The 144,179-nt window shown below is 41.1% G+C and overlaps 1 protein-coding gene across 1 annotated transcript; it reads right to left on the bottom strand.

Moving 5' to 3' along the window:
• Positions 1-485: 485 nt before the first annotated feature.
• Positions 486-106,607, bottom strand: unc5c (unc-5 netrin receptor C). Its single transcript, XM_041059601.1, has 17 exons — positions 106,166-106,607; positions 46,181-46,411; positions 38,349-38,492; positions 33,049-33,152; positions 22,268-22,448; positions 20,287-20,454; positions 19,858-20,022; positions 15,963-16,019; positions 13,092-13,283; positions 10,712-11,074; positions 8,046-8,133; positions 7,720-7,891; positions 4,148-4,381; positions 3,312-3,461; positions 3,046-3,210; positions 2,057-2,235; positions 486-802 (listed from the first exon to the last, which is right to left on the bottom strand). The coding sequence occupies exons 1-17, from the start codon at positions 106,281-106,283 to the stop codon at positions 643-645; spliced, it is 2,871 nt and encodes a 956-aa protein (XP_040915535.1). The 5' UTR covers positions 106,284-106,607; the 3' UTR covers positions 486-642.
• Between the last annotated feature and the right edge of the window lie 37,572 nt (positions 106,608-144,179).

Raw genomic sequence — 144,179 nt, forward strand, 5'->3', positions numbered from 1 at the left:
AATGAAAGAAGAAACAAAAATGTGAGGACACTACAAAGTATTCCCTAACAGCCAGCATAAAATGCAAAAAAAAAAGAAAAAAAAAGATATGTATAAATAGGCATATTTTTAAATACAGTGTCATCACAGAACATACTCATCCATGGAGTTGCTATGGAGACTGATTTCTGAAGAGTGAGAGAGGCTTCCTCTGATCCAAGCTGTGCTCCTCAGATCCTGTGACCTCTGATAGTGTGTCACTACTCAGACTGTTGTCTATAGCAAGGGCATCATCCACATATCCGTACAGTCCATCCAAATAACCGGATAGCTGATTCCAAAGAAACTAGAGCCAAAAATATCAAGTCGTTCTAGCAGAGAAAGAGGAACAGCCAGAGAGAAATGACTGGCAGAGATTCTTGTTTATCCTCCTAAGTTTTTACACCCTTTGTTGCCAATGTTTAACTGGGTCATGTCTGAGCAGACCTTGCCGCTTCTATCTTTTTACTTCTTTGAGTGTACACACACGCAGTGTATGTGAGTGTTTACGTGAATTTGTCACTGTGATGCCAAAAGACTCCTGCATTTGTCCCCCCACTCTTTTTTTTTTTTTTTTTATGTCTTCTTCCTCCCTGGAATGTCACACTCCCTGGTGGGCAGATGTCAGTGCTCAGTCGCTGAAGGAACAAGGCTGTCATGGCGCCCCATCTCCTCTAGTACCTGGGCAAGACGACTGAGATTGCCATCAGGAAAATGCTGAGCTTCCCACAAATCCAGGATAACTCCTGTAGGACTGGATTTGGTGGCAAAGTAGTTAAGATACCTGAATAAAAGATTGTGACAAAACAGAGAGAGAAAGGTTAGAAAAATTAAATAAATGGTTAATAGAGAGGAATAGGTTTAGTTGAAAGTCAGATCTTGGCTGGTGTGCTGATGTGGTCTGAAAAACTGATTTCAAAATTTTTTAGCTTCATCATCTCTACTGGTATCTCCTAATGCAAACATTTCTGTCTCTTTTTCCTCACAAAAGAAAAATGTGTGTTTATAATCACTAATGTGCATCTTTTATTGCTTCTCTGATTTTCCCCTAAAATTACACAGATTTTTTTGAGTGGTCAGGTGGTTTAGACTGACTTTCATCGAGATTTCACAGTAGTAAATGAAATTCTCTTATGACAAGTACAACACAGGGAAAAAAAATCAAATTTATAGAAAGTTAAGAGGAAAGTGGTGAGAAAATGCAAATGAGTTGCTGATTAAACATCAGTGTCCCTTTAAGTAAATAAAAAAAAGGTTAACTTTGTGCTGCAAATGAAAATCCTATTTTTTTTTACACGTTTCTTAGACGTTTTTTAATCTGTTCTTTATCCAGTTTAATAATAAAAATAAACACATGAATTCCTGTTTTTTTTTCATTAAAATGGAAAATAACAAACCCTATGTACAAACTGAATCATCAGTGTAGGCTGTGAATGAGGTTGGTTCAAGTCTCTCCCTCCATTCATGCCACTCTCTGTCAGTGGTCTCGTCAATCTGCAGCTGCTGGCTGTGATAAGGCTGCCCTGCTGAGCTGGGACCTTATAAATGGACACACACTGTACCTCTATCACACACACAAGACTATCAAAGACACATGGGTGACGTTTTGAAAAGAGGAGCGTCGTTCTATCCATCTCTCTCTCAGTTCAGTCCAGCCCAATTGATCTCAATTCAACAGATGCTTATCAATGAGTCACATTCCCAAAGAAAAATCACGATCAAATAAAGAGATTAGTTATCTTGTTTCATTTCCCATGCCATCATTTTGCGTTCTTCAAACGAAAAAAATATTCAGCACTTAAAATTGCACATTAACAGCTTTTTGGAGAAGAGTGAGCCTTTATATTTTTATGTCAATTTCTAAAACAAGTCACTCTGATTTTCTCATTTCATCTCTTTCATTTACCCTTGCTAAAAAGGAAATAAGAATGCCTGACGACAGCCTGTTCCTGTGGCCAGGCTGTGACCACTAAAGGCCCAAGTCTGAGACACCATCTCACTCTTTTTTTCTCTGGGGCTGCCCTGTTCCTCTACCCACCTGTCAAGGTTAAGTTTGTGGGCCAACATCCTCCAGTCATTGCCCCTGGTCTGTGGCGCATCCAGGCTGCCACACAACTTCTGTCGAATGGAGACGGGGATGCGGAAGGCATTGGGCCCAACCAGTGTGGTGATGTTACTGGCGGGGTCCAGCAGAGATGTGTCAATACTCTGGGAATCCTGCAGAGAGGTGGAGAGAGAGAGAGAGGTTAAAGGAGAGAGAGAGAGATGGTAGCAGCAGAATTTTTTTCAGGCTGCAGGCAGTATGAGCATACTAATTTAACATTATCTCACAAAACGAAACATAAACAGATTTGTAGCACAGAACATATCTGGTTCTGGGTTCTATAAAAAGTGAAAATCACTCATTTCATTGCCATCCATTTATTGATGCAAGTTGAGTGATTTTCAAATATATTGCATCTGGAGGATTAAGTGCTGGAGTTCTGGCTACAGAAACGAGAGCAAGACCCAAAGACAAATGAACCAAGGCCAGGCGGGGACACAGCTCTGCACTGCATGTACTGTAATTCATCTCATTACTGAGCACAAAGCCTGAGTGCTCCTCCATCCCTCAAGCTCTATTCTCCTGGCCAGATGGCCTTTGTGAAGCAAGAACAGCACGACTGGAGGGTGATTATTCCCCTTCTGCTCCTCTCTGCTCTGCATTGGTTTGTCATAGGCAGGAATATATGAAGGCTGCAGGGTCAAGACTCCCTGTCCTCCACCCTGTCAGTCTTTGTGAACATTGCAGAAAAAGGGAAGAGGACGGAGAGAGGGTAAATTTACTCAAGTATCTATCGCAACTGAGAGACAGTGAGCACAAAGTGGTTGAGGAAATGCATTATCTCTGAATGCAAAATTAAAGCAACAAGAGGGCTCACACTGATCTTTTAAGATTTTTGTGTTGCATTGCTCATATCTAAACCAGAAGAATTATTTTTTTAACATGTTTTACATTAAATGGAAGACTTAAGTAGAAGACCCTACCTCTGACAGCGTAGTGTCCAGCTGAAAAATCTGTCCTTCTCCCTCCACTTGACGCACACAAATCTTACAGGCCAGGTCCACTGTGCTGGCAGAGAACCGCTCCAGGGTAAAGCAACAGTGGAGGTTCCTCTGTGAACCGCTCCATACTTGTTGAAAGGAAAGCTCCTGCAATTATGTGAAGACGGTAGAAGAAGAAGTTACTTGGCGGATTGGACAGTGTGACATTGTTTTTGGCCTTTTTCTGAAAGAGTATTTGCTCAGGTTACCTGGTACTTGGCTAGTAGTTTGCTCTTCCACAACGTGTGAGGGACATCATGGATGGAAAGTCTCAGGTTGTGGGTGCTGTCTTTAAAGTTTAGAGTCTTTGGTTCATCCAACAACTTCCCACCCATCTGCTTCTCCATCTGCAGGACTTCCTGAATACGCAAACGCACATTTGATTTGTATATGAACACAAACCTCAAAGCAATTTTTAATTTTCTACTTTTGTGCTGCCATATACTGTTGTTGTACCGTTTGTTACAGTGGGTTCTTGCAAATGCTCAAATGGAAATTTACAAAGGAAATGTTATTTTTATGGCATATTCAACACTTTGCCTCAGGGTTTTATGAACCTGAATCTCGACCTGCTATCTGGAACCAGCTTCATTGTCCTTGTAGCAGGATCACTATCACTTCTCATTACCCATTCCCAAACTTAATAACCATGTTCAATATCCCTTCTCAGTATAATAATCCTTCCTTATCTTTCCTCCATGTAGGTAGATGGAGGTATTAAACAGAATTGAGGTGAGGAGACAACAGTGGAGTACAGGGATAAATTCGGCTTATTTTGTGTTGGCGCAACAGCTACATCTTTCTAGAAGGAATAGTGACGCTATTAAAATGCAAGCGCTTGGTTCCCCTTCTTGTGACACACCAACACAAAAATGTATCATTCTGCCTCCCACACCTCATCTGCTAGCTATGCCTACACACACACATTAACAATTCAGTCAAAATGACAAACTCACAAACATCATTAATGCTTAAAAACACATTTAACTTTTGGCTACATAATCTTTTAGAAAGAATATCCACATGTAACATGCTGCATGTTTACCTTGAGTGCGTCCTGAGTGTCATCCAGGCAGTAGACTCTGATGTGATACTCCATGGCAGGGCAGGTGACAGGGCCAAAAATGGCTAGTTTGAGGCGCTTGGTGGTGGCAGCGCTGAGAGATTGGCCCACGAGGCAATAGGTACCCAGCGTCTCTGTCAGGATGTGGCAGGCCTCGTCATCCATTTGGATGTAGCATGGTGTGGTGAAATTTTCCTCCCCTACCACCACGACATCCTACAATGTGGACAGAAAAAAAGAAAACATGTTGGAGATAAATAAGATAAAAGAGCCAGAAACAGTCAAAGGGTTTTATCATAATTTTGTTACACCATGTGGCTGTGATTGCAGTTGGAAAAATGCCATGTGGAAAAACATGAAAACAAAAGAAGACACGATTAATAGCATTTTCTAAATAGACCAAATCTATCACTCTGGCTCTGTCCCACCTAAGCTTCTATGTATGTTTTCATTTGTTGGTAAGTAAGGCCAAAGTATAACCATTAATGGAAAACAGTTAAAATGAAATCTGAGCTCAGTATTACCTTCTGGGTCTCAAAGACCTATTATCGTTCTGCTTTTTCATTTCAAGAAATGGGACTTTTCGATCTAAAGCACTATAAAGAATACATTTTCTATGTATTCTCCATTCAATGGAGATAATCAGATACAGAAAATTTAGTCCAATTTGCAGTTTTACTTTGTCAGAGTCATTTGAACAATCTCCTTTCACATTTTTGCACATAATTCAATGTATAGCAATATGCATAGCCATTACATCACAAGAATAAAAATTGTCACAGTTTGTTCCTGGATTTAAATGTTTTGTCTGAGCAGAATGTAAGTTCAATTTTTGTTTTGTTGACAAACTTCACAGTCGCAAGTCACATGTAAGACATATCTTGTTGTCAAATAGGAAATTAACAGGTAATATGGGGGCAGATATGTGGTGAAGAACGTGTTTATCTAGTTTCATGTTTGGTTCTTTCAATTCACTTAAATCAGAAGTGAACTGAATTTAAATTTCATTTTAATGGGGAAAGTACAATCAAGGGTCATGACCTTTTCACATAAGCTGTGTCCTTTAGAAATTACACTTTGATTGTGTGTATTACTAATGTCTGACACTCCACCATTGTGTATGTGAGGTAATGGAAGAATGAGTATCAAAACCATTTGCAGATGACCCCTGTAAAAGCACTAATGCCAGGACATATTTCTCTCTCATTAAGACTGTCTGGTCTGAGGGGGCTTATGTGGCCCCGCTCTTTCTCTCTATCTTTCACCCTCTCTTGATCTCTCTTGATCTTGCTTTCTCTTCTCTCTTGCACTGTGTCTTTCTCTCTCTAATCCAAACACTCCTGTGAGCAGCACTTTGGCATTAATTCAGCCTATTATGAGAGACAGAAGAGGAATTACAGTATTTTATTGTGAGCTAGGCCGTTTAACAGCAGTATTATGGCTGATCATTAGACTCTTTAACTGCTCCTGCGGGATGGTACTGGGGCTCCTTATTGGGGGATAATTAGAACACACAGTGGAAAAGTAGGCTTTTGCTTCATACATATGTGTGCAGGCACAAACATGCAAACACACACATACTCACATACACACACTCACACAGCATAATTTATTCACTGCATTCATCAGCTGAGATTTTTTTTTTGTGGCGCAGGAGGATAAATCTTTGTAGAGTTACTGAAGCACAGAGTCCCACATGTTTCTCATTATATGACCTCCTGTCTTTATCATCATCATAACACGTTTCCTCAATGACACTGTGTGTGCGTTTTTGTATATGTGTGCGCTTTGACGGGGGAGGAGTGCGGCATCGTAGATGCCAAAGGAACTGATTATTTTCACTGGGTGGTGATGAGTATATATAAATGCACGCACACATAGACATATATATATAAAATATATCTGGGAATTACTTCAGAAGAACTCATTTCTCCTGTATCTACTACAGTGATGAATAAACATTTTGACAGAGCATATAATATATGTCATATAAAGCAGTATTTCAAACATGCAGCAGCCTGGCCTCAGTGTGAAGGGAAGCTCATATAGAGGAAGCTGCCGTCACCTTGGATATTACAATCTGCATTTCTGACAGGTCAGAGATGTAATCAATAGTTATTTCTTCCTTAAAAATACTTAGTTTACACTGAGCTTTATTGGCTGCCCCCGAGTAATTCATCAATGTCACAAAGGCATGTGGAGCCTGGCAGTTTTTTCTGCACCATAAGTCATATCATCAAATCAGCAGTAGAGATTGCGCAAGGACTTCCTGAAAATTATGTTATTCAAACCACTATTCAATGAAGAGCAGACTGAGGGCCATATATTGGATATAGGCTGTTACTAAGTAGCTGGATTTTCAATATATGATTGGCCTATATTCCTGCATAGACTCCACAGACTGGAGTAGTGCCTTCTTTGAATTCCTATCTTCTTAATTTAAACCAGAAACCTATATTAACCGAAGTCCAAGTTCTTAAAATAAAGAAACATTTTGGGGCTCTGTATTATCTTTCTACTGCTTTTCATTCTGCTTTCCGTGCTAAGCCCTGCTGCTACACAAATATGTATAGTTCATTTTTCATATTTTGAACATCTCTCCCTTTAAAAAAAAAAGGTCTCTAGCCTGTGAGAATTTATTAAAACCCACATGGTGTGAAAACTTACCCATAAATGCTCTCTTGACAGGTAAGAAAAAGTTGCTAATAACTGCCTACAACAAGGTTTTGCTATATTATTATCTGAGGTGTACTACTGATAGAGATTTTTGGAGAGAGAGATAACTGGACCATTTCTAACAAGTTTAAGGCAGTTTTTGTGATGAGGTTGGAATCATAGTTTCTATAATCTCCTCTCAGTAATTGGACTGTTTCTGTGAGTGTGTATGCGTGTGTGTGTCTGTAGGTGTGTGTATGCATGCGTGTGCATGTGACAGCAGAAAGGGAGGAAGAGAAGGGGAGAGGGGAGAGGCAGAAAACATTCACAATACTGCCCTCAGCTACCCAACTTATCATCATCAGCACTGTTAATGATGGAAGCTACAGGCACAGGTCTTCCAAAAAGACAAACACAGCGCACACGCACACACACACGCACACACACACACACACACACACACGCACACACACACAATGGCACATACACAAACATAAAAAGGCACTCATAAAGGTACAAGAAAACAATCTGGGGAAAAAAACAGTCACATCCCTTTCCCTGTTATCAGAGGTTTACTAATCCAGCACCTGGCTGCAACAGGGGTTTCATCTGAGTGCTGAGCTACACAAACGAAGACAGGGAAGTCGATCTCCTTCACCTCCACCTACTTCCTATCTATTATCCCATACCATTATATCATTTTGTTTTTCACAGTACCTTTCCCCTCTACCCTGCTCTTTGCCCAATGCTGAGTAGAATTTTCAACCAAACGCAATGTGGATTATTTAGTACATAAACTACATCCGTGAATCTTATTTTGGGTGACACATCATTTTAATACTTCACATGACTGTCAAACTTAACTATGGTGATAGACATTAGTGCGTCCCACATCTCACCTCCCACTGGTTCTGCTGTGACTGGCTCTTGAGCTGGATCAGCCAGTCCTGTTGGCCATCACACACGGCGCAGTGGTGCATGGTGATGATGACGGGCCGAGTCAACAGGGCCCCGGGGGGCCCACAGCTTACTACAGGGCTCAAGACTGTTTGGCCATCTTCCACTGAGGGCCTGGAGGTGCACAGAGAAAAACACACTTATACATACAAACACACAAATGCTGTTTAGTGATGATGTGACAGCAGTCTCTGTGTATGTGTGACATGGCAGAGCTGACAGGGGTAAACACAGCTCTGGGGCATTGATGTGGCAGGCGGCGCTGTACCTCAAGTTGTCCTTCCTCTGAACCGTCACATACATCTCATACACTCTGCCCTGAGGAATGGCCCCTGCTGGAATTAGCAGACTCACCCCTAGGGAGCACAAACACACAAACAAACAAGCAGGCATATGTAAGAGTTGTGAGTTGTCAGACAAGAGGAGTCTTCATATTGTCTATCGTATTATCAATGCCTGTCACGATTCTGTTTCATAGCTAAGCTCACTTAAGTCAGTGACAGCATTGAGAAAGACATGAAGGATAAAAACTAAAAACTCTGAATACTTGTTTTATATATAGCATATATGTTTACACATTATAAATGGAATTTAAGGTCCTTAATGGTTTACAGTTTAATAGTTTTACTTGTAATGGGCATATCTTAATGTAGTACTGCACCAGTAAAAAGAAGTTACAGCGCCGGTGAAAAGTGATAATTGTTTTTCTTGGAGAAGTATAGTAATAATCCCAACTCCCCTCAGTGCCACATATAAAAACGACAGCACTTTACTGCCTTTTCCTGTGGCATCAGGAAATTATGTGACATTTCATTTCTAAAATCAATGGTCTATCTACTCGTCATAGCATTCTCATATTGCTGCAGCCAGCATGATTTACATTTTTCCATCTCAGATTGATTTGATATGATGTCCTGTCCGTGTTTTTTTAGGACCCTACCCCCAACATTCCCTCATGCGCGCACACTCACGCACGCACGCACACAGACACACACACACCGTTTCTCTGTCTGGAGGGGGTTTCTCAGGTAGCTCATTGATTTCCTATGTCCTTGTACTGAAGTTTTGAGAAGGTGACAGACAGCTTCTCTTGCTAGCTATCAAGGCAATCACAACTCTGCCACGGGGACGTCTTGCACACTGCCACTCTCCCTCACAGCTAAGCTTCAAAGAGATCGGAAATGCATTTTAAGATGCAAAATACCAAATGGCCACACTGACAGTGCCACAAAATATATCATTACCCAGACACATGAACAGATCAAATATCAAATGTGCTCTTTCCTCTCCCTCTGCCTATGTAACATGATGAGGTGGCTGAATACAACCAGCAGCCGAGAACATTTTACAGGAATCAAAATGAAAAAAGAAAATCTTAAGAAACTTAAGAAGTCGGTGTATCCTTTAATGTTGCTGCTAGTTTGTCTGAGCCTGTCAACATGCATCTGTGGCATGTTACAAGCAGCCTGCATGGTTTTGAAGTGAGGACAGCATGGCTAATGTAAGCTGACTGAAACAGTACACCTCTACTTCAGGAGTCATAGCGCACACACCTTAGGTATCCATCAACTCTTATCATGCTGTGTGTGGTAAGTATGCTGATAGGTTTCATATGGTTTAGCTTATTATTTCAAAGTCATGTCTCTGTGTGTAAAGGTTATCCTAGCAGAGATGGTAAGGTTAAAAGAGAGGCAGCTCATTTCTCATACATGGAGACCGCATTTTATACTGTATTCATACAGTATTGGGTTTTATGCCATGCACTACATAGTGGGGCATTTGCAAAGCAGCACTCCAATACTACCAATACTTGATACATACCAATTCTAGCACATTCCACTATGTGATAAATAAGATGCTGTTAATAATTTGAGGTGTTATTGTATAAGCTTGTTTGACATTTGATACCAAAATAGTATTTTTCATTTTTTTTACAAAACTCATTATAATTAAGCTGTAATGCCTACGTCTCTACTATTTACTGACCGATGGAGCAAGTAACTTTAAAACGTTTAAGATAGATTTAAGATAGATTTTCACTTTAAAGGTCCCATTAATTCCTTAAAGAGATGCATTTCCTGTTGAAACAGGTCAGTGATGAGTCAATGTTAAATCAATGTATAGACATTTTGGGAAACACAATTATTTACTTTCTTGCACAGTTGATATGAAGATCAATACCACGCTCATGTCTGTCTGCTAAATATGAAGCTACACCCAAGTTGCTTAGTTTAGCATAAAGACTCAAAACAGGGGGAAGCTTTGCTTTGTCTGTAGGTAACAAAATCTGCCTCCCAGCAGTTAATTAATGGGCACTAGAGCTCACTAATTAACATGTTATGACTTGTTTGTCTCATCTGTATCAAAACCAAGGGTAAAAAAAACTCTCAGTTTCATGGGGGCACTGTGCATGAGCAAACTGACTTCATGGAGTCTTGTTGTCACTGTGAGGTTGCCACGCAACCAGCAGAGACACCAGGAAATTGCGGCACCCAGCCAAGAAATTGTCTGGAGTTTCAAGTACCCATTTCATGGGATCTTTAAGGTGTTCAGAGAACATAGGAAGAGCTGATGGGTGATCTCCTCTCCATGTCAAGCTTTACTGTGGAGAGGAATTTATCCTTTCACTATGTACACATGCACACACAGTCACAAGTTATTACACGTACATACACACAGAGGTAATATTGCTAAATGCTAACTTGAGGATGATGTGCGTTTGTTTGATACAGACAGAAGAAAGTTGAGTTTTTAAATGAACCACGGCAGAATTTGCTGGAACTACAAGATCCTTCTTTCATGAAATATAACTTATTTGTTCCTTTGTTATACTTTGTTTGTCTCTGCACACAGAGAGACACAGACAGAGACACAGATCTAAACACACAAATGTGAAAACACTTCCTCTCACTGTCTAGTACTACTAACTACTACCTGAGTTTGGCACAATGAGGTGCCCTCCCTGGGAGCTGAAGGAGCCCAGAGCTGAGCAGGACGGATCCCTTGTGCGGAGCAACGTCTGGGTCTGTGTGCGACGACCCATCGTGCTGTCACTGTTGTCCAGGAGGCAGTGCGGCAGCTTAGGTGACAGTTTAGAGGAAAATTCCCCTCCCAGGTCATCCTGTGGAGTCACTAAGCCTGAGGAGTTGTACACCTTAATCTTCAGGTTGGGAAGAGGGTCCAGCAGAGGGGAATTGGTCATGGGGATTTTGTCAGCCACATCATGGAGGGCGTAGACTGGGCCGCGGTACATGGCGGCCGCTGAGGTCAGGTCAGGGGGTGCTGTTAGAAGATCAGCTGGAAAAGAAAAGAAATGGACATCAGGCAAGCAGAGTAAATGTCTAAAGAACTGTGGTCATCATATACTCTTTCCAGCTGTGAATGTGGAGAACTGATAACTTGAAACCAAAATAACCATGAGGAAATGAAGTGTTTGTGGCAATCATTCATGCTGCTGCCTGGCTTTACTCATTTGTTTTTCACTCATTAGGGAAGTCCACTTCACCACCAAGAAACATTACTCAGTCAGAGAAGTTAAAGGCACAGCTGTGATTCATCAGTAACAGATGGCATCACTAACACTCAGTTTACCCACTAGGTACAAGGATGAATGTTCAATAGCTGGGCTGAGTGGGTGGAGCGAGGGCAGTGGGAGTTCTCTGTCTTCAAGCTTCTCCACTTCCTCAAGGCCCCTCTGTTTTCCGACAACACCAAGTTTATAAATGATACAGATGACAATGAAAGTCACAGAAGTTGTTCAAAGATATGACAGACAACCAGAACAATAAGTTATTCTATTTACCAAAACTGTTAATAGCAGTGCAGTAGTTACAGTAGAACTAGTAAAAGTAATGTTTGTGTTATGTTTGTATTAAGTAATGTATTCAGTGATGTGAGCAGATGTACTCTTTTCAACAGTGGCCATGACCACTTTCTTTACACAAAATGGGGTTTGATATGTTAGCTGGAGACTAATGTCAATATAATTATTAAATGCATTTGCAAAGACAGGCTAATTATTTTAAGAATAGGACAACAACAGAAAGACCACATTTAGCCAAGACTTTGGTTATACGTATCAACTGAGCATTTGCTACACAAGCAATTAGTTGAGGAAATCATCCTCCTGAATTTTGCAGTATTTTAATATCTAGCATTCCAGTCTCCCTTATGTCTCTTTTTTCAATTTTCCTTTTTCCTTTCCCCCAAAGCCCAGACTATTTACAGCACATTCACTGTGATCTGTTTCCTTACCGTCTTTTTGCCCAGCTCACTGCCACCTGTCCTCATTCCTGCGATCTTACTTTTAAGTCCTGCGTCACCAGCCCAAATCTAATTACGGTTTAATATGCGACATAGAGACTGGCCTTATTAAGCCTTAATGATGGGGCATAGTTTGGCCTCCCATCACAGCGACAAGCATTTTAATAGATTCATAACCTCGACCGCACAAACATGCTGTCCGTGTTTCTCTCACAAACTCCCAGCTCATCTACAGTCAAAAGGGCACATTTACATTCACATCATCACTAACACACATGTTCTACCAGAGCAGCTGAGTCAAACATATCTCACCAGGTTCAACACTATCAACACTATGGGTTTCTAATGGGAGTAATTCCCAGTGCCTGACAACTGAGGTGCAGCATCTAGGGCTGGGTATTTAACCTCAGTACTGATTTTGGTACAGACTGAAGAAGCATTGTAGATGAGAGGTGAAATGTCTTCAAATATCTACAACCAAGTCCTGCTGCCCTTGATCAAACACTTATTGGATCACCATGACCTGGATGACTGGGACTCTTCACAGAAATCTGTTTTTGGTACAGACTGAATGTGTTTGCAGCATTTAATATTGACAACTGTCAGGATCAAATGCCCGGTCAGATTTTTAATCTTGTTTACTTATGCTTGAATCAGATATTTACTGATATATAAACGATAACTTTGCTCAGTTCAGAATATTTTATTTATGTAAATTTCTTGCACAGCCACTTGAGAAAACATTTAATTAAGTTTTCTTTTTTTAATTTAGGTTTTAAATTTTGTTTTGCTTTTGTTGTTAAGTGTAGAGAGGGAATTTGTTTTTAAAGTAATATATTAAAAAAGAAAGATTTGTCACCCACTAAAACTCAAGTGATTTATCATTCCAAGTATCTGAAAATTTCAAATGAAAGCCCTTGTGTCATCTGGCGTTCACAAGATCAATCAGAGGTGATATAAAACATAATCAAACCCATACAAGCAGGCAAACACATACACGCAAAAACAAACATATATCGCATATATCACATATATAGTCCATGTGCCACACCTTTGCGGGCAGTCTTGATGCTGACTGGCTGGAAGCCACCATTGAGGGCAGAGGAATCAATGATGTCGGAGTCGAAGTCCCGGTGGTTCTTCCTGTAGATGAAGAGCGCCACGACGACAGAGATAACCAGGCACATGATCACCGCTATAACAATACCCACATACAGAGCTACGTCATCTGTACTGGGGGCCACTGGAGGAAGGGGCAGGGGGATATGGGAAGAGAGACAAAACACAGAGAGAAAAATAGTCTTTTAAGATCTCATAAGTTCATATCAATAGCGTTAAGCTTTCTTTCTCAATATGCAGGAGTTGTGATGAAGCCATTATCTGAAGACTAATATCCTGGTTTAAGATTGAGCCGGATATTAATAACCATCTACTGGGAAATAAATGCATACACTATATCTCCTGTCTTTTCATTGCAGTTAATGCTGACCTGCTGTGGCAATCAGTCTGGGTGTTGATGGAATAACATGGGACATTCTTATCTTAAAAGTGAAAATGGACAATGATGCATTTACTTTACTTAGTCTGACACACAACACTGGGTCTTTTTCACCTATCAGCTTTACTAATTAACACTTATTTCCACTGATTTTGGTTAGTAAAGGCACACACACACACCTTGTTCTCACAAAAAAATCTGCCAAACATATGCAAGAGTCGTAACTTGTGTGTCCATGTTGGTGACTCACAGATTGTTTCTTGTAACTAGCCACATTGTGTTGTGTGTGTGTGTACCATGTATTACAAAGATAACTTTAAAGAGCAAATAAAGATAATGATGATAAACTCTGTGTGCAATAGCGCAATTAATAAGGAAGGCTGCTCCAGTGCAACCCAATGACACACTGTCCTAACAAGCAGGCTCAGAAGTGAGATCAAAAGTCCAGAAGACGGAGATATAGATGTTTTCATCTTCAAATTACCGTGCTCTGTGTTGGAGTTCAGAGTCTGTCTCTGTCTTTGTTCTTACACACTGCAGATAAGATCTAGACATAGCTTGCATTTCTCAAATTGTCTTTCATCTCTGTCTCCCTCCCAAAGACTTTCTGTCCACTTTCCAGCTGGAAAAACCTCTGTGATTACTAGGCCTGGCATGGATATAGTGGCTGTTAGAAACGCAGACTCAGACAGGCACTCATTACAGATCAGACCTTTTAATGGATGCCTACTGACAGTCTGAACTCTCTGTGGTGTTTGGTAAAAAATGTCCTTCACTGTCACCAAGTTGACAAATGGGGAGAAACCCCTCTTTAGATGGCATGTGTGAGCCTGTATGTGTGCACTGTTCAAGGGGGTTGTACAAAAAGTCAAAGACCAAAACATATAAATACATGCTTATTAATTAGAGAACAAATGTATTTTGATAAGGGAATACTTATGTTTTTGAGGTCATTTGAGTATGCAAATGGCACATAATCTACACCAGTAGGTGGCAGCAGCCGACATAAATCCATACACAGCACTTTAAGGACATGCATGATGGCTGAGCATTTGTGTAAATTAGCCTTGTGTGTCTCAGGGATACAGATGGCACTCAGTCTGTCTCTTGCAGTCTCTTGCACAAAGGAGGATAAAGGAGTAGAAGAAGAAAAGCAAGAAAGTGCTTTTGTGACAACTGAAAGACATAACTTGTGGAATTTTTATCACATACTTGATATAGTAAGTAAGTGAATGGTTTCTTTGTCTCTAGTTATGACTTGATTTTCCTCATAAATAGTTTTTTGAGTGAGAATACGCAATTACATTCTTCAACACTTAGTCCGTTTAAAATTCATTATATTTCACGCTCTTAGAGAATCACTCCTGAATGGAAATTGGATATGACCTTTACTGGAGTATTCCTTAAAATGACCGTATAAACATGGTGATTAAAAAAATAGATTTAGTTTAAGATTTACTAAAAGGCCACAGTTTAAGAGGCAGGGGATTTAAAATTGTAGTCATTTCAAAGATTGTATTTCCCTAAGTCCCCAGGAAGGACATGTGTGGCCTAGCACTCTCTTTTAGGCCTCAACAGAGATATCACATTAAGGAGTAGTGTCAAGCTACATCCTCATATATGTTGGGTCTCTAATCCTTTCTCTAGCACAGGCACGAACAAAAAACAGAGCAGGGAGCCAATGATGAAAGTCTGAAAATGTAATTTCACTACGCTCCCTCCGCCAAGCTTCCCTGCAGTTATTTAACATATATACCCTCAGTCGAACAATCTTCCATCCACGCTTTGATGATAAAGGCAGCAACCTGCTAAGTGTACGCATTAAAATGTATCACTTAGATTAATACATCCCTTTGAACATGAGCCATTGTCGAAAAGGGAAAAGTACAAGAAATGGAAATGAAAGGGATTATTGAACACTCCATTCTCTGTGAGGATGCAGAGATTTACAGAGGGAGGGTGAGATACAAAGAGACCAGGCTCAATGCCTGAACTGACAGTGAGGCAAAGTGTCAGGGTGAAGATCATGAGAAGCAACAGGGTAAAGGGCAGTGTCAGTTCTGAGTTACAGAATAGTAACATAGCTGTGAACAAGCAGCCAGCTAGCAGCGACACATTATGAGAAAGGACAGAGCAGAAATCAAAAAAGGAAATATGTAAGTGGAAAAATAAAGGAAAAAAGCATAGTTGATGAAACAGAGACAGGAAATAACAATGGCAATCGTGTATTGTCATTGTGCTATGAACAAGTTTTTCTTGTTTTGTTTTATATTTTTAGTGGAAAAAAACATGAAATGTCAGTTTGCAAAAATAAATAAATAAATAAATAAAAATAAAATAGAGACAAAGCCAGACATGAGAATGAATGTAGAAATTATGTTTAAAAGAAAGCAACTGATAAAAAAAAAAGAAACAATAACTCACATGAATTTCCCACATCACTCTTGTCTTTTGCCTCAGAGGACTTCTGATATAAGGAACCTTGAAGAGAGGAAAGGATTGTGGATGGGAGAGACAGTAGGGGAGGTAAGGGGGGGGGGGGGGGTGGAGGCGGGAGAGGGATGATGAAAATCAAATTTAAGCCAACAGAAAAACAAACTCAACAAATGAGACAGCAACAAACTCATGAGTAGGAGTGATGACACAGGGAAGCGATCTTTCTTGATTTGGCCCCTCCTCTCCAGATCTGTGTATAGAGTATAGAGATGGATGAGAAGAGCAGGGGGAACATGGAGGTTCTGTGAGGGAGTGGCATGATCCATCAACTGGGCTTAGTGCCTCAGCAGCAGTAGGACTGATGCTGGCAGGTGAGCGGAATGGAGGGGCTGATAAAGTGTGGGCTCCAGCAGAGTCAATAGAACCTACAGCCTTGCATCTGTCACTGAATGGTGGATGGAGAGGGTGGTGCAAGGGATAAAAGGGAATGATTATGTTAGGAAAGCAGGGGATGGAAAAAGGTTGAAGGACAGAGATTTGGAGAAAAATCTTCAGCATAGATAGTTTATGGTCCCAACTGGGGATTTGGTTGGCTTTGTTGTGGCCAAGTAGTATGTTGAAGTGAGGTGGGAAGCAGGCTACAATGGCAGCCAAGGATAGCGCACTAGTACACATAATATTCAGTCTCCCTGGGACATCCATAAACAACTATACAAACAATGAAGTCCTTATTGGAGAGAGGGAGAGCCACAGGCAGACAAGTGGACCGACAGGAAAATCAATGGCTTGATAGATGGGGCTGGTGTGTACATGTAATCAGGCAACAGGGAGGCCAGGCTGTAGCAGGAGGAGGTGACTGTCAGGGTCAGTCTAACTGATGGCCCATTTGAACCCATCCTGTAGAGTTTCTGTTCAACCTGACTGAGTCTACAGTATAGCAGGGTAAAAGCATGCTTCAGTGGGTGGGCTCTGGAGGAGACCACAGAGAAAGGCAGACAAAAATGATTCCTTACTGACAGGATGGAGCTGGGGAGGGAAGGAGGCACATACAGGAAATCATTGTCTGTGTTTCAGTCATTACTTCTTTGAATTTGGCAGATATCCAGCCTCTGGGAAATATACTGCTGTCTGGCAAAACTGATGTCATCATTTGAATAGCTAAAGAACTTTTTTTGCATCTACTACTTCTTGCTTGCGAATCTATATAGCTGAAATTGGTGATTCTATTTATTTATATTTGATTAAATCTTATCAACCACTTGCAAAAATAGAGTAAATAACTTAATCTTCTTGGAAGGTTGAGGTGAACACTTGAGTCATGATTTTCTAGTCTCTGTTTGTTGATAGCAATAAAGCATTTGCCCTTGCTGGAGCATGCGCTCCCCTTTCTCTGGATCAATATGTCAAGAAAATGTCATGTCTGAGAGCAGGCTTACCAAAGGCTTGGAAAACAACATCAGAATCAAGGAAGACAGACCACAGAGGGAGTGCAAAACAGAGATTTAGACAGGTGAGTATCAGTGAACTGTGAAAACTATACTCATGTTGGAGTGTGGAAAGTTCTATCTGAACAGGCAAAGTGCAACCTCTCTAGACCAATCTGTAGATACTTAACTTTGTTAAATCCAACCCCCAAACTCCCCGACTGTCTAAATGTGATAAACAAGATACAAAGTAAATTATAACACAACTCTTTCCTTTTTGACTTGGGTCAGCTGAGTTTTTACAGTGTGAAGCAATGGAGGCTGAGCACCAAGAGTTCTATTTCCAGCTCAAGTCATATCAAATTCCTTTGCTAGATTTCTGCGATGGATTGCAATTGAAATGATTTAAATAAATTCAAACAACAGAAAATAAGATCAAACTGCAACGGAATCCACAGACACGTGTTCGCTCAGACCCCAGAACTGCACTGGAGGGAGCAGATCAACAGTCCAAGGTGAGTTCAGATTGCACACAACTTCCATTCCCAATCATATTTGCCATAATGTGAGCTTTTAGATAATGGGCCGTTCTCCTAAATGCTAGTGGAAATGGTCATTAGCATTGACATAAGTGGCTTCACCCTCTTAGCTTCCAAAAAAAATCAATCCCTGAAATGATCCTAAATCTATATCATTATGGCTTTATATTCTCTGCAAACTGGCCATCAATCTACCGAGAACTAATGCTTCAGTGATAGGCTGAGTTACAGAGGGCGTGTGGTGGGGCGGGGAAGTGTGGGCTGAACGATGTTGTGCCGCAGAGGGAAATAAAATAGGATGAATAAGACAAATAAGAGTAGGTGCTCTTGTAGATTGCTCCCTGATGTTTCTGTACACTATAGACATATGACCTTGGATGTAATATTGGCTCCTCTGATGCTAACGTTAAATGAAATCACTGCACACTGAAGTCATACTTTCCTGTCAACCCTCAGTACATATGGATGTACAGAACAGCACATATTTACTTTGGACAGAGACATTCAGATCCTTCAGCCAGCTACATCTAAAGATGCACATTCACTGCTGATGTGATGTCAAACGTAACCTATGGTACATCATGTCAGCATAATACTGCAGGTAGCAGTTTACAACCCCATAGTATAGCAAAAGCTCAGATGTACACAATGACGGCCAGCTGTATCAAATTCTAGACATCCAGTAGCCAAGCCTCTGTTATATTATTAGTGTCACAACCACCATCTGTGGTGGGTTATACATACAATGTTGGCATCTGTGACAATGTGGGGGTCTAACACCTTCAAAGATGTTTATTGGAGAGGAATTTTATTAAACTAGACGCAGAGTTTAACTCAGTTACTGCGCAGTCTTTCCAGGTATTTCCTTCTCATCCTCCTTCCCTTGTTATTACAGGCTCTGAGCCTGTAATAACAAGAAGGCAAACACTGTTAGAGTAAGCAGATGAAGTTTGGTTATCAAATACTTCACCCTGTAACTTCTTAACACTGCAGTGACCACACAAGCTGCAGAATGATTCCAATCTGTGAATGTATTACAAGGGAGAGGGAGCGGGACTGTTGGCCCAGCTGAACTGCGTGGCTGTTTAAACTGGTTGGAAGAAAGAAAAGCAGAAAACAATTCATTGCCTGCAGAAAAATATCTGGCTGCACCACAAACTAGGCTTGGCCCTTTTTTTTTGTTTGCATCAAAACAATAAAACCAATAGAGAAAAATATGATTTATGAGAAGGAAATGCTGGTGCATCTTGGAGATTTCATGTACTTTGAAATCACTGAAAGAGTCAATGATAATGTACAGTACTTGCTCATGTTCCAACACATGTAATTGGCAGCTCAGGAAAAGGATCAAGTCTGCACTTGTGTCACAATGTGGCTTCATGTTTCCTCTCATTTGACCTAAGGAATCCAGAGTTTTTAAATTAAGGTAGTAATCAGAGCAGCTTGGTAGCTGTGATCCCCCTTATGTAATTACAATATAATCACTTATTATTATTTTAAATATAACTCCCAAATGCTTAGCTTGTGACAAGGATAATTACTTAGAGTGCTTCCCCATATGGCCAAGTCTTTTTTTTAAGCATGTACTTATATTTTCAGCAGTGCTGACACAGGAAAAGATGTGCAGTAGTTTCTGCTTTTATGTCACTTTTATCCAGCAGCTTTTGTGTATTATGCATGTGCAAATAAAGAGATACAGATCGAGTGCAGAAGACAGAGAAAGGCATTTTAGCATGTCTTATTGTTTATGTATGAGTGAAGTGAAACAAAGTGAGTGAGAGACAGGGTGAAAGTATTATGTGGGGATGTGAAACACAGCGTGGTGATGAAAGAGCAGAGTGAAACTCATGGTCAAAGGGTAAAGAAATTTCTCTGGTTGGCAGGTCAGAGAGAGTAGCAGAGGATTAGTCGGGTACTCACTCTGCATGCACAGCCCATCGGTGCAGTTCTTGGACTGGAGTACCATGCCCTCACAGTCCTTTCCCCCGTTTTTGGGTGCTGGGGCGCTGCATTCTCTCCTCCTCCAGTGGGTGCACTCTGTCCCACAGGTAGACCACTTACTCCACTCTGTCCACAGGCCATCCACTACCACACAACAGACAGGACAGACGAGGGTATAGTGAATGAAATGGCAAATGAGAAGACAAATGAGTGCATGAGTGGGTGAATGGATACGTGATTGAGACAGTGAGAGATATGTGGGAGAGAGACACACGTAAGGGTGGAGGCACAAACAGAGCGAAATATGCAAACACAGAGTCTCATCATATTTTTTTTGTATTTAGTTTTTGTGCACCTAAACCCTTTCTACCGACTAATAAGTGGGTGTATTGTAATTCAATGCCATACCTGGGCAGAGAGGATTACACGGCAGCTTCTGGATGCCTTGGCCTTCACAGATGGCCCCGCCGTTGAGTGGTGCTGGGTTGGTACAGCTGCGTGTTCGTTTCTGGTAACCACGGCCACAGCGACTGTTACACACTGACCACTCTGTCCACGTGGACCATCCACCATTCACTGGAATACATGGTAATAAAACATGTTAAAAATATATATGATTCCTGTTTGTTTTCTCAGCTCTTACTATATTTGTATGTCCTTTATAAAAGGACATGCAGCCAACAGAAAACAGACTGGGGGGAAATAGAATACATAAAAATGAGATGACATCTAACAAATGAAATTAAAAATAAAAGTGCAGTAAAAGCACTGACAGACAAAGAACAAAAACACTACATTTGGATGTGACTGTCTTTAGTGACACAGTACATCATTAGCTGGAACCTCTTGAGTCTTGGACATCTCAAATTATAGTCATTTGCCCATTATTAAATGTGTATATACTGTAGAGTGCGTTTTTGACCCTGAAATCTCAGGTCGTTACTTTGCCACGCAGTCAGACAGTAAATTCTGGTCAGATTGCTGCATTTTCCATTCACTGATTCCTCCTAATGCTTCTCTTCCTTTCTCATCCATCTCTGTCAGCGACTAAATCCAGTGGAGAGTGACACCAGGGCTTGTGGCTGAGAACAAGTCTGTGGCATTTGAGATGGTGGAGCTGGGCCCCTTGGAGCCTCCGACTTTCAAATGTGACATGCTTATGAGTGAAGCTCAAAATATTGGACTCTAAGGGAAGACTGCCACATTTCTTTACTGTCTGCCTTCTTTCCTCCAAGGATAATGGCTCTATCTTTTCTCTCCCATTTTCTCTGTGTCTCATTCCTATGTTTTTTCTCTTTTTGTTGCCAGTTTGTGTTCTTTTTTCCAGTGTCCTTGCCTTTTCGGGCTGGAAACCACTGAGCTAAAAACACACCGCCTAGCCTTCTCACTATTTCATCCCTAGTATCAGACACAACTCTCCCTTATCCTTTGGGTTTCTCATACTGCTTTGTGGGGATGTGCACTTTCACATAAGCACAGCTGTGCATAAATGCGCAAGTATCCCATTTTGGAAAAGGGGGATAAAGAAGCAAGGACAGCACAAACAGATGCAGTGGCTTACTTTCTCTCAAGGATGAGCCGACATCAAAGCAGTTTTTCGACACTAAATCCTAATAGACTGCGTTAGTGACAGGGAAGCATTGCAGAGACAGCAACCCTTGTCCCTGAAATCTGCTCTCTTGGATTTACAATATGTGTTTCTATGTCACCCTAACATTGATCCACCAATGGCCACATAATTCTCAGTGTTCACCTAACTGTAACTAAACTCACAACAAACATTTAATAAGAGTTCATCTTGTGCTATAAAGCACAAGATGAACTATGCTGGCCTCAGTTACCTGAGATATGAAGCCAGTAGTTGTCCTATACAGAAAAAACAATTTCTGAGGTTCAAAAGAGCATCTGTTTCATGTCTCATTTCTTCTGTCTTGAGAAGCCGCGAGCAGGCGTTGAAGTTTAACTTCACAGCCTTGCTGTGCTATAACAGTCATGTTAGTTGATGTTGGGGAGACAGTGGGTGAGTCTGTGTGAAACCACAGCCGGGGTCTCTTTAAGTGCAGCTCAGCCACATCAGCACCTTGCTCGCAGTTCAGAAAATCACAGATCTTCCATTGCTTGCACACCTTCCGGCAGAACAAAATGAGTGACTCTTACATGCCACAGGAGAGAGAGGAGTTTGTTTTATGAAAAGTGACTTTGAAATTTGTTTTATTTTGAGTTGAGCTGAATTCTTGTAGGAATTCAACACTTTTCCTTTGCAACAGAGTCTGACTTTAACAATCTCTCATGTAGCCAGTAAGGAGGATGAGTGTTAGTGGGTCAGAAGGAATAAGACTTCTGGTATATCTAATTGACTGTGCTGTTCAGTGTAAGACTAGTAGTTTACCGTAGACAATAACTGTGGCGGTGGTGCTGCGTCTCTTGGCCACAATGTTCTTAGCCACACAGGTGTAGTTGGCAGTGTCAGAGAGGCGGGCCTGTTTGATGATCAGATTGTGGTCGATGGTGATATAGAAGTTTCTGTCATCTGCAGGATCAATAACCTCCTCGTTCTTTAACCACTCCACCTAAGAGGAAGAAAAAGAAGAAGGGAGCACAACATGAAGAAGATGAAACAGACAGCTCAGAGACAGAATAAGAGTATTTTAAACAGAAGATGTGAAAATAGGTATAAGACCGGCTGACCTCATTAAATTGTACAAAAATCACAACAAAGTGTTTAAACAGCTATAGTTTTTCTTGTCTCTGCCTAACTTCTGAAACAACAGAGTGCCAGGATTAGAGCACAATTGTTTAAGTCTCTGAGGTCCTGCTACCAAAAGTCAATAGCTATCATGCTCTTTTTATTCTCCCCCTAGAACAAAGCACAACAGCCACAGCAGCTTTGTGACACAGCAGAGAAAGAAAACTCACCACAATTCCTGAAACTGAGAGGCTCTCTGACCTTTCCTTATGAGTTTCATATCCCTAAATGATACTGATATTGAACTCCTGGCACTATCACAGAACAGGGGACCGTTTTGGGCCTTTATTTGGCTGTAAATCATCAAGATCATTTTTCTCTTCCAGAGGTGTAAAGGTCTGGTATTGCAAAAAGAATCACACGTGCTGCCTCACACCTCTGCTGCCCCTTTGATTCAAAAATATTTCCTGGTTCTCTGGTTTTCTTCAAAGAAGCTGTCCAGTCATGAGGAGGCCTGGCAAACGGCTAACTTCCTGTGTATTGTGATATCCCATGAGTAGCAGGGCCTGATAAGAGATAAGACACCATGGAGCAGCACAGGCAGAGATAAGCGGGATGTTTGTAAAGGGTCTTTCTCATGAGAGATAAAGTATCTAAAAAAAAGTGGGGCAATAACCTGATATGAGTCCTGCCAAGACAAAACAGACTGTGGGCTCACCGCTGTTGTTGGATTTCTTAAGAAACAACACAGAAACAGCATGTCGTGATGCAGAGATGTATAACACATTGGCCATTGTTGTAAGACCAGCATTGTTAGAACTTTCTCAAAAGAGTACACGGGCTGATTGTGACATGCACTGGGTTATACGCATCACCAGCTTCACTAGTATCTGTGTTAGCTTGACACGGGAGATATCAAAGATGCCATCAGCGTCACACTTCAGCAAGGCTGCCTGCTCTCTTATCCAGTGGGAACACGCTGAAGAGGCTGAGAAGAAAATATTTTTAATACTTCACATCAGATGTATGTCACACTTAACCTATTCTGATCAATGTATGCAACGCTTACTGTACATTGCACCTCATAAGATACCAATCCCCATGACAAACTTACATCTGAACCAACACTGGATGCAAACTTAATTTCAGCAGAGCTTCACAGTACGCCATCTGCAAGTGCGACATATATTCTCTACTGATTTGGTTCTTATGAGTGTTTTTCTGTATAAACATGTATCAGATAAATCAATCTCATGAAGCCAGGAAAGATCGGATCCCCGAAACAGCCAGAGACTAGCTGAAATTAAACCTCTCTCTCTCTCTCTCACATGAGCGCAATGCAATAATGCATGGCATGGCATAAGTTTCAGTGTATAGGGGATGAATTACACCTCTCAGTCACCCAGAGAGTGTTTTTAGAAACCATCTTCATTCCTCAACGAAAGAAAAATATGTTTTCATATTATATTTCATTTATGACTAGACCCTTAATAAAGGGAGCAATATTATTTCATGTCACATGTCAGTAAAAACTGCAGTATGAAGGCACAAGAAATAAAATGTCTAATCTGTGCTAGTAACAGAATTATTGACATTTAGACAAGGAGAGAAGTCACTGTGAGAAACTGACAATTTTCTTTGTCAGTTTAATGGCAATATCAATTCTCAGGTGTCAGTCTTTCCATTTTTTTGTGAACACATTCAGTAAAAATGACAGAACAAAAAATACTTCAATCTCAGTTTAATAATAAAGGTATTTCTTTTAACGGTTATGACAGGAATTTGTAGCAAAGCATTTCTACATATAAGTGTGTATAATTAGGTATTTCAGTGCTGTCTTACTGAATTGGCTTCTGTTTTAATTGTATTACAACTCATCTGTTTTGACATCTGCTGAGGTGACACTATGACATCTGTCATGACTTTGAGAACTGGAGCAGCAGAAGACGTTTGTAGTAACTTCTGGTGATAGCAAAGACGTTTTTTCCCTGAGGTTTCAACACTAGAAGTGTTTTTCGTTGAGTTCCTCTTTTTATCTACTGTACATATACAAATAGGGTAAATCCCTACTACAGGCTACAATGATTGTAGAACATGCATCAATGTCTTTATTGAATAAGGGTTACATAGGTTTGTGTGTGTGTGTGTTTTTGATGGCCATAGCGTTTTACACTATGACCATCAATCTTTAATACTGAATTAAACTAACAAATATGACAAAGATGGCCAGGGAGCAGGACCCCTGTGTTTACAGAAGAAAGATTTGACAGTGATCAGATTACAATTTTGTGTGCTCTTTGTTCCCTTTGTCATGCTGAAAAGTGAGGGAATGTAACACAAAACACAATAAAACAAATAAAGATGATGCAAACAAGAGAAATGATGGTTTTGTTGACATGATAAATATTTTGTCTTTTTGTGCTCACAGCCGTGTGTGCAGAGCGCAGGGCACTGTGAAGTGAAAGGTCTGGTCTTAGAATAGAGATTGACAGTTGATACAAAAAGGTGGTTATCCAATTTTGCACCAATCAGAGAGGCAGCCTCTCCAAATGTGCTGCGTTCAGATGTCAAGAGCGCTTTTAAATGAGAAGGCAATTAAAAATTGAACAAAAGAGCTTTTCAGCGCAGATGGAGGGGTGGGAGGGAGACAGAGTGACAAGGGATAGAAAGTGGTAGAAACTCATGTCAGAAGTGGGAACGTGTGTGTGTGAGAGAGCAAAAGTGAGCAACAGTTCACCCATCATTTATTCTGTACAGACTATAATTAGGACTCATTAATAAAACCAGAGATGAAAAGGTAAGCCAATCTCTACACTACACTTGTGAAAAGATTTCAAATGATTAAAATTCAGCAGAAGACTACATCTCATACAGCACTTGTCCAACTTTCTCTCATGCCAACACATCCAAACATGCACACAGAGATACACAAATTTGCACACACATGCAAACACACGCACACACACACACACACACACACACACACACACACACACTCACAGCTCGTTAGTGTCTGATTGGCAGCGAAACATCCGGAGAGGTAATTGGCACATTTCTTGTCATTAACGAAGGGAAATTGCCACATGTCAGCTGTCATAAAGAGAGGGAGTCTTCCTGCCTGGTCGGAGACAGTCGAGTGACAGAGAGAAAGACAGTAAGAGAGACACCTAAACCCAGAGAGGAAGCGAAGGAGACAGACAAAAATAGAGACAGGTATATACAAGACAGAGAAGGAAAGCAGGTGCACATGCAGGAGGACAGTCACTGGTGTGTCAAAATATATATGAAATATCACCACTGAAAGGCAAAGACAGACAAGAAAGAATAAAGACGGGGGGAATGGAGGAAAAAGGTTACAAAGAGGTGACTTTGTCTTGAAGAGGTGAAGACTCCGAATACGGGAAAATGGAAAGGGAAAAACTAAAGCCAGAGGTAAACAAAGAAGAAAGAGATCCGGCTGAGAAGAGACGTTTTTTTCATCTCTTGAGCTGGAAAATTCACAGACCAGGACACACTGGATGGTATTGAGAAAAATAACAAAGTCAGGTTAGAGGCACAATTGTGCACTATGCACTGGTCAGTTTTTAATGGATATAATGCATTTTCAGCTGATCCTTGTGAAGTTGAGAAATAACCCGTAATCACGATGTGTCACCCAGGAATTTGTCTTAAGGTGATCACTGGTAAATATAGCACATGAACTATAGCATGAAAAAGCCACAGCAAGGTGGCAATAGGAACCCAGGCGCTGTTTGTTCTTATTATTGCAAAAATATTATGTTCACCAGGTAGCTGCTGCCTTTGTTTGTCTACTGTTTAGTGGTTACAGATGCCCTAGCCTGTTTCCTTTTTATTTACCAGATGTCTATCACCTGTCTCTATGTCTAACTTCACATTCTGAACTGTCAATGGAATCAGGGCAACTGCCCTGTGATAAAGGTGTAAAATCAAAGCACACATTTAGCCCTCAGGTCTTCTGAAGGACCCAACACCGCGGTCTATTTATCTTTAAAGAATCCAGAAGTAGGATGCAGCTGTCATTTCTTCTCCCACTAGCAAACATATCTGGCTGCAGACCTGGCTACAGCAGCGATGTAGGACTAACCACTGAGTGGGATGTTCCTTTGCACTGCCAGGGTGTGCCAGCACAACACTAATTAGCCCAATATACAGAACACACTGTATACAATCCACTCACTTGTTAAGAACCAGTGCAAGGCAAAACCATTCATTACTCATCGCTGTTGTGTCAAAAATAGAAAGTACAGCACAGTATGTGGGTGGAAAGGGGTGTGAAAAGCAAGTACAGGGAGAAAAAAAATGTTCCACAGTAATGTGCGAGACTCCTCTACAGAGAAGTTATTATGAGCTCTCCTGCTTCTCCACATGAAGTCTAACTATCTATCCGATGTAATTTATTCATTTCCCTTTTTTTCACAGCCTATATCCGCTGCAGGCTTGAATGACACACCTGGAGAATGAGCCACAAAAGGTTACAAACTGATTATTCAATCATTCACTACAAGACAACAAGCCATATGCTCTGCATCTGCCTGCATGACAAGTATGGAAATGTGAGCTGTATAAATATTAACAAGCTGAAATGCACAAAGGTGTGATATCTTGAGATGTGATTTGAAAAATGTTTGTATGTGTGTGTGTATGCCAGTACTACATTGCATGTGTGTGTTTGTGAGGGTGTATAAGGAGGAGCTGGAATGGGAAGGGAGAAGGTTAGGTAACAGAGGTGGAGTTGGAGTGGTTTCTACTATAGATGTCCATACAGAAGACAGATCACTGAGACTCGAGCCAGGAGTAATGACTTCCTCCATCTCAGTCCTGCCTAAAGCTCTGCACAGTCTGCTGAAGGAGAGTAGCCATTTCTTAAAGTAGCTCCAAGGACAGCCAGGCACTTCACTTCTCTAACACTGCTCTTTCTGTTTTCCCTTGCACACCTCAGTCTCTTAAAATATGATTCATACAACCACTCACCACTATTACACGTGACATAAAGTTTGGGGGAGGTTATGTTCTCCTCACTCTCTTTTTGTATATTTGTTGGGGAGGTATCTAAAAAAAATTACACCATCTTTGGTCTATATTTCGATGGTGATGATGTGATTTGTGCCATTAGACTGTACTTTTCTTTTTAAACCAAAATGTTTTGATATATTCATGTGTGGGTAGATGGCACTCACATGCTACTTTGCATGAAATATTAAATAATAAACTGGTATAAGCCATTGTTAAGGTTTTGCAAGATGGAGAACTGTGTGATAACCTGTGCACGCATTCCTCGGTCTCCCTGAGTCTCCCCTGGCCTTTAGAAAAGCTTAGATGATAACTCCACCACGTGGTAGGGTTTTTGTACGGTGATACAGGTCAGTACTCTCTCAGTATACAATACAACCTTCAGCAGAAAGAATAAAAACCTTGGAAAAGATGCACAAGCTCAGGGGAATCAGCTCAAAAACTGTTTTAAAGTGAAACAGCTTATCCCAAATGAGAATTCTCTCATTTCTGTCTCATTCCCAAACTACCACCTGGTACATAGCAATTCACCTTCCCTACAATTCCAGATTGCTTAGAGCAATGTGATATTTATCATTTTATGCCCTTTTTGGAACTGTAAACAAATAAGATATGTTTACCACAAGATGGCAAGTGAGCCAGTGGTGGTACATGCACTGGTTCCTTGGTTTTTTTATTTTCTATCATCAGTTTAAATCCTTGCATCCTTCCAGAGCCCCAAGCAGCATTTCCTTCTCTCTCTGTCCTATAATAAATATATTTATTATTATTTTTTTTTTGGTTTGGGGTGGCACGGTGGTGCAGTGGTTAGCACTGTCGCCTCACAGCAAGAGGGTTCCAGGTTCGAACCCCGGTCTGGACCCTTCTGTGTGGAGTTTGCATGTTCTCCCTGTGCCTGCGTGGGTTCTCTCAGGGTACTCCAGCTTCCTCCCACAATACAACAACACTGAAGTGTTGTTACTTTTGACATTCCTGGCCCCGCTCATAAATACACAGTGCACCATTTTGACTGGGATGAAGTCAGCTATTTCTTGACAAGGTGACCTGACGAGCTACTGTTCTGATGTTGGCGCTATGCCTTCACTTCGCCTATTAAATGGAACTGGGCCTAAAATCAACAGTAATCACTGACATTTACATGGTGTGATGTGTGGAAGAGGCGGATGCCGGATCTCCATAAAATGCCACAGCCAAGATATTTGAGCTGTTTTAAATTTTATACCATAACACTCAATGTTTAGAGTAATTATCGCTACATTTAGTCAATAACAAAAATGGAGGAATTAATTAATAAAATAATTTGAGCTTAATAACAAAATATACTGTCTCTACTGGACTCACAGAACTACACACAAAACTCTTGAATTTGGCTCTGGCTGCTGCCCTAGCTGTCTGAATTCATCTGACTTAGTTTTCTCACTTCTCTGGATGAGGGAGTGTGAAGTAAAGATCTTTTTGTTTCCTGGCTTTCTTCTCAGTAAAGCCAATGGACTTAATCATGGCAGCAGGGCCCCTTCCCTGCAGAGCATCAATGACTCGTTACCCATGATAACACGGCAGGACCCTGGCTGACTGAGGAGATGCCTGAATTAAAATCCTGCTTCCATGGAAACGGGCTCAGCAGCTCACGGTGCTGCATCACCTCTGAACTGTTGTATTTCTCTCAAGGCTGTGACAAGTGCTCTGAAGTGGAGTTGGAGATGGAGGGCATGGTAGAAGTAAAGAGAAAGGAACAATAAAGCTGCAATCTTTCACAAAGGAGATTTAAGTCCATTTTATGAGCCTGCCACATATTCTTGAGTATGAAAAGAGGCCACTGTTACCTCTGCAGAGGCCCTTTAGATGTTGATGAAAGAGCTTCATGGAGTTATTCAAAGGGAAGGATCTGCGTCAAGCTGATGGAAAGTCCTCAGTCCAAATCTTTACGTTTATTACTCTATCTAAAGGCAGCCCCCACCAAGTAAGCCCACATAGCACAGAAACAGTGAGGAGAGCATTTCCTGCCAAATCACCGCTTCTCCCTTCCTAGAGTAGCCTCAACAGTTACATTTTCCATCTGCTCTTGATTACGTACATATCAAATATTCATGGATATGGAAACGTGTAACAATGACTTTTAGGAAGCCTGGTGATTGTCTAATGTATTCAGAGCATACAAGAGGTTCAGATGACTGAATCCTTGTGCTATTTCAGAAACCTCACCCGCAGCATTTCAGTCCTCTAAGGCCAAAGTTCCACTGGTAATGGTCAAAAGGAGAGCCAAAATAAATGCCTGCTCCTTGTTTTCTTTGTGTGTGTGTGTGTGTGTGTGTGTGTGTGTGTGTGTGTGTGTGTGTGTGTGTGTGTGTGTGTGTGTGTGTGTGTGTGTGTGTGCATGTTCCACAAGTCAGGGGCTATCTGTACTTCAGAAAATCAATGTATCAACTCAGAATAACTTTTCAAAAATCAGAGCTAGGAAACCTCAGATTGAACCTCCACATGCGAAAACCTCTGAGATGTCTAACGGGAACCGTTTCGTATGTTCTGTTATGAAAACTTGCTGCATCATCACAGAAGCAAATCCTGATTATTCAGCATAATGTTTAGTTTTCAGGGAAACGGCCTCCGCAGAAAGTCAACAAGGACTCAAAACCACTTGAATCGAATCACAGGATGTCATTACTGCGGTAAACCATTGTGACAACCTATAATGTAAATCATCTGAAAAGTGGAAAGACAAAGAAGGAACACAAACAGCACAGTGCCACTTTGTAATCTGAGATCAAAAGTAATTGTGATTGACTTACTTTGACTCTGCAGAACGTGGGCTTCCTAGTTCTGAAACTGTATGTGTGAGTGGGGGTGAGTTACTTCAGTACCTCATCATCTAAAACAGCTGCAAAAAATTATAGCTTATCTCTAGATATTTTGTGAGATTAAAAAAAAACAAGCAAACAAACTGTCAATGCTTGCAAACGTTTAACTGATGTCAAGCTGGAAAGCCAGCTTGTAACAGTAAAACATTATTTCAGTGCAATCAGCAATGACAATAGAAGATGGTGATAGTTCACTGCTCCTGTGTGAGTCCGGTGGCTGTTCAAAAAGCTAAATAATACATTTTAATCAAAATACTCTTTTATTCAACTTTGAAAAGAGGGAGCACCAATTTCTTCTCCCAGTTCATGAGCAATTCATGTTTTGCTCATTTGAGTTGTTGGCAGCATGTTATGTGCATGCAGGTGTGTTAATGTCCTTGCTGGTACTCATGACATATGAATGCATGTGGAATTGCAGCTGTGTAACAGTGTAGTACATGCATAGTCAGCACAGAATGTGTGTGTGTGTGTGTGTCCTGCTTGTCCTTTTCATTGACAGAACAGCTTTGGAACCCTGCCACACAGCACAATGTCCATCACATACAGTCCACATGATTTAAAAAAAATGCTGTAAGAATATGGGTTTTATGGCTCAGCCAGAGCCTGCCATCCTGCCAGGCTCTCCTTCACTGGGCAAAGGCCTGTAAAGGAACCACAGAGTGAACTGACAGCCCTCTGGAGGCCTGACAACAACCCACTGGATCCAACCCCGACAAACCTCAACAGCTCTTCTCTTTCTGCCTTCAGCCTCTCTCCTCCTCTCTCTATTTTTTTTTGTCTCAGAGTGGGTGAAATATGACAGATCTTTCCTTCACAACGGCTGCTACATATTTCTGTCGTTTCATATGTAACCACAGACTTAGCCCATCTGCTTTTTCCGAGGCTTTTTCTCTGGCGGGCTTGTGTGAGAAAAGGCCTGACAAACACAGATGAAAAAACAGCATTCAGTTTTGTCCTTTTTCCCACTGAGGCAGCTGTGTTTGAGTTCAGAAAAAAAGAGGAAAAATGACTTGTGGAAAGAAACTGTTGTATTTTTATTTTATTTTTTTTGCAGCCATGAGGTAAGTGTGAGTAATTAAAGAAGCTGAAAGTGTGCCTCTGTATACACACTCGATCATACAAGGAAAAGTAAACAGGGAAAACAATCGCTGTTCTTAGTCAGAATACAGAAAATGGCACATACAGAGAGAATTGTAAACAATCTGTTAAGTGTTTTTTCTTTTTAGCAGAAATGCCAGACAGATCCTAAATTCTGACTTGATATGGTATAACTTCATTGCTCCTTGTAGAACTTATTTGTTGCATAAATGGATAGTTTGGTGATGAGTGGCTACATGAAAAACTGATTTTACTTCACCTTCAACACTAATGCATACCTTTACCCAGACTGAAACTACAATTAACATTACTATTAATGTTGACAAGTCTTCATTTGGGTTGCCACAGCAACTCCATATCTGAGAAATAATAGATGTGCCATGATTGGACTCCAGCTGAGTCTTTAATCACTGCACTGAGCCAATCAAGGACTGACAGAGAGACCTCAGACACGCGACAGAATCACCAATACTATATGGCTGTTACAGCAACACTATCACGCTGAAGCCTGGATTGTATAAGGAGAGTCTGCGAAGTGCCAGTCCAAAACTTTCGTCCATTTAGCCTGTCAGCACTTTCAGCGGGGATAAATGCTGTGCAGTTCCACTCACTTAACTCGGCTTTTCCAGGTCAATCACAAGCCTTTACCGAGTTCAGTCCCTACACCACCAGCTCAAAAAAAAAAAAAAAAAAACACCAAAGCCCCCCCCACCCATCAAACCACCCTTTCATCCTCTATTTATGTTCCTGCAATCTCAACTGAGCCTTTTCAAATGCTGCTATAACAGTGTTCTACTGTGGGGCAGGGAGGAAGTAGAGCAGGCAGGAGATATTGGCTGAGCTAAGGTAACACAGGGACACAACTGGTTTTATTCTTTTTTTCCCTCTACAGATAATTACAATTTTCTCTCCTCTGACCAAATTGCAGTGACTGGCCAATGTTCAGGAAATACCCAAACAGCTTAAATAGTTCAGGCAGTGGTGGAAAAATGGCCTTATCTGTGCACTGGGCTGTGTCAGATTTATTCAGTGTTATTTCATTAGTAGTTTACGACTGAGGAAAATTCTGCAAACAACACGTAGTGTTCACTTTTTAATGTGGCAGGAAAGAACAGAACCAGTGACTGGTATTACAAAAAAAAAAATATTACATGCTAATAAATATGCAAGCTAAATATACAAGTATGTGGGAACTGGACATTTTAGCTACCCATTATATACTTAAAAAACTCAAGAATCAGCCATGATGGTGACATTTCAGCAGAAACCAGCTCTAAAAAGTCAGTGAAGCTCTTCACATAAACCTCTTTTCAGAATAGCCAGTTTATTGGATTTATGGCGAGAGCTTTTGGCGGAGCTTAGTATGGATAATCACAAATTCCTGCATTTCTATGGGAAACATGTATAAGTGAATATTAGAACTTCTCTTTTCAAACAAATGATCAAATTTTCCTAACAACCTCAGAGTAGTGGCTCAGTGAAATGATGTTTTAACCTTACCTCAGCAGCTGGGATGCCTTCAGGTGGACGACATTGGAGAAGCACTTCCTGTTCGAGAGACACTTCCTTCCCAAGAGGTTCCTGGTCAAATGTCTTCCTCAAGTCTACAATGAATACAAAAAAGTACACTCTGCATCAACATTTATCTATATATCATTGACAGGTAGATGTGAGGGATGTTTTTAGAGCTGTAATATTTAATATTAAATGCTGCGCCAATCAATAATAGTATTGGTAGAACAACAATAAATTATCAAAAGAAATGGCAGGATAACTCTTTTTTCCCCTGTGCATAAGTAATACATAATAGTGTGTATTTAAATAGAAGAAACAGTGACAGAGATACATGCTTTCTTTCTATGTCCCTCACCTTCAGCACTCAGATAAACTGTCTGAAGTAGATGGAAGGAAGATAGGGAGAAGGGGATCACTCGCCCTCAAATGAAAAACCAATATTTTTGTGGTGTGAGAGCCCTGATGGAGTAGGGCAGGGCAGGGATAGTGGAGCTGACAGGGCAGGATTACTGGAGGTGTCATGCTACACTGGAACCCGAAGCCCATTAGACATATATCATCACCTGCTGCACAGACTGAGACAGAAGCGGCAGGCATCATACACAACAGGAGAGGAGAGGAGACAAAAGGAATTAATGGGGAATTACAGCACTGCTTGGGAACTCTGGAGTCACTAGAGCATCAAATCTACAATCAAACCTCCAGACTCCTCTGATAGCATCTCTATAGCCTTTGTAATATCCCTGACATACATAATCTTTAGCCCTTTTACTGACACATTTCGTCAAAAGTAGCAACCACAGCCACCACAGCATGCCGTGAAAATAAATGTTTCTATATGTTTTATTGGGACACATGCACAAACATCAGCTCTCTGAAACAATCTGTCAAAAGTAAAAAGGGAATCAAGAATCTAACATGAACTGAACCCATCAAACCAAGTCATTCCTGCTTACAAAGGCAAGAGAGAGGATGCTGAAAATCATATCTGTTCTATAACTACAAGCCAAGCCAAACATATGTTAAAAGGCGGTGTGAGATAAAGAGCTATTATTTTCAATCATTCAACTCTGGAAAGAAGGAGTTCAAACATGGTGCAACAGTAAGAGAAGTGCTGAGCGTCTGCTTCTATTTCCCTTCTTATCTCTAAGGTTATGATAGCATACCAATACATCCGTTTCTTTTTCTACCAACACCTAAGTGTGTCCATGGAAACAAACTCAGAAATGACCCTGGTTAAGCGATTCAATCTGTGGAAATAATATGGAAATTCTTCTTCACAGAATGCTGTTAATACAGTAATGGATTTCAATTGACATTGTGTGGAAAAAATAAATGTATTCAACAGATCTATGATAAAACATTGGTTTTGAATTCAGATTTTGGATATGAGTATACTGCAGACTGAAAGCACCAGCAGATGTGTGTTATCACAAACTACATGGCAGAATTTCTACATCAGAAGACAAAGCACAGCACATAATAAGTCTAATGCTCTTGGGCACTGTGGTTGTAGAGGTGTAACAGGACACAGTGCCCATGTATCTATAATAGTAAGTAAATGTTCTTCAGTGTCTGGAGAGATTGAAGTATGTGTTTGAATAGAGAGCATACAGTAGATCTCACAGTTTTTATTTTCTCAAAGGCGTTATCACCTGCAATAAAGAGAGACATCCCAAAAAAACGATCAAGATAAAGGTTCAGTTTACACATTTCATCACTTGCCTTCTTTTTGTTCAATAGCTATTACATGGTGAGACATTATACTGGAATAGAGACATTTCTTTGTTCAGCTAACTGTTCAAAATCCCCTATAGGAGAAACTACAGTAGATCATGTTCTTATTACGGAATACATGATTAGACTACATCCGGAAGCCCTAAAGAATACCTATAGTCATTTTAAGGTTCATTTTTTATTTGGAAAAATGAACCTTAAAATAACAAGTTCAATGAGAGTTTGTCCCGGTGCAACCTGAGAGTATGTGTGTCTTCAGGGGAATATGCCATAACTCCACACATTTCAATGTATTATAAAAGCTGAAAGGGTGACTGCTGAATTGAAAGCAATTTCCGTAAATGTCTGGTATGAAATTAAAAGACGGAGTGACTGGAGGGGCACATTCAGAGACATAGCTTTATGGATTTTGACCCAAGGACAAACTGACTGTTTTTCTTAAGACAGACAGAAAAGAAGGAAAGGAAAAGAAAGGAAAGGAAAGGAAGTAGCAAAATGAAGTCCTAAAATGGAAGGTTACGGTTGAAATTGTAAGAGTCATTCTACTGTTGCTCTGCGGTCAAAACTACAATGCAAAGATGGATCTTAGTCCAAATTGCCTCAAAAAGACAAAGGAAGATGTAGTCACAGTATAACAGGTGAGGAGGGGAATCACACACAACTTCTCCTAAACACCTTATGATATACTGTACTATGTATGCGCTACAATGAAATCCAACAACTTCAGTTTAATTTCTCCATATAAAGCTGTTGGGGAAAGCTGTCAGTGGGGCTGCCCTGGCTGCTCAGTGTACCGCATTTCAACATGTCGTATGATGACACATCACTTCCTGAAATTCAAGCAACAGAAACAGAGAAAAATATGTACATCCATGTACAAGGTCACAAAATGCAAAATAAGCTTTACATATATTACATTCCTGTTTTTGTTTCTGTAAAACACACTTTTGTCTTTTGTAATCTCTTTTTTTGTGTTAAACCAGTGTCGATTACTACCTCCAAGTATGCATGTATGCATTATTGTTCAGAACATAAAAATCACCAAATAGCCTGAATTACACTATGAGTATGAGCTTGTGAGTTAATTTCAAATATTTGTATATTATTACTCAAACTTCTTGTAGCAGATCAACTACAGCTAAAATTAAACACCCAGTGCTTCTATTATTATTTTCATCATGATTTGCAAACCTTTGGCATTGCTCTTGATGAAACACAGTAAGTAGCATGCAAGTGATTATTTTGCACTGTATATTTCTATTGGATGTGGGTTTAAATTATGCTTCCCCTCTGGAGTCTCTCCTCTCCTCATTTCTCGTAACCCTGAACGGCATTGCGGGACACTGAAGGGTGTGGGACCAGCTGAGTCGACATTCCTGTGGGAGTCACACCATTCCCTCCTCAGCACACAAACATTTCCAGCCCCTGTGCACCCCCACAAAGATACACATGTGACAACCATTACCTTAAGTGGATGTGTTTGGCTACTTGTCATGCTAAATTACACTGGCCTCACACTTCAGAAAGTTTTTTTCCTCTCTTGCTACTCTTGCTAAATCATTAGGTAATGGTGCAAACCTAGATTAGGAGTGACAATGAAGACTTACCAAGTTTGGGTTTTAATCATTAGTAAAGTCAAAAGTAATAAAGTAGAGGTTTTTACTTATTATCCTATGCATATGTGTACTAGTAAAAATTACAAGGCTCCAAACAAACAAGAAAATCAATTTCCAGCTTTTTCAGTAAACATTACCCTCTACCAACCTTTTGAAAGGCATTTAAGTTGATTTGATTCATTTATTTAATTTGCCTCTGTGCACATACTTTTATTGTCTCTCGTTGGCAAGCAATCACTGCACCCCAAAAACCGAGGCCAATCAAAACGGATTTGTGGAGGTCACATGAAGGAAAGGCAATCACAAGGAATTTACATATTCCCGCTTCCTCCAGCGGGCAAACAGTAACTCTGACAATACCTTTAGCCAGACCAGCCTTTTTGCAAGTCTGAAAGCCAGTCCTTCAACACAACAACCTCTTAACTCACCAGTGCTGGCTCTGGCTCACCATCTGATTAAACTGTATATGTTTAGATGATGGGAGAGGAGAGGAAAACAAGCCCAGTTTCCATTAGCCTAACGGGTTAGAGTCTGGCTCTGACAAGAAGCCTGCTTGGAGAGAGAGAGCCCAGTAGAGAAGCTAATCCATTCAGCAGAAGCTAATGGGAGGGAAAGAGGGGTCCATTGTGATTTGAGGGATAGGTTAGTGCTGGCAGGCTGCTCATCATGGGTGATTATAGGAGGTGGAGCAGCGGGAGTGGGCTCGGTGGGAGACTGAGAGGCATGATTCTGATTCACCAGGATAGTATAACAGTAGCAGTAATGAGAAGAGCTACTGGTGTTTGAAATAGAGGGAATATGTTGAATTTGGAGAGGAGCTATACAGAAAATGGGGAGAAACAGTAAGAGAGTCTACAGCAATATAAAGAAAATACAGAGAAAGAGAATTAGGTGAGATAAAAATTTAGAGTACGTGGATGTGATTGCTAAGTGCCTCTAAATGGAGTAGATCAAGCGAAAACCATGGATATTGACTCCATACTGTGCTACTCTGCTGTACTGTACAGTGGAGATTGAATCATTTCAACAGCAGCACTGAGTTGCCAGCCAAACATTAGGTTCGAATGACATCCCTATCTAGTCCCATCTAACAGTGATAACAATATATTTGATGCAGACTACAATACACACTCCAAGTGGGTGTTATATTTTTTGTCCTGTTTGCCACAAGTCAAAACATAAACAGTGAAGCTGGGTGGGACATGTCAGTCACAATGTCTTGAGATGACTTTGACAGGAGTTGAAAATGTGATGATCTGGCTGATACTATAAAAGAAGTCCCTTCAGGTAGAAGTTTGACAACAATGTGTGAGCAGTTGTGTTATGTAATGTGTTGTGCTGCAGAAGCATTGCCTTGATGTCAAGCTATAGTCTTAAAACTCTGCTTTCCTTGCCATGTCCTTTGGGGTTTCAGTACTTTAGTACTTTTTACTTAGATTTTGATTGGCACATCCTTTGGGGAACAGTCAAAAATGAGCCCAAACTTTAGAGGCAACAGAATGTTGCTCATTATTTGAAAACAATTGTGTTATGTTTTTCAGTAGGAGGACAAACACACAGGCAGAGAACAAATGAGGACCACCTACAAGAAAAAGAGTGAATGCTGGCTTAAACATGTGCCATATCCTCTCTACTGTGTATACACTGCTGCAGCTCTCTCCTCCTCTGCACTGTTTCTCCAGGATTTATACTGCACACAAGGAAACTGATTCAGATTTTACAGGCTTTTTACCAACTCAAGTTCAAAGGGACATGTCAGTCCCACGTTAGCAAAACCCTTTTTCTCCAGAATCTATGAATCTGTCATGACACACATGTCAGTCTGTGAGACACATTTCCTTGGCAGCCAAGAGATTTTGTTTGGAGAGAATACAAAGATGAGAGAGAAGATAAAGACTGAATAATGGGATGAAGGGAGGGGAGGATACTCACAAGCAATACGGACGTGTGCTTTGCGACTCTTGGTGGTCCCTGCGGAGCTCCAGGCCACACACTGACACCAGAAGTCCTCCGGTCCAAACAGCTCCTCCACCTGCTGCCGAGTGATCTCTATGCTGGCCTCCCTCACTACCAGGCCTGTGAGGAAAGACAGAAAGAGAGGGAAAGAGAGAAAGCATGCAAGGAGAGAGGACAAGGATGGTAAAAAGTGATATGGAAAAGAGGATAAGAAGAAGTTTAATGAGGAGAAATGAGCAGTGAAGGGGAGAAAGTGGGGGAGAATGACAGAAAGTTCACATTAGCACGTATCAACAGACTGACAACAAGTGAAAATGAAACAAATCAGTTTATGATATACACAAGCAATCTACACATATAAATGTGTAATGTAGATCCTATCAGTATAATTCACATCAGTCACATCACATGCTTTGACACTGGTGTGTGTGCATGTCTATGTTTGTGTCAGTCTGGCCCCGATTTTAGAGCCAAAGCGTTGAGCTGTTTGGGTCTGAGCCCTGTGGGGGAGGATTCTCTGCATCATGGCTAACACAATCCTGTTTGCTAACTCCTTTGATTACTGCTCATTTGGGTGCCAGGACCCAAACAAACAAATCATCCCCAAAACAAATGCCTCTACCCAAAGCTGCCCCTCTAGAGCAGATTATGCTGCTGCTACAGTGTGTGTATGTCTATGCATGTCTGTATGCGTGTATGTGTGAGAGCATATGAATTGAGTGCATGCATTTTGAGCTGCAAGTGCATTGTGTTTCAGCTCTCAATCCATCAACTTTTTTGACTGAATGGGATATTTACGAGAACAATGGTGGTATCATGAAGTCTTTCTGAAAAAAAAAAAGAAATTTACTACAGTAGGACAGGTTCCATAATGTAGAAATTATGAGACACTCGAGTATCTAAACACAAAGTGAGTATGATGGTAAGTAACGCTAGTGAAATATTCCACATGTGCTTAGATGGTCCCTATAGTTCCAGGTGGATGCTGTTGGACTCCAAAACAATCTGAATCGCAATACACATGGATTCGTGCTGGAAACATTTTACAGGACACATTGACTCAATAGTACTGCAACAGCTCTTCAGGTTTTCATGCTGTGAATATCCCATGATACAAAGTGCTGCTCTATTAGGTTTAGATATGGCAGTGGTGCAGCCTACTGGAAAAAAGTCAAGTTGATGTCATTTTTCTGGAACGGTCACACTCATGTACCTGGTCGACAGTAATGTGAAAGTGGGCTATAACTTTCAACTTATGCCTGTTTGCTATTGAGGGGGTTTTTGTGCGCCTGGGACAGATTCCCCGTGCCATTACACCACCGTCACAAGCCCTAACCATTAAGGCCATGTTGTTTGTTTTACAAACCATCACTTGTCAGACCTGGCAACTGACTTGTTGTTAGATGACAGAATGACAGAAACTGGGGGTCTGTTTCAGTTGTAAAACATCCAGTTCAAAGTTTAATGAATTGTGCACAAAATTCTTGTACTCTGTGGTTATGTGTACTGTTATAGTCTGCCTGTCAAATTGACCAAATCTTGCCATTTTGCAACAAGACTGCTACTGTTTGGATGTGTAAACAAGCTTTGACTCACTTGTATGAACAGGAATAATCTGATTTATGCATATTTTATATTTATGTGTACATCTTACTATTGTTACAGATACCATACGTTTTTGCACATTCTAATGGTTGAAGTTTATAAAAATGTTTTATATACAGAGTTTTGTCCAACATCCACATCACCCTTTCCTCAGTGCACATCACTGCCTGCTTATTCAGAGAGAATGGAGAGGCTGGTGTCTCTCTTGAAGAGAAAAACAAATTAAAAGTACTGCACAGAGTGCATGCCAATTCAAAAAAGGGACAGTTGTGGAATTAATGATGTGACTGCATTGTCAAAAGGCAAAAACTTTTAGTTCTTTGTCAAGCTTTGCAAAGGTAGGTATACGATTTTACCTAGTAAGCTAAATTTAGCTACTCTTACTCTAGGTCTTGATAGTTAGCCATCTGATTTACAGCTGTGATTTTAGGCTTGACAATTCTGTAAAATGCAAATCAAACTATTGTAACCTCTGTTGTTGTACAACTTTGTACAAATTAAATGAAATTTTATTTAGTTAAAGCTTGGTTTATTTAGGTAACCAAGCTTACCTAAGAGATGACATGTATTGTTGATGTGACATCATTATCATGCACTGCCTTGAAACTGTGTCACAGATCACTGACTCATCATCGTCCCAATGTTCCTTCGGTCAGTAACCTTATCTTTGCCTGAAATCTAATTCATCACAGAGTGATTCACTACCTACTCACCAGAGACAGAATGGACTAGTTTCAGAAGGTGTAAGACAAACAATTGTTGCTGTTGTGTTCCTTTCATTTCTCAAACATATCATTCTTTAAGAATACAACATAATTTTACTTTTGTATGGATCCAGTCTTGTCTATTATGTATATTACTGCAGCAAGTACATTGTGATAGACAGGACATTGTCACAGAAATCATACAAATGATTTTAACTGCTACTTATGACTTTAATATTGCTAAAATGGAACAGAAACCTTGATGAACAATAATCTTTGATAAACATGAAATTGACAGCATCTGATCAGTATATTTGTCTCATCCTGCTTATGTATATGTTAATAACCATTACTCTTCTACTGTTCTTCTAAACTACCACACATATTGTGCAGCCTTAGTGGGTTTATACACTTGGTGTGTGAATGAAAAATGCAAGGAGAATGGATAGTTAAAAAACGAACATGCCATTTTACTTCAGGTTCACTGCATTCACACAGCCGCCTTGTTCTGGCACACACACCAGGCACACTGACATCCCACACACCAGCTTAGCTCTCATGTAAAATTTACACAGTGTGCCGACAGAAAGACGAACAGCCACGTCTGTGGTGTGTGCATTTGTCTCTGAATGTATGTGTGTCTCCACATGCATGTGTGAGTCCAATGGTGTGTGTCTGTGGCTGTCTGTACTGTATGCCAAAGTGTTTGTCTGAGGGGTTGTGTACTGCTAGTTTGAGAATGTCAAGGATGGATGTGATTTTGGGAGAACTTCTAACACAAAGTAGTAGAGGGAAAATCAATAGTGGAAACAATAAGTAGATATGAATTCTCTGAGGGCATAAAACACGAGCCAGAATCAGTTAATTCTTTCTGTCTGTACTCCAAACTGTTTCTGAAGAAGGTTATACACTGGTGAATTATCCATCTGATGTTGTTAGAACAGGCCGTCTAGTGTAAGATAGCCTGAAGTGCCGATGACAATTAACTATATGTCAACTTCAAGAATCATTCATGACTTCATAGCTATTACTAAGGCTGGATTAAACTCTTTCTGATGTGTTGCACTTGAAACACATCTGACAGCTCACTCAAGCTGAAGAGCAGGGCTCTGAACTGAGCTCATCCAGTGACTTCATTTGCTCAGCTAGCAGCTCGTAGTACACTGTATAGCATAACAATGATTAAAAACACAACCAAACAGAGACAGAAATCCACTCAATTTGCAATCAAGAGGAGCATAGTGAGTATGGACCATGTCAGGGCCAGCGATGAGGGGCTATTTCACACCCGTCAGTGTGGCCATTAGCCGTAGAAATGATTCTACAATATGTCCCATTAATAGCTGGCTGAAGTAGGGCACCTCATTGTAGATGATTCATTATTAATGTGGTCATTAAAGTGAGCTAGCCTAGCTCCTTAGTGTTAGCGCTGGATAACATTATTGATCAAGACCAGTCATAGAGAAGAGGAGGCATTGGTCATTGAAGGAGAGCTGGAAGAGGAGGGAAGGAGTAAGTGCTCTGATTATCTGGCCAGATGGAGAGTACTCCTGTTTGATCTTCTAACTCATATCTCCAAGAGAGTGACAAGCTGTCTCAAGTGTATATTATGCTAGCTTTGCCTACTCATAATTAATTTGCTGCTCATTTGCTCAGATCAATGCTCTTTTTGCTCACGAGAGACTAAAACCTGCCCTTAACACAGGGGGATGTTACAGTGTTCAGGTGACACCAGGACGAGTATCTAAAGTTAAATCTTAACTGTGGCGAGGGGTGTTTGTACAAATTGCCATCACACTTCATTCTTTCTTGCCACCTTTTCATTTTTGCTTCTTGGTAAGTGACACTTTCTATGTGTGATCTAAATCTATGGCTTCTTTCCATGTGTCCCCATTATTTAATGCAAAACAGGTCTCAGTTCACATACGAGTGGTAACCTTGCTCTCCTGACTGCTGCCCAGCTTACCTTTAACAACAAAACAACTCTCTTACACAGGTTCAACAATTCATTCTGTAAACTGTGTAAATATAACTTTTTCCATTTCTTTTTATTTGTTGTTTCATTTATTGTTTGGGACAAGCACATATTTCAAGATTTTTTTATTGCATTAACTGGCTGCTGCTCAAAGGATAATCACTCACAATCAAATGGGCCATTATTTTCTAAATGTAATCACCTGCTCCTTAGAAAACGATAATGTCCAATTACACCACCTGAGATGGTAATCAGTTTTGTGTAGTATATGTCCTTTTGAGGGGTTTTTTGTGTCAAGTGCATGTCACGAATGCTCCATGTGGTCCACTACGTGTTACATCCACTGGGTTAACATTACATATACTGGCGTGGGGTGTCTGAAAAGCCATTGTGGAAAGCAGATGCAAGTAGGTTGCTTCATGCTGTTAAGAACATTGTGTGGGGAAAAGCTGTCAGTGAATCACATCCAATTTCGTTGATTGCATTGCAACTACTGATGGTGCAAAAATTTTGCTTTTACCAAGTAACTGTTTTCATGACACTTTGAAATTATTTTTATTTGCTTCATAAAAAGTATTAACTCCTTTTGAAAATGTTCATTTTATTGTGTTAAAGCACTGAATGAGATTAGATTTAATGTGACACTGAACATAAAAAGACACAAATCTCTACAAAGAGATCTGAATTAATTACAATTGTAAAATACAAAACAATTGTGTGCATAAGTATTCACCCCCTCCAAATCAGCAGCAATTAGAGCCCTCAGCCTGTGTGGATAGGTCTGTCTCAGCTTTGCACATCCTGACACTGCCCTTTTCCCCCTTTCTTCTCTACAAAATGGCTCAAGCGAGAGTTGACTGGGGATCGTGAGTTAACTGCATTTTTCAAGTCTAGCATCAAATACTCGACTGGACTGACATCTGGACTCGGTCTGATTGCCAAAGTTTTGGTCTCATTACTCCGTACAACCTTCTTACACCTGACTTCAATTTCCCATGTGCCTCCTGGAAAATTGTAACCAAGATGTCATGTGAGGGTTATTTTAAGAGCAATAACTGGTGATGCACTTTGGCAGCTGTTGTTGTATGTACAGTCTGTCCAATCTGAGCCCTTGATACTGCCCTCTGAACTGGTATTAGCACTATTGGTGGCTTGCCTAACGTCTTCTTCTTACACACCAACTCAGTTTTTGTGGATGTGTTGCTATAGGCAGATTTACAGCTGTGCCACATTCTTTCCATTTCTTACAGACTGATTTAACTGTATTTCAAGGGATGCACATTGACTTGAAATTTTTCTTGTTTCCACCACCTAACTTGTTCCTTTTAATCGCCTTTTTGCAGCGCTGCTTGGGGTGTTCCTTTGTCTTCATGGTATAGATTTTGCCACTATACTGACTCATCAGATCTGGAATACAGGTGCATTTATACTACAATTAACTGAACCCCCTTGACTACATGCAATGACTCCCAACTAATTAATATGTGACTTTTTGAGATCTGTTTTCACTTTGACATTAAATTGTCATTCAATGAGTAGTCAAGAGTTCTACAATGTTCTTCCCATGTATGTACGGTATATGAAATGGACAGCACCAAACCAAACAACTGGATAAGGATGAGATGGATACAGTCAGTAGTCTAAATGAACACTAACATCTGCAGTTTCTGTCCTCACTCTCTCTGTCTCTCTTAATCTCATTATCTTTCATTTTGTCTTATTTTCATAAGATCATCAGTCGAGGGATGATGAGAGGACTAGGGAAAGAGAGAAACAAAGGGGGAGGGAGAGGGGAGGGTAGAGCAAGAGAGATCAAATTTCTCCAGGCTACACTATCATTGGTATTGACCAAGCTGGCCAGTTTCTATCGGTGTTCCTTTTCTGTCAATCTGGGGAAATCAGAGAGCAATGGAGTGGGCTGAGGGAGGCTACACGCAGGTGTTTTTTGTGTGTGTGTGCGTGTGTGTGTGGGGTGCAAGAGCATAAATGAATGAATATCTGTGCAGTAAATAGCCTGTGGATATGGCTGTGTTGAGTGGGTGCGTGTATGCTGTGTGGGTTGTTTTCTATGTTGATGCTTTTAGCACAAAACCTTCTCACACAAAGGTTAAGAGACACTGCTACCATAACCCTCTTCTTTGTCATAATCATAACCATGAAACACATCCTCAGATCTGTGTATTCTTCCTAAAGTGCAGTAGGTCGAAATGAAAGGATTTCAGGTTGGAATTCAGGTTGTTTTTTTCAAAACTCCATTTCTATTTGTGCTGCATGCAACACTCTTTTTGTATCTGTCCATCTCCTTTTGTATCTTGTACCTATGCAGCAACACTCCTTTTGTATATGTATTGGATGCTGTCTTTATGGTTGTGTTTTTCATACAAATCAGTAAAACAGCACTTGAGAGTTATTTTTATTAAATACCTCAGATACACCATGGAAGAGAATGCTTGCCAATCTTTGAATCTTTGAGTGTATGTAAGTATGTGCTTACATGCCGAAGCATTCGCATTTAAGTGAAGGAGCAGCTGTCAGTGCGTCTGTGTGTGACCATGCAGACTTGTGTGGCAAAACAGTGGGATGAAAAGGGTAAATGCGATGTGATTGGTACCTGTGGGCGACAGAAAGAACTCAATTTCTAATACAGCAGCTGAATGCAGCCAATCAGTGCTGGGCTGTTGTGTGTAATGGCTCTGGTGCCCTCAGGGGCTGAATTCTGTCGAAAACAACCCTGCTGGAGCTTCACTACCCTCACTTCCTCTAGATGCTCACAAACATGTACATAAACACACAGCTACACACTCAAAGGCACACAGCGCACCACAGAAGTGGTGCTGCTAGGGTGCCAAAAGAGAGGAAAGATGTCTTCACTGAGACCCTCTTACCAAGCCACTACTGCAAACAAGGAGATACAAGTAGATGATCAAATATACTGACTTGTAAAACAAGCACACAAGCCATTGTGTGTTTGTTCATACATTTTTGTGAGCAAATAGCATGTATATGTGTGCTTTGATCAACCCTACCTCATGCAAATTATGATTACAAGCTACTAATTTGCTTCCTCAATTATGACAGGCAACACTTTCACCAATAAAAGAGTTGTGATGTCCCATTACTGTACAGAAGTCGCGGGGTGGAGGTGAGGGGTGAATGTTTGGGTGTACAAAGCACCAGACTTTCCTGCTTTCCTACTTTTCGCATGTTGTCAGGTCCTTGCTAGCAAGCACTCGATCAGGATTTTGATTTAAAATGAAGAAGTTAATGTATCCTGTGTCATCCTTCAAGTTAACATTGATTTTTCAATATTTAATCAAGACCATGATCTTTCACTAACCTCAACCAACTGCTCTGAGGTTCCTAAACATAACGAACAGGAGCGATGTTGTGGAGGAATCAAACAATATACACTGAAAAATTTTGCATTGGAAGTGAAGATTTTCTAAGGCAATTTAGTTAAATATGAACAGCTTTTAAGACACTGTGTTTGTTAACCTATGTATGTAGCTGATCTGTTCACTGACCAGAGTTCTCATCGACCCGCTCCTCCACAGTGTGCTCCTTCTGGTGAACCCACTCGCTGTTGCACTTGAAGTAGATCTGGGTGGCAGGTGTGGCCTTGCAGTATAAGTTGACCGGCTTGTTCTTGACAATGTAGGCCTCCTCTGGTTCCATCAAAAACACGGGCAGTGGCTCTGGGGGGTCTGAAGGGAAGGTTTCTGGCAATTCACCGAGGCCAATGAAGTCATCCTCAACTGTGAAGAGAGATATGGTGATAAGATGGAAGAAGGGAGGGATGGACAAAAGGAACACATTAGTGGAAAAATGAAGGGGGTGAGGAGAGGCAGAAAAACCCAGAAGACGGAGTTTGGAGAGAAAGGAAAGCAGACAAGAGACAGTGGGACAGTGTATTATAACCACGGTCTTTTGCATGAGATTATCCATTCGCACAGCAGTCCCAGTAGTGATGGTTTTGAAGCACAATGTGTTGACACAACCATAAAAGGAGATGTATGTAAGTTTATGTCAAACATGAATCACTGTTTTCAAAGAAATATGTTGTGTGTAATTGAAAGTAATGTAAGCATCTTCTTTGGAAATAAATGTAAACTTGCAATGGGATTATTTGCTTTCTCTCTGTGTTTTTGAAGAGCTTTGCTCCAGCTGAAGTGTACTGAAATGATGCCAGATGGTGTGCTGATGTTTGCTGCCTCTATGAGCTGAAAAAAATATTACATTTAAAGTTTATTAACCAGGGCCTTGTTTGGTATAACCACAACCAGCTACTGCTGAGAAACGAGAGAGAGGCAGAGCCAATAATGAGAAGCAGAGTTCAGAGGTTGACTCTAAGGAACTGAAGTTATAAGCTGATCTCTCTGTCTCCCTCTCTTTGTGTGTATGTGTGTGTCTCCCTCTCTCTTACACACACACACACACACATGCACACGCACACACGCAGCAGATCTAATGACCTCAGGCTTTTGGCCCAGTTTGTGCCATTCCTTGGATAGTTCTGCAGTAGACAGATACGCTTCCCTGTAATTACAACTCCCTTTCATCTCCCTGTCTTAAATCACATACACACAACTGCATGTGTACGCACACTTGCTCACACACAAACATGAACAAATGCACACCGTGGCACAATACATTGCAAGCACACAAATGTATGGGCATACACGCCCAGAAGCGAGCACAGCTAACTTTCTAACTCTTTGAAGAGAGAAGGATGAGGCCTATTCGCCACCCCATTTGTCACCTCCAGAACTGTTCTATTCTTACCATCGAACCGGTAGACATCAATTATTCACAAGTGTGAAAGAAAGAAGGCAGGGTAACAGAGACAGAGATACAGTGGGAAACAGAAGGTGAGAGAGAGTAAGAGAGAGGAAGAACAGAGAGATGGTTAAAGTAACTCAGCCAGACAGACATAGATTGAGACATCGAAATGGAGTTGGGCAGACAGACAGAAACATAGCACAGGAGGAAAGAAACGGGAAGGCAGACTGTTCGGATAACAAAAGAGTTTATCAGCACATCAGTAATTCTTCCATGTCGTTATATCTACCCGCCGCCCTGTCCTGTGTGGACATGCTGGTGCCTTGTTGTCTGACAGAGGCTGCCTCCTGGATGCCTTGGGAGCACTAAATAATGTCTCAGCTGAGCAGATATCTCTCCACGATGTCTCTCTAATGTTATCTCTCCCTCTATACCTGCCACAGATTTGAAGTTGATTGCTAGGAAATGAAAGGGCAGGGGGAGCCAATCAGAAAATGACCAAAGCCATCCTCACCACGGGGGAGGAGGGGTTTGTCTATGTTCTGTTATGAAAGTGTTGTGTGGGTGTAGGTGTGTGTATGGTGTTGGTGAATGCTCTGTTGGTATGTTTCTGAGTGTGTGACTGCTTTTCAACACAAAAAGTTCAAACTTGCTTCTCGCTTTTCTTGGCTCCTAATCTGCTGCTTATTGAGTAGAGGCAGTTAAGACTTAAGTGACCTCTGACCTTTAAGAGAAACACACAGTTTGTGTTTGTGTGGGTGCAATGTGAGGCTGGAACAAGACCATTAGTTTATCAACTGTCTTCTTTTGCTGTTTAAACAAGACAAAACTCTGAAACAGTATCAAGCTCTTCAGCCTTTATGTCTTTATGTAGGTGATGACTCTTTAATGTAGAAGTCTATTTCAGCAGACCTTGGCTTCGTCTGTTCTTTTTTGCTCCATAGTCCACCCACATCCTCAGCCAGGGGACCCTGACCCAGAAACAGGCAAAGGGAGCCAAGGAAACTCATTAAAGATTGTGTTAGCCTTCTTTCACCCTCCATTCCCATTATCTCTCCATCTCTCTCTCCCTCCTGGCTCCCTCGGTCTGTCGAACAGTGAGACAGAGAGATCTGAAACAGCCATGAAAGCGTGGCTCCCTTACACACAGAGAGACGCGCGCCTCATATGCTCTCACACACACACCCGCGCAAGCATTAATGCGCACAGAGGCACACACACACACAAACTCACTCACAGATATTCGAATTCATCAACTTCCTCAGTGTGAGAAATAATACATTCAAGTGAATGGAACTAGCCCTCCAGTGAAAAATCAGCCCAGAAATGAAACAAAAAAACACAGCCACATGACAAAATGAAAGACCCTGACTCTCACCAGTTACGCTGCCCAACCCCCCCGCCCCACCCACCCCAGCACCCAGCATCCCAGCACCTCCCTCCCTCCCTCCCTCCCTCCCTGGTGAACAGAATACTGAGAGCAACAAGAAGCTCAAAGAGAAACATTACTTTTTTCTGCCTCCGTCCTCCCCAATGTCTCCATTCATATGCAATGAGAAGACGGTTCATCATAAAATAGTTTAGAGCTTTAGGCAACAGCCATGTTCAACATGATGCAGTCTTTGTGGATACATATAGCTACAGCACTTGTAATAACAAACCTACTTAATAAGTGCAGAGCATATCACAACAAAGATCAAATATGAACTATAAAATACCTTTCCCTCTTTTTCAGTGTCATATCCCTTTGAAACGAATTTTAATGCCTCCAGTGTTTGATAAGCAATATGGATTTTTCCAAGCATTTGTAATTCTGTGGCTTGATTTTAATCAGAAAATTTCTGAATTGCCTCCATATTAAGTGTTTAAAATTTAATGAAATATGTCCTCGCAGCACTTTTATTCAAACTGTATTTTGCTCTGTAATTGGGGTGAGTTTTCCTAATTCATATTGTAACCATTATTAGTGAATATAAGACTCAAATTGAATATTAGTTGAATTTTATATCAGTTCCACATCCCAACTACAAAAAAAGTTTTGAGGATAAATGAGCCGCATATTGCCCTCAGAATGAAGAAACGACTTCATCAGGTAGAGGACAAAATAGCCAGAAAAATTTTTTTTTAAGACGGATCAGGAATAATCGAATTAATCCAAGCTTAGCAAGAGGGAGTGAAGAGGAATGAGAGGGTCTTGGCAATCAACTCCAATAGCTGTGGGAGTGGAGCAACATTAAGGGATGATTACATTTTGAACATGAGCAAATCAAAGTCAAACCAGGCTCATAACCCTGGCACGGCTACACATTAAAGCACAGTCTCAGAGATAAGACACAGACCTAAAAGACGTGCACAAAGAGGCACTTTTTGTGCTAAAAAAAGAATATGAATGTTATATAAATACATAAATTGTTGGATAGAAATGTGCGCAGCTCCCACACCACACACACAACACACACAGTAAGAAATGCACCTCAGATGAGTGAGTTTATAGTGTGCAAACTGCAGCACTTTGGTCTATTCATTATGTGATAAACAGCTTGCCACAACCAAAATGACCTGTCCAATTAGGCAAAGTCCAAGTTCCCTGTGCTCCCCGTTTCTTCTACAAGTTTGTATTGACAGTATTTTCCTTTAACGTTGTCTGGGTAACCGTCACCTCACTAAATATTAGACACAACAGGGGCATAATGACTACCTTGCATCAATAAATTCCACTGGAAATAAGCACTAGCAGACTGTATAATCATTCAGCAAATACAGTTCAAATATACTTTCAGGAACTACAGTAATATCTCCTAAAGCATTATTACTCCTCAATTCTGCAATCAGTATACCACCATTACCACACCATCATTTCATTAGTCATATTAATGAGGTCTGTTGTGCTGACAACAGTGAAAACTGACAATAGGACATGCACAGTACATTAGACATTGAGTCAATATCCAGGCTGCGATGACTTTGTCCTGGGCTACAGAAGCTCCTCTATTGCCTTTTCACAAATTCCTTTAGACCATAAAGCATTATGTCTTTGTTATGCAATGTGTGCTATGCTGTTTATGCAATGTTTGAAATGCCAACATGGTTGAAGACACTGTAAAGATTGTGTATGGTATGTTTTGCTGACACTGGACGTTGGAGCTGGACCACAAAGGAGCAGTAATGACATTTACAGAGAACCTATACACAAATGCACAAGAAGAATACATCAGATACCTGAAAGCCTTTCCTAACAGCACAATTCATTTGTCACCACTCACTCACTGATAAATACAGCTTTGAGAACAATGAGAAGTTTAATGTTTAACAACAGGTAGAGATGGATAAATGTGATATAGCTATACATAAAAACACAACGTAAAAGTACACACTATACGCTAAATGTAAGCTGTAGGCCTATATATTGTATATACAGTACAATAGCGGATCTATCATTTGTCTTCCTGTACTGCACGCCTTTGCTGTTTTTCTTATATCATATGTTGTACGTGAGTGTCTGCGATAACGGCTTTTGAATGCTAGCCACTGACACCACTGTGCAAGATAAGCTCTCTCTATTCTATCTGTACGCGAGCAGATTTATTGTCCCAGGGAAAGCACGGTATCACTGGGGCCAATGTTTCCTTTCCATCAGGGGAGAGTCAAGCATGAACAAGGATGAACACTGGCATAAATCTTCCCCCTCTTCATTCCTGTTTTATTCTTATTTGTCCTCTTCACCCACCTTTATTTCCTTCTCCCTTTCACTTTCCATTCCACTCATCCTCCTCATCATTCATATATACATTCCCGCTCCAAATAGAGACAAAGACTGGTAAGTGGTTGGCTAGAGAGCTAGACAGCAGGGAGTTTCACTAGGAAATGTTTTGCTATGCTGCTATGGGGAAGGACAAGAGGTGGTTTACAGCTGAGTGGTCAAGCAGAATAATAAACCACTCAGCTGTCATGTCAATTGAAGCAGGATAAATAGACTGTCAATCAGATCTACCTATAAATGAGCTTTGAGCACACCTACCCATTATATTGAGTGAACATAAATCAATGGTAACGACTTTCTCTAGTCAATACTTGTTAGTATTGGATTAAGTAAAGACCCATACATCCCAGTGGCTTAAATCAATATGTATGGCTGTTGTTTTAAAAGCAAAATCCTTTAGAAGCTCCATGAGAAACAGGCAAAAATGAGCACAGGCTTCCTTCCACTCTAATGTCTCTTTCTAGCCGAGTGCTTTATATACACTAATGTGCCTGCACACATTGTCTGCAGGGCCCTATCTAACGCTTGGCTGCAGCAGGTATTTATTGATTACTGTTAGGGGCCAGTGACCCCTCCCTTGCCCTGTCCTATCTGAGCTTCTCTGTCAGGGTGTGCTAAGCACACTCATATTTCATCTCTAGGGAATCCTGCCATCACACAAACCTAGCAAGGGAGGAGAAGTCAAGAAAACCAAGCAGACATTCCCTAAAGGTAAGGTAAGTCAGGTGGCTCCAACATTATCCTCCCAATCAGTTCAGAGCTCATAGTCATTGCAGTGCAGGCCAGAATCACATTGACCTGGAGAGAGGGATGCACACTAAAGCCACCAAATAAACCAAATGAATAATTCAGTCGGGGCATTATAGAAAGGTCCAGCTCATGGGCCTTATCTTTACCAGAGAATGTGATGTAATTGGAAAAATGAATCTGGACAAATTGATTTAGTCCACTGCAGTAAAGTGCAAACAGGCAGCTGAAAAGAAAGCAGTTGTAGCACTGAGGATTGGGTCTGGAGATAAGCATATAAAATCTATTTACTAAGAAATGGACATTCATGTAATGAAAAGAACCCTGTGTCCACCCCCCCCTTTACCTATCTCCATCTAAGCTTAATAAGTGGGCAGAAACAAGGAGAATCCAATATAAAAACAACATACTCATAAAAGCACTCATTAAGTTGTGTAATCAATTTCAGACCACAGTCCAGTTTCTCTCTTCCAGTCTTTGCACATCCAGTCATGTCTTTCTCTTTGGGGGTGTTTACATGTTCTCTCTGGTCCTCATCTCTGACCTTCACTCGGCCCTCTATAGCTGCACTCTGGCAGGAGGCAGCTGGTGGTTGCCAGGGTCATGCTAGGCGTTGGCCACTGTCTGTCCAGCCACATCACAGTGCCAGGAAAGGCAAGGTCAAAGAATCATGATAATTAAGGCTCATCACATTAATTAAAAAAAAAAAAACTACCAATTTTTCACCCTCAAGATACTCAAATTTACAAAGTTGAGGTTTAAATGGATTTTTGACCACATTTAATGTCACCATATATCTAAAATCTGAACAACAAGAACATCCTTGTCACCCCAGTAATAAAAGTCTTCTTGCAAACAAGGTCTTATTGGACATTTCTTCTGGTAACAGAAATAGTAGAGAAGAATGGAGAGAATGCAAATGAGCTGCAAAAAATGTGCTGAATTCTGCTTAAATAACAATAAAAAAAAACAACTACAAATTAAAAGCCAACTGTTCACACTGGTTATGGTATTTTTACATTCACATTCACATTTTTAACCAGACTTTGTATTAAAATCCAATTTTCAAATCATTTCTGATATTCAGATTACTAATTAGCATTTCGGTAATTAAAAGAAAATACTGATCCTTAGTGATAATGGGACAGCCAGAGGTGAGTAACCACCTTTTCGATTCTGTAGAGAGGTTTGGAATAGAGCTCTTGCTCGAAACTGGTAAAGACCGAATGCCTGGCTATGTGTTCTCTTCCTTTTGCAGATTACAGGTGTTAACATGAATACTGAAGAAAAAAAGACCTATTATGCCATGGAAACAGTAACACTGAAGAGTAACTGGGAGAGAAAGGTCAATATTCTGTATACTGTATACTTCTGTTTAAAGACAAATGTTAAACTTTCATCTCAGAGAAAAGGTCACATTGCTTTGATGCACAAACAAGTATTTATCATTGGCACTTACAAAGCTTGTCTTTTATACTGTTTGTGTGTATACTTGTTAGTTGTACATCTTTAAAGTGGCTATTGATTAAAAGCTTTTTTAATGGATGGCCAAGGAAAATCTTTTATCTATTTTTTTCTCATTTTGGGATTTTTATTGTTTTATCTCTCTTACTCCAACGTAAACATTTATTCTGCCCACTCTCCAGCAGTTATGGTTTCCGTACATTTTCTTTGCACTGTACAGTATATTCCCCCTCTGTTCCCCCATTTGCTCTCTCCTGGATAAAAAGCCATTTTGGAGGTTGATTGGAGAATGATGCTGCTACTTAGAGAGTCACTCCATCAGCACCAAGAGAGGAGAGGAGAGCGGAAGGAGAGAGAGAAAAGCTCAAGAGGAGTAGTGGCTCCCTGGGGCGCTGTAGCTGTGATGGGTGAGCTGTCAAACGCCCCATTGTCCAAATTACCCAGCAAGCACCATGTCACCACCCGGGACTAATTTACGGTGCGGTGCGGGACGGCACAGACATCACTCTCTGAGTAGAGTCCACGGGAGAGACAAGAGAGGAAAACGGTGTAAAGACGGTGATGGGCGGGGAGGGGGGGGGGGGGGGGGGGGGGATGGGATTCTATTGTACCAAATAGGTAAAACAGGAATTTTAACATGGACAGTCCAATACAAATCCCAATTAACTTCATGCAGGTTAATGTTTGCTGTCTTTATGCTTCATAGCCTCAATGACAGATGTCAATATGAATATGTGTCACGCTCCCATGCCTCCCTGCCCACCCACTGCCTGCTGAGCACAAACACACTTTGATGCACAAAGACTTTAATGCAGTTTTAAGGCAGTCACTGCATACAGAAGCCCCTTGCTTGACTTCACTTGCTGTCATAACGACTGGTCCTTTTAGCACAAACTGGCAAACTTGTCACATGTCACACCCCTGGGTGCCCAAAACCAGACAGGGCCATCACCCTGCACCATACCAACCAGTGGGCCATGGGGTGGAGCGGTTCTTGTCAGTGGAGACGTGTCGCACTCTCTGACCCCTCACTGTGCCCAGTAGCTTGATGCGATGCCTCTACTTTGGCTAATTGGCCGAGAGCAGCGTGCAGCCACCATTCTGCCACCAGTGAAAGGCCGAAGGACCAGAGTGCAAAACACTCAACAAGACAATAGGAACACGAGATCATCTCACCAGAAAACTACAGTCACAGTAAGTTACATCACTATTGTACCAACAGAATAAACTCAAGAAAAATAAATTGAGCAGTAGTCTGCATTAGAATAACAAACTGTTGCTTTGTTGTTTGACAAGATATTTAAGGAGGAAACACTATACGGTGAAAAAAAAGCTCAAAAATGGTTTACCAGCACACCTGTGTCTAGCAGGAGAGCTGCATTGGAAAATGTTTATTATAGTGTCTGATCTGACTGATCGCTGAAAGAGACAAAGAAATACATTAAAAGAGAAGGTGGGAAAAGTCTCCCACCTGCCTTTGTGACATTCACCACCATTGCAGGTACTTTGCAAACTGGAGGAGGCTGAATATCAAAGAAAATTAATCATGACTATTTCATTTTCTGTGCCAAATTACAGCCCTAATAAGAAAAGACTTACACAAAGCTGTAGAGCTGTAAAGCACAGTACAAGTGCTGATGCTTTTCTTTAGTATTTCCACTGTGTATAGCCAAGTGTGTATTACTCTTCACACTGTACTACATTACTCTAGCAAAAATTTGCAAGGAAAACATACCAAAAGCTCAAGAAGTTCCTGAGTGAAATTAAAATTCCTCTTGAAAGTTAAATGATAGGTTCAGATTTTTATCATGTTTATGTGCTTTTGTCTCCTCTAGCCTTACCTTGTGTTTCTGTGTTGTATTACGTTTGAGGTAATGATCACCTTCCACCATTTTTCTATATTACTATAGCATGCTCTGTGTGCAACTTTGCCTTTCAAAAATCAGCTGCTTTAATGATTATATACTTACATGGGGACTTTTAATTAAGTTAGCCAAGGTATAGTCAATATTTTGTCGTAACAAGGTACCAAATGATAATGTGAAAACAATGTGACAAGGAGCTGTTTGCAGTGATGAGCCCACAGAGTATTGGCAGTTCTTTCGCTGTTACGCTGCCTGGTGCAGTGTAACTTTTTGAGTACTTTTACACCAGCACTGGCAGAAACCCTTATAAATTACCAATTTTCATACATGAAATGCTAGAGGAGACATAAACACCTACACATGGCTGCATAGTGTTCTCTCAATACAAGGATGACATTATGCAGAAGAGGATGTACCACCCCGCACACATGTACACACACTTCACATAGGCACACCTCGCACATATATCCTGAAGCACTCAGATCCATCCTCACACAAAATCCCTGGCAGCACTCTATCTGAAGGACACTACAGACTGGAAGTGTGTCAGAATGTGCGAGACACAGTCCCCAGAGCACAGTCTATTCTCCATGTCTGTCACTGTATCTGGCTGCCTGCTTATTCCCCTAAGACACACACACACATATAGCCTCCATATACACATCAGCCTCCTAAATCACATTCTCGCCATCTCGTCAATCAAATTGCAAGGTGAGAAACCACAAGAAGGCATGCAGTGCTTTAAGAAGTTCTCCTTTTTCTTTAAATGTTCTCTCACTAGGACTGTATCCTCTCTTGTGCTCCCAACTGTTCTGCAGAGCTGAATAAAGGTACCTACAGCCATCCACTAAAGACCTCAAATGTAATTCACCAAACATCAGTGTATGCCCTAATGCAGCTGTGGGGTTGAGGTATGTGTTTGCATGTGTGTACATGTGTCTGTGTGTGATGGCTGACTTAATGTGACAAGGCAGATGTAATGCAAAGTCATAAATCTTAGCCCCAGGATCAGTAGAGGGAGAGAAGGAGGTGATATTATAAAGGGCACACAGACACACACACAGACACACACACACGTACACACACCATCGTTATGATGCTGATAATAAAAACAAGACCCCAGCCGCAATAGCCAGCTAATAGACATGACTCAAAATCTGGCCCTAAGGGTTATGACATGCACACACACACACACACACACACACGCACATGGCACAACAGACATACAAATCCACACAAAACGCAAACTCTATCCCCTTTTCCAGCAATTTCTTATGCTGCTTTGAGCCCAGCAGCTCAAGTGTTAGATATGGCTGTAATGCTGTTAAAATCTTAATACTGTTACACAAGCTCTCTGTTGTACAACATGCTAATTCTTTACTTACTGTAGAGAGCATTGGTTAGGGTTCTGAAAAAAAAAAAGACAGTGTTTCTGTTGAGAATACAGTAGCAAAAACACAGATGAAACTAGCTAGTGTTGCTGTAAGTTCTAACAAGGCTTGCTGTTAAAAACACCCTGACCAGCTGACCACTGTTTCTCAACAGACTGCTCAGCAAATGCTGACAGCTGTCACTATTAAATCAGATGGTCTTTTACTGTTTATTTAGTTCTAGTACATGTTTGTTTATTGGTTTTGTTTTGTTTTTTGTACTCCAACAAACCCAGTTGTTGGTTTTATGCATGTTCTACACATAAGCATCAGGCTGAGCTGGTTCAGCTGCAGACATAGTTTCTGTTGAATTAAAACACTAATTAATGCAGCTCCTCATACTGTATCTGCATTTCAGAGAACACTTGATATTCAGCTCACATTCCCAATGATAAACATTCATCTCAATGGAGCCTTCATCTTTGCAACTGTGAAATACTTATACTTACTTATTACTTGTTTTGCCATTAAAGGCATTTTTGCAGAGCTACGCAGGAATTGAGCAGAAATTGCAACATATTTGGCTGAGTCACAATAGTTTTGTGGTGTTGAATTTTCCCCTGTATTTAGATATGTCTACCGTTTCTTTCTGCATGTTTATTCAAGGGTAGCCAGGATGCTTACTGGGCTCATGCCTAAAATGAAAAGGGCTTTGTAAGCATTCAAGGGGGAATTGAAACATGTTGGTTTGTGAACATAGGCCACAGTAGGTACACAAACAATTGCAGTAGGGTCTTGGCTTTGTTGTTTTGGGGTGTATCAAGACGCTACCTGCTAACTCAGGACTTGGTTAATTTGGGGATCTAACCCTTTTTCATTTGATAGAATAGATACTTGTCAAACAATCACAAATCCAGTACCTCATACTGTGTGTGAGACAAATTTAGCAAATTAACGTATCAGGCTTGTTATACTGGCTTCAGCAGGAACAACAAGAAAGCTGTTGTCTCAGCCTGTTTCACAGTTCTCTTCCGTTGTTACGTGCAGAGAAATAACGACATAGCTGCTATTACACATTGGATAGGGTATCATATTCACATTGGCTCTTATAAAGGTCTACACTACACCATATCCAGCCTGGATGATCGATTGCATCCTTGCTAAGTCAAAGAGCCACAGCTCACTGATATCTCTGCTTTTTCTGTGTTTGATTCATACAGTAAGAATGGTTATATGGATGGGTGGGAAGCTTCCACAACAAAGCAGTAATTGTGTTGCTAGCTTATGGTACAAAAATAAAACAGATAAATAAAATAAAAAAGAAAGTGGACATATGAGGGCATGTCTACAGACACATAAGCAAAGATACTGTCACTGTGACTCTGCTCAGACCTACTATCAGACAATCAAATATATCCAGACTGTTTCTATATGCGACTGAGATAGATGGCAGTTCACAGATGAAACCAGAGTGCATCTCAAATATATCTTGAATGCCCATTTATGATCAGATTCCGCTACCCCTGTTTAATTTTTTATTCTGAGGGAAGAAAATCTGTATACTGGTACAAACTACTCACAAAAGCACTCAAAAACCAGAAGAACAGTTGGAAACAATAGTACGCTCTTAAAAAAATTAGTGCAACAGAGAGTGAGAAACAAGAAAAGAGATGGAAACTCGCCTCTGGTACAGACTTTTGTTTTTGTGTTTGGGAGCTTTGTCTTGCCACACAAATGCTGCAAAGATGAGGCCGTTCTTCATATGTGGTCCCACGAATCCCCAACCACATCATCACAAGGACTAAGCGATCATATCACTGCCATGTTCTCAGTGCATTTTGGGTGCGCCTGTGATCAGATCATGTAAGATGCATTTTAATACCCCATGTGGCCAGGGCCATAAAAAAACGTGAAAACCCGAATAAATGAGGGGAGAAAAATAACAATGCAGATGCTTCCAGACAAGGACTCACTGAAGTGTTTGATGAGTATGAAAATGTTGTGAATCAGTTCCCAGATCTTAACCCAGTAGAAAACCTATGGGAGATTTTGAACTGACTTGTTAGACAGCACTCTCCACTACTGTTGTCAAAACACCAAATAGGGAATATCTTCTGGAAGAACGTTGTTCAGAACTGCTCTGATGGCTTCTGGTAGCCCAACACCTTAAACTGTCATCCCTCTATACACGCATGGCAGTTTAGGAGAGACAGGGTTTACTTTACAATACCATACAATACAATTTGAGAAAATATAACTCTGTCACAAGAGGACATTAGAAAATATGCAGTAAATACACAATATCACCATATTGATTAATAGTACAACAAACAAGAGACAGAGAAACACACAAACCCACTCACATATGCTTCAAATGCATATATGTACTTGCACATACACACCAGCATGTACAGATCTCACACCTGTAAATGGATGTGTTAAGAGGAAAACATACTTGGTGGGATGGAGAGCAGTGTGCGTGTGTGTGTGTGAGTTTGTTTTGTGTGAGTGTGGGGGGGGGGGGGGGGGGGGGGTGACTGCATTAGGGAATCACACACCCAACTCCACTCACCAGGGGACTGTCAGCCTGTGATTTTGCCCTCTACCCCTCCCAGTTTTCTCCCCTCCTCTGCTGCTCACCACTGAAATAGGTCAACCACATATAATGGAGGGGCAACGAGGAGCAAGTGTGCGCCCCCCACCCTCCCGTCCCCCCCGTACTCTCACACCCGTTACCTCTACCGTCCAGCAGCAGAAAGCAAGCTATGGCCCCCCATGGACACACAGCGGCAGGTTGTGGAGAGACAGGCACAGCCAGCCACAACATGCCGACCTCCCAGCCACAACAGCCATTTACACAGCCACGCTTGAACAGAGCGGGTTCCACCTTCTCGTATGGAATCTGCACTCTCACAAGACAAATTTCTAGCATTGGCTTAAAATGCTCATCTCTGCAGAATTAAATGAGAAGGGTGAAACTGGAAAAAATTTAATAATGGATAGTGTGTGTATTGTGTGGAACTGTTTACAATCACAAAATGGTTCATCACTGTCACTCTCCTAGGGAGCACGAGATGGAGGAGGAGAGAGGTAGAGGATAGCAAAGAAATCTCTTTACAGGGACCAACATTAAAGGGGCTCTCCAGCAATTTTGCATGTCAGAGTCAATTTAATAGGGGCAGGGAGTACTACACAACCAGAGAAAACAGTTGAATAATGTTGCCTTTCAAGTTTGAGAAAATTACTCAAGTGACATCACCAATGTGAAGTGTAGGATCTAGTGTTTTTGAAACAAAGTGAGGACATCATGGCACCCTGCGGCGCCAATTTTGACCCCACTTTTTAAAATCTCTTGCAAGTCTCCCAGCTTTATGGAGGTGCAATACTGAACTAAAACGCTGGAGTGCCGGAATCTGCTCTCATGAACTGAATAGGCATAAAAAGAACATCTCAAAGCATCATGCAAAATTAGCATGAAGATACCTACAAGGACAAACAAAACACACAACATCACAACGTAAATATAACCCCTGATGTTCAATACGGGAGTGAAGGGACCATCTGCTATTATTGATTTGGCTCTGTTCCATAGCATGTAAATAAGAATATGAATGGAGAAGTTCTATTAACAGCCCTGGTAAAATGCTTTATTAAAAAAACTGTCTTGTTTAGAATTAAGTATGTCAATAGCTTGGTTCCTGTAGTCCATGTAAATCAGATATGCTGCTGTCTCCTATTTGCTATATTCATGTCAAAAGCTAAAACATGCATGCACATACCCATACACATAAGTGTGCAAAGACATATCATAAACACACTCCTTCTTCCTCATAGTCCAGTCTTCTATCCTCCCTCTCTTCTACGTATCCTTTGCATCTGCCTGCACTCACAACTCATGTTGTCTTTCCTCTGCAGTCACTACTGGCAGTGACCTTTTCTCCAGTGGAACAGGATACTGCCCATCTCCATCTTCCTCATGCATTAATGATCTGTGGTAAGCTGAGGGCATCTGTCTGACTCCCAGCCTGTCCGCTGCTCACCCACTTCCAAGGACAGAGCTCAGCCAGAGCCTAGCTCAGCCACATTCCCTGTCACCCACAGGGAAATGCAGATAAATAGCCAGGGATAGCGATAACTTCACAGCCCAAAAAGTGGAGGCAGCCTCCTCTCATCAACACAACATACATCTTTTTGACACTCCCCAGTGGCAGATATCTAAAATACTAGAGCAGAGAGATGATGGAAGGCTACAGACATAAAGAAAGTCAATTATCCTGGATTCATAGTGAAACTCACTGCAGATACAAGCAACTGAAATGAGATGCCTCCATGGGGTAGCAATGCAGATTGTTCTTTCATACCTTCTATTTGTCAGCATTTAACATATGCTATGATAATAAGAGCTAAAAATGTTCCCATCCACCCTTTTTCAAACTACCCTCATGTCCTTTTCCCAGCATTGCTCTGCAGCTCTTCCTGAAAGATATCAAAAGTGCTCTTTTGGCAAAGCCTCAGTCTTGTAAAGTTCATGGAGGGCTAAAAAGATAGTGATAAGATGATCTAGTAAGATGCCACCCATTCAATTGGCTGTACATCTGAAAATGGTTCCAGGGAGTAGTCCTCAAGTCCTTCCAGATTTTGTTGGTTACAGAAGCCTTTTGTGTTTCCGCCATTTTTCAGCTGTATTCAGGACGTCAGTAAGCCTGATGAGAGAGATCATATTCAACATCTTGGCTTCTTTTATCTGTAGTCAGCTTTTTTGACTACCTGAATTCCTCCACTTCTGGCGCTAGCATTCAGTTAAAGTGCAGTTAAAAGTGCTGCTTTACACTGAAGATACTCATGTTATTCCTACCAAGCCACTTCCTCTGGAATAATCCTCGCCTTATCAGTGAACTCAAATACAGAAAGCAACACCTGACAGCAAAAGATTTGTGGTTTCATAGAAAAGCTGAAAAAAGATGAAACGTCAAGAAACTGGTGCTCCGGCAACTCTACATTACATAACATAGCAATAATAGCTCACATCTAATCTTTGGAACACTTGAAAGTGGATGTGTGATCAAAATTTACTGGTGTTACTGTCATTAATGTAAAATTGAAGCCAGAATAAAAAGTAGTATAAGAACAGAGAGGAGGCAACTGGATTGCTCTCTATTCCATTCACTTTTTTGGTTTGTTTCCAATGAGGTATTTTTAATCCAATTTGTTTTTGACTGTATTACGACAGATTGCTGTAATGGTCTGTCTTCTCTGTAGAATCAGCGGAAAGGAAAGAGATGACTGCTGACACAGACTAAACATTCTTACAGTAGTGTATACAAAAGGGATATCATAAATGAAGTTTAAAATTCAGTGACAACAATAGTGAGCTGCTTGGCCTAACAGAGGGATATTGTAATCAGCTTCTTTGGTTTATGTATTTTATCCTGTCACCTGCCGAGACTCATTTCCCAAAACCCTAAGATGCATTCTGACAGCTGCAGAAATCCTCATCTGGGGGCAAGGGGGGTGGGGGGGGGGGGGGGGGGGGGAATGAAAAGATTTCTTCTGTGCACCTCCCCACCGCTCCATACCCAAATATTTGACTTTGCCTGTGATCCACGGCCCTTGAAGGCTTCTGTTGGGCTTTTCCACGCGACTGATCTCTGTTTTCAAAGCAGGTGTTTAAAACACGACTGGCACAGAAGCCTCACTAGTAAACCAGAACAAGACAGAGAGAGAGAGAGAGAGGAGAGAGAGGGAGAAATGAAGAGAGAAAAAGAAAGACAAAAAGAAGCATTTAAAAATGCTTGTAATTTTTCAAATATAATTACCACACTGCATGTTGGTGGTTTTAGATTTTTGATTAAATAAATCAGGTGAGGCTCAAAGGTTAAATTAGACATGACAGTCACATCAGATACTGGTCTGTCTGGCTGCCAAGCTGATGCAACTCCCTGGGGTTCCTGTCTATGGCCAGCCCTTGATGTCACTGTTACACACTCCTGTACACATGGCCTTCAGTCATGAAATAATACACACGCTAACACACAAGCATACTGCACATAACATGCCCGCCCAGAAGAACGCATTCAATGGCTTACACTGACGCGGACACACAATATACAGGAAGAAACTTCACAGGGAAATCAAGCTGACAGATCAAAGAGTACACACACAGGGATGAACCTTTCACAACGTTTGAAAATCCACCAAGGGATGTTTTCCTAAAAACCAATTATCCCTGCGGTTGTGTTAAAGGAATGACCACTGCTGTTTCCAGTTCCTATCAGGATTCCACAGATCACACAGGTTTTTTTTTCTAGGCCCATGTGAGCAACATGCAGTGCACTTGACATTCAAAACAGCTTTACTAAAGAAAGAAGTAATTTCAAAAATATGTTTTTTTGGGGGGTTTTCAGCTGTCAGAAACTATAAGTAATTACATGAAAACTCATCATGTGAGACATGAGTTGTACTTTACAGTCTTATTTTAGGTAATTTTTGGTTTGATGACCGTGTGTTTTTGAGTTTATCTAATTGGTTTTGAAATGGTTTCATGAATCAAGGGCATGGACATCTTTCTCATCCCATTAAAGAGCATGTAATCCTTGAACTGAATTTCAAACATGAAAGGTTTTCACTCGACAGCTATGAAGATGAGCTGCTACACTGACATTTACTGTCACATCTAATTAGTCAGTAATCACAAAAAAGCAAAAAGTCTGACTACACAAAATCTCTATTAAGTTATATGACTACACATAGACCTATACTACATATATGTGTGTGTGTGTCTGTCTCACCCACATATCAATTGTTATACACACACACACACACACACACACACACACACACACACACACACACACCCACACCCACACTTCCACTTCAAAATTCAATATATCCTATCTCCACATGACATGTGGGGCCTAACGCTCAGTAGGGAGACTGACAGTCAGACCCAGGAGATACACACCAGGGGGTAAACACAGTGCCTTAATAGAGGGGATGAAAACACGACTGGTAAGAGGGAAGAAGGTGACAGAGAAAAAGAGACTGGTGGCTACTGAGGTGAGATGGAGTGATATGGGGGGAGATGATGAAGCAGGGGGAGGGGAGAGACTTCGCCACAGGCTAGTAGTTCAGCTCCCATCACCTTGCCAAACTGTCACTGCCCCCTCACCGACCTCCCCTCCAACCCATACCCCTCTCCAGTCCTGCCTCCCTCCCTTCTCGACAGAATGATTAATGGTGTTTCTGGACATGCGAGCACCACTGTCCCTGACTGCACTAAACATTATCATAACTTTTTTGGTGTTATCACTGAGACTATGAAAAGCCCACTGTCCTCCATGAAACACAGAAAAAGAATACCCTTTCTAGAGGCACTGTGTTTTGTCTATTTGTCTTTTGTTGTGTTAATAACAGGAGGAGTAAAGGATGTATGCTCAGATTTATCACACAGTTCTGGAGGGAGGACCGATATAATCAGCATCATATCATATCCAATCTTCTACACACTGGAACAATCTAAAACTATTAAAATCCAAAAATGATCTTCCATGTACTGGCAAGGGGACTGCAGCTCAGCACTGAGCCTCTCCCAGCGCCTGGGTCATATTTTCCTAATGTCTTTTTAATATAGTCATGTCATATTCCTGCTGTTCCTCTAAACATTCTTGCCTATCATGCGATGTGCAGTGTGTCAACAGTGCCATATTAAAGGCAATATACCATAAGAGTGGCCTACAAGTTTCATATCAGCTCTGTATCCCCACAGGATCCATTACTGTTTATAGGACTGTACATTAGCCTCTGTCTGCTGCCATTATCTTCTACTCATTGCTGGGGACACACTCAGCATATCACACTCCACAAAGAGAGCTTTTACACTATGCAGGCATGCAAACAAAAACATGCACACAATGTACACACACCTGCCGGGGTACGAATCCACATGGATATGCATACACAAATAGAGAAGAATGTATGCTACGCACACACACAGCAGAGGGTCCTTTCAGCATTCAGAGCACGAAAGTGGTGTGAAGTGTGTTGAGCTCCAATGTGTTGTGCAGTAAAAATGCAATTTAGATGTGTGGCCTTTCCAGACAGCCTGCGGAGGTTTGTGTTTCATTGGAGGAATCTGGATTTGGTCTTTGCCAAGGTTCAGTTTGGGTTACTCTAACCAGGGAAGGAAGAGGAGAACATGCGCCCTGTTCTTACATATGGAAAACCTAATTTAAAGCCTGACTTGTACCTCTGTATTGAGGTGTCACCATGCTGTGAGTGCCAAAGGAGCAGCAAATGACTTATAGTTCTGGGTAGCCTTCACATTTTTATTGTCACAATTCTAACTTAATGGACCTAAACCTAAATGGAAGTGTTGTGCATTCATTTCTTGAGAAAAGCCCAAAGTAATAGCCTGTACATTCTCAATATATTCACTTTGTGATACAAAGTGGTAACAATGAAAAGAGAAAGTTTTCATTGCAAATTACTTTTCTAAATGAAAAAAAAAAAAATGGAAATTTTGCTAGAGTTCCCAAAAGGAACATTTTTTAACCTCATCCATATCGTGAGGAAATATAATGAAAACCAGGCAACGAAAAGTTCATATGAAATGCAAAGCCTCTATGTAAAATTTAATGACAGGCAATGCATGTACAAACCTGTGGTGAGAGTGCGTATCTATATAACAGCATAAATATCATGCAAAGCTCCTATGTATAATTTCATGACAGACAATGCATGTACAAAACTATGGTGGAGCTACTTATCTTTGTAAGAGTATAAATCACCCTTTATACGCAGTAAAGACACTCTTTTTCTCAGAGCTTAATAGCGGATCAGGAAGTATGAATGGAAGGTAGGTGCGACAAAACATAAGCTAAAGAGAGGGAAGGTGGAGGAGGAGGCAAGATTAAAAAAGGATTCTTAGGAAAGACACACTGCCAAACAAATCCATATAAATCCATTTTGTAAGGAGAGCAACTTAAAAGGCAAATCAGCATTCACTTAACCAGTATAATATTGTGTACTTTTTTATAAATAGACAGTGTCTAAGCATTATAAATTCAGTGGGGAATACTTTGGGGTGATGTATTTGAGATCACACAGTTGAATATGTTTCTGTGCTGCAGCAGTGACAGAGGAGTTTGTGTCCTTTGCTGCCAAGCTGTGCGCCGCTCTAACGTAACCTCAAGACCCCACACATTTCAGGTGTCATCCAGGACCTGACGCTACACCGCAGTGTGCCAAAGGCCACACACTCAGAGAGTAAAATCTGTGTGATCTACTGGACAGCAGTCTAAACCCACACATATAAAAACTACCTGCCCCCTATAGCATGATCACATCTGCTGTGAACATGAAAAACATCTTTTTAAAGAAGACTGTACTTATTCATAACATATTTGTAAAAATAAAATAATTAGCTAGAGGGCTGACATGAGGTCATTCAGGAAATTAAAAAAAAAAAAACTTTTCTGTGAAGATAATTAAAATCCATTTATAACTGCTTGTAGTAATTACTTAGTCACCTAAGTAACCTTAGTCACTACAAATTCCACACTGCCAAATTGAACAGTTTTTTCAGACAGCTCGAAAATTTCAAGTCTTGCATTTTAAATTTTATTTTGTGTATAGTATAGTATAGTATAGTATATCTACAAAACTTTTATTTCTAAATGAAGCCCTATGATTAGACCATCTTCTACACTACACTACACAGACCCAGCAGGGTGCTCACAGACCATCCTGGTGAAGCTTGAGACATCTATCACCGAGTTCTGAGGTTGTGGCCTTCATAGAAGTCTTCAGGGATCACCACACAGGGTCAGGTAAAAGGTCAGGGAATATGTCACCGCCCTTCATCCCTCAACAACAGATCCATCCTCATTTCAATCCCACATCTCACCACACACCTCTCTTTCTTCCTCCCCCGTCAGTTTTTTACAGACTGGTCAGACCAGATGTTCTTTAACAAATGCACATCAGTTACTCTGAAGCTTCTGTTGCTGAACCGGGCCCATGGTGCACGTCTCCTCTTCTACTGAAAACTTGTCCATTTTCTAACTGTGAAAAAGGCACCCTCAAGATGCAGCACGTGCAGCACATGAAAAACAACGACGACGACTTTATTTTCCTCCTCAGCAAATGCAGATGATGTACTCCACGATTTATAATTGCACTACTGATTAGGCTCGTCCCAATGCATATCTCCGCCACTTCACGAAGCTCATCAAGCACATCTGTTCCCAACAGCACCAAACAAGAGGCACATTAACAAACAAATAGATAACAATTAGTCACGTTTGAAGTCCTCTGTTCCATTTGAGAGAAAGCTGGGTCTGTTGGCTCCAAGGAAGCGCAAATGCCATGCTACAGTAGGGGGCATCCTGGAAATAAACTTTCAGCATTTTGCATCATGGTGACAATGCATTTTAAATCATAAGATTGTTAGAAAAGGCACAAAGTACAATGGTATGAATGAATTAAGAATGCTGATACAACCATTAATGAATTCATTCTCTGTTACAATCTGTATTTAAATATACATAAATGTGAGTTTCTCTTCCATCTGCTGGAGATGCAGACATAAGAATGTGAAACGCTGCTGAGCTGTCAGTCATACTGCATTAAGAGATGACTCAGGACATGGCTGGGAGTCAGAGGTTAAAGCCATTACGAGCTGGGTGGCTCCGCTTTCTGACCTTTAACCCTATTTCACTACACTCTATCTTTTCTTCTCAGCAGCTCAAGCTAAAACTGACTTGGTGTGGCAGCAGGTGTTACAAAGTCTACAGTCTATTGTCTTCTGCTAAAACTCAAAAACACATATCATGACCTGCAGCCTTATTTTCCTAATGTGCCCACAATGTTTTAATTTTAATAATCACTTTAATCTTTTATTGTAATAATCCACTTCTTCTGCTGGTGTTTTGCTCCCCCTGCTTTTTTCCTCTAGTTATTGTAAAATCTTTTCTCTTGGCTCCCTTCTCCTTTTTCCATCTTCCAAATAGCTACTTTACAGTTGCTGTCCTTTTATTTTTGATGAGAGAAGGGAGCAAGAGGTTTACCCCAGTGCACTCCAAGCCTTATGTTTTAATATTTAATGGAGATGTGCAGTAATACCAGCAAAACACACATACACACATGCACACCCGTACTAGAACTGTGTGCTGCTGGTGAGAGCAGGTGTCAGTGGCGAATGCTAATTGAACTAGTCCATGGGTCAGTGAGCCTTCCTGTTTTCCCTGAGCAGCAGTGTACAGATACATTCTGGCAGAGCAGAAATTGTCATTGCTGGAGGGCCCTTCTGTCTCCCACTGTACGACAACTGAGCTACTCTCAGGCTTAACAGTAAACTGGAGAGGAACCTCTGAACCCTGTGATGACGAAAAGCAGCGTTTTGTTATTTTCTTCTGGCTAGCCAGTGGGCTACAGGAAAAGGTGTGCTGGTGAGCAGCCATCTATGTAGCGGAGGTGTTTCTGGGGAACCTTAAACCACTACCTCATTCTTACATCACTGCATTCACATAGGTTCATTTCTGTCTCAGTGGCACTGGGCAAATGAGAAAATGAAAAAAATCTGTGATCAATTCTTCCTATAAATGTAGCTTTTGAATTCTGATGAAGCATGTGAGCGTGCGCACACACACACACACACACACACACACACACACACTTCCATCTCCTTGATAGACCCTTTACAAATGAAAATTTCCCTGACACAGACATTGTAATATAAATGAGAAAGCAATGAGTGATGCAGAGTGACACATGCCATGCAGGGGCAGGTTCGTGTAGGCCTATCCTTACACCCCGTTAGTAGGCAGACAGTTCTTATTAGTCTGGCTTTCCAGTTATGTAAGCTCAGCCACCACCAAGCAATGGCTTTTGGTGCATGCATGTATCATTCAAACTAGTGAACTTTGTGAATAGCTCCAAATGATTCTAACGATACAGATGAGTAATACTGTAGCAGAAATACATATTTTAGAATATGCTTACCTATATGCAGTGGAGTCACCAGGCACAGGAAAATGTGAAACCGAGTGAGGGAGAGAAAAAGAGAAGGAGAAACATAAATAAGCAGGAGAATATTTTTTCTAATTAACTGCAGTGCACAAAATTATAATACATAATGGAAGAGCCCGGCTGTGGATTGGGAAGAATGTTTCTACAGAACCTGAACAGAACAGAACAGAACATTAGTAGAACAGAAAAAAAAAAGAAAGTGTGGGTGCCCATACCCCTGCCCCCCATGCAGCCACACATGGCTCTGTTTCAGAGATGGAGGAATTCAGGAGGAACACATGTTTCCAGGAGCACCATCAAGTATGTAGAACAGAGCAGAGTTTACAGAGTTGGCGGAACCAGCTTTAATTAGAGTCAAGCAGACCTGGCTCTCTTTGTTTTCATTTGCGTGATTTATCCCCTTTCATTTGGCAGCTGGCTAACATGTCCCAGACCATCAGACCAACTTCGCCTGAGGTAAAAGGATACGGCTGGCCTTTGGAGAGGAGGGGAGGGCTTCGAAGCGGGAGAAAAAAGGAAAACATGCAGTCTTGCAGAGTTTATTGGGCCACAGTTGAGGCCACCTGTCGTGTAGATATACTTGCAGGGTACATGAATACCAGTGGAGGTGGTTCAGCTGCGATATTGCATGTGACCCAGCATATTTTCCTTTGGGTAAACACATTTCCTCTTATTCAAGGCCTCAGGAGGAAAGGAGATATGAGTAGGATGAGGGTGGGATGTAGCCTAAAGACCAAAGATGGGTTATTAGATATTTGGACAAGCACTCCAGACTACATAAAGCTCTATATGCCTCGGGGGAGATCTGCTGATGGTTTTAAGGCTTTAGTCTGTCTCTGTATTGCAAACAGTCAAGGAACACGGAGTGAGCATCTGTGAGATGCTCTATAGCATAGAAGAAATCAATCACAAGCTAACATCTGCCTCAGAAAACACGTTCTTTACTGCAGTAGAATCTACAAACCATAAACTCCAATATGGAAGGGGAAATGATCCGAGACGTATGATCTAGATGCCTGTCATTGTTCACTCGCAACTGCTGCTCTTACACACTTTTCTCCCTCTTTTCTCATTTTTTCCCATTTAACTCTCACTCATACCGCAGTGAATGGGGCCTCATAAGATTACAGCTAATGTGTATATCTCTTAGCTTTGTGATCAGATTACCCATTGGCACTGAGGCTGATCTATTTGATGCAGAGACTCAAGGGTTGAACTCAGCTGTAACGTATCATTGCCGGCTTGTCATGGAAAGCATGTTCGAAAAAAATAAACAAAAGACGCCTCAAGCTAATACAAATTAGATACAGATACAAGGGCACACCAGTGGAGTCAAGTACTTTTCCTCATTTTAACTTTCATGTCACTGTGTAAGTTGGCAAACCTCAAAATGTTCAGTATGTCCCATCTCAAGTGGCAGCAGACACCAGAAGGCAAAAGCCTTAAAAGAGAACAAAGGGCTTGCAGGAAAAAAACACATCACTGTTCAGTTTTGACAAATGGTTATGGTTAAGTTTTTTTTTTCTTTTTGTCTAATGACCAAGCCTGCCTTCAGTCAAAGCCTCCCTGCAAGCAGCTGATCAAGCCCAGGTAGTAGATTTACAGTCTGGCCAGCCTGTAGGCAGCTGAGGGGTCTAGGAACATCAATAAAGGGTTAACCAGCACTGTTAAGATTTAAAGGGGCAGTAAGTGGCTCCATTAGCCCGGCTGACTGCAGCAGCCGTAGGGGTAGGAGGTAGAGGCAGGGTGGACGAAGGAGTGAGAGAGACGGGAGATGAGGTGCCCCAGAGACATCAGTCCAGGACGGAGCAGAAAAGAAGGCTGGAGGGCAAAGTTAAAGACTGCTGCTCAGGCATCAAATCCAAGCTTCTGCTTTACCTTACAGCCCCAAGACAGAGGCAGTACAGTCACTAGGAAAAGAGCAGGAAACACCACAGGAAATGAGAAAGAGACCAAAAAGAGATTTCATACCACTGGACCTATACAGCTCCACAGTCTCCACATCTGAGTCTGATAAAGAATCAGTGCAGTACAACTGCTGGCAAATCTGCTTTCTGAGTTTATGAGTCGATCCAATCATTAATCAGGAGTATTTCCTGCTCTGCTCCCTCTCTAAACTTGGATGTTTGGTAGGGAGCAACTGAGGGATTCTCCAATCTGGTTAAAAAACAAAAAAAAATGTTTATGAAGGTGGCTGTTGGCACTTAACGCTCTATCAAAGGAACTCTTAATTAGTTGCCTGTGTGAGAAACTGATTGTGATTGGCCAGGGTGCCTGAGGGCTTAAACCTGTGTCCATGTGTTAAACCATGTTCACCCCTCCTTTTTTTGCAAGCTTTCTGTACAACAGCTAGTACTATTTAATTCCAACAAATCCATACTAATCTGCCAAGAGATTATCTAATACACACATTAAATCTGCCAAAACTGGACTGACCCTTAATTTATTATTTCCTCTTTGAGCCAAGTTCTGGTGAAATTTGCAGGGATGTGTTAGTTTCAAATGGAGCTTGATTAAACCATCATGTAGCTGGAAAACAAACTGTCGTGCAAAAGAGACAGAAAATTATATAAAAGTATTCCATGCATGCACAATCCTGTAAGCTAAGGCCTTTGCTATACCCCCACAGTGTGTGTCTTTTAGTGTGATTTTCTTTGAAGTGACAAATGTTGACAGCAGTGACAGAGAAAATATGTACAAATAACTTATAAACTGTTCTCCAAATCACTTAGGAAGAAAAACGTATAGTAAATAAATATATCTGTATGTTAAGACCTACAATATCAAAATAAGTCATCACATCTGTACAGATTCACTCTCGATTTATGTTAGTGTCTGTGTGTTTCAATGGCCTCTCTAGCTCTTTGAATACATACGTGGATGATACAAGTGATGATAGCCTCCTTTTAATTTTCCAACCTTTTAATTTGCTAATCTACAGCTTTCATTTCAATTTGTGCTTTTACAAAACACATAACACACAATCCCTGCTCAGCAGTTCTGCCCTTTAATAAGTGGAGGTCTCAACCCAGCACTTTAATAAATGTGTTAATTCAGAGCTCACCAGGCAGAAACAATGCCAGCATGGGAGATAAATTCCCCAGCGTTCATTTCCTCTGCCTGTCTTATGGCTGATGCTGAGCTGGAGATGGCCCTTGGGGAGGGGGGAAAATGAAGATTATACATCACACTGAGGGATTCCTGCAACTCTAACATGGCTTTGTCTCTGTTCTGTCTGTGCATGTGTTTATGTGTATTTGCTATGCAGCAATAATACCATATGGCCATTTACAGTATATGATGTAGGATATAATTTGGCGGCAGAGAACTTTTGTTTATAAATAAAGTCATTTTTCAAGATGGTTGATTTTCCGTGTAGACGTGGATGTCAAGGCCCAAGATACAACTCTGTGCCCTTTCCTGACAAGACATGCAATGTTCTCTCAGTGTGTGCCAGCGTATGTGTGGCTGTGTGTGTGTAAGATTGTCCACTGCATTTTGACGGGGGCTTTTTATTACTAAACGAAGCCCTGTGGAAATGCTGCTTCTACTCAACCTGAACGTTTCTCTTATTAACTCTCAGCACTGCAAAATTGCGAGTGTTCCGCTGGTCTGTGGGGGAAAACATTCATACTGGATAATAGTCCTGCTTCTAATTACAATGCCAGCAACCACAAACACACACAGATACACACATACAAAACACAGAGAATGAGGAGGAAGGAAAGGTGATGTGCATCATATCCCCAACTCTATGAAGGACTGTATTTGTTATGCTACAGTCTGTGGCAGCGGTGCTAAGCTGAGCTCATTAGTGCAGGCTGTGACAATGTGGATGGCACTTTACAAAGGGGCTTCAATCAGATACTACAGAGCTAATCACTGCTGCAAAACCAGTAACTGCATTAGAAACAGGCTGGTATGTGACAATCACATTATATCACTGTGTGCACAGCCTAAAGAAGTAAACACATTCACTGGTCTGGGAAGCAGAAGCAAAACGGCTGATTCATTGGGTATGAGTGAAGGTGAATCACCAAGTTAAACGGAGTTGACAATGAAGCTGTGGTCCAGGACTTTCCCTCGGGTATTTTTTAGTTGTCTGTTTTTTTCCTCCTTGCATTCTCTTCTTTTTAGAATCTGTGTTTGCAATCTCTGATTAAGCTCTGTACACAGAGGTCAAAGGTTAAGTTGCTTGCATCTGGGATTTCTCAGAAAGCCCCTCATTCTTGACTGACCTGCACCGTAAACACAAAGCCCCATAATCTTCTCTCCATGCCACATAAACACACATACATATATACAAAAAAGACTCAGGTTCCAGGCCACTGATAAAAGTGCACGCCACCCCTCTTGTGTCACTCGCTTCCCCTCCCTGTTCCCTTTTAATGGCTTTTTGAAGGGGACTGAAAGCTTTTCTCCTGACTCTCGCTCCCAGTTTGTTTAAACAAGTTAATTAGTGTGGTTGATCTGATGGGACTCCGGTGCCTCTGAGGTCTGTCACAGACTCTGCACTGCCAGTCAGAGGGACAAAGAGACACTAATCCCAGCTAAACTGACTGTCTCAAGGTAGTGAGGACAGAAGACAACTCAACTAAGCATACTGTTGAATGAGAAGAGGATCTGGAGGACTGAAAAAAGATAAATCAAAGATGATGCATCCTTCCAAGAAAACACACAAAAAGTACAGTAACCTTAAAATCCATTTTTTGACTCCTACCTCCTGTTCTCCTCAGGCAGCCCAGACCTCAGTATTGACATCATCATTGTAAAACTCAGTTTTTTAAAGCTCTTCTTTTATGGATCAGAGGACTCATTAGCATGCATGAACTATTACTTCCAATCAATATATCACCAATGGCAACTCTTTCTGCTTGGTGAGAGCACTAATTATTGATCACAGTGAAAATAAAAATGGATTTGTAGGTCGGCTTCTCAGCTGAAACACCATGTTACTCAAAACTGTGCTTTTAGCAGGCTGAGCTGTGAGAACTGCAGGGATAGCTCATAAAGGGACCATGTTTCTCAGATGCATGGGGTGGTATGTACTATAAGCTGCACTAAACAACACTGCAAAATTCTTTCCAGTTAAACATGTCACAGTAATCAAAGTCTTCAAACAACGGTTGTTTGCTGATCCCTGGCTGAGACAAGAGAATCAGATGACCATGCAGTTTCTTTCTTATTAAGCTCACAGGGAGGAGATGTGACTCAAATGAGAATTGGTGAGTCAAGAGCGATGAAGAGATACCATACCAACCAGTAAACCAGACTCATATATGTAGTAAACACTTTGAATGCATAAAAGGTATTAAGTCTATTTTATCGCAATGGCCAAAAGCAGAATGAGTTTAAACTGATCTTGAACTTTGACCTTTGATCACTAAAATCTAATCAGTTTGTCCTTAAGTCCAAGTTCCCTCAAGGCATTCCTAAGATATTACATTCATGAGAATAGATGGACGGACAAACATATGTACCACAGCCACAGCCATTGTCGGCTCGGAGGCATAAAAAGAGCTACGTGGAGAGGTCACATCTCTAGAGTGATGGAGTCGAATGGAAACGGCTCCGTATGAGGAAAGGCTGTCTGCCATCCTCTTCAAAGGAGTAGTGAGACACAGAGAGCAGGAGGAAATGAAGAATGCTGAGTAGAGCTGGGGGGTTATTGATTAAGAGAGCAAGAAAGTGTGAGAGGAGACAACCCAGCAAAGGAGAAAAAGGTAGAGGTAAGAAGGTGGGATGAAAAGGATGACTAAAATGGCAAGAGGAAGAGCAACAAGGGGAGTTGAAAGCAGGTTCAGACTCAATCAGCAGGTAGAGAGGACAGAGAAAGAAAGACAGGGTGTTGTGAGTAAGGCACAATTATACCCCCATATCTCCAAAGTAAGCCTCTGATGGCTGATGAGCGGATGAAAGTGGAGTAGAAGAGCAAGCAAGAGAGGTAGTGATAGTGAGATAGTTAACATGTTCCCAGCTATCCCAGGCACCCCTGCTGTCCCTGCCAGTCAGCAGGCATCCTGCTCTCTTCCTAATGAGTTGTTTACATCCACAGCAGCAGATCAAAACCTCACCTCCAAGTCATGGTTGGCAGTGTCAATACTTCCAGATACATTAAGAATCCTTGGATTTTTGCAACGACTCCCTATTTGGAAAACAGGGGCAAACACATTATCACAGTTAAAAGCACTACTTTTCCCTTAGTTCATCCCTAATTCCTACAACTCGGATGCCTGGGGATTGTGTATCAGTCTTCTTTAATGACCAAGATTAATGTTAAGTAGCATTATGGTAATGGAGGTACCAGCCTATTCCACTTTATTAAATAAAGCTGCCTGAAAATGAATACGATTATGGATTCTGCTGTTGTTAATGGAGCGTGGCAGAGAACAATGTTGACTTTTCTTCTCATTATTGTTTTGATATGATGATCAGGGTGTTATGCTGCACTGTATTCTCCTTCACACACACACACACACACACAGACGCACGCACGCACAAGGAGACTCAGACACAGGCTTCAATCTGTATCTAGTAAATTACAATCTAGCATAACAGCGGGGACTTTTGCTACATCCTCTGTGTGTGTGTGTGCGCAGAGGTGCAGTGCGAGAGACAGAGTAAGGTAAGAGACAGCAAGAGTTACTGTACACTCCACTGCATCCCCCAGCACTTCCTTTAAATTTCACCAACAATAGAATCATACAGCGCTTTGAAAAATCTGCAGCGCTGTCGGAGCGCTGTGAGAATTTTGAAAGTGTACAAACTTCTCTTGGATTACAATAGCCAGAATATTATGCCTGTACCCCCCTCTGAGAGGAGCCTGGGGATCTCTAAAGACAGAAACATGAGAGCTGTCTGGATTAGGCAAGCTTTTGTTTGAGGCTCACCACCTGTATATGTGCGTGCCTGAGCATGTATCTGTGTGAGTACACACACGTGTGGCACAGAGGCCAAACTCGTAAAACCTCACCCCGGCTTTGAGGTCTCCCCTCATGGGATGAACTTTCAGTTGTCCTCCATCTCCTCTTCTTCCACCCTCAATTTCCCCCAGAACACACCCCTCCCTCTTTCTTCTCCTCATGTCCCCTGAGTCGCAGACACCAGAGCACTTAACCTCAACAGGCACCCCCCTCCACCCTACTCAGTCTGCCCCCGACACAGACGCAGCGTCACATCAACTCGGCTCATATTTAGCCCTGGATATGAAAGATTAATGGGAGCAGAGGGGGGGAATCAGCGTTCGGGTCTGCCAAAAGGCTCTCTGCTCCTCCAGTCAGGGAGCTCTCACTTGTGCTCCCGTGGAACTGTAGAGGGTCTGTAGTTTTAGCTGAAGTGCTGAAAGGAAGACGACATCATGCCGAGCTTTCCACCCTGGTGTCACTTTCAGTTTACCTTCCCCTGCTGAGAATCCTCCACCAATTATTTGGGCTATAGCACACACTGCTTTTCTTCGTGCAACAAACAATGACATCAAATACTGTGTCTTTTGGGATGTCTAAAGGAAAAAAAAAAAAAGTCTTTGGATTTTTGACAGCTCTCCATGAAAGGGAGAGCCCTTGCTGCAAATTCAAACATAGCAACCTATAAATTTCATTGTGATACCTGTCCTACAATACCTACAGACCCACTGTTAATTGAATGAGCAGAGAATCTGTCGATAAACATTTAAAAGGCTGCTGGTTCTTTCTATGAAGAGATATAGCCTGGAGTAAGGTTACAAAGGAAACACAATTGGATAAAAAGATAAATCAATGATATAAGCAGATTATACGGCACCATCTATTTCTTTAAGTAATCTAAAGTCTCTTTACAATCTCTGATCTGAGACACAGCAAGAGAGGCAGAGAAAGAGAGACAGTGAGGAACATCCTGATAAAAAACTAAGCTCCTCTCAGCACATCAAATATTAAGAGCCAATATTAGCCCTGTCTTTGTCACCCCATCACCAGTGCCGGTGCAGGAAACATACTCAGGAGAGCATACGTGTGCGCATGCATGTGCTTTTGTGTGTGATTTGATGTGAAAGTAATTGTGATAGTGGCATATGTGTGTACAGTAGCTGTGAAAAAGGGAGAGGTCACTCCCAGGGCATTGCTCCAAAAAAAAAAAAAGCACTCCCTCATTTCTGTGTTTTGTTGGGAGCTGGGGTTGAAAGGGGTTTTGAAAGTGAATATTTGTACTGCGTGGTTTCAGCTCTCAGTGTGGGAGAGGTGGTATGGGCAGCACCGAGCTTAAGGAGCTGACCTCATCCAGTACAGTGGCATGACCAAAACTGGTGACCCCACCCATCTGCAAGTCCTTCCACACTCTCCCTTCACACTCCAGAGTGTCAGAAGTTCAAATCTGTTACATTTCATTCGCATGACTGAATGTGCTACTTTTTTTTTTTTAACCCACATGTCAATAAAACATCCAAGCAAAACACCCCCTAAAAGCCAGCCAAGGGCAGTGGTAACAGCAGAATGCTCCCAGAGGTTCAGAAAGACGTAATGGTAAGTATTTCAGCTACAGAATAACTTCTTGCTCTTTCTGCAGCGACAGTTAAGGTTGCAGAGCGTTACAGAGTTGTCTTGAGCTCACGCTTGCCACAGCCCTCTGTTCTCTTATTTGGCACTTCCACTCTCTCCTCCCCAACCACCACTGCAACTACTTCCATCAGCCCCCGAGACACCTCAAACAAGCTTTTTCACAGAATAAAACAGAATATAAAATTGCTGGGAGCACTAGCTGTTATTGGAGTAGCTGATTTAGGGTTGGAGAACATAGAAAGCTCATCCAGTGGGCAGTTTGTGGCCACTTTGTCCAGCTTCAATAGCAAAGTGGGACTCTCACTCACTCTGCACAGGGTAGGATGAGGTGAATGTTGGGGAGTTGGCATTTGGCAAAGAGGTGTGGCCCATTCTGACATGCTACTCTGAAGTACGGTGCTACAGAGGTCATGCAATCCTGATTACAGTTGTTTCCATTAAAATGCTACTCAAGTTTTCATCAAATTGGTGCATGTATCCATCAATTACCTTTATGTGAATATACTCACGAGGACGTAACAAGATTACACAAGTAATTGAAGGAATCAGAGCACTGCTTTGCCTAAGTGCAGCCTCACTGAGCCACTGGCATGGCTGTAGAGGTTTATTCTTGTTTTTGTTATTTCTGGTAATTCACATTTAGACTTATTATGCACAAATACATTATGACTTATGTTTAACTTTAACACCTCAAAGCGACACAGACCCTAAAACACACATTTCTAAAACAATGTCCCTGTACGCCATCCAGTTAAAGCTCTCTAATCTCTGGACACAGTCCCTTATTCATTATTCAGGTAACACAGGACTAAATCGATTTCCTGCCCTCACCCGTCACCTCTCACCTGTCTCTTCTTCCTCTCAGATCAACATTCCACACAGGGTGTAAAGGGCCCGGCCACACGAGCAAGTATTCAGGGGTATTTGGTTGAATAGCCCACATTTGAGCTGGTTTAGGATTTCACATAAACACACCTTGATCCCTAAATCTCCGCTAAGCCTGTTTCAGTTTCAAACAGCAGGAAGCTCAGCCTGCTCAAACACTCAGGCAGGCAGGCAGGCTGCTGAATGGATCATGTACAGTGTAGTGATTCTACACATCCATACATCTGGCTGAACAGACCATCTGAATGTAAATGTTACCAAATGAATGGGCAGTACACTCTGGCCAGAACAGGAACACACACACAGTATGTGAGTGTGTGTGTGTGTGTGTTCATAACCCCATGCATGCATGCAGCTGCCCTCCCTACAGGGATCCGCTCCTTCAGACACATTTTCACCTCATCTGCGTTTAAGGGCATTAATATTGCACCAGCCACAGTGGCAGGGTTAAATGGATGACTAGGGGGGAAGAGGGGGGCTGAATGTCAAATGCAATCCCACCACTCTGCTTTCCTTCCCTCTCCCTTCTCTCTTCCTTTTTTTGCTCTGATCCGGTACGACATGAGGAGTTCAGGGGGATGTTGTAGCTGGCTCTGTACAGAGACAAAATCCAGAGGCCACAGAACCAGAATGTGTTCTGTGTTTAGAGGAATATATGATCCTTTTTATCTGCATTTACATTAGCAGCTCCTGCTGTTCTTACTCTCTCCTCCTCTGTCACTCTCCATCTATCTATGCATTAACAAAATCCCACAAAAGGGACAAAGAAAGAGAGGACAGTGATGTGTTGTGCTGCGGACGTTCTGTAACTTCAAGCAATTTCAGTCTAATCACTGTTGATTTAAAAAGGAATATTGTTCAAAATTAGAAAATATGTACTAGATACTTATTGTCTTGTGTCCCTAGAGATGTGGATAGCAAGTGCAGCACAAGACACTATCTCCATCTCTATCACATTAATCTGCCCTGCTGGGAATATCGTGCTTTGCAAAGGCTGAAGCCTTTCATGTTGGTTCTGTAATTAAGTCCCATTCCTACCGTTGAATTCATCTCTGACATGTTTTGTGGGCTGGTTGAGAAGAAGAGAAATATAAGGGGGTGGGACTTGGCGGCCCACGGAGACTGACATCAGCGAGGTCACTCGGAGGTTAAGTTAACAGGCATACGAGCTCCTGAAAAATTAAAAGCTGGAGCTCACGAAAGCTGCATGACGTGGAGGAGTTGTGAAAAGAGCGCAGTGTAGATGGACATGCAAGCACACATCACACACACACACACACGCATAGCACTGGTGTTAATGCACTCAGTGGGTTGATCAGCTTCCACATGGGTAACCTTGCAACACACATGTTGACACACACCCTCATTCTTCTTGCTCAAAGTCAGACACAAAAATTCACACAAACCATTCCCAGTGATTGAGTGCTCAGTGGAGTGAGAGTCTACAGATACACAGCAACAGGACAGATGCACTGACAACACTCCTGATGGACAGATCATATCTCTTTCTCTCTGTTTTTCTTTCTTTTCTCTCTGTCTTTGTCCACAGATGCACACATGCACACACGTCCAGCAGTGGTTGTGCTTAGTGAAGTGTGAGGTATAAGCGTTGTTATGCAGGGTCATGGGGGAAAGGTGTCAGCACTTCATCTCTGAAGTGTTAGAATGTCAATTACAAAGTGTTAGAATGCCAATTACCAAAAGTCTTACTGTGCATGACTGGAAGAGCCAAGTCCAAAGATTTGGTTTCAGAGAACGGAAGGTGTGGGCACAATTAAGTCAGTGGTTCTTTTAGAAAAAAAAACCTTTGTGTGAATGCTATTTCCTGCATTATGTACATTTTCTATTGTTTTTGCAAATAACACACAATGATGAAATTGGGTGTTGTCTTTTCCATAATTAAAAATAGGATTTTGAAAAGTGAGGGGGACATGTATCTATCAGAATAAGAATCCACTTCAGTGACCAAGTATTTTATTTTATTTTATGCATACAAGGAATTTGATTCTAGTTTATAGCAGCTCTCAATGTGTAGATAGATGCATATGCAGTGTGTGTGTTGTATTACAGATAAACAACCTGTACACCTGCTTATTTGTGCTTATCCTGCCAATATTACCCAGCTATGTGGCAGCATTACAAAGCAAAAATTCATGTAGATACAGGTCAGGAGCTTCAGAGAAAAAAAAGTGATCTCAGTGACTTTGACAGTGGCATGATTTTTGGTGCCAGACGGGCTGGTTTGAGTATTTCTGAAACTGCTGTTCTCCTGGGATATTCACACTCAACAGTCATGGTTGTGTGAAAAACAAAATCCATCCAGTGAGTGACAGTTCTGTGGATGGAAACACATTCCTGATGGGAGAGGTCTGAGGAGAATGACCACACTGGTTGGAGCTGACAGAAAGGCTAAGGTACCTCAGATAACCACTCTTTACAACGTTGGTGAGCAGAAAAGCATTTTGGAATGGACAAGTTAAAATTTGAGGCAGATGGGCTAGAACAGCAGAAGACCATGCTGGGTTCCATTCCTATTTTGGTTCACCAAATCTGGAAAGCTGAGGACTGAAAAAAACATAGCCTGGTCTGATGAATCTAGATTTCTGCTGAGGTTGCAGATGGCAGGGTCAGAATTTGGCATCAACAGCGTGAATCCATGGACCCAACCTGCCTTGTGTCAACAGTTCACACTGTTCAGGTTGATGGTGTAATGGTGTGGGGAATGTTTTCTCGGCACACTTTGGGTCCTTTGCTACTGACCATGTATGTCCCTAAATGGGCCCATCTTACCCATCTTCTAATGGTTACTTCCAGTACGATAATACACCAGACAGAAAAAGTCATCTCAAACTAGTTTCATGAACATGACAATGAGTTCTGTGTACTTTCGGGATGTGGTAGAATAGGAGATTGGCAGTATATATGTGCAGCTGACAAATCTGCAGAAATCATGTGATGCAATTGTGTCAACATGGCGCAGCATCTCAAACCAATGTCTCCAACATCTTGTGGAATCCATCCCACGAAGATGTGAGGCTGTTTTGAAAGCAAAGGGAGGCCCTACCAAATATCAGTAAAGTGTTCTTAGAAGCTCACCCATTCAACAGGTTGTTTAAATTTAAAACCATAACTATAACCGAAGTTAAACACTTCCTTGTTGTTTTATTCTTGATGGAATAACTTTGACTGCTATATTGGTTATTAAATGCCTCTCACATCTGTCAGCAGTGGCCTGTCTGTAAACAAACATGTTTTGACAGCAGAGATCCAATGAGTTGATACAGAATAATGAGTCAGTTAGCAGGGGGAGAAAAAGCAAGCTGCCTAGCCCATCTTCCCTTATTGACTATCTGCCTCCACTGACTGTACAAGCACGTTCGTCCATCTCTATTCAAAGACTTCTCTTAGGAACAGTTAGTAAACCAAAAATTATCAGTACAGAATCTCAAAGAATGTGTTTGTGAGTTTCAAAGTACAATAAAAAAATGTATCTACACTTGTATCCACAATTCAATTTCAAGTTTTAGGCATTGTGTATTCAAGATGTCCTTGGGGAACCTGTGGAAAATTTTCAAATTTCAGATTTTCCTGACATGTTGGACGGATAAAACGTGGCATTCATCACTCAAATGCTATCTGAGCCTCCTTTCTTTCCAATTCCCCAAACCATATGCCATCTCATTTCACATATGTGTTGTTAAAAAATGAATAAGATGGTTCAGTTTTTCATCTCTTGTCAAACTATTTTTAGGTTTTCAATAAGGAGGTTGTCATTGATGCTGAGGTAAGGAATTCTTCAGAGTAAAACTACACAGAGAATTGAATCCTGCATGGGTCCAACAATCACTGTGGTTAGCCTGCTCAGATGTGACTGCATGTTGTCCCTGTTCCCCCAAATACGATGACGCACAGACGGGCTCATTTGCTTAGTCTACACTGCTGAGCCTATGCAGATGTGACACGGACTGCTGCAGATCTAGCACAAAGCATACATAACGTACAGTAAATGAGGGTGAAAAGTCTATATTCATTTGGCTGATTCACCGAAGTGGATGAAACAAGCATTTTGGTGTCTGCTTTCATCAAGGTGTAAAACTTGAGATGGGGAGCGAGTAGAGAGGAGAAGGATGTGTTGGAGATGAAATACTCACAGTATCAAAATATATATATTTTTTTTCCAGTTTATGACCTACAGTAGCTCTGTTATTCAAAAACTAAAGGTATGATTTAACTGAAAAAAAAGCTTACAAAGTAAAATACGGCTTAAACTTTCATTTTCTAAGATGTCGAAAATCTAAGGTTTGAAATCAAGTAAAAAGACCAGCATGCCTTTATTGCCTCTCTTTTTATGCACAGCAAAGTGTGCTAGTCTGCACATCATGAAGGAATCAGACAGCTCTGAGGGGAAGAGCAACCTTGAAATTATCAGCAAAGTCACATTTAAATACCTCCTGATTTTCAAAACATACATCAGAGTCTCTCCCTTCTCACTCCACTGTGCATTGATTTGAAACCAGAGGGAAAAAGGGGCCATCAGTGGAAACACTGACGAAGACAAGTGTGTCATTTATCCTTCCTGCTTCAGGTTAATTGACAAGATAATTACAAGACTGAGGTGAAGGATGAAAACCGACAGTTGGGGGCACACGCATGCCTCTAAGTACATTTTTAAGACAGAAGGGTAGATAGGTTCTTGAACATGTGCACATGTTTTGAAGTACAATTCATTATGCTGCCAGCTGTATTTGTTTATTTGTAATGAGCAACTACTAATTTTTTTTCATGGGAAACTTGGCTCTAACCAAGCTACTTTTGTTATTTTTCCCGACAAACATGCCAGCAGTCTCTAACACAGTGGCCTGGTCTGCCAAAACGTTTCACAAAAACACTCTGAGAACATAATCAAATGACAAGCCTAGAAACCAACCAGAAAAGTGAAATTGCTAAATATTCAAATGATGCATTTAACATTACAAAAATAAAATAAAACATGATAGCTGATCTCAGTAAATGCATCCACTGTAATAAACCTACAACTGTAACAATGTTTTGTCAACAATGTTTAAATGAAATTCCAAAAAAAATGCAGAAAATTGGCTTCATTGTTTTACTGTTGATCAGGCATTGTCGTATCTTTTACAATGAGAACGTTTTACCAGGCAGACCAGGCTTAAAACAGCCCATTCTTACCCATTTGGTGGAGTCCTTTGTAAACTGTGCCAGTGAGGGCTTACCATTATTTCAGACCCCTTGATACCATTATTTCATACTCTCAAGGACTCTGCTCAAGCCCCTAAGTGATAGTTACACACCATAGCAACACAGAAATCAGATTCCTTTGGTAAAAGAAAAAAAAAGTAAAATAATCACAACTGTTCACATGCATCCCGGTGTTCTTAGCACAATAACATTAAACAAACTTTAATTAGTGCTTGTGCATCCTGGTTTTTCAAAATTCTTGACACCTGACAGGTAGTGTCATTTCTTGCTGTTTAATTGCTGTGAATTGCTTTATGATAACTGACAGTTATGGGCCCTGTGATAGGCCGACAGGTCCACTCAAGTAGACAAGTAAATAATAGGGATGGTGATGGGAGGTTGAACCTTGGTGAATATTTTTCCATGGCAACACTTCTGATTGAGATTCTGTCTTTAGTCAGCCCTATTTCACAAATTCTAACAAGGGTTTTTTAAAAGAAGTGTGTGGCCCTGTTCTGCATTTCAAAGATAAGTGGTGTTTATCTTCTGCAAAACAACTACTCAATGGTCCCTAAAAATACCCTGAGATATTACTGTAAAACTCAGGTAATGTTGTGCACAAGAAGGTCCACTGAGTATTAGCATAAAAGTCTACTAGAAAGAACTGAAAGATAAATGTGGCAATAAATGTGGTGGAATGAAACTTTTTTCAAGCATTGTTCTGAACAACCAGACTTCTGAGTGTAGCCAAGAGGATGTCAGTGAGTCATTCATTTTGCCCCCAGGGACTACATTCAAGCTTTCTCGTCTCTGGCGTCCATTCTCTCTGTGTCCCTCTCTTTCTTTCTAGTGCTACGGCTTTCTTCCTCCCTTGTTCAACAGCTGTGGAGCAGGGTTAGGGTCAAGGGAATCTCACACACACACATGCACACGCACACACACACACACACACACACACACACACACACACACACACACACACACACACACACACACAAGGATGTGCTACTGTTAAGCTTGAATGCAGCTGAGGGTGTGGAGGTGCAGGGCTGGATTTTCCCATGCCAATAGTTAACTGCTGGGTGTATTTGAAACCGCGGGGAGACCTCCACTGCCCTCTGGATCCCTCCCCTGCCCCCTGGCCCCTGGCCCAGAGGCTGTGTCTTCTCCCCTACTGGGACACTCAATGGACTCTGTGTGTGTGTGTGTGTGTGTGGTGTGTGTTAATGGCCAATCTCAGGAGGGGTTCTGTCATTCAGTCATCAGCCATTCAGCCACCAGCCTCAACATTGCGGGCCGCCAGCCCCTTGCCTAGGGCAAGTCATCTGTCTTCAAATGACAACAAACTGCAATCTTTCCCTCCACCCTCAAAACCCTCCTTATTTCCCTAATGCTCAATTTTTCTTCAAGTCCTCAATGGAGTTTCTGAAAGTCACTGTCTTGGTAAGTATATCTTTCTGCCTGTTTTTCTCCCCCCTTCTGTGTTTTAGGCTCCCAAAATTACTGTTTGCCTTGCTCCGTCCCTCCCTCCTTCCGTCCCTGCCGACATCCATCCAGTCCCAGGGTTTGTGTAGGACATCTCCTGCAGAGGGAGTTGAAAGCATTCCTCTGTCTCCCCTGTCATCATGGCTTATTTAATAACTATCCCAATAAAGTCAACAACAAGGCCCACGATGCACCCCCCTTTCCACCGTGGGCCCCCAACCCTAGCCCTCAGGTCTGATGAATGGGGCCATCAGGCATGCCAGCTGCCCCGGAGGTGAGCAGGCTGCCCCCGCCGGGCAGCCAGGCCACCGAGCCAGGGGGAGGAAGTGGAGCAGAGCGGAGAGGGGCAGGGCAGGACCGGCATGCCAGAACTCACACTAGGCGAAGCTTGGACGGAAAGAACTAGTGGAAATATGGAGAAACATAGGGAGGGCCGGTGAAGCTGAGGGGTACAGGATGCACACGCAAACAGGGGGCCAGCCTGGGCGCCAGCAACACAGTGGGCAGTATGGATACACTCACAACATGTTTTTGCTTGCTGCTTGCTCATGACTTTCCACTTCTCTTGAAAACAGTTGTTCCATATTTCCCTAGGCAGTACATTCACTTGGTAACATTCAGAAAGCAAAGCCAGAATGTAAAAAAAAAAAAAAACTCCAATTCAGTACATTTGCATTTGTCAAATGTGTTTTGCATTAATTAGGAAAAATGTAAATCCAGTATCATGACAGTAACTCAGCAGCATACTGTACACCAAAAGCTGATATAAGCCTCTCATGTAGTACATTGTGCTTTGTTTATTACATTGTTTATGGTATGTTTTTGAATTTGGTATGAAACATTATGTTTGTGTGTGTGTATGTGTGTGTGAGACAGAACCAGGGGAAAGAGCAGAGAAGGCACATTATGGAGCCACATTATGAATCGTTAATTGGGCAAACAAACACTGGGCATTCACGCATATGCATTAATCTGCAAGGCCATACTCATGAATTAAGAAAAGGTTGATAATTAGAGCAGACTACGCATGGACACACAGCATAAACACATATGAGTGACAACTGCTCCACAGCTGGCTATTTAACACAGAACCAGAACTGTGCAGAAAACATGATGAGTGTTGATTATTGGCAGGCCGAACCTGTTTCCATGCTACCTGTCATAATTCTTGACTCTGCCCACTTTAGCCGGCATATGTGATCCCCTCCCATCGACTCCTGCCAAATAGCTAGCCATGCCCTCTATTCATTACACGGCAGTCTCCATGTGCCACTCATATAAGCGGCTGCCAGCCTTGGGTGTGTTGTGCAGACGCACAGAGATGGTAAGCTGGTCAAAGCAACAAAGCTGGCTGAGACAAATTTTGACAGAGTGAGAAAAGAGCAGAAGCTGAATGTTTCCCCATCACTCATGAATCTTAAAGTGAAACAGGAAGGCATCCAGGATGAGGGAATGTTATTCAACTGGGACTGTGCATCAAGTCTGCATAAGACATATGGATGAGGCAAAAAAGTACAGTAAATGACATTCACAACACCATTTTTCTTAATCTAGGCTTCTAGGGAGAGACTGGCTAGATTTACTCAAGGATAGTTTGCCCGCTAGAGTCTTCACACTACCGCTACCTTTGATTTGCCGTGGAGTTTCTGCTATATTCCCTAGCAGCCACTGGGTTAGCTGCTTTTCTACCTGTTAGAAAAATCTTTTATCTCCATCCAGCTCACTTTCTCTCTTTACATTCCCATCCCTCACCATTGGGGAAATCTTTATTTTTGTATCCAAGCAAACATTTTTATAAATGCAAACAGGCTCTCTGAAGACAGCTTCAGAGGCGAGACCTGCCCTGTACCTGAAAGCGTAGCAGCATGTCTCTCCTGGCCCCAGCCCTTGGTGTAAGCACAGCTGTGTTGAATATTTCCCTCACTCTTCAGTTCATTTGAGGGTGATCTGAGCCCAGTTAGCCCCCAGGACACGGAGCGGTAAACAGACCTGACTATCAAAGCAAACCATCCCAGTCAGAAAGACTGGAATATGAGCCTCTGACCACTGAAGCTGTGGATGCAGGCACATGGGTAAGCAGCAGCTGGGCAGAGCTCAAAGGCTCCCTGACAGCAGCTGACTTGGCCCAGGCTGAGAAAACCAGATTCCCTAAATCATCAGTGGGCAGCAGAAGGATTGAATGTCCACAGTAGCCATTACTGTAATCACTGTACTCTAAATGGGAAATGGCCTTAACTAACCCAATAATCACCCAGACACTAATTGATTATACATTGCAAAATTCAAATTGTGGGGATGTTTTTTTTTCCGACAAATTCTGAAAAAGAAAAACTGATATTCATGAAAAGCAGCACTATCAGTAGCAACTACATTTAATGACATTTTGGAGGTGTTTTTTTTATGTACTTGATCAGACCCATCCTTGTCTGGCAAACTGCTCAAATGCAGTCATAATGTAAAATGCCCATAAAAGTTACAAAATGAGTGTTGACCTTCAACACTCTATACAGCCTCTTACCATATCTATCTCTCTATTGCTATCTACGAACTTTTTTAACCATAATTTTCACATTTTAGTAAGAATTTCAACGTGCACGGCTACACAAAATCAAAGCAGCTGTGGTGGGGTAAAGCTGCGTGATTATTAAAAGCCTGGATGGGAAGTAAAAGTTCTGTATCAGGAGTGGAGATTCTTATCTTAACTCTCTGGCTCCAGTCATCTTCAGGTTAGTCCTCTGGCTGAGGCTTCACCACACAAATCATTCATTGAGGAAAAAAAAAAAACAAGAAATGTGATGGCTGAATGTCCACGTGGCAGAGAGACTGAGGCAGCAGGCAGAAAGGCACCAAGGCGGCCGTACGACAACTGCCCACATCCTTAGTTCGACCCATCACCTAAACACAGACTCGTGCTCCAGGGGAAATGACTGGATGCATTTAGCTCTCCTCATCACAGAGTACTATTCATCTTCAGGAAATAGCATGCTCTGTGAGATGTGTTTAAGTTGAGCGCGTCAGAGGACAGAGGTAATGTCCTAACCACTAGCCTCTTGTTGGTTTTGAAGAGAAGGCAGTGGAGACAAAAAACTGGAAAGAGTTTCTTTCTTTGTTTAACTTGACATGAATGATTCTACTTCTTAGGTAGAAACTCAATTTAGTGAAGTAGTGTGTGATTGAAAAGCAAAAACCCCAGGTCAGTGTCATCATTGCACTTTCCTATTATCTCATTATAGGGCACGGAAGGCCACAGCCCTGAGGACGGATCTTCACCTCTGTCAAGTTGTGTCAACCTCTATAAATGTCTCTCTACCCACAGCAGGATAATGTGGCCATATTACTGGAGAGCCAATGCTAATTAATGCTAACAGGTCCATCACAGCGTGCCCAGAGTAAACAAAGATTAAGTTCAGAGAATTTATGTTTTACTAGCCTGACACACATCTGGAAACATCATTTGTCAGCGCAAATCACAGTCAATCCTTTTCACACATAGAGCATTAAAGAAACACATGTTTGATATAACCGTCTGCTTTTGTAAGCTGTTGAAAAGTATGTATGAGTAAAAAAAAAAAGGCAAATGGAAACACTGAGTTCATGTTCATTTCTTTCACACACAGCTGGGCATGTTTTGCTGACTATGTCACCAAAATTAGCAGTGATGTCAACGATGGATGTCCCTCAGCACGCCCGTACCTCTGAACTTCCCTTCAGAGGACTTTGAGTGTTTCAGCATTCATGTGGAAGGGACTTCATTTATAGACTAACTCTTTAAGCACAATCACTTTGACACAGGATACATTAAGATATTCTCAAGGCTAAAATCCCTTTCAAGTTGAAGGAATGACATAAGTGGTAGAGCAAAAGGAGGAACTATTTTATGGGGTATGGAGAAATCCACTGTCTTATGTGTCCCTCTGGCCGTGACTGATTCAACTCTTCACTATGCTCAGCTCAATATCCTTTCATTTCTCTGGTGTTTACAATGTAATTTCTGCCGAGGACTTAACAAGATCTTTGAGCTTCATTGGCTCTGCTGGGAAAATGCAGAATGAACGTCTCTCACTGAATCTGATGCTCTCTATTTTTCACTCAATCCATGTGGCAACCAGAGCTGGAATCTGGCAGACCGGGCACTTTCCCAGTGGGCAGATGTGCTTTTTGGGCTGACACAACTGTCTTATTTTTTGGTCCGATTGGCCCATAAAACAGGTAGATCAGTCTACTGCTTTTTTTTCCCTTAATTGACACTGGCCTGGACCAATCACATCTTTAAACTGTGACGGCCCCTCTACCTTTGGGCTCAGTGTCTTCATTAAACAATATCACATCTGCAAAAAAAGACTGTGATGATGGATTAGACAAAGTGCAAGGGAGGCACAGAGAAATTGGACAGACATTAACAGTGAGATGGCTGGCAGAGTTTATTGTTTTGTTTGTTCTTTTTTGTTCACTTGTTTTTTCGTTTTTTAAACTATTCATCAAGGGAGTTCACCTGCATCCTTTTTGAGTTAGTTTACTGTTTACACAATGCTACTTTAATCTGGAAGTCACTGATCATCTAATCAATCTTTTATCGTATGTACTTTCTCTCCGTCCCACTCTCTCCCTCACACACGCACACACACGATGCCATCGCTTATTTCAGGATTAATCGCAGTGAATTTATCACAGTATAGTATACAATTTTGCAGCGCCACTTTCTGAAGGTATTTAGTTAGTTTCCTGTCTCTTAATCTTCCTTGATTCCCTCTTACTTATTACACGGCTTTAGTGTTTTTAGGGAGTACCATGGTCGGTATACATATTCAGGGGAGCGCGAAGATATGTGGTGTGTGCTTGTGGTGGGTCGGTCTGAGCCAAAAGGCCAGGGCCGTTTTTTTTTTTATTTTTTTTGTCCCAGTCCAGCCCTGGTGACAACTCCCTCTTCATTTTACACTCTCTTTACTTTCCAGCTAAAGTGCAATTTCTTTGTGAATGGGCACAAAAAGCTACAAAAAATAAACTGTGATAACTAAAGAGAGCGACAGAGAGGGAAACACTGTATACGTGTGTGTTCTTGGTAAGCTCCTCAGAGGTCGGTGAGGGCTGTGAAAGGCCACATTGTTGATGTCAAGGCCCATCAGCATCAAAGGGTTGATTCAGGTTTTGAGAGGAGACTCTCACTCTCACTCTCTCTCTCTACACACACACACACACACGCCTGTTTCACTCAGCCCCGAAAGACCCCAGAAACATCATGGTTTACTGTTCCTCCTTGCAGCCAAAGAACAATATTTGGAATTGACATGTAAACTCAAAGTGAGGTCAAGGGGCATGCAGTAGACTTCCACTTTACTGAAATATCTCCCATGGCTCAAACATACCATTCATGAATGATGTGTTATTTATTTTAAGAGAACTATTTTAATGTTTTTTTTCCTCAAATCCCCACTTGCACTAACCTCACATCAACTCCGCATGAGTGCAATTGGTTGTGTTTGGGTATGTAAATGATATTGTTCACAAAATCCTTATGCGTCACTTTTCCATTCCGTTCAAACCTAGCAGTAGGGAAAACCGCAGGGCTTATTGAGAGCTTTAATTACACCCGCCAATGTGCATTATACTGGTGACTTCTGTGTGTGAGTGTGCATGTTTGTAAGTGTGCATGTGTGTTAGCGTATGAATTAGTAAAGTTTGACACCAGGAGCTGCGCCACCGTGTCAGGACGAGATTTAAGGAGCTTTAATAACGAGCTTTAATGAGCTTAATTAGGAATCCATGCGATCCCCATGGAAACGCCTCAACCCCACAGAACCCAGCTCCAGGTCTGAGGAACTTTAAATTGGATTACTGTGGCTAATGTCACTGAGACACAACAGTGAAAACAAACAGACCGCTGGAGGAGAAGAGGGTGAGGAGGGGATGAGGTAGGAGAAATGGGAGAAATAGGGGGTGGATGCCAAAGAAGGACCTTTGGCAGTGGGGGAATACCTGCTGAGGGATGATGGGAGGAGGAGGGAGGAGGGATAACCAGCAGAACCAGTAGGATTAGTGTTTCTCAGAGATTTGTGCACAGTAGGCACAGGAGGACAAGTCCCTACATACACACCTTTTTCACTCCAGTGATAATTGTGCTTCCAAACCTAATTAACCCCTTCCGAGGCTCACACGTATTTTTGACTTTTCTCCCTAATTCCATTTGCCTTTCCTTATTTTCACCCAATAGGTGGATTTCCACAAAACTATTTTTGCATAAATTGTGAAAATTAGTTCCAAAAGCGTATAAGAAATGACAAATGAAAGCTTTTACGTTTGACAGGGGTAGGAGAGGTTGACGCATTTACACGGAAAACGAAGAGAACATGCACAAAGGGAGATGGGAATGGATTTTTAAGACAACTGACAATTCCAGTTTAATTTACAGTGGAGTGTGTGTATGCACATTGTTAAATTAGCGGGGGAAGAGGGGAGAGGAGAGGGAGAGGAATATTCTTGTCACTGACCCTTACATGTCAGTTTCCTGACGAAAGGTTAAAAAAATGAAAAACAACATGCAACGCATAGAGAAGTTCATCAAGGGTTCATAAATGTCATACAAGCTGAGAAAAAGCTGCGGAATACCACAAACAAAGAATTACAGAAGAGGTACATATAAATTACAGGTGCTTTTTTTGATAACGTAGTCTTGTTGTACTAAGTTGATGGAAACACAAATTCATTCACATTTTCTTTTACCAACTCCTGGAAATTTGCTTGAAATTGCTGCAGTATTTAAAGACGTACCTAATGTCTTTCAACCCTATCATCCGTCTGTCTCTCCAAGATCAGTTTGCCTTGCGGTCACCACAGGGAGGTTCTGTAAAGTGCAGCCCGACAATGACGGAGTGACCTTTCAGATAAGCATGATAAAGCTGCCCATCCCAGCTCTTCCCTGTTCCTCCCCTGTTATGTGCACCACACACACACAAGCACACACACACACAGACACACACAAACAAATGTGAGAGTGCACAGACGCAGAGGTGCACACACGCATAAGACATATCTGATGACCTACTCTCTGACAAGCCCTCCCTGAGGGATTTTTACTCATGCACATACACATGCACACAAACTAGACCTCTTCTCAGGCAAAGGATCATGGGGTGTCATCTGGCAGGTTGGGTATCACTGGACCCCAGGAGCTGGGAATACGGGGAGGGTGACTTTAGTGGTTATATAGAGGTCACAAAGGTCTCTCGGACAACACAGTGCATCTCTGCATGCAGAGAGGTCATCTTTCACCATCTATCTGCTGGATTCTCCCATGCCTGTAGCAAGTCCCTCCATGGTCTCGCTATATATAGTTCCCTCGCTTCCCTGGATTCTTTGTGATGTCCTGCTGCGGTGGAAAGAGTCTGGGACACATCATTATAAATCAGCTTGTAAGAAGGAATAAAATTTTAAAGAGCTTCTCCCTGGATTCAAACTGAAGTCTCCATTAGTGAGGACAGAGCAAATGATTGCTTGCATGGCAACGCACAGCAAATCAACACAACAACCCCTTTAATCATCCTCTCTGTCCTTTTGTTCTCCTCTCCTATCTTCCTCCCCTATCTGGGCTCTCTGATCAAGTCCAGTAAAGTCTGTAAGGAGGAAATGTGTTTACTATGTCCAAGTGATCAAGAATATTGTTCATTACATCTACATCTCCTGAGTCCCCAACAGTTATCTGTGCATAACGTGAAACTACTTCAGAGAGATATATTTTTCTAACCTTGCATTCGTCAGCATGGGTCAAGGGAGATTAGTGGAGAGGAAAAAAGAGAGTGAAAGCTCATCATATCACTCTGAGGTCTCTGGCAAGGGGCAGGGCTGCTGATAGTACACAGATAGCAGGCAGTGGGAATATAGGAAAGGCAGAAACAGAAACATGGCCACACAGCAGGAATGCCCAGAAAGGCTCTGATTAGAGGGCAAGGAGGCATATACAAACAGTACAACAACAGAGTTTTAAAAACAAAAGAAGATGCAGTACAGTACCAATTTCAGAGTACACATGCGCAAATACACACACACACACATACACACACACGCACACACACAGACACTGACTATGAATTCATTTCATGTCAGCCTTGAGGGAGAGCTGAACTACTCGCCTCATCATCCTCCTTCTCGATCGCTCTGTTCTTGGCCTGCTGCACGCCTCCGGGGCCAGCGAAGGCAGCGATTAACGACAACAGGGAGAGTGTGTATAAGTGTGTAAGTGTGTGTAAGGCCTGATCGTTAGAGCGGCCAACTTGTGTAATACAATTACAAAGGCTGCAGAGAAACTGCTAATGTGCACGCAGGCAGCTCCGTCAGATGGATCAGGTATTGAGTTTTCTATGCTTAATTCACTTTCCACCACACACATGGGTGCATTAGTTAGATTAGAGTGGCGGGAGGGGACGGGAGGTGGGGTTGGTCTACCGCCGAGCCAGGCAGATTTGTTTAGTGGTGGCTGTCAATTACAACCCTGACCCTTGCACTAAATGGCTGCTCATCCAGGGGAAAAAAGGAAAGTAGACAAAAGCCAGACGAAATTGGTAAAGACATGGCCATTTGCTGCAGAAGATAACAAGTGGCATGTTGTGGAGTAAACAATGGTGAAAACACTGCGCGTAATGCTACACCAATAAAACAGAGTGCTGGGGCCTGAGACAGCAACATGACCATCAGTAAGATCAGTGAGGCAATGTTATCACATGAATGCTGCAGTAATGGGATGATACAAGGCCAGTGGTGGATGGGTACTTAAACATATGAAATGGAGTACAAATTATTCAATTTGCCCTTTTTAAAAGTCTTGCGCAGTTTAGGAGACCGATTGTGGATGCAATACTCATAACTATTTACCCCTTTTACTCTTTATGGATTGCATTGTGCAACATAAAAAGGATTTTTTTTTACAAATAAGACCACACTTATAGTAGTTTACTTTTACACACAGTGGGTTCCAAAAGTTTGGGACCACTTTCCAGGTCAAGTCAATGGAAATGTATGCAAGAAATTTTTAAATCTTTTCCTTTTAGAAATTCAGAACAAAATTTTGTAAATTAGATTTCCTTATTTCTGTTACTGGACTGTGCTTTGTAACTCGTGCAAGTTATGTAAAATAGATAAATAATTCATATTCAAACAGATTTAAAAATATTTTGGAGAATAAGGAAGCTATTGTAAGTTTGAAATTTTCAACATACTCTGAATCAAAAACAAATCTGCATATGACTCATATTTTTAAAAAAAAGCTAAAGTAAGTACAGACTTTATTTCAGGTATTGCTTGAACAAATGTTATATATTGCTCCACACATAAAAACACATTCACCTGTGTGTCCTTGTGTCTATGTAGAGCCATTAGAGCCATTTTTCACTAAAGCTGGAGCCGCTCATCTCAAGGGAACTGGACTCAGGACAACACAATCATAATGCCAGTAACAGAATCATTATAACTTTCTTCCAGAGATGATAAATAGATTAAATCTCACAGCAGCTCTTTTTCTCCAGTAGCTAAATGAGCAGTAGGAGGGGGCTGCAGTTTCCACAGTAAACACCTCCCTCCCATGTAAACACATATAATCACAACAAGATGGCCAGTGCAGCTCAGCTCATAATTGTATCACTGAAGTGAGATGAGTGAGTTTTAGAAGGGGGAGAGCATTATTGCTGTTTGCAGCTGATTGAATTAAAATGTCTGCTTCACTCCCAAGAGACCACCCCGATACAAAGGACGTAGATGTCTGCATGTAACTGGGGCCACGCAGTAACAAATAATCTTGTAAGCCTTTACAAAAACTCTTTGTAGGCTCTGACAGTATTTTTTTTCCCCATCTGACAACCAGCTTCTTCTAACAGAGCGGAAAAAAAGAGGGCCAAAGGAAAAGTAGAACAGAAATGAAGAGTAAATTTGGATGTGACAGACTGTGCCGAGAAAACCTTTAACCACCGATTGATGTTAGACAGCTACAGCTACGTCCTCTCATTGTGACACATCCACCAAAGCGCTGATCGCTTTTTTCCTCCCACTTGTCCAGCCCTTGTCACATGCACGTGTCAGAACTGCTTTGACCAATCCATTTCACTCCATGACCACTGACTTCAGACAGAACAGCGTGTTAAAGGAGTGACCACTGACACTCCTTGGATTTGACATGCCCCGTTGAAATTCCTTAGACAGTATACTGCATTCTGTCAAGTTCTTATTAAAACAAACTATGGCAACAGAACGAAAATGGAAGCTACAGTGTAAATATTCCAGCTCGAGTTTCTCATGCCCCAGCCCTCAAATTCAATCAATGTGGAAACAACTGCCAACAAGAAAAATGGCAGTCAAAACCAAAACCAGGTTGTGCTGGTATCTGGTGTTCCACAGAAAAGCAACACAATAAGGTTCAGACTACCCTGCCAAATTTCCCCAAAAATTGCAGGGGAATGGAAATACGTATGTCAGTTGGTAATGCTCAAAGCTGCCCAATCCTTACAACACATTGGTGTGTTCAACATTGTTGTATTTGTTTACCAGATTCTTGCCTCTTTTCCATGAACAAAAAGCCACACAAAGCAGCCCAGAATAGCTGTGGGTTAATGTGCCTCAAATGTGGATGCTCTCTGCCTGTTCATCCTGTGGGTAAAAGCCACGCAGCTTAGGAGTGGCTCTACTATCTCCGTCTCATTTCATTCCTTGTCTCAGCCTCCCCTTCTCCTACTCTTCCTCTGGCCGGTATCATTGCTTTTGTTGGCGAGGTCTTGTGCTAGAGCAGGCTGCTAAATAAAACATTTGGCATGGAAAAACAGCGATAAGAAAAAATGTGGCGAGCAGAAAGCTAGTAAGTCTTCACAGACTTGTAAAAACAAAAATACCATGATTTAGTAACATGCAGCTTTCGCTAAATGCGAGGAGTAAGGAATGTGTGCAGTCGGATTTAAACAAGCAGCTACTGAAGGAAACTCATCAGGAGGTATGATTTACCAGTGTACTGCTCCTTCCTTTACACAGCAGAGGTTGCCCTGTGTTGCCCTCCCCCTCCTCATCTCTCCAGTGTAACCCCCTGTGCTTTTACCTGACAGATCAGCTTACCTCACGTCAGCCTAAAAACCATGGGAACCCCTATGCATGGTGTGTCACCACTGAATTATCGGTTTCCGCTGCACATGCTCCAGCATATCTGCAGCAAGCCATTATGGTGTATCATTTTACAGTTAGTGTGCTGACTCCAGTGCAGCTGGTGTACTGTATGGGGTCATAGTTTACTGAGGTCTGGAATTAGAGAAACAAGCCTGTCATCTTACTAAGCTCGGTCATTTTTTCCAAACCGAGATCTCATTTCTACATCAGTTTGACTTGAGGGAGAGCAGTTTTACAAAATCTTCCACTGTGTTAAGAGGGATACTCCCCACCAGAATGATGGCTAGGTCAGCAAAGACCCAATAAATTCCTGATACTACTAATAAAAATAATATCTATGCACAGACACTAATCATTCATCATGATACCTATTAATAATGGCTGCAGTAATACAAGTCATGAAAAGGAAGGAATTAGGTTGAAAAGGTATTTGTAAATGCAGAAATTGATCCTTCCTGTCGTGATAGCACTGAGGGCTGTAAGGTCTGATAGTGGCAAACGTGCCACGGTGAGTGTCTGTACCAATATTGTGGGTTCCATGCCTGAGTGGATCTGGAAGCCTGTGGAGGTTAAACAGCAAACAAGAGTCGTGTTTACCGTAGGAATCTCGAGCTAGACTGCTTGTCTGTATACAAAATAGGGCCAATTCAGACATTTGACCTGGTTTGGAAAAAACTGCTATTTTTTCCTCTCTCTCTCTCTCTCTGCAGTTCAGAGCAATCATGACAACAACATCCATTATTCACCTTCTGCCTACTGTATGGTTAAATCCTTGAAAGGGGCAAATGCACAGCTGGGAGCTCTCCTCTGCTGCCAATCCCTTACACAACTTGGAAGATTTGCATTTATTGTACTGTATATCTTCCTAATGTATTAAAGTAAGAACACTTTCAGCCAACAAAGACATGCATGCATTGCGATACAGAAATATAGAAATAGTGAAAGTGAGGGCAGCTGTACTTGACTTTTTTTTCCAGTCTTTTGTGTTAGAACATCATGTAGGACAAGCAGGGGACAGACACTTTGAGCTCAGTAAAGATTCTGACATTTACAGGAGTGAACTTTCAGAGCAGCACACACTGCTTTCTGCCATTATCAACCTCATCTCCATAGTATTCATTAAATGAAGAATGCAAACAAATCAAAGACAACACAGTGGCTTATTGGCAGATTTCAAACGTTAGCAGGGCTTTTTGGTTCCCTGACAGATTCCTGAAGTACAAGAAAGAGAATATAGTACAGTTTGTCTTCTCTGGCAAGCACACAAACTGTAGCAGCTTTGACAGTGTGCTTTACATGTTAGGAGTCATAAAGTAACCCTTCACTGTGGGGCTTCTGTCTGGGCCCCATTAAAATTAGACCCATTGAGCTTGCCCCAGTTAAACACTGTCTGCCAGTACTTAGGTCACCGGGGACTGATCATGGAGATATGGCACACACGCACACACACACACACACACACACACACAAATACACACAGTACAAACACAGGAAAGTGCTGACACCCAACAGCAATCTCGGGTTGCAAACTACTACTGGACTCACAGTAACAAAGCCCAAAATGAAGAAAGGAGGTCACGCAGTAGGGTGTTTGGTGGTAGTGATGGTGGTGAGGTTGGGTACTTAACTCTGCCTGTGGAAACAAAATGTTTTCCACGATGGTGGTGATGAATTCCACAGTGTTTGCTGAGACTTGTAAAGAGCAATTACACAAAAAAAGGGGACAAAAACACCCATTCATCACATGCCTGCAACAGTCAAGCATGATTTCAATAGCATAATTTTTTAAAACATCCCTGACTCTTAACACACATTTTGACTCTTCTCTGCTCTTGTCAACAGAAGTACATGGAGGGTTGGGGGGGGGGGGGGGGGGGGGGGGTTAATCATACAACAGTGCATACCAATCATGAAGCTTTAATTTAGCACCTCATTTAACTCAGTAAAAACAACAACTTTACAGGCTGGCATTCTGACACACATTTAATTCTGCCCTCTGGTAATGGCCTGCTCTGTTTAAAAGTCTGTTTGGCAGCTCTGTAGATAACAGATGGAAGAAAAATGAAGGGAATTATGAGAAAGATTGATTTCCTGGGGATGAATGGTCTGGTATTCACACAGATTTATCTGAAACAGACTTTCTCAGACTCAGTTATTATTGAATAAACACACGTGCACACGCACATACACACACACGCCTTGCCACTGTACACAGACAAACAAGAACATGCACATACAAAGGACACGCATACACAACATCAGGCTCATACAGAAAGTTAAGAAAACAGAAGTACACAGAAGTATGTGAGTCAGAATGAAAATATTATATAAGGTGATAAGGCGAGAAAGACTGAGGACTGCTAATAGTGAGTTTCTTTTCAAATTAATATAACTTCTAATTCCCCAGGTCTTACTGAATGAATCTATAGGTGGTAATAATTATTTCTTGCAAAATAAGCACAAATGTGGTGTAGCTGAATAACCCGTCTTTTCTCATGGTTTTTCCCTAATGTCTAGTAAAAATTTATTCCTTTAGAAGAACAAGAACAAGCATTGTCCTTTTAGCCGTCCCAAGCCCATCTTTAAGGAACCGTAATGTAAACCAGAGGCTATAACTTCTCTTGTGGCATCTCAAAGCAGACACAGGAATGGAGCAAAAAAAAAAAAAGAGAATGAAGGAAGGGGGGGTGGGCGGATAAAGTCCCTCATTTGAGCCCCATAAAAGACAAGCAGGAACAAACATTTATCTGTGGCAAGGCTTTCACTGGATGCTTTAAGAGCACAGAAATAACAGAGAGCAAGATGCTGATAAAGTGGAGACAGGAAATGGGGAGCGTGGGTCTCCTGCTCTCATGTTTCAGTCGGGACCAGTGGTCCCATAACCCCACCACCCCCACCCCTTTACCCCTCTCTCTGTTCTGCTGACATACATAGACCACAACCCTCCCCAATCAGACATTAGTGCAGCGTCTGGAAACCACCAGCCCTCTTCACAAAGCAGAGATGTGACACATTCAGCAACAAAATGAAGAAAACGTTTCAGTCTGCAGGTATATAAAATGTGTGGATGTATCCACTTGAGGGCTTAACAAAACACATGCCAGCTTGGCAAATGACTTATTACAGATGAATATTGTTCCTATTCTTCAGGAGGGCTTTCATACATTTGCTTTAGTCCCATTCCACTAGTGAAGCTCTGGCTCTGAGCACAAGACAGGGCAAAGCCTGGATTAAGGGTTTAGCTTTGTCAATCAGAGTGAGAACAGAGGGAAAGACAGCAGCTGTATTTCCATTCTGGAGAGTATACTGGATTTCCATAGAGACACGAAAATTCAGGTGATTGCCAAAGCTTCCACGGTACGTGTGTGTGTGACTCAGGTGTTATGAGTCACCACTGATATCATCTCACTCATTACCGCCTCAGTGGTATGTTGGCCTTTCTCATCAGACCTGAACATATAGCCTGGCTTTGACATCAAAGGTGCCCTGGCAGCGACAGAGCAGAGGATTGAAAAAGCATTGAAATGATGATATTCGTGCTCAAGACTCTTTTTAGAACTCTGTCTCTGAATGATCCAATCAGCTATTAAAGCTATAATGTCTTAACTGAAAGGAGTTTTTACTTCTAAGCAGTAAATTGTGGATGCTGTTCTTGTGGCTGTGTGCAGTCTAAAAGTATGTGACCTATGTATGCCTGTATGGTATGTAGGTGAGATTAGATTAGTTTCATTAATTTTGTGGATGTCTATGAGACCAGCAGAAGCGAAACCTGGACCAATAATTTCCCTTTTTTGTCAGCATTTTTAAAATTACATGCAAAAATTCAATGACAATAAACCTGTTCTGAAAATACAGTTTACAACACTGGTCACAGGCACAAAACAGGACATGGTTCAGATGTTTGAAATTCTTTGTGAATAGCTCACTTAGCAACTTTATATAAATTGTAAATTATAAGTTGCAGTTCTGTGTGGACCAGCCATCCATTTTGCTTACCCTAACTTTGACCAGTGCTGTTACTTGGTCCCATTGAAATCCAACAACTGAACTAAGCTAGGATTATCTCACACCTTCAGACTGCATGCAGGGCATGTTTGGCCTAAATTTTCGGGGTGCTGTCGGAGTTTCTCTCATCTTCCTGTGCCATGTTAAGTCTGTGCTTACTATGTAATAGTTACTAAGGCTGTGCCATGGCTCACGCTGGGCCGGGGAACCAAGACTGCAGGGAACACTATTAAAGGACATTGGGGAAATAACAGTATTCCCACTGACTCTGCCTTTTACTGCTCATCAGCACTTTGAGCTTTTTATAGTGTCTGTGTGCATACATAAGAGTACCAGCATTGCAGTAGCATCTCAAATCCCCCCTTAACTCTGTCTATTTTGCACCCTAATCCTCTTTACTAGGTAGAATAGCATGTATGGCACTGGTACAGGACATTCATTTTTGCTGTGTCCACAGCAAATTACATCAGCTAAATTATGGCAAAAATGCTGACATTTATCATTTATCTTTGCATTTGTTATATAATTAACAGACACAAAGAAAAGCAAATAAGAGATATGGACTATATTATCAAATTATCACGATGAGTAATCATAAATGCAAAACAAAAATACAGCCACAAAAAGCTCAAAGATCAAACATTCTTTATCCAAATATCTTTTAGTTGATCCTGTTTACCTGTGTTTGTAATGACATGTCCTTGACTGGTTTCATGTTGGGAACACAAAAATGCAGGAGGACATTAGTGGTTTGAGCACCGGGGGGGGAGGCCATGATGCCAAATTAAAGGGCAGGAGTGGAGTATGTACTTAGACTCACTCATGATGTGCTCTGTCAGCCCTGCTGCTTATAATGGCATGAGAAGGGCCACTTAACTCATAATCACTTCTCTATCCCCCTTTGGCTCTGTCCTCTCTACCCCTGTAGCCCCCCACATCACCCACCCACCTCCTCGCACTCTCGCCCCCACCCCTGGATTTTCAGACTGTTGGCTCTGATCTCTAATCATAAATGAACTGTAGATCAAGAGCAGGGACAGTGGTCCACACCCCCTTTCCCCCTTGGCTGTGTTCCTGTAATCACAGGACTCTTGGCTAGTAAGAGGCCAACAAGCCTTTGAATGACAAATGACTGTACCTCTAATGCATCAGCCATCTCAACTTTGAAGAGCCATTTTCTGGCAGAGGGGATATCACAGGTAGGAAATCAGGTCACCACCGCCACTATCATCATCGTTACAATCATTATGTCCCATCTCATCCAGTAGTGCACTTGAAAGTGAGACTTTTTATACAGTTATTTTCATTTACTGTCCATAGCCTAAAAAGCAAAACTGGTGGTGCACTCTGACTTACCCCACTCTCACAAATAACACACACACACACGCACACACACAGACACTATCTGGGTGGTGCGGTATAGCCTACGTTGCGTAGACACACAGGTCAGCCATTCTGGCACAGGCTTGTCAGTCAAGTGTTGCTACTTGGGCTGAGCTCTACTAATGGACTGCTAATAGAAGTGAATGTTGCACTGTGAAGCTCCCCTGTAGCTGAGAGTGTCACAAAGGGTGATTAATGACACACTCTCCTTTCCTCTGCTGTCCGTCCCTGTCCTCGCTCCATATCTCGCTCTCACTCTTCTCTCTCTTTCTCTCTGCCGACTTCTACCTTCAGCTCCCTCTCGTCTCCACTCCTCACCACTAATCTTTCTGTCCCATTTGCTTCTTTTGTGTCCTTGCGATCACCTTTTTCTTTCTCATACTATTGTCTGTCTTTTCCTGTCTTTTTGCCCTGCTCTCTGCAAGGACGGGAGATTATAGCACACGGCAATCAGAAATCATTACTATACTTCCCAAAGGTCAAGTGTACTTTCAAAACTCACTTCAAAGCGCCTGCAATATGAGAGCAACAAATAAAAATAAAACGGAAACCTCCAACAAAAACTTTTAGGTTTACATTACTGGAACAGTCATCCTTCCGTTATGCTGGTCAGGGAGCATAAATACGCAGAATAAACACTAAAATTGCTCGGGTGAACCACTCCTATTTGATGCAGCAGGTTTTAACAAACTGCAGAGGAGTTTACACTATGTTATGATACATAAATGAAACATGATGTGTACTGTGGGCTAATTAGACTAAACATCTTTAAATTTGACTGATTTTAGAAGAAGTGTATTAAAGTAGACTCAGATATGATACAAGGATTTAGAATTTCTCCACCAGAGTTACATCCTGACACGGAGGAGGGCGCTCTGAAACAGCATTTAGACCATCATACACAAGAAGTTCTAAAAAATATATATAACTGTTAAATAACAGTTGAATGAATTAATAAAGTTAGCAAAAAAATAAATAGGTGGTTGCACAAGAGGAATCTGCACTCATGACTTCAGCATATCTACAGTGACAGTAACTGTATTCGCTTCCACCAGCACAGCAGACGATATCCTCACCCACCAGATGACTGCTGAACTGTTCCCAGCCCCAAAATAGCGCAGTGTATATTTTTTGCTTTCATAACAATAGTATATGACATCAAGTGGAGCAGGGAAGCAAACTCAGCAGCCACTTTTCACAGTAATTATCACTCACTACCACACTCCGTCTGTGGCTCAGCTAGCAACCAGCATGCACCTCTGACCCCGCTCAGCACTGTCAGACCATACTGTACAGACTGTTTACTTTGCCCTCTTCCTTCACCTGTACGTAGGGGAGCGCGTTCCTGAATTTTAATTTTCTTCAGTTGCATAAAATAGCTTGACTGTAAGTGTGTCATATTACCAGCTCAGAGGCACTGGCAAAAGGCTATCATAGGAGGTAATTTATAAGTACTGCTCCTTACACACAATGTGCTCATTGTGCATACAGGCCCTGTTTATAGAATGAACGCAATGGTAGTAAAATTAGCGTCCCCCCAAGGAGCCAGTTGTCAGGCCACAGGGAAGCCTGTTAGAATAATAATGATAGAAATAACATTCGCATTTACCTGCATTCTTAAAGCAGCGATCAGATCAGTCTGAAATGGAGAGTTGTGTGCGGAAAATAGCAACGAACTTACTATGCACTGAATCACGGTATTTCAGAAACTAAATATATTAAAGATCCTTTAACTTTTCCCTCCATAAACAATCCTCACAGGACACATCACCAGAAAGTGGAGAGGCAGCGGAGACGGGGACACAGTGTGAGAGTAAGAGAGAAAGAGAGAGACATAAGAGCCGCATTGTGGAAAAACTGAACTAATCCCAGGAAGGCCAGCACCCATGGGCAGGACTTTATGAGTAAAGTATCCACTGCTTAACACAGAGATACATCAAAAGGACATTGTGTTAATGTACATAATAGGTCATTCATGAAAATAAAAAATAAATCGATCAAGAAAACTTCCTCTCATCATACATTTCACACAGAAAACTCCTGTATAACTTTCCCGAGACTGAGGTATAATCCATGCCTCAATTTTCTGAGGGTTTAGAAATCCTCCTAAAATTCACCTCTGCTTTCCCCTGAAGTACATTTAATGTGTGAAATCAATAAATAAAGTGCATCATTTTCCATGATTCACTGGTCAGTCTGTTTCATAGATAACAAATCCTAATATTTCGGATCCACCCATTAGAACTAAAAACAGTTTTTACATTCTTCTTTTTCACAAGAAGAAAAGAAAAAAGGTCAAATATCTGTTGCGGGTTTTTTTTTCATATATTATCCTTTTTAAGAGGAAGTATTCCATGTATTCCCATGACAACTTGACCGCCTCCCATCAACTTTTAAAACATGCACAGAGACACGGACACTGCACATACTGTACAGCTCTGCTGCTGTGCTGGAAATACCAGGCGTACATCTGCTCTTGCACGAAGGGTTTCCCATCAAGCTACTGTCACGGAGCTCTCAGCTACCTCTCTGGCAGCTCCCAGCTTATATCTGTCTCAACCTGTCTCCTTTGTCAAGAGTTCAGCAGGTTAATGAGCACTCTCATTTCCCAAAGCTCACTTCTGTGTGTGCGATGGGATGAGAGCAAGTCCTCTCAAAGGCAGAGTCAAAAAGTAAAAAATAAACTACAGTAGCCAGATGAAATGCATATACAAATACCGAAAATGTGTACCTATGACTGCAAAAGAAAACATGCAGGAAGGGCATGGTGTTATGAAGAGAGCCTGGGTAAGTGAGCCACTTTAATCACCAGTAGTTTTACACTGAAGAAGTGACTCTCCAGCGATTTGGAAATGTGTAGAGCTCATCAGTGCACAAAAATAGCGGGACCCATTAATTAGTCTCAAACAATGTTCTCCTGGTGTATCGACTTCTTAATGGACAGAGAAGGACCTTGTTCGCATTCCCATCAAGTCAATGACACAGAGCTCTCTGGGGTTTTGCAATGGGTATTATGTCATCTCACCCTGCCCTTCAGAAACCGGACCTGTGCTGTTTTTCATTCTTCCTCTCCCTCTTTTGCTCATTAACTATGTAGGAGTGAGATGAAGGTCTGGAGCAGCTAGATAAGGTTGCTCACAGACCCTCATCCCTGTCTAGGTTATGTGCTTGGACCGCAAATTTAAGCTTGTGTTGCTCTTGCATGAGCAGCAAAGCCTTTGCTTTCAAAAAAAAAAAAAAAACCCATATTAAGCCATTGATAAATCTTCCTTGGGTCTTTTCATGCAGACGTCTGCAACCCAAATCTGCTCACTTTACCTCATCTCACCATGTTATTCATTGGTTCATTCCAGAAAGAGCAGACAGACCACCTACCTCACCCCAGAAGCATACACACTTGGCATCTGACACACATGCACAAACACATAGTGAACATCCACCCTTTCACAGATGGGTTCCTCCCAGCTCCCTTTGTTTGACAGACAATCCCACTCAGGAGAGAGCAGATTAAGTAAATGGCTTCAGGTGCTGTGGCATTATCTCAGAGCTTTTCATAACTGACGGCTACCATGGTTTACAGAAAACATCTTTCAACAGGCGAATCCACTCGACTGAAGGAAAAGGCTGAAAACCCGCTGAAGGTTTAAAATACGCTCACTGACTGAAGTTAAATAGAAATGACAAATGTAAACTGATTATGTGAGAAGTGTTCGGTTGAAAATGAAAATTGCCCATTCCTAAACTTCGCTCTGTGTTTCAAACACACAGGTTATTCAGTCATATTAAGTACATCTCCTCTGAGGAAAGGTCAATACTATAATAGGTTGAGACTAAAATATCTCACTTCACTGGAATTTGATGCCATTTATCATTAGAGGATGTAATTATTCCCAAAGAATGGCCATGTCATTTTAGAATTACACTATTCATATGTGTGTCAAATCAAGACTGACCAATAATGAATCATTTCATGACTTATTTTTTAAAACATGGAAACTGATCAGCTCTGTGGATGGTAAAGGAGCGAGTGAGTGAATGAAAATTCAGCCTCCCATCTGCAGGTTTTTTTTCCAGAATGAGTGATATCCTGGTGAAACTACATTAAAAAAACAAGGATCTAAATTTAAATTTAATTTGGTTAATTATAATTAGAGGCAAATAATGGTCTTTGCATTATCTTTTATCTCCAGTAGTTTTGTCATGATTTCAGTGCACAACAGGATCAGTTTTGGGAAATATAAAACAGCTGCCTAAATATGGGATCGATATCATTTTGATGAGCACTTCTTGATTTCTTTCCTTGGAGGAAGAGATGTGATAGGGCAACTGTTTCTTTTTACAAACGCCAGCTGTGGTTGACTCTCCAGAAACAAGCAATTTTCAGTTTCTCCAGTGAAACAGTGGTGATTTTGTTGGCAACTCTTTTCTGGACATCTGAATTTACTCACCTTTCGGTCTAATTTTAAGTATGTCCCAGTATAATTCTTCCTAAACATGATATCCCACAATAGGTGGATAAACTATGACCTCTTGTAAGTCCATCTTACTATGATCTCAACAAACTGATTTTTTTTTCAGATGCCTTCATTTTAACTTTCATAGTTTGTCATATTCATACCATTTAACCCATATTACTCTGGGAGCCTGCAGCAGGCCTATTGCTTTGACACAGGCTACATGCTGGATTTATCCTTAAATCTTTCATAAATCCAGGGCCAAAAGGTGGATAAACACTATTTCTCTGATGCTGCTGCAAATAAACAAAGTTCAGGTGGTTCTTCCCGTCCACTACACCCCTGCTGTAGCTTACGGGAGTTTACAGAACTTTTACCGAGAGCGAGGCCAAGTTCACAGGTCAAGAAAAGACGATAAAGTTTACCTTGAGCCACTCCGATGTCCACCAGAAGAAAGAGCAAAAGCCAGGACGCGGTCAGCATCTCAGGAGAGGTTCTCAGCACTCTTCCTCCTTCTCTGTCAGTCTGTGCACCGTACCCCATGACGAGGAGTCAAACTCCGCTCTGAGGCAAGTCCGAGTCTCTGAGAAATTGCGCTCAAACACGCTCGTTGTTGTGCGCCGCAGCCAAATTTTCACCCCTTAACAACCCCGAGAGCAAAAAGCAGCTTTGCAGAAAATAAATCCAGCGCTGTGTTTTTGTAAACACGCGAACTGTCACAGTTTATGGAATAAGACGCGGGTGCATCGCCCTCCGTAAGATAAGGTGTTGCGTTAAAATCTGTCTCCGTCTGCTTCTCCCTTAGAAGGTTCACTTGGTTTGTCTGGAAGTGTGGATCGATGTCTTGATGGCAAATTCATGCTCCGGTCAGTCCCACGCCAAAATCAAAGTCCTCCGGTGAGTCGCTCTCTGTCGCACCTTTTACGCGTGCAAGCGAGTGTGTGTGAGCCGTGTGTGCGTGCGCCGCTCCTCGCGCTCCACTGACACTGACGGGACTGAACTGGGGGAAGGAACAGTCTCTGCGGGCTACCTTGCTCCTTCAGCCAATCCAAGTGCTCCGGCAAGTGGTGGCGCTGTATCAAAACCTGGCCCGGACAGCAGCAGGGAATGGATGGCGTTCATTACTTGCGTGATTAATGGACGCCTTGGGTTCAGCTTACATGACAATCATTGAAGTCAGTGATGCTTTTAAAGTAGCCTCAAGTGATCTTGGGTGGATGGGGAAACGAGAACAGCAAAACTAACCTACAAACAAACACGAAAACATGCATCCTACGTTTTAATAAATAAATAAATAAAATAAAATATATAAAGTACCAAGAACATAATGTAAAAATCCTCCATTACAGAGTTACGGAGAGGAAAGAAGAAGAAAAAAACTACATTCTGATTTACAATTCTTTCTTCTTTTCTCTTTTTATTTCTTGCTTTCTGATTTCTTGATTTTTAATTCTCCTTCTTTGAGACTTATTTCAACAAAACCATTTGTTTCATCAAATTTAGAGGGGACATGTCCCTTTGGTGGAATTGTTAACATCTGAAACATGATAAGGAGTCCCAACTGCTTTTTTATAAGGATACATGCTGCTCAGTACTGTACTGAACAAAATGTGCGTTATATTCGGCCCCTGTGTATGGCAAACAGGTGCTTCCATTTTCTGGTCACTCTGTGTATTTTGAGAACATAAATCGTCATTAATTTAGTGCAGGCACTGGAACAGGAAGGCATAATTTATCTGACTGGGCCCTGCACTCGCCCTTGTTCCAGCCACTCTAATTGTTATTTAGAAGTAGTAATAGCATGTCACAAAACCTGATCAATAATGAGCTCAACCTAACAGACGTACTATCAAACACCCAGACACAGACAGACACACACACACAGGCACGATTTTTGCTTTGCCAGGGGAAATTTGTCTCAGTGATTCCGATAAAAGGCTGATGAGCAATTACATATGCATGACAGATGTCTAGGCAATGCCCCCGACACTACGTGATTAAAGTGAAATATGAGCTTGACACTATCTCTGCACCAAAATGAAACATGAAAACTTAAAATATGAATCTAATTTGAGAATCATGGTATTCTCCTCCTCCCCATCACCATTTTTTAAATGTACGGTGGTGTCAATGGGCAGCTGTCATCTTGCTGGCATTTCAATTACAGGTAGGAGATGCAGGAAATTGCTTTTATTCTTGACTCAAACTCTTCCAGTTCCACAGTTCGTGCTTGATGAGGCAGAAGCTCCTTTTGCCAATTCATGGAAACATGGATTGAACAAGGTGCTGTAGACGTTCCTCAGGGAGGGTTGGTTTATGCTGACTCCACAGTGATGCATTCATGCTGCTATCAACACACTCCACATCATCTTAAAGGTGCTCTGTGTGGTTGAGATATGCACAAGCTATAGGGGAGGAAAACTGAGGTTGCTGTCATGTTCCTAAAACAATCATGAGACAATGTGTGTGCATGTTAAATGGCATCTTGTCTTTCTGCATATATCCACTCAAACACAAAGAGTGTGACTGTGAAGGCCACATCCTGGCACTGTCACTGGTTTGTCTTGTCACAAACCCGGATTTCTCAGATCGCGCTTTATTCACTCAGGCAGTCCTGGTGATGGCTCACATAGCCTCGTTTTCTTGTTCTTTGCTGAGTGGAGTGGAAAGCGGCGTAGCCCTCTGCTGCTGCAGCCCATCCAATTCAAGGTTAAATGATGTGTGCTTTCTGAAATGTCCTTCTGCACTCTTGCATTGTACTGAGCTGTCATTTATTTGTGGCCTGTTAACTTGAACAAGTTTTGCCATTGTCCCCTGACATCTTTCATCACTCCCTGATGTGCAGATTCTGAAAACAGAGGGAGCAACATGGGTTCTCAAAACCATGATAATCTTTTCCATGGTTTCTGTCACATGTTGGTGAGAAATTGAGAATTGCACTAAATCAGTTATATTTCTTTATTGTCCTGCGCTTGCCCTAAACGTTAAGATTTAAAACTGTGTTTACATTTCTAATATAATTGCCTCTCAATGCAAGTGAGCAGTGCAGTATTTGGCAGTTACTGTATCTAGCCTGATGGAGTGAGAGATATTTTTTTCAGCACAGATGTCCTGGAAGTCGTCCTCACTTTTTATGAAGAAGACATTCGCTTAACCTTAAACATTCAATCCTAACCTGGGTAAGCTTTTCAGATGGGATAAGGTGTATGTGCCAGGAGTGAAAAGCCTGGATATCACAGAAATACTGAGGTGTAAATACCCCCCACACTGTTAACGTGCCCCTTTCAGCAAATAACTCTCCTCACATGCACACCTTTGTCAGGAAAGAATCATTTTTGCCCACAGGACTGCTGCCAGATGGATGTTTTAGTCTCTCAGGAAACCTGACACTGTAGTGCATGACAACCCCAAGAGGGCAGGCATGTCTGAGATGCTGGAAGTGGAGTGTCTGGACAAACAACCACAGCAAGCTAAAAGTCACTTAAATCAAACGTCTTATCCATTTTAGCTTTCAGTGTAAGAGCTTCAGAGCAACTGAACCCTTGAACTTTATCTGCATACTTTATAACTATGCCTTATTTACGCATGACTCACTGTCTGAGTCACTTAGTTGTTTGCTTAAAAGGAACCTTGGAGGATGGATACAGAGAGTCTACATATTTCGCAAATGTAAATTCAGAAAGCACAGTTTTGTGCTTTCAGTGTCACATTTGTGCAAGACTTATTTGAGAACAGGCACAAGTGTGGACTTGTGTTATCAGTGACCGTTAGTTTGAAAGGGAACCAGTGGGAAGCCGTATTGTGAGAGCCAATCAGGGGATCTATAAAGATGTAAATAGCTCAGTCCTGGTCAAACCCTAGGGAGATAGCACATACCTTGCTGACATACTGTTACTAACCTTTACTGACATTCATCAGAATGGTCCAAGTGGGAGACATTAGAGGAAGTGTTTCTCTGTGCCAGTCTATTCTGATTTAGCTTCTCTGCTTTTATGCACAGGAGTGGCCACAGAGATGGCGGTGTCGGTCAGTCACTCTACCACTTTGGTCCGGACTGAACTATCTCAACAATTAGATTGCCATTAAATTTTCTCATGCTCCCTGGAGGTTAACTCCTACTGACTTCGGTGATCGTCTTACTTTTTTACCTATGGCCACCAACAGGTCAAATTTGTCACTCATCCTAAGAAACACCCATTTGATAGTTTGCTAAAAAAAAAAGGAAAAAACTTGTCAGGAGGTTGATATACCTGATTCAGATTATACCTGCTTAAAATCTATGTTAGCAACACTACTGTGGCTAAGTGCAGCCTCAAAGAGCCGCCAGCATGTCTGTAGATGCTTGTTACCACATACACTTCATCCTTTGTCAAGGGATATATTTCTCAGCACAGCACGTCAGACATCCCATATTCCTGCCGAGTGTTCAGTGGACCTTTGTCTCTCCCGTCAGGCTGTTGATCAATTAGACAGAGCGACAGGCAGTCAGACAGATTGATAGGCAGACAAACAAACAGAGAGATATGTAGGCAGACTGATGATAATGCCGAGGCAATGTAATGCAGTTTCTATGTGGGACCCACTCCACCGCTCCATCCCATCCCCCTTCCCATCACCACACACGTACACATAAACAGGCCTCAGCTTCTTTCTAATTTTAAAGATAAACATCACTGAGTGAAAATGGAATTGGAAATTAATCACAGCTATAAATTAAGTCACCTTTGGGGATATCCTTCTTCCTCATCCACAGAATTACAGGTAGATAGTTGAAGTTACTCCATGCGCAGAGCTGCAGGATAGAGAAGAATCTGAATGATGACAAATGGCATAATATGATTTGCACACAAAGCAGTGGTCTGGGGCTGAGTTTTTTTTTACAACAGTGAGCCGCAGAGAGACAGTGAATGGTGGTGACGGCAGTATGTGCCACACAGTAAAGCTGCTTTCCATCGCTTTGGGCACATTTTACTGCTGCTCTTGATATCAGTATTAAAAGTGATTTGCAGCTCCGTATGTGGCAAGGAATCAAAACTTAATTTAGGCAGATAAAGATGCCATTTGGGAGGGAGATAAAGTGCTGCATCATGGGAGATGTGTTCCCCAGCCTGCTCTCAGCTCCTCACCCTTACAGCGCCCTCAGATTTACTAGCTCTTTTTTCCTGCTCCATAAAACAGCAAATCTGCTCGCCAGGCGACACAGGCAAATGTTAATGGATTCATTTGTCAAGAACCTTCCACTTATTTACAGTCCTCTTCCATTACCATTGCTCCTCCTGTAAGAGAAAAACCAGTGGCCAAAGTCAAAATATCGATTTGCCTGTCCATCATGACTGTGAGTCATCCTGTAAAACACACCGAGCCAAAGACACTGCTGCCACCAGGGGTGTGTTTCAACATGACATTTACACAATCGGTACACAAGGGGTTTTTTTTGTGTGTGTGTGTCTCCCATTGCTGCAATTATGTAATATAATAAGACTTAAATAAGAAATTCTACATATTTACAACTGTTTTAAATAAAAGTATCATGTATTGATTTCAATTATCTGCAAGCCATGTGATGTACGTTATCGATCAATGTCTAAATGTCAAAACTTTATTGTTTGGTTTCACAGAATCTATCCTTCATTAGCCTATAAAATGAATGAACACAACCAGCAAACATGTCAACATGAAGCATGTTTCATTTAATCTTTTTTTGTTTGTTTTGGTTCCAGAAAGTGCTCAGTGTAAGATATGGGATTTTCAATATTTTACACAGGGAATCTTTTTTCTGAGAGAATGGTTCAAGGCAAAAAAGAAATGGGAATTAAATAGAAAACACCAAAACACCAGAAAGGTAGCTCTCAAAACAGTTGTAGTTGAATCAAAATTTCTGTTGAGCTTACATGAGAGCAGCCTGATGAGGGTTCACTAATGCTGTTTGTACTTACCACATGTACAGTACTAACAGTACTGGGGTTGATTATACTGGCGTGCTGCAGCTCTTTGGACCACCAGAGTTGCTCAAGTATGACTGCTGACACAAGCCAGACCTTGACCCTATGCACCAGCCAATGATAGTTCAGACTTCTCATTTGAACATTCAGCCTGGAGGAAGGTGAGAGTCCTGCTGCGCCACAGACCAGATATGCCTCTCAACACATGTCATATCTTCTCCACAGCTCAGTTTTGGCTGTGGCTGTGGACTCTGGATCAAAACCTTCCTAGATCAGACCTGAGCCAAGCAGATATCACAATCTAAGCAGAAATGTGGCCAAAAGATTCACAGCTACTGATGGTAGTCGCAGTAAGCCTACTTTTTGTAGTGGTAGTAGTAGTGGAGGAAGTCATCAATAATCCCTCTTGGGCAAATTTCTTTATCACAGAAAGATCAAAAGCAACGCATGGCAAACATAGTGCCAAACATAAGCAGGTCACACACAAGCCAACAGCTCATACATATGTACATCCAATTTACTGATTCTAGATACTATCCTATATATAGGTTTAAAAAAAAAAAGGCTTGCTTAAAGTTAATGTTTTTTTGGGGGGAGAAATAACAATAAATCAGTTGTTTGTCATCCAACTGTTTTCTCACTTTTCTCATGAAACAAAATATTACATAATATGCAATAGGATGCATTCACGTACTCATGTGCTCCTCTGTCTGTGTATATTTTCCCAGGAACACTATCGTGAGTTTTACTGGGAAACTGAGGCTCTTCGAGGCTCTTTGGGTTACAGCACTTGAATAGCAGCCTAGATTGGTGGCATTTCAACAGGAAAGCAGTACTACAATATCCACAAGGCAGTTACAGAATGTCTGTGATTCATTGTTTAATAAACACTGAGTGCATCCTTGAAGAAAAGCATTTGCTCTCTTTCCACTGAATGCTGTGACTCAAATCCACAGAGGCTCCTGTATGGCCTTTGCTAACTGTATAAAAGCTTCTGATTATCTCTTGCTCTCCCCGGCTCAGAGGCCAGACTGACATGGCATGTACAGCTCTGCAGCGTCTCACAGTCTCCCATCCATACATCTGTTTCATCCCTCTTCATTTCCTCTTTCCTTCTCGTTCGTTTTCCTTTTCTACAGTCCCCCACCTCCCATACGGGGAAATGGTTTGGCCTTTCTGAAGTAAACAGGCATTAATCACTCCTTGAGAGGGAATTGTCTGAGGGACAGCCCACGGCATTTGAAGGGGGCCACACAGAGGCACATGGGAGCAGGAGATAGATGCTGTAGGGGTGCGGGGTGTTATGGCCCCCTATGGGATGTGTACAGCACCAGCTGATAGGGTCAGTGTGTCCACCTTGGGTAAGTGTGTCAAGGACAGTGAGAGGAGGAGGAGGTGGGACTTTGGCTCTGGGTGAAATATGCTGCTTTAAACTGGAGCAGTGTGCTGACAGAAAATTCTTTGTTTCTTCTTTAGTTTCTCTTTTTCTCTCCCCTTTTCCTTTTTTACGAGAATACAAAGAGTTCACACTTGTGGATAAGCATAAATTAATGAGTGATCTGTCATGAACATGAGAGAGCGGGAAAAAAACATCACATACTTTCACTGGTAAATGTCATAAAAAAATCTGCTGTGTACTTGCACCTCTCCTTAGAAAATTAAGACGTGGATGCGGTATGATTTAGTGTTCTATGACATTTCAAATCTCTGATATTTACTGCAAAATCTACTTTTAGCAGAAAGTTTGTGGATAGAGCCTCAACACAATGTAAACCCCCATTGAGAAAATGAGGACAAATATTTATGATTTCTCAATTTTTGATGTTCTGTTTTCATCACCAGCTCTAAGACAGATGAAGAACACAATCACATTGCAACACGATAAATAAGACAGTTTATGAACCATGAATGACAAGTACAATTGCCATTTGAATCATAATTATTTGTTCTCCTCGAGTGACCACATTAAAAGTGCCTTTTATGATGCTCTATGAATAATGTAAAATATGATATTTCACCTTGTGTTTTGTGTTGCAAAATCTAAGGATATTGTTCATGTAAAATTTACCACTGTATTATTCCTATACACCCAATGGCACCTCACTCAAAAATGTTGTATTTTAAACATGACATTTTGCCTCTATTGAAACCAGAAATATGGGTCAGGGTTATTAAAGTCAAGTATTCTGATAGTGACAAGCTAAGACTGACACTGGCAATCTCAGTTAATTAGTCCAAGTATACTCATGACATGTTTTATGTTACACTGTGGCATAAAGATGTCTCTCACTGACCACAGACCACTGTCATCCATTATGATCATCTGCTATTTAATTAGAATCACCAGTGTTTGCCAACCAAGATGTACTGTATGCAACAGAGTATTATCCAGTCCAACAACAGCTTTGCGAGAATTATTCATGAAGGTCTAGAGTGCCATTTTTGTTGGCAAAGAATAGACTTTTGTCAACAGAAATTCAAGCTTAATCAACAGGAAGTCCAGAGAAAAATGCATCACATTCCAGATGATAGTGATTGATTCTTCAGTTATTCTTGGGAAGTACCAGGGTGCAAAAATACCATGGCAATTTTCATTCTTTTGGTTTCTTATTCTCATTGATGTTAAAGTTTACAGAGAATTCAGAGAAATACAATTCAAATAAAAAGGAAAATGCACTGCTTCACAAACAAATAATCAAAATTACCTGAGAGGATGTTTCTGCACTTTAATTCTCTTCAACTTGAGGCTAGAGACTACCCACAACTTTAGTGGCTCTGTGCAAACTATTTTCATTCTCTCGCTCAACAAATGATCTCATCTCCTGAGCCTCATAAACACATAGAAGTGGGGCCATCATTTTCTTCCACTTTTTCCAAAGCAAAAATTTCCCTTTGTGTAGGTAAATGTCAATGCCACCTTATCATTGTGGCTACCCTAACCCAAGGACAATTGGATAACAATTAATGTGTCCCCTTCACTTTTAACTTTTATTAAATAAAAATTAAAAGATTTAAAAAATGTGAAGCCATATTTCATATTTGGTAGCTGCTTTTTTTTTCCTGCTGCCATGTCATTGAACAGCTCTCTGTTCAATTCTTCCTTTAAGGGATAGGTTCACATTTTTTCAGTTGTATATTGAAATTGTTTGTACCTGTATGTATGCTGCACCTGTTGTAATTAAAGAAAAAGAGATCCATAATGTGATTCCTGTGTAAATGATGGTGGACAAAATCCACAGTCCTTGTTCTGAGAAAAAAAAAGCATTGCAAATATATGGACTCAGCAGTCTGAGTTAAACAAATCAAGTAGGTATCTTCCAAAATATTAACAGTGTTTCCATGTTGAGCTGCGGCAGAAGCATAGTTTGACAAAGTGGGAAATTTGTACTACAAAGACTGTAACTTTTGAAGGTACCCACTTAATCGTCTAACTCAGTCTGCTGAAGTCAGCTTTGCCTACCATCTTTGCACTGAATGAAGACTGCAGATTTTGCCCACCCTCCCCATCTATTCCATTAGAATAGACTCTCCCGGTCTAATGTGGACAGGAGGAATAATTACAGTTTGATTGTACATGCTGCATGGTTTTGAGGTGGACTTCCCCTTTAAACATGTTATTCACACTGTGTATTATTTGTGGTTTGTGGTAAGTTTTCTGAATTTTCATCACACTCTTGCTTGTCTTAAAGCCTTTATAGCCCCTGCTCGTTTCCAGCTTCTTACAATAGCAGCACTCAGGCATCAGGGAGACATGCCGTATGTTACTCATCTTAAGTGGTGCTTTAAAAAGTATTGATGGTTTAAAAGCAGCTAGTAAGTGATCAATGAGGAGACTTCTCTGTCTGTTTCATCTTGATGACAATGTGGTGGACAATGATCAACCAGGCCAACAGAAACTCTTAAAGAACTGCATCAGACTGTTCTCAGAACAAGTACAAGGTTTTTACACGTATTTCATGTAATTATAAATTAGTAAAAGTCATTAGATCCCAAATCACATAAATGTTTTTTGCCACAGAAATTACAGTGGAAGTAAGCAGCATTAGAAGTCCTTCACTTTAGGTGAAATGACAGTTGGGCAACAATTGGAGTCTTGGCAAAGCAGGAGCAACATTCTGATTACAATCAGCCAGATGGCTGCAAAGAAATGTTTAGATGTAATTGGGAAGGAGGAGAAAAGCAGATTTCATACTTAAAATTTATCTTTCGTGTCTTTAATAACCCAAAGCTCCATAAAGCTGTCAAATATTTTGAACATTTTATGTTTCTTTTTTATTTTTCAAATGTCTCTAATGTTTATGCAAAACAAAAGCCATATCAGTAGAAAGCCAGAACTGTGCACACCCAAATATGATTATATATAATTACAGTATTCAGAACTCCATAAAAAATGGTTTGGGTTGGTTTTCACAAAGAAAAGTTTTGGGTTTTGTTTCTGTATTTTTTAATATATATAATAATAATTTTTCTGTTCTTTCTATTCAACAACCATCTAATTAATAGTTTCACAGAAGTCTGAATCACTCTCATTTGGCCATCTCAGTTTGGCAGGATCATGCAAAAATCCAAATTCCTGGTAGATGAGAGAAGATAGGGCAGCATAATGTTCTAAGGCATAAGAGCTCTTCAGTTACTCTAAGATGCTTTCATCTCGCTCGTCAGGCCTGTTGTTCTTTGTTAGGGTGTGAGTTTCAGCTGTGTTTTGAACTGACATGACACAGCCAGGGATGTTTGTACATCCAGCGTTTGAATTACGGAGGAGAAAAGGCCTGCGTGGTGATGTATGAGCAGGATGTCAGGTCTGTCTGTTAACAATGATTTATGAACGCTTGAGGGGGGAGCAACGCCAGGTTATGGTAATGCAGTCAGACTGAAAAAGCTACTGTAAACACAGTGTATGACACCTAATGAAGGCTCACACAGGAATCCATTACACCCTTTCACATTCCACTCTTATGATATTGTATGAGAAACTGTCTCTTTGAGACTGTTTACTTAATGTAAACTGTTTACTTAATGTTTACTTAATGTAAACAGCTCAGAGAAACATTGCTCTACTGATGAACTACTTCCTGACTGTATATGTGAAGCATCTTATAGCAGAAAAGGAAATCCAAGAAAAGAAAGATCTGGGTGATCAAGAGAATGCAGCCATAGTGTACTATAAATCCCTTATCTCTACTTTTATGAGGCTCAAACCAACATGACAGAGTCATCTCAAGACTGGTGGAAAGTGCGGATCATGTTCCTCCGTAACCTGAAACTCAGGCTCGTCAGAGAAATTCCAATAAGCAGTAGAGACATTTCCCAGAGAGCATCCTGTGGGGTTCCTGGTGGCAAGCAGCACTGATGGGTGCGGTCAGTGTGTCAAAGTCCAATCCTGCCCCATTACTCAGCGCAGGTCCCATTAATGCATCAGCCATCTGATCTGCACAGCTGCAGAGCAGAGCTGGACATGTAAACACAAAGAGAAAGGAAGTCAAAGGGGGAACGAGGTGGTCATGGAGAGCAGGGTTTTACATCCATGTTGCATAAAGTGCAAGTACCGCCCCGTACTGCTGCAACGTAGATACAGACTGAAACATGGACTGAAGCTGTCAGCACAAGGTCGAATCAATCGAAGAACAGCCGCTTTACTTTGGACTCTCTAGAGGTCATGAACGAGTGAAGAGAAGAATGGAGAGGCAGATGAAGTGTGTTTCTGCGTTCTCATGAGGTGAATGTTTGTCTTTGAATAGTTGTGTGTCTGTGTGTGTGCACTCAATAGGAAAAAAAAAAGGGCAAAAAGCATGTGTCTTTTCATGTGTAGTCACATGGTAAGCATCCTTTGCTGGGAATGACCTGCTTGTCTCATTAATAGGTTGTTGCCAGAGGGGAACAATATGCAAACCAAGCAGGAAAAATGGAAATCAAAATAACTCCCCTCCCTCCATTCCCCCCACCCATCCACCCCCATGGTCACACACACTCACCGACACAACACACATAAACACACACACTCACAGTCACAGTGCATTAAATTATTCAGCTCATAAAGCACTTACAGTCCTGATAGGTAAGGATTTTAATTTGTAAATAAACATTTGCTACCAACAGAAAGACAAGACTCACTTAATCATATTTCTCTGGCAGATACTGTAAGCTATTTGTGCCTCTCCATTCATGTAAAAGTAAGTAACAGTTAATGGAAAATTTTGTGTGTTAGGCTGGGATTTATTTTTGTACCTTGCACATATGGTGTATTGTTCCATAAATCTGTTTTAGCACTAAGCTTTAATGCACAGCAATGAGTAAACACTATGCTTACTCACTGGGGTAATGAACAAATAAAAAAACGCCATGAAAAGTAAAAAGCAAATGTTCTTAAATCCCATTTGCGTAAACAATTAGGCAGAACATTTTAGAACAACATATTTAAAAATGGCTGCAGACAAAATGCACCAGGACAATCCTCGGTTTTTGTATTGAGAAGAACTGAGACATATCAGACAACAGCGCATAACAGCAACAGACACCAGCATTAAAGTGAACTGCTACTACAGAAGATCATGTTATTGATCCTGCTGCCCTAGGAGTAAAAACCAGACATTCAAGTGGGTGTTGATGAAAAAACAAAAGAGGGCCTTAATTCCATTATTGTTCCTCATCTGCACCAGATTGGAGCCCTGAGAGCTTTCCATCGGACCCCTGCTGATGTGGGCTGTGGAGGGAGAGCTCAGGCTTTCAGGCAGACTTCACTTCAGGCTCAGAAACAGGGAAGAGGGGATCTGGTGGGGTCCCTTCCGGGCAGGGGGCGGTTGATATCTAAGGACCCCTGCTCTGTTTCTGCTCCAGGTTACAGCAGCTATAGCAGAGGGTCCTCCCCTTTAGGTCCCTGAAGAGTCTCCCTAGCCTCTGCTTGAACCTCAATTAAAAAAAGTCAACTGCAGAGCACTTAAAATATCAACCAGACCTGAAAAGGACAGCAAACATTAACTACAAGAAATGAGCTTGAATTTCTTCCAAATCATGTACAGACTGAATCTTCTGGTGATTTGAGCAATTGGTTAATTTATTCATCATCTATCGGAGGGGATCAAATTATACCAGTCAAAAGCAAAATATAGAAAATACACCTGCATTGCACAAACACTGTTGCACCGTCCTGTGTAATGTATCTTCTCATTTTCTGCATCATATGGTTTGATTAAAACAAAATTCCTCTGTGCTTCATTGGCAGTAGTAATAATAATGGTGGAAATAATCTTGCAGCCAACTTTTAACTGTAAATAGAGATTTGTTATTTCCATTCCAAAGCACAAATTCTGAAGATGTGCTTTTTCTTTGCAAAAAATGTTTAAAATGCAAATATATGCTCACTTGCAAGTATTTCAAATAAATAATTAGCATTTTGACAGTCTGGCACTTAGAGATTTTTCTGCAGTGACAATATTGCAGCTTCACCCCTCTTTTCCTTTTTTTCTTTCCATACCTCTTTCTGCTGTTGGGGTTAGCTATCTTGTAGGTACAATGCAAACACTACTGGTCTCGATTTCATTGACATTGTTGCTACACTTAAGTGCAGTAACCTAATCCCTTCTGAAACAGAAGGGTTTCAACCTTAGCCAGCGGGCTGGGAGGGGAGGGGAGCTGAGTGGAAGTGGAGGAGGGTGTTGTCACCACACTTTACAGCACTACAGCATACTGTAGAAGTGGAGGGGGCCTCAGGGTCATTTAGATAGGGTTCCTCTACCCTGAGGTGTTAAATTCAAAACCACATTTATTATCACAAAAAATGCTTTTCTTTCAGCATCTGCTCACTTAACTTTAATTATGGCTTCCTTTCAGAGGAGGAAAGCCATTAAGCTGGGGCGGGTCCTTGACTCTCTCTCCCCTCAGTGTAGTGTTGAGCACTGTGTCATGGCTGGATACAGATCTGATATATGGAAAAGTGGAATTTATTTTCTTTTTTAAACAGTCCACAAGAGTTAGTCTGAGATCTACAGTCCCAAAGGACTGAGACATGCATTTTTAAGTTAAATTAAAAAAAAAAAAATGAAAAGATTGGCCTGCAGTAGTGGTCACTGTAAACGCAGTCCCGGTAAATAAGACTACACTACATGTTGGTTTGTATGTTGTATGAAGCATGTGTGCACTTTTGTTTGTGCACATATGTGTTTATCCTTCTACAGGCCTCGTACACTTGGCCCATTTTTCCTCATTGTGCTGTGAGTACCCCACTGGGGAGGAAGACGAGGGAGATTAACTATGTTTCCTGTTGGAGAGGCTTTGATGTTAAGTCCTGGGGGAAATGCTGTTCAGTCACATTTTCCCTTCATCTGCTGCATGTCATTCAACGTGTACAAACACCTCCAAAGTCACCAAGCCCTTCATGCTGTTAGCTGCCTGCATTTAGAGACATCAGTCATGTTGTAAGAGCAGCCCATAAGTTTGACCTCAACTTAGCAAAAAGCCTTTTTTTTTATTTTACTGTTTTGTTTGAGGTGAGAAAGCACAAGGAGCTTTACTGAAAAAGAAACACAGAAACCGTGGATAAAATCACTGCAGATTTGCTGCAGACCTGCCTGTTTGTGTCGCTGGTACACTGTAATGATACACCACTGACAAAGAATGCAGAATTGATTTCATGACCTTGCTCCATATGACAGAGTAAGTTGATCTTCTCTTGATGAATTATTAATTTATTTATTTATCTAATGTTTATTTTAGGGACAATTGCAAAGGGTGGACCTACACCACATACCACAGCATTTATGCATTTGCAAGGCCAGTCCCTAAACGGGTCTCTGCAGTGAAATGCATGAAACTCAACAAGAAAACAGAAAAGAAAGAAGAAAATACATGCAAAAGAAAAAAATTAAACAAACAAAAAAAGAGTATTTCACCGATTTAGCACTGTACTCCTATAAAACTGTCAGACTCTCTATGGACATTAAAAAAAGGGGGGATCAGAATCAATGAAACAAAAGAAGTTCTTTTTTATTCTTCTTCCTTGTCAAAACCAAGTGCCTATACATTTCCTTCAATGAAGCAAGCCTCAAACCAACTAGCCTCCAGCAGAGATGAGGAGCGAGTTACAGAGGACTGGTAATGTCACTTTTTTCTAACTCCACACCAGCAGATTTTTTTATTCTCCAATTTTTAATCCTCAGATCAACTGCTGCCACCTCAAGTGCCATGACTCAAGGCTGTTTTTCAGACTTCTCACAGCTCCTCTGGAGCCACAAAAGGCTTTATACTACTTTTTCTCACACATGCAGAGGCAAATAGACTTTTATGCGTTAAATTGGTGGAGTTCCCCTTTAAAATCATGGTCAGCACCCCAGTTTTCTGAACCCGGAAACAAAGAAAGGTACCACCATGTTACTGAGCACCTTCAAGCAAGACCTACAAAACATACTTAATTGCTTGATCAAATGGAAAGGGTACAATGTTATCAGCTTCCTGTCTGTCTGACTTACAAAAGTTTAGAATGTTATATTTGTGTTATATATTTAGACCATTGATTAAAAGTATGAAAATATCCACAGGAGCTTTCAGTGCCCCACAGAGTTAATAACTGCTTTTTGCCTTTGCTTCCATCACAGATTGAGAGCAGCATGTCACAGCTAGAAAGCAACTGTTCTTCTATGTTAATGCAGCATGTGGAGAATATTGTGTTTTTTACTGGGAGCCCTAAACTCTGTACATTTCATGTCAGAGCATGTTGAGACCATCAGTGGAGATTTGAGGTGGGTGTGGGGACATCAAAGGGACCAAAGAGTGAGAAGACAGTGAACCGAACATTTGGTGGCACAGCTACAAAAGTCTGTGATCAGGGTTTGGGTTTGGGCGCACATTTTATGTATATGTTTGTGTATGTCCATGTGTTTGGTCTTGTTTAGGAAATCCTATCCTGTCCTGTTGCTGTAAATAAAACTGAAGTAACAGCATAACGTATGTATTTATGCAAAATGCAGTATTTTTCTCCTCCTCTCTTTATTCTCTGTTATTCACTTTGCTTGTTAATTCCTCTTTATGGGCTTACTATTAATTATAATTTAAGCAATATTTAGAGTTACAACTATAAAGCATTTGGCCTCCATGGCAGCTGGAGCCCCCTCTCGAGCTGTCAGTATGATTGACGATTGAGACAGTACATGAATTTCAAATCCTAGAGGAACATACGGGGCTGGCAACATAAACAGGTACAAAACTTCAGTAATGTGACTCAAAAGTAGGCAATTAAAAGCTCTAAATGTAAATCAGCTGCATGCCCTGTATTCCCACTTTTTCCGCCCTGTGGATGCCGGTGAACTGAGGAAACCTCCCTCCACCTCCTCATTTGTCCAGTCCTCCTGCTCAGTCACCAGGGACTGGCTGTAGAAAAAAACAGGGTTCCTGCACCCATTGCATTCAATTACAGGTCATGTTTAAAGCTCCCGTCCCTAAAATAAGAACAGAGAAATCCAGGATGGTGGCCAGCTAATGCAGACAGATAGACAGACACATGTACACACGCACACCCTGTTTGGATATCTGAGCATTGGAGTGAAGCCAAGCATAGCTGTGATCGCCCCTTTTCACACATCAGCAAACACCATTTCTCCAGCATGAATATTGACTTCGTGTTCAGCAGCTACTTTCAAACATATAATATATTTTTCTTTCCTAAGAGAGTATTTAATAGAGTGCTTTCCTTGTATTTTCACAGCAGTATTCAAAAAAAAAAAGATGACATGGAATTAAACATTTTTGAAAAATATTGCACCATTCCTGCATTTTATTTATTAATTTATTTTACAATCTGTTCAATATCACTTTAAGATCTTACCCTCTGGTCAAAGTAGCTTATTGATGTCATTTTTTTTTTTTTTTGAGAGACTCCAGATTGGACAGAGCTGATGAGAGGACTATGATTTTACCAGATGGCACATTGTGTGTTCTTGTTTCTTGGCAGTCTGACCCTACTGAATATTGAGATGAGAGACCAGCTTGGATTTTCTGGGAGAAAAAGTGTGAAATTTCTTGGACTGACTGTATTGCCTATCTGTCACCTTCTGTATTGGACTAGATGTGCAGTCACTGATGGCAGATATTGTATTATTATTATTGTAGGGCTGTGATTTGGTCAGTGAAAAACAACAGCTACATGATGGTGAAATGATCCGGAAATCATTCACACACTTGAAAAGAGATTAACTGATGGTTACATATTTCAGTGAAACACCTGTGGGCTTCTGCGCTTTATATCAAGCTAAATATGATTTTCTGAGCCTGAAGTCTAAAAAGATCTGGGTCAAGCAGTCGCACAATTTGTTTAAAAGTCACAAAAGCATCAATCAAACGTTGAAAACTATTATTAACTATAATGTTTGAAGGGACAATTTCCAGTTCCAGAAATAGGTGTATCACCTCTTTAGGTATTGCTTGGAGGCCTTCTTAAGGTTTTATGCAAGTTAATGAGTCTCAGCACAGGTTGTATCTTTTCATCATGGGCCCTGGACCTTTTCATTAACCTCTTCCAACGGTGCAGGAGACAACAGGCAGCTGGACTGCATTTGGGGCCAGATTGGGACCAACCATGTGTTTGGCCGGGAGTGCTGTGTTGAGGAGAACTCGGATGTGGAGAAGGAAGTGTTCAAAAATAAAACACTTGCCATTTAACTTGACCACCACTCATTCCCAGTGTAGAGCACTGGAGACTACTCTATACAGCAGCTAATCTAGCTGTTGTTCCAAACCGGAAAGAAAAACAGATTTGGTCAGGAAATAGGCATGTACTCAAACCAAACTGTCTTGTCGAGAGCAATGATTCAGTGTGTGTTGGCAGGCGGAGATTTGACTGTTTATGAGATGTTCTCAGTGGGAAGTAAGGCAGTGGCTGGGCTGCCACCTTGAGGTTTACAGATGTACTTAAATTTATTTTGTCATATCTGATGAGGTGTGAAACATCAGGAAATGTTGAGGTGACTGGAAAACAGATTAAACTGTTAAACTGTGCTTCACATTCTACCCCAAAGACAATTGATTTCTGCATTGCAGTAGAATAGAAGAGAATACATTTGCACACATTTGGAGTAGGAGCATGATAGTAAACATCAGAATTCGCTTGATTAAAATGGGAACAAATGAGAGGAACCTTTGATTACCAAATCCTTAGGAAGGGTTAGAGTGTGCTCCTGCCTTTAATAACTAAGTGATTTTGCTTGCAGAAAGCACCCACTGTATCATGCACTATAGATGTACTGCACCCTCCTCTATACCAGACACAGTGAGGGCTGATGGGAAAGTGACGGTTGTATGTCACAGTTAGAGGCAGTGGAGATGCATCGACGAGTCAGCCTCCAACTGAATAGGACACATGCTGGCAAATTTATAGAAGTATTAAACATTAAATGCTCTGATGCAATTGCGATTTCATGACAGGGAAATGGGATAGTTAATAACTGTCTCAGTGAGCAGCTTTCTAGCTTGAGATGAGCCACAATTAGGTCAAACTGGCTGGTGCATTAGCAGAAGGACAAGAGGCAGTTTCAGGACTTTTCTTCTTTGGGATGGGTGAAACGCGACATTAATCACAGTAATGTTGCTGCAGTAGTGGTAGAGACAGCCCATGACGCCTTCTCTGCATAATATCCTAAAGTGAGCACTGCATTCTCCTGCTAATTTATGTACTGCTACCAGGGCTGTACAGTAAAGCCTTCTGAAGATGCTTATTGCTCTATAGCTCACAGAAAGGATGAGAATACATTTGGCTCACTGCATAGAAACTTTACTGTATTGTCTCTGCTGTAGTTTTATATCTGCAGACTTTGATGAAGTCTGCAGTGCATCAGCTGCCGTGTTAAGACTCTGGCAGTGTGGGACAACGAGGAGCTGGTACAGTCCTGAGTTGTTGCGGATCACACGTGTCTACAAATAATGTAAGAAGATACAAGACATGATACTGCACAATAACTTCAGGATAGAAAAAGAGGGACCTAACTGTCTTTCTGTAACTGTTTTGAAGCAAATTTTCCTCCTGCTATTAATCTCCATGCCATTTCTGTTTATTTATTAGTGCTTATTTTGCTAATTTGCTAATCTGTTTTAGTATAATTTAGCAAACTACACTGGATAATGGAGAAGTCTTTTTAAGGACATGAAAATTAACTCATTGTCATTATCAAGAGGGAAGCGGTATTCAAGAGAATGATAGCAGTTCTTTTTCCCATGTTTTAGTATAGGTAAATTTAAATTAGCTGCCTTAACATATGAACAAAAATCCTAAAAAAAAACCTTAAAAACTCAATAATTTAAATGTGTCATGAACACAAGAGTGATGCAAATTTACCCTTTCCAGTGCATATCAGTGGATAGATTTTTGCATAATGTACACATGCTGTTCATACCCTGTTGAAAATATATATTTGAAAACCCCACCAACAACTTTTGTAACTAAATTTGAAATTAAAGTTAAAAATGAATTAAAATCAAAACAAGTCAGTGCTTTGATGTTGCTAATTTTCTCTCTCTGCACAGTAATGCAGTCAGAAAAGTCACATAGCCGAACCTCCTGCACATCTCCAAAGCTGTGTGATTAACATTACAAAGCTGCTCTTTCCCCTCCACAGCAAACATTGTGTGGGTCTGTGTCAGCATAGCAAGATGGCTTCGACTGCAAGCTACAGATGGGACAGCATGAACACAAGATGATGTAGATTGAAATACTAGATCCAACAAGCCATTCTGTGAGTAACACAATATTGCCCTGAATAAGAAAAAGTTTGCCGAAAAAGATGCTCTCTTTTTCTGCACATCTGCATGGGAGAGGACTTTTTTTATGCTATCCATCAGATCTGCTGAAGCAGCAGTGTCTCTCAATGCTCCCCATCTCCCATGCTGACAGTCGGCCTGATATGGGAACCAGCAAGCAAGAGAGAATCAATTAGTGGCCCATACGTTTGAATGACAGCAGGGATGGAGTTGATTTAGAGAGCAGGGACTGGAATATTCTCTGGAAATTGTCAGTGAAGCAAAAATAATGGCGATCAGATGGATTCTCATCTCAGTTCCAATCAGTGTCAAGAATCTGTTACACGAGCACACACTGCACGCACACACACACACACACACACACACACACACACACACACACACACACACACACACACACACACACACACACACACACACACACACACACACACACAGCCACAGCATTCTAAGGCACAACAAGTAGCTGTACTCTGCATGAAAAGCTAACTCTGTGGTGATGAAATGATTTGGTGGAGGTGACACTGCAGAAATTGGCAGCAATGTGACGTTTGACTAGAAAGGCACTGAGGATAGGGCGATGACTTATCTATTATAATAAGATACTTCGATGTTATAATGAAATTTTTCTAATTTCAAGACAGACAGATTAAGGACATATTTGAAAGTATCACAGTTTTTGTGTGAAAGGAAAAATTTGGGTGAAAAATATGAAATATAAATACAGACAAATTAAAGCATACCAACATACCATGAACGCACAATGTTAAGAAGCTTTTCCTATTAAAACAACACATCATCTTATCCTGTTCAATTGAGAAACGTTCTCGCTCTAATAAATTAAATGCAGTGTTATCAAAAGAAAAAAAAAATTAATTCAGTCGAAGACACTGTAGCATTTAACAAAAACTGTCCATGATTTTTATAGTGAATTCATTTCATCAGAAAACCTGCTGTTATGGAACACAATCATTTTGACATGTATTGGAGAAATACTGTAGAAAGGAAACTACCAATCATTTCTTATTGATCAGCTGGAGGGACATGATCAGAGTACACTGTCAATGGCTATTCTTCAATGAGGAATATATTCTGTCCTGGACTTTGTGATCCAGAAAACCTCAACAGTTTTAACTGTAGCTCTAAAAATTGATAGAAATAGTACTGTAACACTAAACGAACAAAGAAAAAATAAAAACATGACGTCTTGCGCAAATTCAAGGAAATGTCATTGCTGAAACTTTCAATCACGTCCGTGATTCTCTCAGCATTAATGTTAGACATAATTCATTCCTCTAACTGTGTATGAATTTTAAAAGGCCAACTGTTTATTTCCATTTGATGACAAAATGCTGAACGGCCATCATGTGATGCATTGTAATGTGCAGCCCACCAAGGCTCTATAAAAGCATTTACTGCTCGGTAAATCTCTTTAATAGATGAAAAAGTAGGGGGAAAAAATCAATACCAAAACAAATACAAATTAGTGAGTGTCTTCCAACCACACACATTGTATACATAGTCCATAGCTCTCTTTATTTACTGAACAAATGTTTAATTCATCAACAGATAAAAGCTTTAAAAGCTACAGGCCAGTTTGTAACTTTATGGAAGACAAATTAATGATAAAATGCTGTGTGGATTATTTCAGTAATAATTATGAGCTCCTTTTGTACAGAAACACAAACACACACACACAAACACACACACACACACACACACACACACACACACACAAACACACACACACACACACAGCACTTTGCACACACTTTAACTATGACTATGACTATGACATACACCAATCCACCACGACGTTAAAACCAGGGACTGGTTTTAAAGGCTGTGGCTGTGCGGTCCTCAACGGAGTTTGTTCAGTTGTCATGGTGAAGGGTCAGTTCTTATCATGTGACCTCCATATAATAAAATACAGTTGAAAGCTCTGGAAAAAGCCAGTAAGTTCACCTTGAGTTCAGATTATTTTATCAAACTACTATTTTCAAGATCAAGACAAAACCTTCACACTTAAATTATGTTACCATTACATCAGTGTGAAGAGAGGTAATCTTTGTATTAAAATGTACATCACATTCTCTGAGTCTCAGAGACCGAGCTCATTTCACGAAACATGACGAGACTGTGAAGATAAATTAGTTACTCATCCATTTCACTGTGAATGCTTTCTGACTTTCAGCGGTAAAGACTTTTTCGCTCTGTTCAGACATCAGCAAAGTAGCCTCTTATTTTTTTAACCAGAACAGGAGGAAAACATACAATATCATTCATGAGGCTATGACATGATGTGAACGAATAGAAAAAGAGGAAAGCCATAAATGATGCTCACCAAATCTGCCTATAGATCTACACGCTGGCAGAAAGATTATGCACAGGAAGTGTACTGGTGGGCAGTAAATATTATTCAGCAGCTGACACACAGAAGGTGGGTGTGTATCTCGACTACACTGACTCTGCAGCCGACTAACCTGCAAAGATGCTAAGAACCGACAATTGAAAAGCAGCAATTCCTGTAATATCACAGCACTGAAAACAACAGTTTTAATCCATGAGAATTTGCACAGGACAGTCAAAAAAAAATTGTAATGTTCATGTGATTTTTACAGCAGCCTGGACAAGCTGCAGTAAAAATTAAATGGAGGACTTCCAAACAAATACATACATTTTCTAAAAATAGTAAATACCCCTTCTGCCATTTTATGCAGATGAGCTAGGGCATTGCTGCCTGAATCACTAATGTGTGTATTGCATTTATCAATTAAAGCCCCTCATTCAGGAGGCCAAGCAGATGGGAATACAGCTGTGTAAAGTCAGGAAATAATCTTTTTAATTATAATTATAATCTGCAGGGCACACACTGATCTTGTGATGTGCACAGCACATAAGACCACCCAAAACTAAGTCGAATCATGTATACAGAATTGTTTTCATTGTTTCACAGAATATGTGATGAGAGAGCTGGGCCAATTCTATCTGTTCTTTCTCTGAAATAAGAACACAACTGTCTCATCAGATATGCATTTTTTGGCTCCTGACTAGAGTTGTCTTTTCTGTTGTTTTGACTGTCACATTCATGCAGAGAGACTCTCTCTGCCAGACTGAGTCAGACATAAGATAAGGCTGCTCCATTACCGAGGGACAGCTCAAAGACTGTTCAAACTGTCCACTTGCCCTGTCTTCGTTTTGTGCATTTAAAAAAATGCACAAATGCATTTAAAATTTAGAGCAAGGAACGACCATTTAAGCACATACTGTACAGATAATTATTAATAAACAACCCACAATTTAATTATAGTGGAATTAGAATGTATGGGCACAACCTGCATTTAAAAGTCTGAGATGAGTTTGGAAGCAGAGAGCAGCCATGTGGATTTGAAGACAGGTTAAAAATAAGTACCAGCTGTTATCATACCAGTAAGATGTGAAGATGTGAATCAATAGTGATTTCATTACAATGTTTTATAACCTCTGTTTCACAAAGTTCACTAATGAATCATATAATTTCCTATTCCATTAAGTATGGTTTAAAGCAAGTGCTGAGGCGCCATTGGGAGTAAGTGTGTATGTGGTTTACATCCTAATGATGAGGAAATGGCTCAGCATTTTAAAGGACTATAGCAGTGTCTTTGCATGATATAGCCAATTTACTATTTAAGTGCATATATTGTGCATACTTAACATTACTGCTGATTTTTTTTTAAAGATGTTTATCAAATGCATGTTCTCCATTCCAGGCAAACATTAGTTTAGATCAATTTCCACTGGTTTACCAGAAACACGGTCGAGTCAGGGAATCCATCACAGGGAATATCTTATCTACATTTGCTCTACTTGCTGTTGATTACCATTGCTTTGCAATACTGCTGGGGCAGATTTGTTTGAAAAGAATAGTCTGCATTATTGCACTAACTCACAATAGTGAGGGACTGTTGATGTCCACTGTGATGGATTACCTATGAAAAGCATGTTTCACGGCATAAAGAATTGTTAGAATGAATAGAAGCCTGTGGCAAACTGCGATCTAAAAAAAAATATCAAAACATAAACCATTAAATGTACAAAATACTTAAAAAATTATCAGTGTTACTGAAATGTGATTTGTAGTAACTAGGCAAAAACATTTACTGTGGAGTCACTGATGTGGTGCTCTGCAGAGGATGTAGCTCGTATAATAAGCTGTGGTTAAAACCACCTTTATCATCTGTCTTAAAATCACATATTGGTTCACAAGTTGCTCCTCTCTTCTGAAATGCAGCATGTCTTCACATTTTATTGAATTAAATTCTGTTTTGATGGCCAGTTGTGGCAGTTTAGTGTGAACCCTTTAAAGAGCTGACACTTTCATCCGTTGAAATGATTCATTTCCCCCACTCGTCGTTTCTCCCTGATACTACCAGCATGTTTCCATTCCTTCACTGAGCGCTGGGACTTTGGATTCTTCTAGAAAGTTCTTTGGGGAGCAGGGCTAAGACAGCCATGCTGTCCCTGCTCTACCAGACTGGGGTGAAATCCACTAATCGGCTTTTGTGGCCAAACGTGATAAAGCTGCAGCCAGGATCAGGCCAATTTACAGTGCGCCAGTTCTGTCTGTCCTGTGTGAGCTGCATATCCACAGAGCAGCAGCTCAGCATCCTCCTCTTAAGAAAGATTTTATTACTATCAGGCCTGGATTGGCAGAATCTTGTGGAATAACCCCATTGTGAGGAGCCTGCCTCACTCATTTCTACAGCTGGTGGCTCAGTGGAAGTGGAGAGCTAAGATGGTGCTTCATACACTGTCTCAGTGTGGGGTCCCTCCAGCAGCTCCGCACATGAGTAGAGCCAACTGTGTGTGTCACAACGCATCTGTGCAGATGTTGGCTGGTCATCACACAGACAGCTGAAGACTGGATAATGTGTATTATATGTAATAAAGATCACTATAGAACTGTTCAGCATTCCTAAAACAATTATTTTTCCTTTGAGAGCACCAGAAAATTGCAAAGTTAAGTGACAATTATCATTTCCTATTGTGGGAGTAAAACTCTTGGCTACATTTATTTTCATGCATTGCTGAGAGGTGCTCAGAGCTGGTTTGGTGGTTTTGGAATAAGATAATCAGGGCCCAAGAGAGCTGTAGACTTGAAACTTGGACACAAGTCAGAATCAAAAAAAAAAAAAAAAAAAGAAAAATTAGGGCATGAGGCTTGACTTCAGTTTATTATAACAGCTTAGCCCTAACCCAGGACTATATACTATGTATCACAGTCCGGCATGGATATTTCCTGACACAGATCCGCTTATAAAATTTGTTATGGAAAGAATGTGGAAAAGACAAACTCACAGGATGTTGTGAAATCTTCTCAGAGACCTCAAGCTGGGAAAAAATGACATCAGGTCGCTGTAAAGTTAAAAAAAAGTCAATACAAAAAGTGGAACGTCAAAGAAAAGACCAGTGGCAGCACTAGGCTCAGTGGTGCCATCTTTGATTTCACATGGTTTGTACTGACTGTAATGGAAGAGACCTCTCTCTCTCTCTATTGGATTAAATTGTGTTTTTTGGTACTTTACAGCCATTGATGTGATTTTTTTCTCCTTCTTGTGGGCCGCTTAGATAATTTCATGGAATTTGGTGAATTGAGATTTTCAAAATTCTACCCAAAACATATTGTATGAACAAATCTGTGATGGGAGGTGTTGGCGTTCAAACAAGCAGGGCTTGAAACTGCTTTGACTTAGAGATGACTACCTAAAGATTGTAATGGACTGCCATGAACATTAAATACTTCCAAGTCTCAAGTTTTAAGCTGGTAATGTACTGTATCAATGAGATTAGACAGCAACAAGGCGACCTAGCCTGACACACCTTCCATATTTAATTATCATGCCTTTGATTGAAAGACCTTGGTCATCTATATATAGTTTTGAAATGAAAATGTCCAAATTTGAATATTCAGAATTCAGAGACCTGAAAAACTTGCAGTGGACTTTTACTGTGCATTAAACAGCTGTGGTGCCGGATATAGTAGGCACTTCTTAACATCACCTGAGTAACCTAGCCTCCCTTTGAGGCTCAGCAGTGTTTCTCCAACAACACTTCATTATCATGTCCAACACCTGACTTTTTTTTAACACTGTCAGACAAGACAAGTTTCTTATCAGAGGCAATTATGTACCTGGGATGTTTCAGTTACCTAGGGCAACATGTTATGTAACACTGGCAGAGAATAATCCAGTGCAGGGATGTACCTGGGATTTTAGTCAAGAGAGAGCTCTTGGTAACAAAAAATTAAATAAATACTTCAAAAACAACAACATATCACAAAATACACAGAGGACAATTTAGACATTGGACAACAAATTAGTCTATAACACCTCTGGGAACAGCAGCAGAAGGTGTAGATCAACAAGGAAGAGAAGCACTTTATTTGGCTCTTAGACTGATTAATAGTCACAGAATACTTGAAATCCAGACGGGTTTAGGGGTGCAGTTAATCACAGGTTTTATTGTGGGTCTTAAATCAAGCAGGGGCGATTCTGGGCTCGAGTAATTTTTAGAATATTGCTATCATTATTTTTGAACAGTTCCTATTTTTCCCCAAAGCCCTTTTGTAGAAAGCAGTTATCTACTTAGCTGGAGTGCACACTGAAGCATCTCAGGTGTTGGATTTAGGCAAAGGGCAGAAGGTGCCTGCTCTGACTTAGATAAGGTGATGCTTCACAACAAATATCCTCAAAGACAATAAACCTGTAATTCCAAAATAATTATAAGTGTGTTGTATCATTACACTCTCCGCTCGATAGTGACCTTGGTCTCTGCCAAGTCAAACCATCACAGGTGTCGTAATGGAGAAAAATTACTATGATTGAACATTTTTGTCTTTTGTATTGTACAAACTGAGCTTTCTTTATATATATTATTTGTATAAAAGTCTTAGGGAAGCACCAAAAATCTTCTCAAAGAAATGAGGAGTTCATTATTAGAAAGGAAGAGAGAGAGAGAGAGAGAGAGAGAGAGAGAGAGAGAGAGAGAAGAGTGAGTGGACAGAAAAGAAAAGGTATGGATGTAATGTATGTGAACAGAAGGACGGCACCGTGGCTCTGACATCATTTTCAGATGGCGTGTGCCAGAACTGCTGCTATGCACAGATTTCTGCCGGGCCCTGGAGCTCAAACATCCCATGTATAGATGCAAGGACCCTGTGCCCTGTGGGCAAATACACTGTAAGACCAGACTGCACGTCAATATCCACAACACATCGAGTAATGTCTGCTTAGTGGTCTACTGGGAAAATAATAAAACTGTTACATCTCCACTTCTGAATTAACTGTGAATTTGTTCTTTTTTTTCCTGTTTACAGTATGAGCTTAAGTGCTTTATACTGTTAAATGTTACATGCTTGTTTTAATAAACATGCCAAGTGGACTTCATGATCTTGATGTTTAATCACTGGTGGGCTAAAAACCTGACGCAAGTTTTCATACCACAGATTCAGAGAATCAGAGAATTATGCAATTTTGTATACTATGCAAAATGAAATGATGGATTGATTTTTTTTCTTTTTTTTCAGTGGTGGCAGTTCTTAAGTAATTCATCACAAATCTAACTACCCAAAATAACCATAAATTTAACAGACTTGAAACTCAAATGACTGTTATAACAATCAAATAAAAAATCATGGTGGTCATAATAACTGGCCAGAGATTTCTGCCTCTTTTCTCACCTCAGTCTGAAATCTGTCATTCCTCCATTCGTTTTTCCCTTCACTAACTAAACTTTTATTTACTGTCACCCCAGTTCTTCTGTGCCTCCCTCCTCACTAATTTTAATGATCTCTCCTTTCTCCTTCAGTCTCATTGCCCATGCCCTCATGTGTCTACCTCCCATTCACAAAGACACTGCGGGTCCAGGCTCAGGGGCGTCCTCTTTGTCATTGGCAGCACTGACCTCCTCGTTCCCCCCCTGGCACAGGGTCAATTATTCACTGCACGGGAACTACACCTGTGTCCCTGGTGAATCTCCCCGACAACCAGCCGCCAGAAAAAAATGAGTCTATTACCATGGTGGTGCCAGGTGATGGATTTCATGTTCGCTTGTGGAGTGCAGGTAAAAACCTGGGGAAGCCGCTGAAGGTGACCTTCACAGCTAAGGCATCTTTACCAGTCGTGCGTGCAAACATACAGACTCCCATGAGGAAGTATCAAAGGAGAGAGTGGAGCATTGGTTTCTGTGTCAGACTTGTTTGTTTGTTGTGGATTATTGTTGTGCATGCTGTAAACCTCGACAACCTTGAGCTGCAAATTCCTCCATAAGACATTCCCTGGTGGACTATAATGCCTGTGTAACATCTATTAGGCCAATAAAAATGCAGTTCACTGCCCATTTGCATGGCACATGCTCTGTGGTATCTGAGCTGTGACATAAATCTTTGTATTGTACAGTGTGTACCGTTTCCTGTACTGTAGAATTTCAGTTTCTTTTCCCCCATAACTATACAGTATCATTCAATGTGATAAAAACTTTACGATCATCATGAAGGACTATTGTGAACTGTTAAAATTTATTTTAATGCTTGGGTCTGCTAGCACTGAAGTATCACCTTTCACAGCACATTCTCAGTACCCACTAGTGAGGTGGCATCTGCAGTGCTCAAGGCAGGATGGCAGCCATGCAGGATAGCACCAAACCAAGCTGTTAGGCCTGCTGTCTGCTAATCCATTCCAGTGTGGCAGCACAGTCAGTGAACCCCATGGAAGGAGCGCTTCAGGTCAACAGATATGGTCAATACATGTGGTCAGAACATGTGGTCAGGACAACAGTGCTATTGGACCATGACTAACAGACTGATGATAGGCTGTTCAGTGTGCATCTCGCTCTTTCTTTGACAATGTGCATTCGTCTGCCTCCCAGTCTGCTTGTCGGCCACTATATGTCCTTGTGTGTATGTTTGAGGTTGTATATCCTTTTGTCTTTGTGCACTTAAGCATGCCAGGAGACTTGGCTGCATGCATGGGAAACAGGTGAGACATGTAGAGGGGACAGGCAGGTTTTTGGAACAGCCTCACCTCTCTGTAACTTTGGACAGTTGATGTGCCTGTCTTAATACCAGCGTGTGTCAGCTGTCCTCAGCATGCAGAGGCACTGGCGTGTACAGCTCCAGTCTGCTGCTCCTCGGCCTCACTTGTTTCCCAGTCGCTCCGGGGCCCGCCAACCAGGCCAGACATGGCACAAGACAGAAGAGGAGCGCCACATGACTCAGGCTTGCTCACCCAATTCTTGCTTTTGTTCAAAAACTAAACCTGTTCTGGGGTTTCCTCAAAAATTAAGTTATTTACAGTAGATGATATTATTATTTCCTTATTCCCTATATCCTTCTTATTCAGAAACTCTTCGATCTTTCAGTGGTGTATCCAAAGTTTTCAAAGAGCTATGAAATTATTGACGAGTTTGTTTAATGTTGTCTCTGGTCAAAAACGCAAATGATTCCATTAAAATTGTCATTTTAAAAATTATTGTTGAAATGAGACCACCAAGTTATGAATTACACATATCAGGGGTTAAGAAACACAACTGTGAAACATTTATAGTATGCTTAGTGTTTTATGGGAAGTTTTATTGCCCATCTGCCATGGGCACAGTTGTAAGTGCTTGAATTTAGTGATATGTGTGAAACTCTTCACATTTCATTGAAATATAATTAATTGCATGTTTAATGTAATTGAATTATTTGCCCCTCTTTCGCATTTAATTGTCATGAAGATCAAATATGGCAATTTTCAAAAATGAATGTCCTGTAGTTGTAATCTATGTACATTTTATAATCTCTAAGCCACATACAGGCTGACAGAAACACATGGAAGAGATGTTAATACATGCTCTTACACACTATTACAAAAACCTCTTTATCTTCTAATCTTGTCATACTTAATGATGTTTAATTTGAGCGTGTGACTTCTGACTAATGGACATGTCTGTTAATGAGACAATAAGCATACGCAGTATCCCTCGGTGTCCGTCATTAATCACAAAGACCAAGGTCATGTGATTTTGTTTTATTTTGAAGATCAGAGAAGCCCAGTTAGGGTTGGGGTTTTTTTTGTTTTTGTTTTTTGTTAGGAGGGAACATTTATAAACATTTTCATTGTGAAAATTTTTCATTTTCATTTCTTAAAATTTTGCCTGAAATATTGTATTATAATATTGTGTCTAAGTCTCACTCCCTTCTGCTGGAAAAATGGGATGGTGGTGCAGAATTTTCAAGGTGTATTAAACAGTAGTGGGTAAAATAGCACCCCCTGAAGGCTACAAAGATGAATTATGAATCTAAATCAAAAAGACAAAGCAGGTCTCCACACAAAGCCACAGTGCAGCACACCCACTAACTGAGTGTTACATGCTCAAACAGCTGTGTGCCCATTTATTTGATGCCAAAATGATCGCAAGGTGGAAGCATGAAAATGTTTTTGTGATTTTGGTGAATTGATCCTTTAACAACATTTTAGTTGTCAGTCTATTTGGTACTAACGGTAGATTCCAATCCTCTGTTTTGAACGTTGATGGTTGGGGGCTACGCTTTTATTTACATTTGGATCACAGATTGGGCCTTTAAGCCTCATCCCCAGAGTTCTGATAATGAACTTATGTGTTACGACATTTAAACAGGCAGGCCTGGACAGCCTCTCATGACTTAGAAAGGTTATTCTCTGGCAGCAGATATAGATAAATGTCAGCAACGTTGCTGAGGCTTTACTGAAATAGAGCAGACATGATGCTCACTGCTGATATTTACACAGCAGAGCCAAGTCTGAAGGATGAGGGAAGACAAGGCCTGCTCACAAATCAGTTCTCACAGTAATTCTTGTCCAGTGATGGAGTTTGATACCAGAAACAAACAGAATTATCTCCTCAAATGTCAATCAAGAGGATCTGAATCCTAAGTGTTTTTTTACAATATGTCATGCAAATAAGCAGAACTGTTTCATTTGATTTACATAATAGCCTAATGGGTAATGTTGGAAAATAACTCATAAATTGGAATTAACCTTTATACTAGATTTAATTCACTCTCTTGCATTTCTTGCACATGGCTGCACTTTTCCCCCTCTAAGTCGTGGTGACATGGGTTGTAGACCAAAGCTCACCTCAGTCTGTCGTCATTAATCTAGGGAGAACCTGAGGCATGTCTCCGCGAGAGGTTACCCCCAGAACTCAAATGAGGGATGAGAGGAGGGAAAAAAGGAGGAGAGAACAGAAGAAGGCCAATTTGTGTGTTAGCCCCAGCAGCAGGACAGGCAGGCACTTAATTCTGTGGAAGCGCATCATTATATGCGCCATTTACCAGATGCCCATTTAACATGCAATAATTAGATCAGTCAGTTTGGAGAGAAAAAAAAGCGACGACGCGGGCTACTTAAATAGGGTCCCTTGCCATAACATTAGCAACCCCCTACAGGGTCACTTGTCAAAACTGTTTGAGAGATTAATTCTTTGGAGTGTCAAGGAGAAAAAATGTATAGACGAGCTCTTTTTTTGTTTCTTTCCTTTGTTCTCTGTCCTACTTTTTTTCTACTAAAATGAGATGCACAGTACAGTATAGCATTTTAAAGTACCACATATTCTTACAGAACGAATTCAAAATTTAAAAACCAGAAGCATGCCAACTATCTTGTGGTTATGATTGACAAAATAATGAATAACAATGGAGACTGAATTCCCTGTAATGTGAATTATGATGATCAAAGATACAGACAGTTCTGGAAATGCTCCTTTTCCCTCAGTGATTCATTTAAGAAGGATTTCTGGAACTATGTTTACAGGGGCTTTTTTTCCCCTCCATTTGTGAGTCAAACAAATCCCATAATTGGATTCTTAAACATTTACTCTGCACAGCAACTCTTTGTCCTACACATTAATACTTATCATCACATTTTTCTTCACTTCTAGACCTATTCCATCTTGCCATGAACCTGTCCCTCCATAAATTACTTTTAAAGTGCACTGTGTGACTTTAACGGTGCAAACCAGACAAAATCCCTCTCCACTGAACTCTGTTCTATTTGGTTTGTGTTAATAATGCCCATCCATTTCAGAAAAGGAATCATTTCATTTCTCTCAGAAGCAACTTTCTCTAGTTCATCACACACACAGCTACCGCACAGCACAGAGTCCTTTCTCTCAACCAGGAAGCAGATAATAAACTGAGGCACAGGTCTGTGCGGGGATAGAAGACCCAGTCGCTCTTGTGTGATGGGCCAAAACCTGTGCGCTCTGTCAGTCCTGAGAAGCAGATGTTGAATCCCCTGCCTTTACTGGTGCTGTTATGGAGATGTTAATGGAGTAATTTATGGAAGATATAAAGTGAAATAGGTCATCATCAGCTTTCAGCCCTTTCATTGTCAGCGTGTGTGTGTGTATGTGTGTGCTATGCTCATTTCAGCTGAGGGCAGCCATGGAGCACTGTTACATCCCCTGGGCTGAGGAGAGTGAGTCGTACCTGAGGAGTTAAATGGCCTGAGGAGGACACGGTCCACCATGCCTGTATTCTGTAAAGCTCTATAGAACAGCCTAATACAATGGGAGGAAAGGTTGTACTTCATTTGAAAATGTGTGTAGTGAGACTATAGTCACAGGCTGACATCCAAGGTGCACTGCAGTACATCTAAGGTAAAGGAGATATCTAAATAAAACAGCTGTGCATCAAAAAGCTATGAGATGAACAAAATGAGATGTTGAAAAAAATCAGCCACCCTTAACTTTATTCCCTTAATAACCTCTTTCTCCTCTTTTACATTCTCTTAGTTCACAGCTGCTATAATTTGGCTCTATACCACAGCCTACAGTAGACAATTAAGTGGTTTATTTGCCTGATCATAAATAATAATCAACACTATTACTAAAAAATACTAAATTTAGTGTTACTACTACTACAAAAAGGAAACAGGGTCATTCTAAACTTATCACAAAGCTCTGTCAGTGGGACTGACAATGAGTCAACTCTTCTTCACTTAGAAATTAAAGGTGTTTTGTGAGTAATGCAGCCATTGTCATCTGAACTGTCACAGTGTCAGCCAGAGATGATATACCCATTTAATAATAGAAAGAGCTTTTATATGACTGTGTCCCTGGGATTGGCAGACTTTGATTGGCTAGCAAGACCATTTCGCTTTGCAGATAAAATGAAACTACCTTCAGCGTAATTTATAGATGCAATTTTGCGGGACAGTCCTGAGCTCATATTTGATATGACAATTTGAAGGTGTATGTGTGTGCGCGCGCACGTGTCCATGTGGACAAGCGTAATAAATACAGAGATTAAATTTTAAGTCAGCTGTAATTTGTACAATTTTTGAAAGTCAGCTTGATCAGTAGGAAACTGTTTCGAATGGAGCAAGTTGAACTTCACATGACCTTTCTGAACATAATGATGATATTTTCGCAGTATAACTGTCGTTACACACAGTCAAACTACTTTCCCTTGTTGAGTTGCTGTAGCTATTCTCTCCTATTAGTCTCCCACTGTGTCAGTCAACACAGATCACTCCCCAAGGTTAAGCATCAATCACATGCACACATTATTGACCCTGACCCTTCCACAAAACCAAGATCCTACTACGATCACTCACCAAAAAACACACATTAGCTAACACAAACTGAATCAGTGTCAATTTTCTTAACATTACTGGAGGCTTTAAGTAACAGATTTTCAAGTCTTAGCAGTAATGAAGAAAAAGGGAAAACAGCACAAAGATTCATTGTGTGCAAACACCTACTCAGTCAAGAGAGTTATATCTGCCACAGATTTCATGCCAGAGTATCAAAATGTCATAGATAAGATATTACGACATAATATGAACCAGTAATGAGGGCGCAAGCTACTGTAGCTCTGTCTGCAGGTTGTGTAGAAGAGTGGAAGCCTCCAAGCAACAAATGACTCCTCTTATCTGATCCGTTAGAGTTCAGGAGAGCCTGCTTGGGTCTCATATCAAATAGGAGGAAACTGACCAAAATATCTGTGAGGCAGACGCATTCATCATCAGAGGATAAAATGTGTTCTACTCAATATGGCTGTAATTTTTTACGGCCACACAGAGGGGCTTTAGTGTCAACAAAGTCTGATTCACTGTAACATGGCTGCAACAACCAGCTGGCAGGACACCGGGGTCGTTAGCATGTAACCTCTCTATGAAGCCATCCATTTTTATAAGAAGGTCACAATACTCTTTGACAGGCGCCACAGTGGCTTTTAGTAATGTACTGACGTGCAGAGTCCTTGCAAAGTTAAACCACTTGAAAACATGTGAACAGATTTTTATAAAGGATCTATTATGTGAACATTAAAATGGCACAACAACATTAATTTTACACTAACACGCTGGTCTTGAATGTAATGTCACAGTATGGTTTGTACAAGGTTCTCTTTAGTGACTCTGCCCTGTGGACCAAAGGGTCCTATTACTTAAATGAGCTCTATTAGAGCCTCTGCGGGAAACACTGCGACGACCAAACTCACAAACCTACTCACAGACTCTAAAACAGCTTTTGTTATGCCACCCCTCTATTGCCCTCCAGTTTCTTACTGATTTACATACAAATTGATCTTGAGGTAAATCAGATGTCACTTTTCTCCGGGTCACGGAGAACACGCTGAGATAATGAAATCAGGGTCCGCTGAGTGCTACACTTGCACAAGCAACCAGATGGGTCTCTCTGTTAATGCAATGCCTCAGTCTGTGCGTGTGTGTGTATGGGTGGGTGCATACACGTGTTGGTGTGAATGCACATACCCACATGTGAGTTGTGTGTGTGTGTGTGTGTGTGTGTGTGTGTGTGTGTGTGTGTGTGTGTGTGTGTGTGTGTGTGTGTGTGTGTGTGTTCGCATATGTTAAAATGACTTAACATCTTCTATTTATTTTGCCAATAAAAAAAAGTAAATGTGTGTGCTCATGTGTGATCATTCATTTGACAGCTCTGTATAGAAGTACATGCCTCCCTTGTGACTTTGGGGATTGCTCTGATTTGCTCTGTGAATACATTTCTGTGTTTGCAAACTTGGATTTCTTTCTACTCTTACTTGAGAGAAAAATAGAAAAACTGTCAAAACCGGCCTGCGTTATTTTATTTTTTATAAATTTACTGAAGGCCTGATGTGTTTTTGCTGTTTGGTAGTCTTTTTTCTTTATACACTGTAGATTTATATATTAGTCTAGCATATACATTTCTTCATAATAGAACAGTTAATCACTCCTTGAATAGATTCCTCCAGGCTGCCTTCTCAGAATAAATGACAGACAGTTTGGCTTGAAGAAGGAGGGACCAGAAAGGTGACAATTAGAAGGACAAGAACCTGATGGACCATCACATCCCATTAATGCCGTCTGGGGAGAAATTAAAGAGCAAGGCATTGTGTGCCATGTTTCCATCATGGGACAAAGTGACACTGGGGAGAATGTAGGTGTGATGGATGATAACTATTGATAAAAGCCAAAGATTAAGGGCATACAATTATTTTCAGCATGTTATTTTAATAATAAGTAAAATCTGGGTGAACATATCAACATTATAAATAAAGACTGAAAAGACTATACCAGTGTTTTAGCACATTTATAATGAATTACATATGCAATAACCAATTTCCAACAGAGTACCACAGTGTTTTAGAGTAATGTATTGTTCCAACCTTTCAGACAGCCCCTGGCATCAATTAATTTCTTTACTGCGAAAAAACTTACTGAAACTCACTTGAGTTTAGTAATCCACTGCAGTAGGCAATGTACTCAGTTTTATTGTTGTCAAAGTTAAGCTTTTGTTGTGAGGAAATGCAAACAAAAGATTGATGTGAAAGGTCTGTGAGATATTTATGCAGTATTATTCCATCATACCATTTATATCATAATTTTAAATCCTCTTTACAGAAACCATATTGATTGTTTTTTGGCCGCCATAGTTTGTGATTACGATGCCGTTCAGCAGCCAAATCTGAGATGTCAGAGCTTCCGGCAGGCATGTGAATCCAGCACACTTGCAAACTTTTCAAATCAGAGCATGATCACATCTATGAGATAACGGAGCTTTGAGAAAAACAAAACTAGAAATAAAGTTCATTGCGATGGATTTAGCTATGGCAGGCGGGTTTCAAGTTCTTTTACATACACTACCTTTACTGAAATGTATGACTAGCTGCCTGGATGACGCTTTGGAAAATGCTGTGAATTTTGTATCAAGTATACACAAATAGGATAGTTGTACAGTCCTTTCATTTGTTATTGTATCGTTCAAATGCATATGTCCTTCAGAGAAAAAAAGTAACTACCTGCACTGTCAGTCAAAGGAGGATTTAAAATAAATGCAGGAGACTCTGCAGATCGTCTGTGTTGTAATTCTTCTTCTTCAAATCATAAATACAATGAAAAGAAAGAGAGGAATGATGTGAGGCCCAGGAGTCATCAGTCAGACTGACAGCCTTGAAATGGAACAATACCATAGTCTCCTCCCCTCCCGGGCTGCAGACTGTCTTAGTATTTGTTAAATAACTCTCGTATTCATGAGATTGCTTCCAAGCATAGCCTCTAAAGCTATCCTGTGGCAATCAAAAGGAATGTGAAAAATTACTGCTAATGTGTTCATTTCGGACAAAAACACTGGCCCGTTACTTGTAAAGGTATGAGTAAAATAAATACATAAACATGTAGTATGATTAATGTATACTTTGTGGAAATATATGGTTAAGTTATGATGGAATGAATTTTTAATAGCTGAGATATTAATGACAGTATATTCTACTTTATAGAAACTGAGGTAAAAATTTACCATATATCATGTGCCCTCACCCACTGGCATTTTTACCGGTAGATTTTTGGTCAGATTGGATGAGCATAGACCAAGTTTCCACAGTTGAATGAGTCAGTATATTTTCCTCCTTCATAATACTGTCATCAGAGGATAAGAGAGCTCATAATGGAGCAGTAGTTTATTTTACTCTCAGTGGGCAGTGGGGGCAGTCTCTGGCCAGTTTCTGTGCTATGAGGGAAATAAATCAAAGGAACAATAACAAAAATGACCAGAGACCTCTCAGGGACCGGGCCGAACTACTAAGGGTGATAAAGGTGAGACCTGACGAGCTCTGAGCCAATGGCAGTGCAGCCTTGGCATAATAAATTTAACACAAATTGCCTGCTTTAATTGGGTTCATGATCTGTGGACTGGAGTGTCAGGAGCCTCCAGTAAAAAGGGCTGACAAATGGGACACACAGATTTCCAGCACCATTTAATGCTGTTATAAAGATTGAAAAAATACTGGAGATGTCGGCAGAAAGAGACAGAGCTGGTGCCAGGCTTTGTATCACCTGAATGGGGAACACCAGGCAGGCTTACGGTGAGTACTGTGGTCCACGCAACAGAACTGCGGACCAGGAGGAAGACCTCATCCATACGGTCTAAAATCTTTAACTTACTCTGTCCATGTGATTTAGATTTGATTGGCTACTTGTCAACATAAAACAAGCGCTGTGGTGCCAATAATTCATGCAAAACTTTTAAAAGCATTTAGATTCACAAAAATATAGCCATTATTGCCTTTGCTGTGAACATACAGTACAGTACCTGTGATTCTCATGAACACAGAGTGTTTCAGGTTCTGCTGAGGGGCTTGTGTTCTAATTATCTACATACAACAAACAACTATAGAGCTGTTAAGGCCTATTAAGACCTGTGATATTGTGCAAACGTGATTCAGATTGATCTCTGCAAAGAGCCTTGAACACTCATAGTAGTAGCTCTGTTTTGCTGCAGCGCAGGTTTGTAGCCGGTGGGCGCACATCACAAGATGTATTTTTAGTTCCTGTGTTACATCCTTTTAGTATAATGTACTAATGTATGTATAATGTACAATGTACTCTAAATAGATCTAATTTTTAAAGTACTGGGATTTTTAGCGACATGGCCTGTGAAATAGTCTGTAAGACATCTGAAGACTGGCGTACAGATTGGTCTATTGAGGACTTACAGGCAGATACTAAGTACAGTCATTAGTATAAGTACAGTCATTAGCATAATAAAATGTCACACAATGTCATTTGTGTAGGTAAAAGTGGAGAATCCGGGATGGAATTTAAAATAAAGTGCTGTATAAACTTCGGTCGAAATGCATATGTTTGATTAAATAATATGTGACAATATGTGAAGTAAAAGAAAAGTCAAAACCCATCGTCTACAATAAAAGCAGAGTCTTGCTGAGAATACATAAAATGTTCACATAATTTAATGACAGGCAAACTGAGGACAGATTAGAAATTATATGCATAAAATGTCTGTAAAATGTAATCACTTTAGCCTTGACTGGTTGTCACTTTTGAAAAAAATAAGGTAATTCTGTGTGTTCTTTTATACGAAAATGCTCTGACATTCTCGGAGAAAAAAAGAGGAATGAAAACATTTTTAAAGAGTCAGACTGCCCGGACTAGCTAGCAGGAGGACAATCAGAGGCATGATGACACACAACATCTGGAGTCATGAGGGAAACAGCATGTACTCCTACGCCCAGAACCAGCAGGACCACTGTGATACAGACTCACACACAAACCAGAGTTGCTGGTGAAGAAGACACCAGCAGCCTGCACAGCCGGCTGCACAGAAAAGGTCAGTTCAATCAGCTGTAGAAAAGTTATGCAAAAAACTTCTTCTTCTTTAATTAGGAATGCAAGTGATACATTCGCAGTACATGGTACTTCAATAAATGATATCAGTGGTTCCATAGACCCCTGCATGAACA

This window comes from Toxotes jaculatrix, chromosome 16, assembly GCF_017976425.1.
Source record: "Toxotes jaculatrix isolate fToxJac2 chromosome 16, fToxJac2.pri, whole genome shotgun sequence".
NCBI lineage: Eukaryota > Metazoa > Chordata > Actinopteri > Toxotidae > Toxotes > Toxotes jaculatrix.

Coding starts and splice junctions, on each gene's coding strand:
- unc5c (XM_041059601.1), bottom strand. CDS start 106,283: ATGGGGTACGGTGCACAGACTGACAGAGAAGGAGGAAGAGTGCTGAGA. Junction 20,023..20,286: donor GTGTAATCCTCTCTGCCCAG/GTATGGCATTGA, acceptor GTTGTGTGGTAG/TGGATGGCCTGTGGACAGAG. Junction 7,892..8,045: donor CAGAGGAAGGACAACTTGAG/GTACAGCGCCGC, acceptor GTGCACCTCCAG/GCCCTCAGTGGAAGATGGCC.